Raw genomic sequence first — 144,179 nt, 5'->3', positions numbered from 1 at the left:
TTCATTCCATGAGGCTTTGCATAACAGGGTTGGTTGGTTCTTTCTCCTTATTATGCTTTTGAACATCCTTATTTTTCTTTGTTCTAATTTGCCATCTTGAAATTATTTTTGTAGTTGCTTTGAAGTTGTACTGTTAAAAAATTGTTTTTCAACAACATCTTAATCTCTGTCAGTAATGAGAATATACGTGCGTTTCCCTTTTCCAAGTTCAGAAATTTGCTCACAGATTTACTTCTTTCCTATTATTTTCTCCAAAATTATTCATATTTTTAAATTTTGCATATTTATTTTCAGATCCCTGTTTTTTGTATTATAGTTTCTCTTTGAAGGGTCTTTGCTAATAATCTGCCAGTGAGTCCTCAGATAACCCTGCTTTGCTGGTTATGTTGCTTGGTAGCTTTTTAGTCTCCCATCTTCCTTTCTTTTCCTCTTTAGGCTGAATCATTTTTTCTTTTGGCTTTCATAAATGATTTATTTCCCCCAGAAAGCAGACTTTGTAATGATCTGTATGTGTGAAAACATCTTTCCTCTAACATTATTTGTTTTACTGAGTTTATAGTTCCTGGGTAATATTATTTTTTCTTAAAATTTTTTTTAGAACACTACTCAATTGTCTCTAGCCTGAACATTTCAGAAGTGGTGTAGGATGACAGCCTGTCCTGTTGATTTGTAAAGTTCTATATTCCATTTCATAGTCTCCAAACAGGGTCTTTGCTAAATAGCACTCCTGCCCCTTGGGTATCCCTAGGGGAATCCCATACTGAAGTAATCCCAGACTAATTTCATTGCTATTACAAGCAGACTATTTCTAATTCTAGGCCTTTGTTTCTACTAGCATGTGTACTGCATAACATCATGCATATTTGTGATTTAATCCTATTTAATCAAGAAAGTCAGGAATATATAAGGGACATATCATTGAAGTAAATAGCAATTTTCTTAATTGTCATGAATCAGAAAGACTATAGTCTGGGTGGAGTCTAGAAATCCAGAGCTACAGAGTGATTCATTTTTCTCACACCCAGAGTGGAGAGGGGGCTGTGATCACCCGGAATGAGCAGTGGACCCCTTGGAGGAGGATGCTTACAGGATCTAGTGAGGTTTCCCCCTGTTGAGTTCTGGTTCCATTCTCAATGAGAAAACTTTCTTTTTCTAGCCATTGTATGTACATATTATTTTATGTGATACACTAATTCTTTTCCTCATAATATATTTTTTACATGAAATATTTTGAAAAAAATGAAAATTAAAAAACTCTTAATTTTACTAACCTAACAACTATTCTGGATATGTATTTTCTAATCAGTCTATTTTCTAGGAATACATTATATATAATGGTGTATAAATAATTTTGCTTTGTTTTTTCCCCACAAAGCATCGTACCATGAGTATGTCCCAGACAGCTAAATCATGATCTAATAATCGTTTGTAATGTATCCACACAACTATCACAAGGCTCAATGTGTATACATAACACAAAAGAAAAATACACAAAATTTCTGCATAACCATGTAAAAAGTTTTACAATAAAGATTGTCTGTGCCAACATGGAAGTCTCTCATCTATGCCCGAGGTTGCATGACTCTCTAAACAATTATAGCAATACCTTTCCATCAGTGTGAGAATTGGTATCCAAGTAGCTTTTCTCTAGATATATGCCGAGATTCTCTACTTGCCCATTCTTCTGGGTTTGGCAAATATGTTTGGACTGTGAGACAGTCTTTTAAACTTAGCATCTTCCCAGGACAGGGTCTTTCAGATTTCTTTTCTTACTGACAAATCCCTGGCCTGCTATCAACCTTGCCAGACAAAGACTTCTGGAATACCCAACCCTTGATGAAGTCTGATTTCCAAATTTTTGCTCATGGCAACAGAAAACACAGAGAAAAGCATTGAGAAAATTAAAGTATTTTTACTTGCAAAGTTTTTCAAGGTACTCCAGATTTCTAGAGAGCTGAGCTCCTTGACTAAACAAGATTAGAGTTAGTTCATTTAGGACTGAATGCAATGCAAAGTTCCGTCCTCTGCCTAAAATTTGTGGTGTGCTAAATAACAGCAACAGGTCAAGGTGCTGATTTTGTTTTCTAATTAATTTGTCTTGGAGATATGGACAAAAGCACTCAAGGGTGCTATTGGACAATAAAGAAGGGTCAAATAAATCATAACAGATATATTCGTCAATCTGTTGCTACAATACACCAAATAACAAGCAACTAAAATCTCAGTTTTATGTATAAATCAATATTTCTCTCAACTGTCGGAGCGTCTACAGGTTGAAGATGAACTCAGGTCAGCTTACGGCAGAAGTTCTGTTCCAGGTGTTTCTCTTTCTCCTTCTGGGTAGGCACAGACACCCTCTGCTCATAGTGATCTTAGAAGTTTGTTAAAAGGGTCTTGGAACTGGCATTATTCTCCATGCTTCTGTGCTATTGGCCAAAGTAAGGTATATGGCCAGCCTCAGGTTAAGGAATATGGAAGTATATTTTGATCATGATGAAGCCAGGACAAATATGTAAATGCAGAGAATAATTGGGGCCAGTCATGCAATCTGTCACACTGGGGATAAGTGGCACAAATAAACCTGTCCCAGGAGGATGAGAAAGCAGGAAGCAATGGAGTTTAGAATGGCACTCCAACAGGGAACAGGGAGTAGGAAGGCAAGGCTACATGCAACAGCACGTTTTGGGGAAAATAAAAGTAATAATTGAGATACAAGAGTTGTGAGATGGAGATTTAAGATGGGAGTGCCCAGGTAGGATCAGACCAGATGATGAATGATGATTTAGTCAGCTTTTTGTTGTTGTTGTTGTTGCTATACCTAAAAGATCTAACCAGAAAATATTTCAGGGAGGAAAAGTTTATTTGCAGGCTCATGGTTTCAGAGTTCTCAGTCCATGGATGGTAGGCTCCATTCCTTGGGGCTTGAGTTGAGGCAGAACATCATGGCAGAAGAGGGTGGCAGAGGGAAGCAGCTCATAGGATGGTCAGGCAGCAGAGAGACTGAGAGAGAAACTCCATGCTCCAGATACAAAATATATAGCCCATAACCACACCCCCAATTATCCACCTCCTCTGGCCACACCTCACTTGCCTTCAGTTACCAATTTCATCAGGTGATTAATTCACTGATTGGGTTAAGGTTCTTGTAACTCAATCCTCACATCCAAACCATAACAAATGGCCTGTGTATGTAGGAGCTTAATTAACATTAGAGACATGAAAAGCCATTTTAAAGTCTCAGATTTGCCTCTAATGTGTGGTCAATAAAGGTGTCAGGGGTGGATAGAGAAGAGAGGCTATTGAAGGAGAGATGATACAATCTTGAATGAGGGCAATGGAAGTGGGGATTATGAGCAGCAAAGTGATATAAACAAGGTTGAATCCACAAAACTTGATGATCTAGTTGAGGTTATGAAAAGAATCCATGCCTCTCAAACTTGCCACTCAAAGTATCATCTATAGACCAGTAGCATCAACTTTACCCAAAGAACTAATTTTCTGATTTGGACAGTATGGGGAACTGTGGAAGTGGATGTTTAGTTCAGGTTGGGGTGTGTTGAGCTTGAGTCTCCATGGTATATTCAGGTACAGATGTCTAGTCTATACTTCTGAGTCTCAGGATCAATGTCTGGGACTTGAATCTGTGGATCTGGATGAGTCTACACAGGAGAAATGACTTAAACACAAATAAATGAGTTCTGAAGACAGATCCTTGATGCAAGAGGTGACCTGAAGAATTATGATAAGAATCGGCTGACAGGTAGAAGGAAAACTAGAATGGTGGTGTCATGAGAACCCAAGGAGGAAAGGTGATTGGTAGGGTTCAAAGCCAGAGTTCTTAAATGAGATCTTAATAAAAGAGGCAGTTGAACTTCAAAATCATAAGGTTATTAGTGACATTGGTGAGGCCAACTTTAGTGAATAATGAGTTAAATATTTAAATGATTAATTTGGGTTTTAGACTAGGAGTTCTAACTCCAAGTCAGCTTGCATACCTCAGACGCAAGATAAATTAATATGCCAATGTCTCAGCCACCAAAGATTTTGTTCAAGGGAGGAAAGTAAAGATGCATAGATAGATGGTTTATAAAAATTTATCTCGGGCTGGGGATGTGGCTCAAGCGGTAGCGTGCTCGCCTGGCATGCGTGCGGCCCTGGTTCGATCCTCAGCACCACATACAAACAAAGATGTTGTGTCCGCCGAAAACTGAAAAATAAATATTAAAAAATTCTCTCTCTCTCTCTCTCTCTCTCTCTCTCTCTCTCTCCCCCCCTCACTCTCTCTCTCTCTCTCTCTCCCCCCCCTCTCTCACTCTCTCTTTAAAAAAAAATTAAAAAAATAAAATAAAGATTTATCTCGTAGGTTTAAATTAAAGTTCTTAGATACACTGATAGCCCCTAGTTGAGCAGACACATTTGGTCTCCTGGCTATGCAAAGTTGAGGATTTCCTTTAGCCTGGGTCCCTGGGGGTTCCAGCAGTCTTCAAGATGCTCTATGACAATGTCATTCTGTAATTTCCTGGAAGCCATGCAGGCTTCAAAGGATACTGGAATTCTTTCTCCCTTTCTTTTTTTTTAAACTCCACACAACTGGAGGTTTTGAATAGTAGGTCAAGGAGAAAGGGAATGTATAATATTGGCTCTTAGCTTTTCCACTACTCTTTTGCAAAAGTTTTTCTTTTTTCCATGTGGGTGATAAATCCCACTAGTAAAATGTCAAATCACCATAACTTAAAGATCCATGAAAAATCCTCTCCTTTTCTTCCCAGTTAAAACAGTGACACACAAAAATAAACTATTGGTCCAACATTGTGGTTTCAAGTATTTTTCCAGGCAAAATAGGCAAGGAAAGGAATGTAAGGAATTTTAACTGGTATGCATTCTTGGGAGGTGAAGCAGGATTTAATGATTTCCAGTTTATGGGGTCTATTTATTCAGCCTGAAAGACAGATTTGAGCTCTAACTGCCCACTCCCATTCCTACCGACACACATTTATCTTCTTGCTTTTTTTTCAGGAAACTTCAATTTCTTGGAATACTGAAATTTTGTGTTACCAAAACTGATAAGTTGACTTTTTTTCACAACTCTTATATAGAAATAATTATTTTTCACTTTCCTTTTCAAGAGAAACCTCATTATTTTTTCCATTGGTCAAAACTTAAGTTAGAGTAATGACAAGAGATATGTTTTATTCTTTATTACTTATGCATGTCTTTCTTATGTCACTATTAAGTGTTATAGATTTTTGAGATGGTTGGGTAAGATCCTTCTTGATTACTAAGAGGGGTTTTCTCATCCATGTATTTTTTTCCTTCTAGAAATAGATACTGAATATTATCAAATATTTTTGTCAAATGATTTTTAAAATTATAATTATTTATATGATAATAGCATTGTTATGAATGCAAATTGAATCATCCTTACATTCCTAGAATAATTCTTACTTTTTCATGAGTTTTCAATTTTGTAATACAACACGGTGGTGTCATGGCAGAGTAGTTGAGAGAATGTCTTCTGAGACAGATAGCCTGAATTGAAGTCCCAGGTCTACCACTACTGACTAGTTTTATAAGGTTGGGCATGTTTTTGACCTCTCTCTACCTTGGTTTCCTCATTGGTATAGTGGGGGATATTAACTGCTATTGAACAGGGTTGTATAAGCAATTATACAAGGGAAGCATTTGTATGATGCCTTGAGGGATGGGAGAGGGGTGATAGCAAGGTGGAATTTCTTTCTGGGGTAATGAGAATTTTCCAAAATTGAATTTGGCAATTAACACCCAATTCTGCAAATACACTAAAAGCCACTGAATTTTACAATTTAAATAAACAGATGAATTCTACATGTCCACTCAATAAGTTAGCCAACATTATTATCACTAATAATATTTAATGTTGTGATTGAGAATTTGAGTTCTGAAACAGTGTTGCCTTACCCACTTCACACTCATTAGTTCTGTGGTATCAGGAGGTACTTAACTTTTTTGTGTCTCAGTTCCCTTGGTGTAAAGAATATATACATTAATATATTTAAAACACTAGGAATGGTGTCTCAAATAGTAAGCTCCCAGTAAATGTTAACTTTTCTTATAAATACAATTGCTAATATTATATTTGGGATTTTAAAAAAGTCTTTGCTCTAAATTATATTGGCTCATTGCTTTTTAATTCTCTTTTAAAATAACCTTTGATAACAGAGAAGATACTCTGTTATTATATACATGCTTTTAAAATTGCAAGCAAGGAAAAAATACAGAAATTGAATGAACTCAAACTCCCTAGTTCTAAGACAGCCTTTGTCCTTCTAACTCTTATGTTCTTTTTCTCCCCAGCGACGTCTATGTGTATATGTGTTTTTGTTATATATTAGAAATTAAATATGCATATTACGTGTAATATATATGTTAATACACTGCATACAAAATAGTTTACATGAATAATTCACAAAATGGGATTATCCACTTCACACTGTATTACCTCATTTTAAAATTCAATATCCATTGTGAACATCTTTTCTTTTTTTAAAATAATTTTTATTTATTTTTATTGTTTAATTTTCGGCGGACACAACATCTTTGTGTGTATGTGGTGCTGAGGATCGAACCCGGGCCCCACGCATACCAGGCGAGCGTGCTACCGCTTGAGCCACATCCCCAGCCCCAGAACATCTTTTCTTATCATTAAATATCCTCTAATCTTTTTAGTAGGTACATGAGAGTCCATATGATATGCCAATATTAATTTAATTCACACTGATAATTTTAGGATGTTTCCAATTTATGTCATTATATATACCACACTGTAATATATAGCATATTGATACTTAGCATGTTAAAAATCAGTTTAAATGCTTAAAAAAGACTTAGCTATATTTTGTTCTCCTTTGCCACTGAGCTCTTAACATATAAATTGTCTGCGGGTTATTTTGGCTGTGTGAACTGGTCGCCCGCCACCTATTCCTTCTCCTTTATACCTTCCTTGCACTGCACATCCTGGAAAGTTAAGACCTACAGACCCACACATCTGTGCAACTAGCGTTTCTGAAGTGATTTAGGGTTTGTTGATTGAATATACTTGTGTGGGACTTGGCTTTACAGGGAATTGTGGAGAGAAAGTGAAATAGTATCCATTGCACCGATGCAGAAACCGGCACAGTCAGCTTGGTTTCAGACCTGGCGCCTGGAGAAGCAATTTAACAATTTGGCATCAACTCTCCTAGCCCAGAATTGCCATATGGCTTTGGGAGTTGTTCCTGAAAGTACTACAGTCTCCCCCCACGCCCAGTCCTCTTAATGATTCTGTAAGCCACTTAGTACCATGTGACGAATTCCTTTCTGCTTATACTAGCTAATGAAGAGGCTGGGTTTTTGTAACCTAATGTGACAGATACATACCAGTTCTAACTTTATTTTTCCCAAATATAATTCACTAACTAATCTCTTTTCTTCCTGCTGATTTGAAATGTAACCTTCATCCTATGCCAAATGCTTACATGTATTCAAGTGGCTTTTTAAAATGGATTCTTTCTTATTTATTCTACTGCCAATACTATACTATGCTTTTATGAGTACTGGAGCTTTATTTTTAATATGTGTTTGGATAAGTGCCTTCTTATCCAACATATTAATTAAACATTTTGTGAATTTTATGGCTTCTTTTTCAGATGAACTCTTTTGCCAAGTTCTAAATATATCTTCATTGAGTTTTAATTGAACTTGGGAGATAACTTACATCTTATAGCATTAAAAGTCCTGTCTCAAAACATATCTCTCCATTTTATTGGTCTTTATTTTCATAAATAGAATGTAGTTTCTGCTGTTGCTCTTTAAATATATTTTGCACATTTATTTTCATTCCAGTTTCTAGATATTTTATGAATTTTTTGTGACTTTGAGAGTGATAGAATCTATAGTGTATGTTTTAACCCGTGGTGTCTACAATGTATTAATTTGTTCCTGTTTCATAACTTTTAGTTACTCATTAGGCTATCAGAGTACAGCTTTATCTGTAAAATGATAGTTTTCTCCTTTATAATTCCTATACCTCAGGTCATTGTGTGAAGTTGTAATTAATACATTGTGGTCAATTAGGCGTCCCTTTGATGGAGCAGCTTTGGACATTAGTGGGATAATGAGAAGGGGAAACATTATGGATTGGGCCTCTTTGTGATGCAGGGACACTTACCCAACCTCTGTCCATTCATTCAAATATTCCCTTGCTTAGCATGATCTTACTACTTCCATATTTAGGCACAAATTATCTCATCATTTTCCCAATGGAAGATTGAAATTTATATCAATAGGGGTCCCTGTTCTCTGAGTTCAGATCTCCTGCTGGTATCCATTGCTACTAGATTTCCGTGGCAAAGCCAATACTGTGCAAAAGCTATTTCTGCCATTGGAATATAACAGGGAATTTGTAAAGATTTGAAGGAATGGAAACATTCAGAGTTAGAAAGATGGAGAGAAACAGGCACCTATTGTTGGATGAATGAATCCATGAACTTTCTGGAGAACAACTTGGCAATGTGCTTCAAGATCTTCACAATGTGAAATATGCCATGTTAATGAAAATTCAAGTAACAGGAAGGAACTTGAGTTGACTTGAAGAAAGGGGGCTGGGAGCCTGACTATAAGAATACAGATGCATCATAGGCAATCTACGGGCAGAGTGGCAGGTGGGTTTTATGACAATAATAGAACCAAGATCTGAGAGATGTGAAGAGATAAGTTCTTAAGTTCACATCTCTCTGTGCATCTGTTTCTCTTCTCCATACTTGCCTATTATTCTTGCTAGTTTTTGCCATGGAGTTAGGTCCTTAGACATATGGTGTACCTAGCATACATGCCTCCAAATTCTATGTCCTTGAGCTCACATCTTCCTTATTAACCCTTGTGTTTAGGCTCCCTATATGGCCACTTGGTAATCTCAACTTCTAATTTTTAGCTTCAGTATGCTCTCCACTTTTGCTCAACATTTATACTTGTCCATTTTTCCTATTCTCCCAGGTGTCTGGTCTTGGTTTTCGGCTTGGCCTCTACTGGCCTGGCAATAAGCCATACCTAGCATTTTATCACTTAACTATCTAAAAACCACACTTCAATACAGAGACAAGTAACATTTAAAACCTTTTTTCCCTATTACATATTTATTTGCAGTATAAATTCCTGATGCCCCTCTGTACTTAGGGTAAGTGTGAGAGTAGAGATTTTATACTGGTTTTCCTGTAGGTTCTACTTGAAAGAAGACCAGGACTTGCTCATTCTGATCTGGGACTGCCAGCCTCTGCCCTAAGATAGTAAAGACACAGAGCAGCCGGGTCTCTCATTTCAGTTTCCTTGGTTTATAACTGAAGTGACTCAGCTTGGGATTTTAGAAAACACTGAGTCAACCCAAACCAAGGAATAAAGTGTGGCACTTGAATTTAATGGGCTTAGTCACCCAGTCTCCTGCCCACCCCCTTTTCTCTACATGTGCATCTTTGGGGTGGCGCCATTGTTAGTTACCTGTTGTCAATAGTAGGTTATTGATCAGAACCTTAACCTGGAGTCATCACTACCAGGCAGGTCTTTTCTGAACAACATATCTCATGGAATAACCAGAATAATTACCTAAATTTTAGACAACACAAAAGATTTCATGGAACTTCCTGGTTTGTTAGCAGACCAAATTTAGTCTTTAAGATATTTTTTCCTTGCTGTGATTGTATGATTTCATCAACTTTTCCCATTTTGTCACTTTGGGGGTTACTTTTTTGCTGTTTGTGAAATGTAGGGAGGCTGCAAACTGTTTGCTCTATAATGTTAATGGTTCTGGGAAAAAATGCTATCCAAAAAGATTACTGGAGCTGTGGTCGGAGAGGTTTTAGAAACTTCTCTGGCTTCAGGCAGGAAAAAGAGTATCTTGTAAGTAGGGTGTTTCCTGGAAGACTTGTTCCCATTAATCAGAAAGCCTTTTCTATGGTTGCTTTCTATTTATTAATATTTAACATTTTCTTGGCAGCAGAGGATGGATTAAGAATGTACACTTGTAGCCTTTCTGGGACAATTGATGCTCTCTTTCTAAAAATGGTGAACTTCATTAATCAACATCCAATCTATTTATGGTCTCACTGTCATATTGCATGGGCTGATGTTTTAAATATTAGCATGGAGGGGGAAAGGATTTTCTAATAAGCAACACAGAATACTTAATACAGTGATCATAGTCTGGTTTTAAGTCTAATAAAAGTAAGTGGATATAACAATCTGAAGTCATTAAAAATGTTTCTCCTTCGTTCTTGATAGTGCGGTTCCAACAGATTTTAATAGTCACTCTTGTTTATTCACTTAAATCACATTTAGAGAAATAAACCATCTTCCTCTTTCAGAATTGGCTCTGATGAACAGGCGTCCTCCTTGGTTTAATGGAGCCAGTGAAGTTTTATAGTGTTGGTTACTTTGTTGATTAGTGAACTTGACAATTGTGGGTAGCAGATACTTTGTATAGAAAATTAATTGCCTTAGTCTTTCAGCCAGCATTCTGAAACTTTTAATTTTCCTTCTGCTTTAGTGAAGGATCCGGTGCACTCTCTCCTAATCTCCTCAAGTGTGTCAGCTGCTGGTTTCTGTCCAAATGTTGAATCATTTGATTCAACTGCCAGGTCCTTTTCTGGGTGGTTTCCCTCCTCCCCCCCTTCCCCCTCTCCGGTCCCCATTTCTGGAGACTTCTGTTTCTCCTGAATGCCCCTGTCTGGGAAAGATTATCTTGGCATAGGAGGGGGACATTGGGAAATGAGAGAGGGCAGCCAAGCAGCAGTGCCCCTCTGACTTCAGAGAACCGTGGGTGGGAGAAGTGGGAGGCTGAGCGTCCCTCCGTCTTCAGGGCGACGTAAGTGATCTCATTCCTTTCCTTAAATGACTTCAGTCCCACAGAGCAGAGAAAGAGGTCCCAGAGCTTGATACTCGTGCTGATCAATCTCTTTTTACATAGCCTCAGATACAGTGATATGTATCCAACAACATCAATGCACAATTCAGGGGCTCCAAGAAGATGCCATGGAGCACTCAAAAAGTCATTTGATGAGTTTGTCTAGTTTTGGAACCTTGTTACTGCTGCACATGACATAGCTGTCCTACCCAGCAGAGTGGTGTTCAGATGGCAGGCACTGAGGAGCAAACCCGTTGTTAGCATGTTGAAATACTTCGGAGATCCTTGGCCTCTTCTTGGATCTGCTGAAGTGTTATCAGAGGCAAGATGGAGTCCCTGAGGCCTCCCATGGATGGAAACCTTTCTACTCTGTCATGTCTGCCAGATCAATTAGTAAATATTTTGACCATCCCTCTTTTTTTTTTTTTTTTTTTAAGAAGGTGAATTTAAAAAAAAAAAAAAGAGAGAGAGAGAGAGAGAGAGGGGTAGACAGAGAGAGAATTTTTAATATTTATTTTTTAGTTATAGGTGGGCACAACATCTTTGTTTGTATGTGGTGCTGAGGATCGAACCCCGGCCGCACGCATGCCAGGCGAGCGCACTACCGCTTGAGCCACATCCCCAGCACCTGACCATCACTCTTAATACCAATCTTCTTTCTAGTTATTCCTCCCACCAGCCCATTCACTCAATTTAATTTGTTTATTTAACCAATGTTGATTACCTGCTAAGTGCAAAGCATTGTAGATGCTAGAGAAATACTGGTGAATAAGATGGCAAGGTCCATTTCATTCTAGCAGAGAGAACAAACAATAGCATGAACACAACCATGTAAGCAGTGGTGACGAGGATCACGAAGGCAGGATAGAGATCAGCCAAGGAGGGCTTCGTTAGGTGGAGGGGGCAGGGAGGCTTGCCAGAGGAGGAACACTTACCAGAGACTTGAATGGCAGTTTGGATGTCTGAGGAACTTGAGAATGTGTCAGAGAGTTGTTAGGTGCTCCTGGGACTCTGCCCCTTGTATTTCACACCCATACCCAGAAGCCTGGCTCAGGGTTTCTACAGCAATGGCCTAGGTAAAAGTTCTGTCTGTGTCACATTGGCTAGCCTCATTGGATAAAGGAAGTCACATGGACAGACCAGTGACAAAGAGGGAAAGTGCAGTGAAGTTCAATAATGAAGAACTTGGGTAAAGTGAGAGGTGAAGAAAAGAGGTTGTTAATTCAGTGGATCAACCAGATATTCATAGTCAACTGATTTTCGCTGTTAGCTAAAATATTTACATTTTAAAAACCTTATTTTTTCTTCTTTTTCTATAGTAGCCTGTTCTTTTCTTTAAGTTGTTTTTATTACTGCATCATAGTTATACCTAAAGTAGGTTTTGTTTTGGCATAATCACACATGCAGGGAATACAATTTACTCCATTTGGGTCCACAAGTACTTCCTCTTCTCCTGATCTTATTATACTTTTGGATCCAGTATCTTCGCATCTTCTCTACTAGAATATTTTTCCCCATAGACCTCAGTTCTATAGAAATTGCTCTTTCTTAGGGGTTATGGTTATTTTTTATAATTTGCTCATTTTGGCCAGTCTCATGGTTTATTTCAGATCTCTGTTGGTTTCTGGGTCTCTGTTGCTTTTGTGAAGGTCTGAGTTGTTCAATGGAAGTTGCATCTCTGAGCTTTGTCTCTAGGTCTTTCCTTCGCTAGGTCTTCCCTTGAATAGGAGAGCCTATTGCAGCCTCAATTTACTTGGCAAGTTTTAATTTAAACATCAAAAGTGATGAGCGAGTTGGCAATTAGCAAAATGAGGATTGTTTTACCCTGAGGTACCAGTATCTGCACAGGCAGAGCAGGAATCCATCCAGATAAATTATTTGATATTTTAGAAAATAGTTTCTATTTGGGGGAGTTAAATATTGAGGGTGCTAATCAGGTGAGAATCCTGGTGATGTTTGTCTTCATAATAGCTGCCATTCGTACTGGAGTGAGATAATATCTTAGAGTAGTTTTGATTTAAATTTCTCTAATTGCTAGAGATAATGAACATTTTCTCATAAATTTGTTGATTGATTATATATCCCTTTCTGAGAAGTGTATGTTCAGGTCCTTGGCCCATGTATTGATTGAGTTATTTGTTTGTTTGTTTGTTTGTTTTGGTGCTTAGCTTTTTAAGCTCTTTATATACCAAAGAGATTAGTGTTCTATCTGATGTGTGAGGGGTAAAAATTTGCTCCCAAGATGTGGGCTCTTTATTCAACTCACAGATTGTTTCTTTTTCTGAGAAGAAACTTTTTAATTTGAGTCCATCCCATTTATTGTTTCTTGGTTTTAATTCTTGCACTATAGGAGTCTTATTAAGGAAGTTGGGGCCTAATCCCATATGATGAAGATTAGGGCCTACTTTTTCTTCTATTAGATGCAGAGTCTCTGGTTTATGGCAGCTATTATGAAGACAAACAACAATAAGTGTTGGTGAGGTTGTGAGGGAAAAGGCACAATCATACATTGCTGGTGAGACTGCAAATTGGTCCAGCCAATATGGAAAGCAGTATGGAGATTCCTTGGAAAACTGGGAATGGGTCTACCATTTGACCCAGCTATTCTTCTCCTCGGTCTATACTCAGAAGACTTAAAAAGAGCATACTACAGGGACACAGCCACATCATTGTTTTTAGCAGCACAATTCATAATAGCTAAACTGTGGAACCAAACTAGATGCCCTTCAATAGATGAATGGATTGAAAATGTGGCATATATACACAATGGAATATTACTCAGCAATAAAAGAGAATAAAATCATGGCATTTGCAGGTAAATGGATGGAGCTGGAGAAGACAATGCTAAGTGAAGGTAGCCAATTCTGAAAAAGCAAATGCCAAATGTTTTCTCTGATATAAGGTGACTGACTCATAGTGGGGTAGGGAGGAGGAGCATGGGAGGAATAGATGAACTCTAGATAGGACAGAGGGGTGGAAGGGGAAGAGAGGGTACAGGAGGTTAGAAATGATGGTGGAATGTGATGGACATGATTATCCAAAGTGCATTTAGGAAGACATGAATTAGTGTGAATATACTTTATATACAAATATATGAAAAATTATGCTCTATATGTGTAATAAGAATTGTAATGCATTCCGCTGTCATGTATTTAAAAAAATAAAATCAATAAAAAAGAAATAATCCAGATCTGTGATTACCCAGGACCCAAGTGATGAGACAAACACGTTTCCTCTTTCATCTCGAATTGGAAGCTTCTGTAAGATTTAAATCCCCACAATAAACCCATCCCAAATTAAGATTACCAAACTTGAAATCATTAAATTAAGGATTACATTATAATGTATTTATAATATATAAATATTAACTTATATTTAACACTATCCATTTTATGTCAGTTAGAACATCTTATTACTCACTTTTTACTTTGTACCAAAAAAGAACGTCACTTTTCAAGATTTAATTTCATCGAGTATACTATTTTTTGCCTTTTAGTGTCAACTTTCCAGAAGTAAATTGCCCATGGCAATTATAGGTTTGACCCAATTTTAAGGGGACACTATCTTTGAGCCTATAGAATCTTCTGTAATCTCTCTGGGAAAAGCATATTTAGATATGAATGAGGTTTCTTTTGATATTTCTCTACTTAAAAATAATCTCAAGTGAAGTAGATCCTTCTGCCCTCACCCTACCCCTCCACCTGCTCCCAGTAGAGAAATTTCCTGGAGATAAACTGTTCTCCAGCCAATGATTCTGCCCAAGAGATTCCAGGCTCACAAGTGCTTCAGGCAATTTTCCCACCCTGCACTGCTGGTCCACAGCCAAGGACTGTCCAACCACACAAAGCTCTAGTTCAATTGCTCCAACTGGGAGTTTAAGATTTAGGGAGGGTGAGAAATTCTTTCATCCCTTTGCCTTGAAGTTTTTGTGGGATGCTTCTCCCTCTTTCTTGACTTGGAAAAATGAAAAGCCATTCTTGACATTGTATATACAATGTCACTATAAGTGGCTCTCGACACATTTATAATAGCATGATCTTTTTTTTTTTTATTCTCCCCCTAGAACACTGGACAACTTATCTCTGTCTGGAATTGCATTTGACCATGAAATCATGAAAGGTATATAATTATAATTCCTAAAACTTAAACATACAACAAGTAGGGTTGTTTTGGACTCTGTTAATTTCAGTTAACCGGTCTCTACCAGAAGAAGGTGTGTTAGATCTCTTAGGCTTTCATACACATGTTGGATTGTAACACTGCAATGGACCCTCTTGAGTCCTAAATGTCTCTTGATATTTGTGTTTTCTCAATTAAACGATTTTATTTCAGTTGAAATGCTTTACTTTTTTGTCTATGTTAGGTAGGAAGTAGAGATGGATCCCAGTGGCTTGGACCATAACTTCTGGTTGTAAACACTAGTATGTAGCCAGTGCTTATGCCTCAGTGTCATAATCCAGGAGACCCACAGACAAGCTTTCTGCTGTAGGGACCAGCAAGGAACCAGGAGCAGGGTATGTAATCCTGGATCTCCTTTCTCTGTTTTCTTAAGGTCAGGTTCCCTTCCCACTGGCTCAGATTCCATCCTGAAGAAGGACAGAGACTGGGTCAATCCATTTGAGGATCTGAGAGCCAAAGAATTCCATGTAAGATGATTAGGGATTATTTAAATAATGTTAGTGAACCGAGCATGTACTAAACTATAGCTAGATTTCCTTTCCCCGTAGCGGGTAGGGACACTGGAGGAAGCAATAAATAAGTGGTATTTACTTTGTGAATAAATCTGTAACTCTGATGGTCCCTGTATGTAATGACCTATTTCTCCAGCTTGGGAAACAAATATGTTCACATTTCTCCAATTACTAAGTCAAACTCCCACATAATCTTCCACTTGAGCTCTCTCCTCGATTGTCCCAGAACCCCAGCCAAAAGGGACTAGCTCTGCTTCAGCATTCCAGAAAAGACAGAGGAACCGCTCCATCAGCTCAGCTGCTGCAGTTGTTCCCAACATTGGTGTCCTGTGCAGCCCAGGGGATGCCTAGTCACCATCGCAGTCATATCCTTATGAGACCAGACCCTTGGCTGTGCTTTTGCAGGAATTTGGAGTAGCAAACCTTTTCATGAGACACTGGTCCCATTGCTTCCCACTACAGAATCAGCCTCTCCTCTCAAATTTCATACCCTTCATAGAGCTCTGGTACCATCCTTAACTTTCTTATGAGATTTTTTTGGGGGGAGTGGGGGTTGTGGGGCTTGATTACTTTTTCTGGCAGAACTTGGCTAGACCATCACAATGCATTCTGACAAATTCTCCTAGCTCTGCATCTAAGCATAAAAAGCTGCGTTTCTTCCAGAAAGCCTTTGGCTTCCTGAAAATTACTCATCCCACCTTTAGCATTTACCAAAAGTATTTTGTGACTCTATCAAGTGACAAAAAGGTTCTCCTGTGTCCTCCTGCCATGAATTAATGATCCCATCCTATACTTGCTTCACTAAGCAGGGCCACTCAAGTGATATACCCTGTTTCAACTATTTGAATTCACCCCAAGAACACAGACACAAGGACCATTTTTAACATGTTACTTAAAATGACTCAAAATGCATCATCATGTAAACATCTTATTGATCATTTGATGAGATGGTATACTGGGTTTCCCTTGGCTGCTGAAAAACTTAGAGATATTGGACATAATTTTCTCTCTGGAAACGGTTCCCAGGTTTAAGTCCTGTGTTTTCTTTGCCCCAGAAGTTGTTGCAGCACTTAAGGCCTGGCTGCCTGAGCACAAGCTTTTCTTCTTGGCACTTGAGAAAGTCTGAAGCAGTTGAGAGATGATGTCGACCTTTCAGAAGGAAAGGTAGAGAAAGGAAAAGTGCCCTTTTTAGAGGTATGGGGTAAGCAAGCAGCAGAGAATGGAGATTTTCCAGGGAGAGAAGGAGATGGGTCTCTGGGTTCCAGCAGGGATGGAAACCCACTCTCTAGGTGCCCTGTTGAGATGGCAGAGCCCCCGGCCCTATGGTGATTGATGGTTCTGAGCACGGGTTGTTCTAGACTGACTCTACAATGATTTCAAAGCTCAGGGGTGGCATAGACAAAGCTGAGGTCCCACACTTCAGTACATTCCATAGACTCAAACAATGGGCATCTCAATGATGGCCAGTGGAGATCAAAACCTAGAATGTACTTCCCAAATTATTGTGCTCTGTGTCAGACCCCAGAGACTTTGTATTGCCCACTTTGATAGGAGTTAGAAGGCTCCCAAAAGGATAATAATGAAAATGAGTCAAAAGATTATAATTTTGCCAAGTTTTCTTTGTCCTGTCTGAGAATCATTTTTCTTGCCCACGAAGTGAGGTTATGCATCACTAGGTCTATAATTCTCTCTCTGAACATTCAAAAAATCTAAATGTTTAGCAGAGTGATGTAGGTTCCTCATTGCCACAGAATAAAGTTAGCCTCTCAGCCCTTTGCCTTCCTCTCACTCCTGTCTTGAGTTGACACACTCTTGGGTAAAAGGCCCTGGTTCCCACTCGGTCTTCTTTATTCTCCTATGGGAGGCTTGAATGGATTATCCTGCTCATCTCATTTGCTTGCTTATCTTCAATCTATGCTTGTTTCAGGTGTAATCTCCTTCAGGAAGCTCCTACCCCCTCAATTTCATGGCCTGGGTTAAATTCTCTCCACTATGTGTTCTTGCAGCAAGCTGCTCTGTAATACCTGACTTGTACATTCATTGGGATTCACTGATACACATTCACACATATGCACACTGTAGCAATATAATTTGGCCAACATCATTCCCTAACATTTCCCCTTTCCCTTCCTTTCTCCTTCCCCCGGGCTCTTTCCTCTACTCATATCTCTTCAGATTTCATGAGATTCCTACAACCCCCTTGCCTGTATCTTGTTTTTCCTTTTTCCTCCCTGGCTTCCACATATGAGAAAAACACATAGGACTGTTGGTTTTCTGAGTTTGGCTTAGTTCACTTAACATAATGTTCTCGAGTTCTGTCCATGTTCCTGCAAATGACATAATTTCATTCTTTATGGCTGAATAAAACTCCATTGTGTATATATACACCATATTTTCTTTATTCATCCATTTCTTGATGGGTGCCTAGGCTGGTTCCATAGTTTAGTTATTGTAAATTCTGCCGCTGTAAACATGGTATGAATGGATCAGTATACCATGCTAACTTTAATTATTTAGGAGGAATACTGAGGAATGGTATAGGTGGGTTATATGATGGTTCCATTCCTAGTCTTTGGAGGAACCTCCATGCTGATAGTGGTTTGCCGCGTCCGGCTAACGGAGCCGAGTCCGGCGAGGGACGGCGGGGTTAAAAATACACAGGACACCAAGGTTCTTCATCCAGGAGGGGGCATGTGCGCCCGCGCTTTATTGCCAGATTTGTTCCCCTTATATATCTTTTTAACAGCTGCGGGAAATTACTCAAAAGTGAGGAGGGGAGAGTAATAACTGCGTCCTTGGGTTACCGTCACGTCACCGTCCCCTATCAGGAGGCTCGAACAGGTCAAGATGTTCCCGAGACACATATGTGCGAGGCAGATAAACAGGGAACCGCAAGCCTGCGTCATGGCCTTGTGAGCTGGCCACATTGACATGCATAACAAAGAACTGGGGGTTGAGTCCCCAGGGGCCAGGGCGGGCCTACTATCAGCAAGTCCCCCTTTTTTGTTTTTTGCATGTCAATGGGAATCAAGTAGCCCCTGTCTTAGGTCGTCCACCGCCCTTGCATTGCTTACCCGTCTCTGGGGAGGCCCCAGTGGTTGTATTAATTTACACTCCCACCAGCCATGTAAAAAGTGTTCTTTTTCTCTCCACATCCTCTCTAGCATTTATTATTGATTGTATTCTTGTTGGCTGCCATTCTGGCTGGAGTGAGATGAAATCTTAGTGTAGTTTTGATTTGCATTTCCCTAACTGCTAAAGATGTTGAACAGTTTTTCACTTATTTGCTGGACATTTGTATTTCTTCTTCTGAGAGGTGTCTGTTTAGTTCATTTGACCATTGATTAGTTGGATTATTTTTTTTTAAAATAAAGATTTAGTATTTAAAAAAATATCTTTATTTTTGTTTATTTATTTTTATGTGGTGCTAAGGATCGACTCCAGTGCCTCACATGTGGGAGGCAAGCACTCTGCCACTGTGCCACAACGCCAGCCCAGGTTATTTTTTTTTATGTTAAGGTTTGTTTTTAATTCATTATATTTTATGGATATTAATCCTCTGCCAAAAGAGTAGTCAGCAAAATTTTTATCCCATTCTGTGTGTTCTCCCTTCACATTCTTGTTTCCTTTGCTGTACAGAAGCTTTTAAATTTGATGCTATCCCATTTATTAACTCTTGGGATTATTTCTGAGCTTTAGGGATCCTTTTGAGAAAATCATTTCCTGTGCCTACATGCTAGAGTGTTGACCCTATGTTTTCTTCTAGGAGTTGCATCGTTCTGGTCTAATTCCTAGGTCTTTGATCCATCTTGACTTGACTTTTGTGCAGGGTGAGAGATAAGGATCTTGTCTCATTCTTTTACATGCAGATATTCAGTTTTCCCAGCACCATGTGTTAAGAAGTCTGTCTTTTCTACAATGTATGTTTTTGGCCTCTGTCAAGGATCAGCTGACTGTATCCGTATGGGTTTATCTTTGTCTATTATGAACCTATGGTCTATGTGTCTGTTTTTATGCATCTATCAAGTAGTTTTTGTTAATAATGCTCTTTAGTATAATTTTGAAGTCAGGTAATTCAGGTATTATGATACCTCCAGCATTGCTTTTTTGACTTAGATTCTTTTTTGGATAATTTGGGTCTTTTATTTTTCCAAATGAATTTTAGGGCTGCTTTTTTTTCTAGTTCTATGGAAAATGTTATTGGTATTTTGAAGGGGGTTGCACTGAATCTCCATATTGCTTTTGGTAATGTGGCCACTTTAACAATATTAATTCTATCTATGAACATGGACGGTCTTTCCATCTTCTTGTTTCTTCTTCAATTTGTTTCTTCAATATTTTATAGTTTTAATTGTAAAGAAATGTTTCACCTCATTAGTTAGATTTATTCCTAGGATTTTTTCTGAGGCTATTTTGAATGGGATTATTTTCCTGATTTTTTTTTTTTTTGGTGCAGATTTATTATTGGTTTTTGTATGTTGATTTTGTAATCGGCTACTTTACTAACTTGTTTATCAGTTCTGGAAGTCTTCTGGTAGAGTAAAACACTGATTTTTTAAAAAACAAATCCCACAGAACATCCCGATGCGTGTCAGCTTTATCCAAGGTAGAAATTCACAAAGGGATGCAGAGTTGTATTTGAATGGTGAAATGGTTAGGAGTGCAGATTTTAGAACCAGATCGTATGGGATAAAATCCTGAATGCCCATCACTTACTGTATGACCCAGTGCAAGTTATTTAACTTCCTTGTAAGAAAATATCCCATAAAGTTGTTGTGGAAATTAAGTGAATTTATATATTTAAAACATATGTAGATATATGTGTGTACATGTACACACACACACACACACACACACACGTACAGCACTCTAGGATTCTACAGTCCTCTGCTAGAATATGGTGATGTCATGAGAGCTGGGTTCTGGACTATGGCTCTTCTCAATTTCTTTTCCCATTCCTAGCTCTGCCCAACACATGAAGGGTCTCATACACACAGTTGTGGCCATTCTTCTCACAATAGCCATCCCTCGGTCACCCCAAGCCTAGGTATGCACAACAGAGACACAGTCTGCTCTGGGTGGAGGTACTCAGAAAATGGCCCTTGCCAGAGCTGAAATTCTGAGTTTCCTGTCATCTGTATCGTGGTTCAAAGAAGGATACTGCTTCTAGGTGGACATGTCCTCTTGTCATCTAGGGCCTCTCACCCCATGAGGAAGGCCCTGGCTGAAGAAAGACCTGGGTAAAGCCCTCTTAATCCCAATGCCCAAGTTAGGCCCCCCTCACCCTGGCTTAAGGCTGGTGCTGGTGTCTGCTGTGGATTCTTCATAGAAGTGAGACTCACTGGTGCCAGTTGATAGAGTACATTGTTTAGTGCCAAGCTTGGAATTTTCCTTGCTGAGCAAATCCTTTTGTGGTATTTTTTGAAATATTGTCAAATCTGCTTTGAGAACGTTCCCAAGTGCGTGCAGAGATGTGAAATCCTGACAACGAGAACTGTGGTTTACCAAATTCTGACTGGAACACACTTCCCCTTTCTCATTTCTAACACTTTGAGGCATAACCTCCAGAAATATTATTCATCAGAGTTACAGAAACATTTCAATTTCTTCTTAAATTTTGAGAATCCAGGTTGCAACATTGAGAAAAATTAGGTATGTACTATAGTTTATAAATATTAAAGGGGATAGAGGATTTTTTTCTTCCATCCTCCTCCTCCATCGTCTTCCCTGTCTCTTATGAGCATTTGTGATACTTCAGAGACTGCAAAAGCCAAGGAGAAATGCACTTATTCCATTACTTGTGATCAGCAGTAGCTTGCAGCGAAGACTTAATAGACTTAATGTGTACTGATATTGTTACATAGAGAAAATGTGGAATATTTATTGATGGTTTCTATCTCATTCTTTTTGTAGCCAAAGTTTTCAAAGTTTGTTCTTTCCTTTGAAGTTCAGCAGCTTCTTCAACAAGAAAGAAAGGAAGGCACAGGTCCTGGACCAAAAAAAAAAAAAAACCCAAATGTTTTGTTACCACAATTTATGAGGCATCTGCTAGCAATATTAAGGGAAGATGTTACGATTTGGATGTAAGGTGTTCCCCCAAAGATTCTGTTAATGCAGGTAATTCAGAGGTGAAATGACCAGATTATGAGAGCTTTAACCTAATCAATTCACCCTAGTTGGAGTGGATTGTTTCAGTGGTAATTGCAGGCAAGTGAGGTGGGACTGGAGGGAGGGAGTCACTGGGTACCTGCCCTGGAAGGGTCCATCTTCCCTGAGGCCCCTTCCCTCCCTTCTGCTTCCTGACACTGTCATGAGCTGAGCAGCTTTCCTCTGCTGGACCCTTCCCAAATGATGGGTCCATTTTGGGTCCAGATCAATGAAGTTGGCTACCTATGGACTGAGACCTCTAAAACTATGAGCACCAAATAAACTTTCTCTCCTCTAAATTGTTTTCTTGTCCGGTATTTTGGTCGGAATAATGAAAAGCTAACTAAAGCAGAGTTCTTCAACATACAAGGCTAGGGTGTCGGTGTTCCAAGATGACTGCCATCTATCAAAATAAGACAAGCAGAAACCTCTCCAAACTGAAAGTTTAGAAGTCAAGGATCTCAAGACTTTGAATGCAAGGTGGTGACTTCAGCAACCTTTTTTAAAAAAAAATTATTTGTTTTAATTAGTTATACATGACAGTAGAATGCACTTATATACTTGATATATCATATATAGATGGGATATAATTTAGAATCACATTGGTCATGCAGTCACATACATACATAAAGTAATAATGTCTGTCTCATTCTACTATCTTTCTTATCCCTTCATCCCCTGCCTTCCCCTCCTTTCACTTCCTTCTACCTAATCTAAGGTAACACTATTCTTTTTTTTTCTTGCCTTTATACATGTACTTTTTTTTGCATTACGATTCTTAATACACATATTTACTAAAATTTTTGTATCTCTGTTTGTATATAAAGTATGTTGACACCCAATTCAAGTCTTCATACATGTACTTTGGATAATGATGTCCATCACATTCCACCATCCTTGCTAATCCCCTCCCCCTCCCTTTCCCTCCCACCCCTCTTCCCTATCTAGAATTCATCTATTCCTCCCATGCTCCCCCTCCCTACCCCACTTTGAGTTAGCTTCCTTATATCAGAGAAAACATTTGTTTTTTGGGGATTGGCTGACTTCACTTAGCATTATCTTCTCCAACGCCATCCATTTACCTGCAAATGCCATGGTTTTGTTCTTTTTTAATGCTGGGTAAAATTCCATTGTGTGTGTGTGTATATATATATATATATATATATATATATATATATATATATGCCACATTTTTTTATGCATTCATCCACTGAAGGACATCTAGGTTGGCTCCACAGTTTAGCTTTTGTGAATTGTGCTTCAGCATACCTTTTTTTTTATATTTTAGTGTTGATGAACCTTTATTTTATTCATTTATTTATATGTGGTGCTGAGAGTTGAACCCAGTGCCTCACACATGTGAGGCAAGCACTCTACCACTGAGCCACAACCCCAGCCCTCAGCATATCTTTTAATTCCTTCCCTTATTCCAAATTCCAGTGGAATCAAACAAAACACCCAGCTAAGAGGGACCTTTGTATCAGCAATGGAAACTAGGGAAGTCTGTCATCCATACATTAGATTTGAGGATTTTTTAGGCAAAATAGAAGAAGGTGAATCTGGGTCAATGGCACATGAATAAGAAGGCCTTCATGTAGTAAAATTCACTAGAATCCTTTAACCCATAGAGTCAGAACCAAATAGTGGTATATCAGATGTTTTGTGGCCATGCCTGAGCCTCTTTTGCAGGCCTTGAGCCCCATCCCTAAGCTGTTACAGGTTTTGGTTACTAATAGCTGAAACCTACATCCTTGTCTAGAGGATTGCTCTTAAACAATAGGAGCTATCTCCTGTGGAGATGTCTGAGATGGGACCTGCCTCCATTATCACCCCTGCCAACACACAAGAGCTGGCCTAAGCAGGAGTAAAACAGGTCAGTCTTCTTTGCCTGAGGGCAGGATAACTTCCTTGGAGCAACTCATACCCCACAGATCCCGGTGAAGTGAATTGAGGCCACCTGTCAGCTGAAAGCACTGCTTTGCCCAGCTCCTTCACTGCTCAGTCAAGCTCCCCTCAGCCCTAATGCATTTCCCCTGAGAGCACAGTCTCAATAAATTACTTGCACAAGAATCCTTATGGCAGCTGTGGCTTCCAGTGAACCTGACCTGAAATAGTGTCCTAGGAATCATACTCTAAGGATGGTGTTTTAGTAAGCCTTCTCACTGCTGTGATCAAAAGACCAGACAACAATGATTTTAGAGGAGGAAAGGTAAATTTGGGCTCATGGTTTCAGTGGTTTCTGTTATAGATGGCCAACTCCATTGCTCTGGGCTCAAGGTAAGGCAGAACGTCATGGTGGAAGAGAGTGGTGGAGGAAAACAGCTCAGGACATGGCCACAGAGAAGCAGAGAGAGCTGCACTCACCAGGGACAAAATATAAACCTAAAGGCACATCCCCAGGGACCCACCTCCTCCAGCCACATTCTACTTGCTTACAGTGACCACCCAAATAATCCCTATCAGTGGATTAAGACACTGAAAAGGTTAAGGCTCTCAATCATTTTGCCACTGAACTTTCTTGCATAGTAATGATATGATTACACGTGAGCTTTTGGGGACACCTCATGTCTTAACCATAACAGATGGGATTCTGAGAGTCAGATCATTACCAGGGACAACAAGGCATCCAGCACTTGGGGTAAGTGGAATATCCACCGTGGTGGTTGGCATGTTGTAGCACTGTGATTACCAGAAAGACATGCACTAATTTGTGTTGTTTCTTTGCCTTGATAGTACACATTGCTATTTGAAATGATCTTGTTTGTATTTTTGTTAGTTCTTAACTAGATTTTGCACTCTATCAAGAGTCTCTTTGTATCTTTTTGCTGGTATTTCCCAGCTTCCATGATATTTCCGAGCATTTCTTGATAATCAGTAGACTGGTCAAATGGATGAACCAAAGTTAATGAATGGTTTCAAGGAAGGAACGAGTGGAAAGAAGATTGGTTCTTGGGAATGATGGTCAAAGCATTTATTAAACACTGGCAACAGAAAGATCACCATCTATAAGACCTGGGTAACACTCTTGCCAGGTGATAGCATTTGGTTAGAGATCTAAAGAAATGACCTCTGTTTAGCCTCCCTCCCAAAAGTTTAGCACAAAAGCCTGGTTTCTACATTTACTGTATCATTTTTTTTATTTCCTGTGCTCTGCTGTTGGTCAGCATGACTCCGTCTATTTTCCATCTTACAGAAATGAATTCAGATGTCTTATCCTTTGAAACCCCAGGTGCTGAGGCAAATGCAGGTGCTCCAAAAACCTACTTAAACATTTAAAATGCTGCCATAATTACACTTAATGATATTATTACCATGTTAGGGCTCACATCTAGTGTTTCATTTGTGTGCTGTTTCTCTTGGTGCTTTGTTTCTCTGTTTTCTTTTTCTACCTGTCTGTGGGTTACTCGACAATTTTTTAAAATTCTATTTTGATCATATATCGCACTTAGGAACATCTCTTTGTAGGGCTTTGTTAGTGGCAGCTCTGTTTATTACCTTATAGGTATGGAAGTCATCCTTACATGTGACAAGATGCATATTTAACTTATTACAGTCTACTAGTGTTGACATGTACCAGTTCCAGTAAAGTATAGCAATGTCCTTTGACATCCGGTTTGCCTCCTCTGTTTATAAAACAATCACCATCAATACTTCCTGGCCACACGTTCTGAGCCCAGGGGGGCTGGAAGTCTCACTCCTGGGGAACACTTTTCTGGCACCTCTGCTGTGGGCAGTTGGAGCCTTCATTATAGCGTGGCCAGGGAGAAGTCCAGGATTCCCACTTGGGCTTTGCTGCCATGGGTGGAGGTGAGGCATTTTCCTGTGGTGTTTGGCTAAGAAAAGCAATTTTTGTCTAAAAGGGTTTTTGTTGTTGTTGTTGTTTTTTGTCTTGCCAGGCTGCCTTTTTTGTAAACCCTTTGGCTAAAGATAGCAGGCTTTGATGGGGGCTTTTCTGGTCTGTGCCTGTTGGAGTTTCTGTATTGCCAGCTCTTGTCTCCAGGTCTGAGGTATTTAAGGCAGTTAGAAAGCCCGGAGCTCCCCAGCATGCCATTCCTGGAGCCTTTTCCCTGGATGATCTACCTTCTCTCCACCTCTCACGGTCAGGTCAGCTCCTGCTTGTTTTCTATGTGATGTTCAGGGGGTTTAGTTGTATTTAGTAGAAGGAGGAAGGAAGAGTGTGTCTAGTCCATCTCCCTGGAAGGAGAAATCAGCTGACCCAAATGAATGTATTTCCTATTAAAAATAATAAAATTTAAAAGAGTGCAGTAGAAGCAATAGAAAATAGTTGGAATCTTTTAAATGAGACAATTAGATTAAGAAATTTACTTTCTCAAAAGAAAATGATATAAAAATAGTACAGTGAGAGTAAAGATAATGAGGTTGAAAGGAAGACCCAGAACATACATTCTAACAGAAATAAAAACAAAACAACAACCCAGAACTGGGCATGATGACAAACACCTGTAATCTCTGACTCTGGAGGTTGAGGCAGGAGGATCTCAAGTTTGTGGCCAGCCACAGCAACTTAGTGAGGCCCTGTCTCAAAATAAAAAATAAAAATGAAAAAAGGCCTGGGGATATAGCTCAGTGGTTAATTGCCCCTGGGTTCAATCCCTGGTACCAAAAACAAAACAAAACAAAAAAAATAAACAACAACAACAAAAACCCCTAGACTGGAAAAGATGAAGGACAGTTGATGAAAGAGAAAGAGTAGAACATACTTGAGAATTCACAAAATCAAAAAAAAAAATCAATAAAAACATTTTCAAAATATAATATTAGTGTAGGGAGATAAAGTTTCTTATCAACCTGGTTAACTGTTAAATTTGATGGTCGTTAGCTAGAGTATGAGAAATGGGCATTTCCACACATTGCTTTTGGCTGTATAGATTCTTACAAAATTTCCACAGGGTAATTTTGGAACATAAAATCCCTAAAAATGTTTGTTGAGTCTAACCCAATTAATTTTATTATGGTACCTTAGGAAAAAACATATGGTAGTAGTTTAGCTATAATATGGCTCATAGCAGCTTGTTGTATAATAGCAAAATATTAGACACAATCATTATTAGCATATTGGTAGTATTTACTGAGTTATCAGGCACTTTCCTAAGCATTTTTGACATAACAACAACCTATCAGCTACGTGTTATTATTATTTTCTCATTTAATCAATTAAAAAAACTGAGGCAGAGAAGGATTAAATCAACTGCTGGGATCTGAGTCAGCTCCTAGGTCCGACTTTATCCACTGCTTATCTAGATAACACATGCTACATCTGTACATTGATTTATTATATAGGTATTCAAATAATGTTGCAAATATTTATATTTAAAACATTTTTAAAGCTTCAAATTTAATGATAATGTAAAACTATCAGGTTAGCAAATAATACAAGACAATTTTGGAAAAAAATCTAAGTAGAGATTTTTTGCAGAATCTAGAATCTAGGTGTAAGAAACTCATGTCAAAGGATCAATGGTTTTTCCTTTAGAACTGAGCTATGTCGTCTTGGAGTCATCTTGTTAGTTACACTGTGAATATAATGAGTTATCTATTAATGGTTAATCTCAGCACGTTCTAGGTAAATTCACATTTACTGTATTAAAGAAAAGAGATTTTTAATAAGAAACTCTGAATTTTCTCCAAATTTCTCTAAGATTGTATGATTGGATGCCTCCTTTCTTCCAAAATTGTCTTAAGCATATAAAGTTAAAAACTATATTTTCATATTGCTTTGCAAAGCTGATTTCACGATTAGAACTGTGTTTGATAAAGTCGTTTTCCCTAAAATATCAGAGGCTTATTGTTAAAAATTGTCTTAAATATGATTTCTCCTCAGGCATTTCCTATCTTTCCTTTCCTTGTTAGACATGGAATTAATTTGTGTTCTTGACTCTTTTAGAATCACTCCTCTGCAAGTCTCTCTTGCATTCAGTTATTTTATTCCTCATTGATTCTCACTTCTGAGTGAAGTTTGGGGAACAGACTTACATTAAGGTGGTTTCTTTTTCAAAGCAACCCGAAGGCTGGGCGCGGTGACACATACCTCTAATCCCAGTAGCTTGGGAGACTGAGGCATGAGGATCACAAGTTCAAAGACAGCCTCAGCAACTTAGTGAGTCCCTAAGCAACTCAGAGAGACACTGTCTCTAAATAAAATACAAAAAAGGGCTGAGGGTGTGGCTCTGTGGTTAAGCACCCCTGGGTTCAATCCCTGATACCAATAAAAACCAACCTGACCAGAGTGATGTGGGACAGAATGATGAATCTCCTATGAAGGTGATCTCTGAGTCAGAACATGACTTAAATGAGTGAAGATAAAAATGATTACATGACACTCAATGTCATGTAATCATTTTTATGATTACATAAAATGAACTTTCTTAAGCTCCTTAAATATAATACCTGCCATAATTTAAAAACTAAGATAGTAACAGTAGAGTTGACTTTATATCATGCTTGGTCCATGCTTGGGTAAAGCGTCACTTGAAACAGGAGTGTTATACTAACCACCATATGGTCAATGTTGCTTTAAAAAAAATTGGAAAGCAGTGTCGTTGCCCACACTTCTAATTTTAATCACAGCTCTAAATAGTCAGGAGCACACCCATAAAATGATAGTGTATATCTAAGTTCGGTGTTTTTTGTGGTTGCCATCTCTATGACATAACCTTTGTGCAGGTGGTTTCTTTTCCTATGGACAAAATTCTAAATATGGTGCATGCTTTCCAGAGGCTATAGTTTGAAGAAGGGTAATGAAGGCCAGTTGTGTAATTACAGGTATGATGATAATGTTTATAAGAAAAACTATCCTGGTTGAAACTCATAGAAGTTTTTTTTTGTTTTGTTTTGTTTTGTTTTTTAATGGAGAGAGACCCAGTAAGGAAGAAATATAAAAGTTTAGAAGTCATTTGATTATTTTCTTTCACCCTTGTTTTACCCCATATTCAGAGGACATGATCTTTTAAAAGGCAAGGGACATGAATCTCTGTTGATAATGATAAGAAATGCACTGGTAAAGTCTTTTTAAATTAGATTCTCACACCTATGGGTCATTCCTATTGGCATAGTTTTTGTATGTCATGATTCAGTACCAAAAACCGTGTACATATGCTTGGATTCTGTGGTGATCTATACCAAAGTAAAAGGTCTGTAAATGCATGTATCTTGGTGACCATGCTATTTAGATCTGAAACAAGTAAAAGAATGGCAACATGAAATGCTCTTGATATAAAGATTTAAATCTATATGGACAAGGTAAATCTTCGCCTTGATAAAGAACGCTTCCATTAAAATGGTGGAATGAGCATAGTATTGTGTTCTCCCAAGTGCTCAAAAAAGTGACACACAGACCATGTTAAAAAGGAAATATCCATATCAGGGCTGGAAATCATGAGTAGGTAAATGCAGCCCATTTGCAGGAGGGGAGGAATTTCTTTCAACTGTAATAAAACAGGTGAAGTTATTGGAAGCTGTTAAAAGAGGCACGATCTACCCTCTTGAGAATAAGTACCTAAACCAGCAGTACCCAGTTATTGCAATGGGCACTCAAACTGGACAGAAAATTTCACGCTCTCACTCACAATAAGGAGTTAAACATGTGAGTAGGCTATTGGGGAGAGAGATTTGAGATAAAGATAAAAATTTCAGCATACAGGTGATTTATACCAGATGAGACCACTAAGGGTGAGTATAGATAGAAGAGAGATGTTGCCCAAGGAATGTGGGATGTTCCAACATTAATAATCTGAGAGAAAGAGGACAAAAAGAAGGATCCAAACAAGAAGATTAAAGACAAATGAAGACTAGAGATTAACTGTGAGTGAATAGATAATTCCAGAGAAGCTTCTGGATCAAGATGGTAAGCTGAAACTAAGTATTTCATTGAGACAACAGTGAACATACATGAATAAGAGTCCATCTATGTACACTCTGAAAGCAATCTAAGTGCCATCAGTTTGACAAGTATTTTGAAAGCAGAAAATATCTTAATATTCTTATACATTGATAATGCAGGACACAGGAAATAGTGAACTGCTGCCTGCAGTGCACATAAGCCAGGGGTCCATGGAGGTGAGAAGTGATTTCACATGTATAAAGGCGCTGAGCCGGCAGATATAGACAGCAGGGGTTGTCAATCAGGATGGTCAGCTAGAAGACTGCATACAGAACAGGTGGACCAGGGGGCTTCTCTGATAGCTTGAGTACCATGAACTGATTTCTGCATAACTTGGAATATCTGCCTGAGAAGGATCCTTGGTGGAATACCATTGTTCAAGGTATTTACATGATCATATCATTGTAGACATCTTGTTTTGATTTTTTTTCATGTTTAGAATTAACCTATAGTCAAAGCATCCAAATCTTGATTTGGTTGAAGAACAAAAATGCAAATGTCACGAATCCTGACAGCAGACAAATAGCTATATGGATGACCGACATTGGGAGTAAAGGGAGAAGTGGTGGAAGGAAACATGGAAACTCTAAATTTATCTTACAGAACCCACAATCAATGAGTAAGCCTTGTTTAAGTAGATTTGTGAGAGTCATGAAAAACAATGCAATTGATACAGAGAAGTTAACTGGCATCTCAGGAAGTGGAGAGAGGTTTGAGTAAAAGTGCTCTAAACTGCCCGTCTTTTATGAAAGGAGATATTTTATACCTTTTTGAATTGATCAATTCACAAAGAGAGATGCAAGCACATTTCTTAATTGCAGCAGTAATCACCACCCTAACTAAAACTAGAAGTGGGCAAAGTGGTCAGTAAATAGGCATGGGCTAGAGATGCATGGGAAGAGGGGATCTTTTGTTTAATTTGCACCCTTCTTAGGAGTCTTTTTAAAAAACCTGTGTATGAATTAATTTTATAAACAAAATACAATTATTTTAAAATAAACTAACTGTATTAATCTATTTTTAAATGTATGTCTTTATTACTGCATTGTACTTTTACATAATTGTGAGGTTCATTTTGACATATTCGTACATGCGTATAACATGATTCGCTCCATTTCAATCCCAGTTCTACCCACTTACAATAGTTTTGATTTGCATTTCTCTAATTACTTCTCTTCATTCTTCCCTCTCTCTGATCCCCTTCCTCTGTTTTGTTGGTCTTCCTACTAGCAATTTAGTGTTTAATTGGTGTATTACATTTATATATATTATTGGAGTGGAATTCATTATAATATATTCATATATGCATGTACAATAATCTGGTCAATTTCATTCTGCAGTTTCTCTTTATTCCCATTCCTCCTCCCACCCCATTAATCCTCTTCCTCTCTTACACTGTTCTCCTTTCTGTTTTCATAAGATCCAGTTTATTTTTTTTTAAATTCCTTATTTCTCTCTAGTTTCTGCACATGAGAAAAAACATTAGACCCTTAACTTTCTAAGTCTGGCTTATTTTACTTTGTATGATGTTCTCTAGATCCATCTATTTAGCAGCAAATGAAACAATTTTGTTCTTCTTTATTCCTGAGTAATATTCCATTGTGTATACATATTATATTTTATTTATCTATTCATTTATTGAGGAATACCTAGGCTGGTTCCATAATTTGGCTACTGTGAATTGTGCTTCTATCAACATTGGTATGCATCTATCACTATAATATCCTGATTTTAGTTCTTTTGGATAAATACCAAGGAGTTGGGTAAATGGGTCAAATGATGGGTCTATTCCTAGTCTTTTGAAGAATCTTCATACTGCTTTGCAAAGTGGTTGTACTAATTTTCAGTCCTACCAACAATATATGAGTATACACTTCCCCTGACATCCTCACTGGCATTTATTATTTATATGCATTCTTTCTTTCTTTTTTCTCTCCATCAACATTTTATTATTTTTTAAATTTGTTATAATTAGTTACACGTGATAGCAGAATGCATTTCAATTCATTGGACATAAATGGAGCACAACTTTTCATTTCTCTGGCTGTACACCATGTAGAGTTGCACCACATGTGCAGTCATACATGCACCTAGGGTAATGATGTTCATCTCATTCCACCATCTTTACTACCTCCATGCTGCCTCCTCTTCTTTCCTTCCCTTTTGCCCCATCAAAGTTCCTCCATTCTCCCCATGCCCACCCCCTTATGGATCAGCATCCACTTATCAGAGAGAACATTCAGCCTTTGTCTTTTGGGGATTGGTTTACTTTGCTTAGCATGATATTCTCCAACTCCATTCATTTACTTGAAAATGTCATTTTTAAATTCTCTTTTAAAAGCTGAGTGATATTCCATTGTGTAATATGCATCACAGTTCTTTATCCATTCATCAAGGCATCGAGGTTGGTTCCACAGTTTAACTATTGTGAATTGAGCTGCTATGAACATTGATGTGGCTGTGTCACTATAGTATGCTGATTTTAAGTCCTTTGGGTATATACTGAGGAGTGGGATAGCTGGGTCAATGGTGGTTCCATTCCAAGTTCTCTAAGGAATCTCCATACTGCTTTCCATAGTGGTTGCACCAATTTGCAGTGCCATCAACAATGTATGACTGTACCTTTTTCTCCATATCCTTGCCAACACTTATTATTGCTTGTATTCTTGATAATTGCCATTCTGACTGGAGTGAGATGAAATCTTACAGTAGTTTTGATTTGCATTTTTCTAATTACTAGAGACGTTGAACATTTTTTCAGATTTTGTGGATCAATTGTATATCTTCTTCTGAGAAGTGTCTGTTCAATTCCTTAGCCCACTTATTGATTGAGCTATTTTTTGTGTTTGTGTGTTAAGTTTTTTGAGTTTTTATATATCCTGGAGATTAGTGTTCTACCTGATGTGTGTGTAGTAAAGATGTTCTCCCACTCTGTGGGCAATCTCTTCATGTTATTGATTGTTTCCATTACTGAGAAGAAGCTTTTTAGTTTGAATCCATCCAATTTATTGATTCTTGATTTTACTTCTTGAATTTTAAGAATCTTATTAAGAAAGTCGGGCCTAGTCTGACATGATGAAGATTTGGGCCTACTTTTTGTTCTATTAGGTGCAGAGTCTCTGGTCTAATTCCTAGGTCTTCAATCCACTTTGAATTGAGCTTTGTGCATGGTGAGGGATAGTGGTTTAATTTCATTTTGTTGCATATGGACTTCTAGTTTTCTTAGCACCATTTGTTAAAGAGGCTATCTTTTAGCTAATGTATTTTGTTTTGGCATCTTTGTCTAGTATTAGATAACTGTCTTTATATGGGTTTGTCTCTGTGTCTTCTATTCTGTACCATTGGTCTACATATATATATTGGTGCCAATAGCATACTCTTTTGTTACTATAGCTCTGTAGTTTAGTTTAAGGTCTGGCATTGTGATGCCTCCTGCTTCACTTTTCTTTCTAAGGATTGCTTTGGCTATTCTGGGTCTCCTATTTTTCCAAATGAATTTCATGATTGTTTTTGCTATTTCTATGAGGAATGTTGTTGGGACTTTAATTGGAATTGCATTAAGGCTGTATAATGCTTTTGGTAGTACGGACATTTTGACAATATTAATTCTTCCTATGCAAAAACATGGGAAATTTTTCCATCTTCTAAGATCTTCTTTGATGTCTTTCTTTAGTGTTCTGTAGTTTTCATTGTATAGGTCTTTCACCTCTTTTGTTAGGTTGATTCCCAAGTTATTTTATGTTTTTTTTTTTTTTTTAGGATATTGTGAATGGGGTAGTTTTCCTAATTTCTCTTTCTGAGGGTTCATCGCTGATGTATAGAAATGCATTTGATTTATGGGTGTTAATTTTATATCCTGCTACTTTGCTAAATTCATTTATTAATTCTATAAGTTTTCTGGTGGAGTATTTTGGGTCCTCTAAGTATAGAATCATGTCATTGGCAGATAGTGATAGTTTGAGTTCTTCTTTTCCTATTCATATCCCTTTAATTTCTTTCATTTATCTAATTGCTCTGGCTAGAGTTTCAAGGATTGTGTTGAATAGGAGTGGTGAAAGAGGGCATCCTTGTCTTGTTCTTAGAGGGAATGCCTCCAATTTTTCTCCATTTAGAATAATGTTGGCTTGGTGCAAGGCTCTCCCCTGCTTCTGCAACAAAGTGATGGCTGTTAGTACACCTAGCAGGGATATCTCTGGTGTACCCACGCCTGTAGGAACCTTGGTGATGGTCTTCCAGGTCCTGGCTATTGTCCCTAGATGGAAGTGACCATGTCCAGAGTTGGTGGCGGGTAGCGTCAAACCTGTAAGTACCTTGGTGTTGGGCTTCCAGCCACTGGCCAGTGTTGCAAGATAGAAGCTGCCCCAACTGAAGATAGTGGTGGCAGCTGAGTTGGCATTGGAGGTGTCCCAAGATGGTGGCAACCACTTTTAGATATGGAGTTGAAAGGGCAAGTCGAAGAATGGCTTTGGGTGCCTGTTTGGAGATGCAGTGCTGTCACGTGTGGGCATGGTCCTTGGCCTGGTGGTCAGTCCTGGGTCTGCCTGGGCTCCGCAGGGATGGGTAGGACTGTCCTCTATTATTTACATTCTTGATGATTGCCATTCTAATTGGAATGAGATGAAATTTCAGTGCAGTTTTGATTTGCATTTCTCTGATTTCTAAGGATGTTGAACGTTGTTTTCAAATATTTGCATTTCTTCTTTTGATATATGTCTGTTTAGTTCATTTGCCCATTTATTGACTGGGTTGTTTATTTATTTATTTACTTGGTGTTAATTTTTTATATATTCCAGATATTGAGCTCCTATTGGAAGAATAGTTAGCAAAGATTTTTTCTACCACTCTGTAGGCTGCCTTTTCATGCTTTTAATTGTCTCTTTTACTGTGCAAAAAAAACCTTTTTAATTTGCAGCCATCCCACTTACTGATTTTTGGTTTTAATTCTTGAGCTTTAGGAGTAAGTTTGTGCCTGTGCTAATATCTTGGAGTGCTGGTCCTATGTTTTCTTCTAGAAGTTACAGTGTTTCTGGTCTAATTCCTAGGTCTTTGATGTACTTTTTTTGTTTGTTTGTTCAGAGAGAGAGGGATCTAGTTCCTTCTTTTACGTGGGGGTATCCAGTTTTCCCAGCAAAAATTGTTAAAAAGGCTCTCTTTCCTCCAAAGTATACTTTGACAACTTTGTCAAGGATCAATGACTCTCTTTATATAGATTGACTGTGCTTTCTATTCTATTCCATTGGTTTTCATGTCTGTTTTTTTTTTTCCAGTTCCATACTGTTTTTGTTACTATAGCTCTTGCCTAGAAATCATAAAGGTTATCTGTAACAAAGCCAAGCCAACATCATAGTGAATGGAGAAAAACTGAAAACGTTTTATTTCCTCTGAAATCAGAAACAAGACAAGGATGTCTACTCTATCCACTCCTATTTAATATAGTTCTTAAAACTCTGGCCAGAGCAATCAGATAAGAGAAAGAAATTAAAGGTATATAAATAGGAAAATAAGAAGTCAAATTATCTGTGTGCTGATGATATGATCCTATATTTAGAAGATCCCAAAAAACGTCACCAGAAGTCTTCTAGAACTGATAAATAAATTCAGCAATGTAGCAAGATACAAGATCAATATATAAAAAACAATAGCTTTCCTATACTACAATAATGAATCTACTGAGAAAGAAATCAAAAACAATTCTAATCACAATTGCTTCAAACAATAACAACAAAACTTGGGAATAAATCTAACCAAGGAGGTGAAAGACCTCTCTAATGAAAATTATAGAATACTGAAGAAAGAAATTGAAGAGAACCTCAGAAAATTGAAAGATATTCTATGGATAGGTAGAAATAACGTTGTAAAAATGGCCATATTATCAAAAGTGATATCAAATTCAACCCAATCCCCATCAAAATATCAATGATTTTCTTCACAGAACTAGGAAAAAAAAAAACAGTTCTAAAATCCATATGGAAGAAAAAAAGACCCGGATTAGTGAAAGCCATATTGAACAATGCTCATGTCTTTATAATTCCTGATATCAAATTATACTACAGAGCTATAGTCTATTTCTTTTGCCATAACCAAATACCTGAGGCTGAGTACTTTGGCTATGGCTCTCTGGTTGTATCATAATATGTTAGAGAAACAAAAAGGGAATTGGCTTTGCAGAAGGGGCAAAACGGATGGGAGGTGGTCTTGCTTTATAACACCCTCATTGTAAGATAAGTAACTCACTCCAAAAGACAATCCCTATTGTTTTCCGAGGGTGATACCCCCAATGACCCTAATACCTCCCTCTGGACTTCTCAACACTGCCACACTGGGGATCAAGCTTCCAACATTTTGAGGGACATAATGCTAACATAAGCACTAACCACAATTACATGGAAACTCCCAAGTTTATGAAAACTATCATAATGCTAAAGTAAGGCTAACAGAGAAGAAAATGATAAACTTTTAATTTTATGAACTTGCAAATATTGGCACAAATAAATATCAATAAGTCAGATTTGGTAGTTAAATATAAGATTGATGTGACACACCCAAAGACAGTATATTGCAGGAATACAAGGATATCTCAATTTTAGGAAATCAACTCATACAATTGCGCATGTTAACATATCATTTAGGGAAGAAACCATTATCATCTAAATAGACTGAAAATTCAGCATTCTTTCCTGATTAATAAAAACAGAGTAAAAGACAAAGTGACATCCAGTTTATACATTTTAACATGATAGATATGGTTTAAACATGTAGAGCAAAATTTAACTCCTTAGTATATGAAGTACTTTTACAAAGCAACAAGAAAAAGATATACTGAATAGAAATAACAGTAGGAGACAAATGACAAGTCACTTGTCCTCAAAACATTTAAAAGTGTTCAACATCATCAGTATTTAAAGAAAAGTAAGTTACTAAATAAAAAAATTTAAGCTATTGCATTGACAATGATTAAAATGCTAATATACTTGACATTGGTGAGGTTGAAATAATTGGGACCTTTTATCTGGATAGAAGATGTATACATTGATAAAATAAGGAAAGTAATTTCCAATTTATTAAAAAAGCATTAAAAGTATATATACCCATTAATCTAGAAATTTCATTTCTAGAAGTTGTATCTTAAGAAATCACTTAAGAAAATGGTCACAAAATTTAGCAACAAGATTAATTATTGAAATGTTACATTTATAAGTGAAAATAGAAATTACCAAATATGCAAAAATATAAATAATAGTTACATAAATTATGATAAATCTATAAAGTAGAATAACATTAAACCACTAAAAATGATATTGTGCATAACATTTGTGGATATAGAGTATGTTTAAGATACATTAAGTGATAAATACAAAGCTTGAAACAATATAACAGTAAGATTTGTTTTTGTTTAAAATTATCTATTTAGTTACCTACCTACCTATCAACTTACCTTAAAAAGTCTATAAGACTATTTATCATGATGCTAATGTTAATAACCATCAGATGGTGTTTTTTCATTTTTATTATGGTTTATTATTATTGTGCATAATATATTCTTATTCTAATATTATCTAATATTTTTTAAAGATAAACAATTATTACTTTTACAAGATAAAAGCAAATATTATTTAAGGTAAAAATCTGTATATTTTCTCTCTTCTGTACAGTATACCAAAAAGGCAATATGCTTTTTTATAAAAGTAGTTTTACATTTGAATTAGAAAATGAGTACAAAAAAATGGTTTGTTGGTAATTACCAGAATAAACACTACAAATGACCTGGGAATAAGGAAACCCCACTAGTAATTTGAAAGCTAAAATTAAAATGAGATCCTCTTTATTTATAGCCCAAATAGACAAAAGATTTGTAAAAAAGAGAGTATTAATTCTCTATGGCAGCCAAAGTTTAGGGCTCTGAGCTCTCTTGTATAATTAGAGATGAAAACAATATTTCTAGAGAGCATAACAAGGCATAATGAAAGTATAATATAGTGTACGCTATGTGGCCCGGACATTTCCTTTCTCAGAATTTCTATAGAGATATAGTTACGGATATGCATAAATATGGATGAGCATTACAATATTTTTCATAATAGTGAAAACTGGAAAAATATTGTGTGTTCAAAATATATTGGTCTAGCCTCAAAATGGACTAGTACTCAAACATTAAATGGGATTTTTGGAATAATATTTAATGTTATGGGACAGGTTCATAATACACTGGAAAGTGAAATGAAATTGTTCTTTTTCTGTTCCATTTTAATACTGGAGGATGTATTTTTGATGTCATGTACCAAATGACTTATACTCTTGCCACATTTGATATTAGATCATTTGCGGAAAGGGGTGGCGGTACTGAGGATTGAACTCAGGGGCACTCGACCACTAAGCCACATCCCCAGCCCTATTTTGTATTTTATTTAGAGACAGGGTCTCACTGAGTTGCTTAGCGCCTCCCCTTTGCTGAGGCTATCTTTGAAATCGCCATCCTCCTGCCTCTGGGATTACGGGTGTGTGCCTCTGTGCCCAGCATGATACTAGACCATCTTAAAACACTTGTTGATGCCTTACTGATGTCTGTAACAGTAGCTCTATGCCTTTCTCTCATCTCCCCTTTTTAATTTATATGATGATTCTACCATTGGAAAAATCTTTATTTAAAAAAGAAAGCAGCACTGGTAAGTAGTACTCCACATTCCTGCCGTACAGAACATTAGTGTGAGCACTATGGACACAGACCAAGGATCTTAACTTGAAAATGCAATGAGAATTCAGAAAAAAAAAATAACTATTTCATCTATTGGTCGTCTTGATTAATTTAAATTTGCAATGCTGAAATACTTTTGGGGGTGCCTGGTCATTAAAAAGACTTGGATAGGGAATGGAATAACATGAAAGTAGAGCATGGATTTTGGAACAACCTGCAGATTACAAGTCACCCCTATAGTCACCTAGGTTCAGCTGTTTCCTCTCAAACATACAGAAGCAAGCCACGTTGTGGGTGAGCCCTTGTCCTTTTTGGATGATATGCTGGGCTCTATTGTTCTGTTCCAGTTACAAACTGTCTCTGTGCCCCTTTCTTCATCTAAAAAATGGGCCTAAAGATAGTGCCTACATCACAGGGATGTTATGAGGTTTAAATTAGTGTATTTAAAGGCCTTAGAGTATACATGGTAAGCTCTCAATATACACTAGCTGATATGATAATTTTTATTAGTACTATTGCTATATTGGGGTAAATGGGAGATCTAACTATTAGTTTTCAGTTGCTTTAAATATTTAATAAAATTGAGTGACTTTTATAATATTTGCTTGCTTGCTCACGTACTGTACTTAACTATATTTCTATGATTCTTTTGCCTTGGAATCTTGAAAACCCCAAAGATAGAGAATCCATGAGGCTGTAGAAGCCAAGAGGAAGAGACAGGCAGAAAGAGCAGGGAGTCAGGAAGGGAGGAGGGAGCAGAGAACAGCTCACAGTGGCAGAACAGGCCTGGGGCTGTGGAAACCTGGTTCTGAAAGACAGTGCGATACCTGGAGCCAAGCTTTGTGGTAGCTGCTCTGAATGACTGCCTTGCCCTGCTTTTCTGGAATTTAGCTTTTTCTAGTGGCCTGACTTCCCTGTCACTACAATAAACCTTTATCATCTGAGCAAACACAAAGGCAGCTTTGAAATTTGCCAAGTATACATGACCCATATGTGAACAATTTAAAATACACCATAGATATCTCCACTGAATTTCTAGATGTGCTTGGTGGCCCTCTCAACGTTTCTATGTGGTGGCTTCTTGATCTTGTTTGGAGTCAAACTGCAGCTTGAGTCTTCATCCAGCCCTTTGGATGACAATATAAATTTTGGATTTTGACAATATAAATTTTGACTTTAAAGATTTGGTCTAAAGACTTGGTCTCAATACTAAATCTGAACTTCCCTGTTGATGAATCAGAATTGTGAATAAGTTCCTCTCTGCCATCGTCATAGTCCAGGGAATTAGCTCAACTGACAGGGAGATCAGACCCTTGACAGCTGGGCAGTGATACAGCTTGAGTAGTGGGCTGTTGGATTGATAGCAAGACGGTGTATGCAGGAGGAATTTAGGAAGTAAAACCAATAGGATACCAGGATTAAAAGAGAGGGCAAAGTCTAGGGTAATTTCCACCTCTTTGTCTTGGCTGTCTGGAGAGACTATGAATAAGGAGGTTTTTCCACCAAGAGTCGAATCGATACATTTGGCAGATTTGGGGGACATTCAGGTAAAGTTTTCCAGTAGTCACTTGGAAAATTCGATTTCAAAAATTCAGATCAGGGCTGGAGTTGTGGCTCAGTGGTAGAGCGCTTGCCTAGCATGCGTGAGGCCCTGGGTTCAATCCCCAGCACCACATAAAAATAAATAAAATAAAGGCATTGTGTCCAACTACAACTAAAAAATAAATATATAAAAAAAGAATTCAGATCATTTCTTCCTTTCCCAAACTACCAATTAGTTTGAAATAAAGCAAGCAGGTTTGGAGCAGACTGCTCTTTTCTGTTCCCTATTTGCTTATTTTAGGAGAACTGGTGTTCATGCTATCTCAGGAATACACTCTTACATTTTGTGTTGGACTTAGATAAATATATATTATGTGGGGCTCCACTGAGAAGCATCAGAAATCTAAGTTCCAGAAGTTTTTGTTAAAAAAAAAAAACATATAGCAAGATAGGTGAATACACTGTGCATAAACATAGGAAGTAACACTATGTTTATGCTATGAACAATTGAATTGGTTTCTACAAGAAGAATGCACAAAAACATCAGTTTTGAAATAACTTGGAGCCACAAGAACATATTGTAACACCCCATATCAAACATCATGGTTTGAGAGATTTAATAGACAGCGGCAACAAAATTTGAAATGTGTGACTTCAAAGGCACAAATAGAAGAAAGAGATAATAATTTTAAAAGGATGTGTATGTACCAGTATATATAAAATATGTGTTTTTAATATTTTTATTTCTTCTAGGTGCTTATTGTATGTATGAAATAAAGGAGAAAAAAAGCAGATAAACAACTAAAAAAGTACAGAGAGGCCCAGAAAAAGGAAGAAGATAAAGGTTAAAGCAAAGTAATTAAGTTTTCAAAGAAAAAAGAAGAGTGATAAAATGCCATTTTTTTTCAGAAAAAAAAATATGTAGAAATAAAATAAGCAGATTATATTCATGATAAATGCACACTAAGGAAAGTCTTAGCACTGGAGGAGCCAAAATAGAAAAAGGAACTAAGAATAACAGTAAGAATAGGGCCTTGCTGGTTTGTCATTTTATTCCTTAGAAACTCTCTGACAATAAAGTAGAAGCACAACTCTAGAATACAGACAAAATATAAAATATGCATTAAGTGCAAAAAAAGAAATTCAACCAAAACCTAGAGCCTGTCTTTTGGTGGTAAAAAAAAAAATGATTTCTCCTGCTTTTTCAATTTCTGAACTTGACCTGATGTATCACGTGAAAACACTCTACTATTACAATGGACAGGAATCAACTCTATCAAAAACGAAGCTCTGAATCCCACTTCCTATAAAATTTAATACAATAGAGTCTTCCTCTGCCGCCAGCTAACTCAGGAACTGAATTCGATGATACTCTTTCCTGTACAATGTATGATACAAACTTTTCCCATGAGGAAGAGGAGCTCTCTCCTGTTATCTGACACATTTATTAGCCTATGTTTCCAATCATCAATTCCAATGGTTCTGTCCACCTAGGGGTTCTGTGCTGTCATTCCCCCCCACCTCTGGGAAACAAGAGGCAAGGGATGCTACTGTTACTCTTTCCCATCTGGGCCTGGTGGGCCTCTGCTGTAGCATTCCTCTGGCTCACTGAGTCTGACAGAGACTGCAGCATTTCATCTGAGAACCTTCAACCTTACACTCCCACTGTTCCTTCTGCCCTCTCACACATGCGTTCCAGAATTCGGTGGATGCTGGGGAAACTGGGCCTGTCTGCAGGCAGCTTGCTCCAACACAAACGCATTAGATTGTACAGCTCCAGGGGGCAGTTCTCAGGGCAGGAGAGGATGTTGCCATCCCGCACATAGTAAATGACCTCCTCGTGGGCCATCCCATAGTAGGGCTGCAGGCCATAGGAGAAGATCTCCCAGAGGACCACACCATAGGCCCACACATCTGACTCTGTGGTATAGCGGTTGTAGAAAATGGACTCTGGTGGCATCCAACGGATAGGGATAGCATCGTTCTCATTAGCTTTGTAGTAGTCTGCTGAGTAGATGTTCCTGGAGAGGCCAAAATCTGCGATCTTCACCACCATGTTCTCACCTACCAGGCAGTTCCTGGTGGCTAAATCCCGGTGGACAAACTTGCGCTCGGAGAGGTAAGCCATGCCCGCTGCTACCTGCCGGGCAATGCAAAGCTGCTCAGCACAGGAGAGGGGTGGGGGTCCTGGACTGGAGACCTGAGCCCTCGTGGACAGGTCACTGTGACTGAGGCTGCAGACAGTGTGAGGGGACATGCTGCGGAGGAACTCGTTGAGGTCACCGTAGGCCATGTATTCAAAGAGCAGGCACATAGGCTTCCCAATAGCACACACACCTGCAACCAAGTAGCACACTCAGTTAGCTGGTTTCCAGAATCACACAATGGAAAAAGCACTCCAAAAGCAAATGACCAGATTGGAAAATATGGGGCCCTATTTTTTTTTTCTTTGTTGACAGCATTATGGTCAAACCTTGACCCTCCTCCTTTGTTTAAACATCTCCCTGTTTACCTTTGAAGATTCAACTTCTTTGTTATCCTTCTTAGGGGGGCCTCAGCTCCTGACCTTCCAGTCTCAGATTTTGCTTCTAATATCTTTCAACATAGTACCTACCTTCCCATTTTTTCAAGATTTGTTCATTTGAGATTTTTCCCCAATATTTTAGCACTCGGCAAGGAGAGACTATGTCTTATTCCTCTTTAGATTCCCCATGTCCCCCCACGTGTCTGGCTAACCAGGTGCTCCATGTTTGGCGAGTGAGTTCATGAATGGATGTTTGCTCTCAGTAGGTGACGTAATTGCTCAGTTTCTGTTTACTTCTCTGAAGAATTATAATGAGGAAGATGTATCAAGTTTGGAAAGAATAACAAAAACGATCCAAGATATCCTCGACCAAGTATTTAGAAAGCTATAGTAAAATATTTTGAAATTTAGGCATAAATAGAGTTTTAGAGTTAATGCCAGGAGGACATTTGCAGATCTTAGGACTGCTATATTTGATAAGGAAGCCGGAGAACTTGGAATATTAGATCAGATGGGCATAATTTCACATCACCATAAAAATAGATTGTTAGATTTATTATTTTTTCAGGCCAAAATTAGAAGCTTATTTTTTTAAAAAGGGACATAAGAAATAATGTTATCTTTATTTATTTATTTTGGAGTTATTTTTTAATTCCAGGGGCTATAGCAATCAGCATATTTGAGAAAATTAAAGCAATGTCAACTGGATCTAATTGAAGATTTCTTCTATAAGATCATCTTTAGTCAACAGGGATTTACCTACCTCATCAACTGGTGTTACCACTGTTAACGCCAGTTGAATTGATTTTAAAAGAATTCTTATTTGGGGAAAAAATAATGACAGTGGGATTTTCTGAGAAAAAGAAATCTTCTGGAACTGAGGTTATTTAATGAAATGTTTTACTTCTTCATGCAGAAAATATTATATAGAAAATTTCTACTTTATGATGGTTATAAACAATTATATATTCATGTATATTATATGTAATTTATAATTATGCATGTGAAAAAAATATGTATATATTTAAGAGTTCAAAATGTTTTATATATTGTGATAACTCCAACCCCATTCTTAGTTGGGACTTCAAAGTAGAATCAAACTCTTAAGAGAAGGATTGTTTTCACTCTTGTAACTTCAGGCCTAGTTCTCTGCCTGGCTCCCTGTGGCCTTTCAATATAAACTTCTGGGTGAATGGATTTAAAGATGGAGAGGTGAATGGGTATAAGAAAACATCATGCCTATTCCAACCCATGTCTTTCAATACTAATGTGACATCTTCAACAAATCATCTTGTGTCATCGTGCTATTTCCTCAACTAGAATATTGGGTAAGAGTCTATAATTTCTAATGCCTCTTACTTTTGAAAAATTCAGCATAGCCTTGCATTTATACCCATCTCAAATTTACAATTACAAAACCATTATTTACTAGGATTTCAATAAAACAGAATCAATTTTTAAAACACAAACATGTTCAATGAGTGCCTGATAGTCTACATGTGTGAAACAAAGCAACTTTCTTTCATTGAAGGTAAATGTTATAGATTTTTCCAATTCTCCTTTTACCATTGTCATCTCATTTAGATGGTACTAACTTCCAAGAAACTGTGAGGCTGGTGGAACCACATGCATGAATGATTACTGCTTATGTACACTTAAGTAAAAGCAGACCCTGTGTTTATAGGTTGTTGATGTGGAATTTGAAGATGGCATTTAGCAAACGGTAATATAAGTCTGAGTTCTTGTTGGGCAATAAAAATGAGGGAAAACTCTTAGTAGTGATGTTTAAACATGCCACCACAGTAATCACAAATTTGCAAATTGCACATAGTTTGTCTTTGAATCAATCCCAGGAATTCTAGATGTTGTAAAATTGTAACTACTTATATATAAATGCAGAGTCGACATTTTTAAGGAACAGTAAAACACTATTCTGCAACAAGAAAATATCTTGCTTTGGTGCTCATTGCATATTATTTCCAAAGGCTATTCAGTTACACAAAATTCAAGGAGCAAACTGTATTTATCTCTTGTCAGTACCTCTTTCAAAATCTAGTGCCCTATTTCCTATGCCTGATAGATGTTGACCTCTCGGGACCATGTGGTAAGAGGAACTCAGCTCTCCTCACTGATCATCAGCAATTCCTGATCGTCCCAGGTCACCATATTTGACTGAGACTCAGAGATAAACCATCTAATTTAAAATGCACTCTTAGTCATGGTTTTGTGAAAGCTGGATTTGAAGTGGCCATAAACATCGAACAAGCAATAGACAATTGAAACCTGAAGTTAAGAGAGAAAGTAGAGATTTTGATTGTTGAGTTATCAAAATATTAGGGAGAGGGTCTGGGCCTGTCCAAGAAGAGTGGTTTGGAGGAATTGTGTAGAATAAGATGGGCAAGAACAGAATCCTTGGGCATACTGATTCTTGGAGTTGGGGGTGGCAATAGGTCAGGGGAAGAAGAGCCCTTGATCAGGACTAAGGGTGGAGGAAACTCCACGTTGCCCCCAGGGTCATTTTACCTTCTCTCACTGCATATAACCTGCTCACTTTCAACTTTTAGAAATCCTTCCTATGGAGCCTAGAACACACCTTCCCCCACCTCCACATTTTTATTGGTGGGTAATAGTTGCACATAATGGTGGAGTTTGTTGTTACATATTTTGTACATGCACACAATATAACAATATAATTTGGCCACTGTCATTCCCCCGTATTTCCCCTTTCCTTCTCCTCCTCCCTCCCCCTGGTCCCTTTTCTATTGGTTGCTCCTTTTCAGTCTGTTTTACTGTTCGTATCATTTTCACTCTAAATGTTGCAGTGCTGCAGGGCTGAGTCCTTGGACCTCTTTTCTTTTGCTGACTTCCTTTTCCACTCCTTAAGTGTCTTTTTTAAAAATATTTATTTATTTTTTTAGTTCTCGGCGGACACAACATCTTTGTTTGTATGTGGTGCTGAGGATCGAACCCAGGCTGCACGCATGCCAGGCGAGCACGCTACCGCTTGAGCCACATCCCCAGCCCCTCCTTAAGTGTCTTAGTCTCATGACTTTAAATATTTATATGCCCTCATGATTTCTGATTTATACCTGCAACCAAGACATCTTTTCTGAACTTGAGACCTCCACATCCACCTGCCTGCTTAGTTTTATCTGGATGTTGCGTGAGCATCTCAAAAAAAAAAAAAAGTTTTAAAAAGAACTCCCGCTTTCTACTAAGGAAACCTGCAAATAGTGGGAAGCATCTCTTAAAATGAATTCTCCCTCTCTTTCCAGTGGAGACACCCGCTCCTCCTGGTCTTACCCAGCTCAGTCAGAGACCCCTTGATTCTCTCAGCTGAGAAGCTGACACCCACTCTCCTTGAGTCTTTCCTTTTTGCACAGCTCCCATTTGGTCTGTCAGAATGTTATTTGGTGGCCCCCTGAATTACACAAAGAGCCCCATCACTTCTCAGGCTCCTCTATACCACTCCCTGGGGGCACACCACCCAGCTTTTCTTTCCGTTATTGAAATACCTGTTTACTGTCTCCTTGCTTTTATTGCCTCCTTTCAGACTATGTTCAATAAAGCAGCCAGAGAAGTTCTGGATAAATGCCAGTCATGTCACATCTTGTCAAGTCTTGGCTCAAACTCTTCATTTACTTCCCATTTTATTTAGAGTAAAAGCCAGTTTTTAATAAGGTCTAACAGAATCTTCCGACTGTTCCCATGATTTCCCCTCTTAGGTCTTGTCCTTGATAACTCTCTCTTGCTAATTCTGCTTCAAGCCTCTCCTTGCTCTTCTCCAAGCACAGGAGACACGCTCTTGTCATGGGGAATTTTGCAAATCTTATCATTCTTCTAGGGACACTCTTTCCCATGCTATCCACATTGCTACTCCCTTACCTCCACTAGGTCTTTATATAAATGTCACATTTTTACCGAAGTATTCAAATAGTTTACCTTACAGTTCAAAGAGTTCTCCTCTGCCTTTATTTATAAAAAGTCTTTGGCTATAATATTTCACCATACAATATTTTTATGTGTTTATTTTTATTATCTGTCTTTCTCAAATGAATGTAGGCTCTGTGAAAGCAGGAATATTTGCAAGTTTTGTTCGCTGCTCTGTGATTATACAAACCAAATATTTGTTAAGGGTTTGTTACATTTATGAATCCAAAAATAAATAGGAGCACTGCAATGAGTAAAAACAATTTAAATTGCTGTTCTTGTGGCATTCTAGTTGGAGAAGAAAAAGAAGAAACAAAACAAATCGTAAAATACAGAGACTATTTTGATATTAATAAATTGTGTAGTGGAGAAGCATTGTCAATGAGAGATTATGTAGGGACATTTAAAACATTTTTTATAAATAGGAAGATGGCAGCAAAGATGGAGGAAATTTGATTTGATGAAATTAAACATAATGAATTCAGTAAGCATTGAACATCCTCCAGGGTTGAAACAGAATAAATGTTGGGACGTAGGTGAAGAGGCTGATTTTGGGAAGGGACAGAGACATTAGGAAGCAAAGGGAAAAGCATAAATAAGTGAAATATAAAAGAAGAAAAACTTGGAAATCCTGTTTTCTGATGAAATAAATTTCTTCATATATTTTCATACCTAAGAGTTTCACGATGTTGGGGTTGTCGAATTCAGCCATGAGAGCGGCCTCCCTCTGAAAATCCGCCTGCATATCTGCTGAGGCTTCTTCTTTGAGCATCTTTACTGCCACCATAGTGAAAGGTTCGTAGGGAAGTAGGCCAGGAGCCCTGAGAGATAAATTTATTGATAAAGAAACCAAGGAACAGGAAGATTATGTGTACCCACCTTATGGCCCTAGATATCCCCACATTACCTCGTCTTTCCCAGAGCCACAGAATCAGCTGTACTTCAAACTCCTTGCCTCCAATTAATAAAACTCACTGGGGCTGTTTTCCGCATAGATTAAGGTTGAGAAATGCATTATTTATCAATTATTGGAATTCTAAAGTGCAAAGACCTAATGAACTATCATTGTGCTCTAATGCCTTAATCTCTGGCCAGAATCTAAATTCCTTGAAGGTAAGGATTGTGACTTTTTTATCTTTCTATCCCTCATATAATGTGCAGCTTGCTTATTTTTGGTTCCCAACAAGTATTTGTGTGAGATGTTCACCATCATGTAATCTTGACACCTCGGCTGCTACGAATATAGGTCAAGATGTATCTTTATGTAAAAAAGTTTTGTTTTTTTTTGGCAGGGGTACCAGGATTAAACCCAGGAGTGCTTAACCATGAGCCACAGCCCCAGCCCTTTTTTTAAAAAAAAATATTTTATTAGTTGTTGATGGACCTTTATTTATTTATATGTGGTGCTGAGAATCGAACCCAGTGCCTCACACATGCTAGGCAAGCGCTCTACCACTGAGCCACCACCCCAGCCCCACCCCAGCCCTTTTTACTTATATATTTTTTAAATTTTGAGACAGGATTTTGTTAAGTTGCCTCGGGCTTTGCTAAGTTGCTGAGGCTGGTCTTTCTGTGCAGAGAGGGTGTTTTATTCCATTTCACACAAAAGCAAAAAATGGGCTAATGCTGGCCCTAATAATACTCCTTTATAAGCTCATGGTTTTCTCCATTTTTGTGGGATTTTCCCCCCCTTTCTGTTTTGTTACTCCATTGACATGTATGTATGTTAAACTCTGAATTCTTAAATTGAAATGCTAATTCAAAATAAACATCAAATGGAGAAAATAACAATAGGAAATTAAAGAGAATTAAATTTGAGAATTCTTTCCTAAGAGCAATGGAAGAAATTTTGGTTCAAAATGTAAGACAATTTTTTTTTCTAGAAAGAAAATGAGATTGAACTATTAGTAATTTCTTGGGATTTGAACAAGAGACATTTATATTTCCTATAAGTTACTTCTTTGAAATGCAATAAAATATTTTCTTTTCACGTTCATGCCCATTTTCAAGACAAAAGGGGAAGCTATCAAGATTTAAAGTATAGCATGTAATATGAATAAAGTTAATGATGTAAAGAATTAACAACTATTTAAAAATATATGTACACACACACACACACACACACCTCAGACTAATGGTCAGATAATTTTCAGACATGACATATTTCAATGGAGAATTTTTTTTTCCCATGGGTAACTTTACCTTGCTTGAAAGACCCTTCCAAATGCTCCCTCTCCAATATCTCTCACATATTCAATGTTATTCCTTGGATACTCCAGACTGAGCAATTTGGGATTCAGAAGGAGTGGCATCCTCTGGTACATGGGGTTAGGATGCAGCCTGTCTAGGAGGAGCTCAGAAGGCAGTGTGGTGAGGGTTACTGCTGCTGCTTCTCTGTAGGTAAGACAGGCAAGACAAATAATGAGTTCAAGGGCAGGTAAAACCTTTGCACTCAAACTTAGATCATCCTGAAAATTGTGGCATTTGGGAAAAAAATAAAACCAATTGTACTTAGGCAGCCACAGGATCTTCAGTTTGAAAGCAATAAAATATTTTGTTTTGTCTAGAGTCAAAAGGCACATTTTTCTCAAGAATTTTGTCACTATCCAAATTGGCAGGGGCAATGGGATGAGGAGAGGATATGGGGAGCAGAAATATCCATTTTCTTCCAAAGTATTAAGTTCTATCTGTTGTGAAGTAACTTTAGGACATGTGATTGCAGGCAAAAAGAAAGTCATTGACTTTGTTTGTTTGTTTTGGTACCAGGGATTGAACCCAAGGATGCTTAACCACTGAGCCACATCCCTAGCCCTTTTTATTTATATATTTTAAAATTTTTGAGATGGGGTCTCGCTAAGTTGCTTAGGGCCTTGCTAATTGCTGAGGCTGACCTCAAACTTGCTATCCTCCTGCTTCAGCCTCCCAAGTTGTTAGGATTATAGGTGCACTGCACCTAGAAATTATCAACATTTTCAAAAATCATGATAAGGGCTGCTTAATTTCAAAGCAGGGCTATGGATTCTCTTAGAGGCTGGAGGTATTGTGTATATTCCTCTTTCTATCCCCAATTCCAATATTAAATATGTAGGTTTTAAAATATTATTCTGTGTGATTAGCTTCAACTAAGATCTCACCTTTTCTTATTTTTCCATTCTTTTCTTCTTCGGCAGCAATAAAGAGTAGTTATTGTAAGAAGCACAAATACTGCAAAACTGGACATGATGGAGATTATTACAGTCATGGAGTACGTAGGTGAGACAGAGAAGGAAGAAGATGAGGAAGAAGGCAAATTGGGAATGTCCACACTCGGCTTTGAGGACGTCATTGGTGGGAATGCTGAAAGTAAACGGTAATTCTTTTCATTCATTCTCAAACCTTTAAGAAGCAGTTTTTATATCAAATAAACCAGTAAATTAAATTTAATGTTCAGAATGTGCTCATGTATTGGATTCTCCCTGGTTACATATCTATAAAATCCAATTGTGCACATAGAATCATATGACTTTAAAGATGAAACTCAAAAGAGAATTTTTTTTTCTCCCAAGAGAAATGTGGATTCCGGGCTAGTGCTCTTTGTACTGTGTTGTATTGTCTATGATTGACAACAGTTGTGAAAATGGTTAAATACAATATTTCTTGTAATAATACTGTAGTCAATTGTCTAGAGTGAGCTTTTGTACACATGTACTATCAGTTTACAGACAATAAAAATAATGAAAGGAGACTAAAAAAATGAAAACATTAATATACAAATGAGCAGAAGTTAGTTCTTCTAAAACTTGAATTCTTGCCAAACTCCAATGTTAAAGGCCATTGCAATTTAACAACAATTAATATACGCATTACTGCTGAAGACCAAAAGATGCCATACTTGTGCCATTCTGTAGGGTGCAAAGGCTGTTGCATATGTACTAAAACAACTTGGTTAATTATATTCTGACTCCTCTTTATAGATTAAGACAAGAACACAGACATATAATAGTTTAACAACATAACTTAACAAGAATGTTTTAATAGCTAGGAATGAACTTTGTACCCTAAAAGAGAGAATAAACCTTTCAATGTTTATGGAATACTGAGACACATAATCTTAAGCAAGGCTATAAAGGCGTTTCAAATTTCAAAAGCTAAAATTATGCAGATATACTCCTGACCAAATGCAGTTAATATAGATTAAGTAAAATCTAATAGGATTTTTAGAATTCTATAACTTTTTAGATTAAAAAAGGTAAGAGTAGCCAGAGTTATAGGTTAGATTTTTTTTTTTTCTGTGCTGGAGATTCAGCTCAGGGCCTCACACAAGCTAGGCAAATGCTCTACCACTGAGTCACACCCCAACTTCAGAAAAAACTTTGTGGGTATGAGACTTGACCAAAGCTGTGCTTACTGATAAACTCATAGTGTTATCTCCTTACATTAGATATAAAGGAAGAAAGAGAATAAATGCTATATTTAGTTCAAGACTTTGGACAAGAAACAATAACTACAGAAAACAAAGAAAACAGGTGATAAAATAATAGCCATATGCAAGCAGAAATTAATAAGTTAGAAGGAAACAAAACTGATAGAGTTGAACAATAGAGTAAAAAACTAATCCGTGGAATTTTAAGAAAAGAATAAGGCACAAACAAAATTAGGAAAGATAAAGGAGTTATGACAATAGATTCAAAGATCAATAAAAATGCAATAATACATAATTGTGCAATCACTTTCTTTAAATCTTAAGGAAAATGTTAGGAATATGTTAGTTACCAAATTTGAAGAATAAGAAAAGGTGAATATAGCCACAGTCAAGAAATTAGTTTTAAAAGTCACTGTAGGATTATGATTATAATTTAGTCTTGAAACAGAGAAAACTTCCATATTTTATGATATGTTCCAGTAAGAGAAAAATCTTTTGAATTCTTCCAGGAAGTTGCAATACTAATATCACAACCTGCAATGTTATCACAAAGGAAAAGTGCGTATGTAGATTATATAACAGATTCAGAAGATCCTAAATGAAATATTAGCAATTGACTGCAATATAGTAAAAGAACAATGAAATGACATAAGGGAACGTAGTAACATGACATTACAAAGTCAAAAGAAAAATTTATCCCAGCAGAGGCCTAAAGCCATTTGATAAAGGACATTTGTAGAAGTGATGGTTACCAGAGGCGCCTGTATCTGACTTCTTAGTCTGGAATGGACACGATGGTTACGCCCTGGCCACTACCAGCTAAGCAAAGGAAAGCCTTCATGCCATTTGAAATAGGACACTTGTAACAGCAGAGGTTACAAGGGGTGCTTAGTTCAGGAGTGGACACAGGGATTGTGCCCTGATCACCAATAGCTAAGCAAGTGGCTTTGAAGCCCATGGAGATCCAACTTGGTCCCTGTTGTGACTCAAGCAGGCACCTGGGGCTAGAGAAATGTCAGCAGAGCACTAAAACATCTGTATGGGAGGGATGTCAGTGTTCCTCTTCAACACCACAGCAGGGGTGGACCCAGACGTCCTGGGTCCACTCGGACTGGCTTGAAAGCTGGGCCAGTGCTCTCCAGACTAAAGCCCCCCTAGGCTTCTTCATCCAAGTAGGGAAGTTCCTTAAGTGAGTGAGCTCTGCTTCTTGCTAACAGTAAAGTAGAAGCAGTTATTAAAAGACAGGGAGAAATGACTATTTTTGTACCTGGATTTTACAGTTTGTATCATATCAAACACGTGATGCAGCATAATGAAATCTGTAAAATCAGTAAAGTCACTAGTTAAGTATAAGGACATTTTTTTTCTAAAAAATATCAGAAAATAAAATTTAATGGCATGTTTAAAGAAAAATCCATGAAGACTCATTAAGATTTAATTTTAAATGCAAGAAGTTAAAGAGTTTGAACAATAATCTTGCTGTAAGGATTTAAATGTATCTTCTTTTCAGAATAGTTCTATTTGTTTATTCCTTGATTATTGCCTCTGATCTATTTGCTCTGATCTTCCCTACAGCTACATCAATTATCTCTTTGGATCTAAATTATTGATTTGTATTTCCATTCTGTCTCCATTTTACCTTTCTTTTTTTTCTGATCAATTTTATCTCTTTATCCTTTTCCTGTGAACATGAGGGGAGTTTATTTACTCATCTATCCATACATAAATACATTCACTGAATCAATATTGATTGTTAGGCATCAAGAATGCTGTGGTGATCATGACAAGCCTTGTCATGTGCACCATGGAAGAGAGTGTAATCTCAGCTTTTGAGCAGTCCAACCAAGAAAGGTAATTAATGTGGAAACCTTCTAGTTTCATTCTGAGGATTTCTGCTTTCCGGTAGGTCAAAGCATCATTCAATAGAAGTTAGTTTCAAGGGCACCCTTTCCCAGCAGCCTTCCTGGGTCCTTTCCAAGGGATTTTGTGACAACCCTTTTAAGACCATTCAGTTTACCTTCATAAACATTATATGGACAATTAGCTATCTTCAAAAGCACTTATCTTTATTCTGTTGCATAGGAGGGTAACAGATAATGACTGTATATATGTAGTATACTACTATATTTTTCATAAAAACTCAGAAAAAGGATTTTGAATTTTTTCACCACAAACAGATGAAAAATGTTTGAGACAGATATGGTTACTATGATTCAAACATCACATAATGGATCCACATATTGAAACATCACACAGTGCCTCATAAATACATATAATGTTATGTGTTAACTACAAAAAAACACTTAAAAATTCTACAAATTGTATCTCAGATCAACTTCATCAAAATAAGTATGAGACCCAGGCAATAGCACTTTTTAAACCTCTCTGGGTGCTCAGTGTGTACATGGGATGGAGGACCACACTGAGCATCCCTTACTAAGATCAGCAGAAACTCATCTGATTCTACAGGTAAAATGAGAAGAACATGAGATTCCAGTACATATTTAAGATAGTCTCCATCTGATTAGTATAACTAATTTTAGAATCAAGAAAAAAATTGGGGGAAAAGTGAATCCTAGATATTATTTTCTTTACAATTTTTTTCTTATGATTATACAGAAATTTTTCTACAATGAACATGGAATTCTCACACAAATAATACACTTTTGGGAAAAAAATACAAAATGCTTATCTTCCAAAAGAAGGACTTGTCAGTTGCAAATCAGCTCAAAGAAATAGCTGTAGTCACACATGAATGATTAGATAAAAAATAATGAATGCAAAATCAGAAGATGACATTTTAAACTTGGCTTATCTTATAGATATATAAGGCATAAAACAAGCTAAAAACTTTGAAGGGGGAGATGTCTGTCATTTGTGTCCTTCACTAAATATGATGACTTCTATAGTCTAATTAGAAGCTATAAACTATGATCTTCTCATGTTGTATCCTGGGTTAATATGGTGCAAAGTCTTTGAGGGTGCTTTACATTCTGTTCTAAAAATCATGAAGAATGAGTGTAAATCCGCATGCATGAATCCAATTACATACAAATAAGGTTTCAAGGGCACAAATAAAATTACTTACTTGTTAGGTTTTCTTTTTTATAATCTGAAGGGAAAGGATAAAAATTTGTTTTAAGTGAGCATCCAGATATCTCATGTATTCTGTGAGAGAGTGCTAAGAAATGCAAGTTCACTTTCAGTTTTTTAATATATAACTGGAAAACATTATTTGCATTCAAATGTGAAAATTACGTCTTTGAAAATTAAACCAGCTGTTAGGGATAACAACATAGTTCCTTAACAAACGAAGTTCATTAAAGCAACATGCAGCAATTCAGTTTTGTTTCGTGAGATCAGCGTTTTCAAACATGTGGCTTATTTTTGCATGCCTAAAAATCTGCTTCACTGGCTAAGAAAGAGGACTTTATTCCTTTATTCCACTCTTTTGACAAAATATGTTTCTTAGCCATTTTTTCTGCACATTCCAGAAAAACGTTACAAGTTCTCATAAGCTCCCTATAAAATAAAGATCTCAAGCAGCAGTGACCTTTAATTTATTTTAGAACAAATGGAATGAAACTATGCTAACCTGTGCAATTAGGATAGCATTAGGATTCCACTTATTAGGTATGTAAGGAAGGCAAAACTCAAAAAAACAATTAGAAATGCCTAGAAAGCCTAGAAATATTAGGAGCTTTCAGTTCACACCTTAGTTTATTCAAAACAGTACATTTATTTTAACTTCCATAGTCTTGGGGTGGGGGAGACTCTGTTACCTAAATATGGCAGTCTGGTACAGGCCTTGGGATCCCAGTGCATGCTGGGAAGCTTGCTGCAGTCTGGCACAGAGAGCAGATGCATCCCGGATCTGTAGAGTCCTCTGTGGGTCTTTTCTTCCATCATCAGCCATTCTTTTGCACAGAAGAGCTCCTTTACTGCCAAGCAGTACTCTCTAAAATATTGTATGGAGAACAAAACTTGATGAATTATGGCATGTTAAAGCCAAATCTGTGGTGGAGCTTATTCTGTATTTTCAAAACATCATCATAATTCATCGCCTGTGCTTGCAAAAGCATTTTTGAAAGGACTCCTTTACCTTAAATAATGTGAGGCCTTATGAGATATGGTATATTATGCTGTGAGATTAAATACTATCTTGTTTTGTTTTCTCAGGGTAATTAATGCTACTGGGGAAAGGAGCTGTTCAATTTAACAGGCATTATGAGATTAGGAATCCCCAATATGTCTTCTCTCAACTTCATATTAAAATAACCATAAAGGTACAAAAACAAGCTACATAGAGTTTAAAACATCATGCATACTAAAAGCCATGAATCATTTTCAATCAGTTTCTAGCCTGGGAAATTTTTCTATATTCTCAGCGTCACTGGGCAGGGTTTAAGGCACACATTATGCACATCTGCGTGTTTTGTTCTCTAAAACAGAACTGCACCATCTCCACGGAGTTTATAGGAGGGAATGCGGTTCCTGACCCAGCCCTCTTCCCCAGAAGCATTGTCCTGTCCCCTGGCTGCGTGTGCGTCCATCTGAGAAAGTCAGAGTAGTGTCTATTTGAATATAAAGCTGTTATGTTCATCTATAATCCAGGAAATGAGTGAAAAAACTGAAGAGAGATTAGTTGGAATATTTGGATTTGGGGGATTAATATTAGCTTAAGGGTAATATGACAAAGCTATGTCAGAGAAATTTGGTTAATGCCAAATTAAGATATTTGGGATTAATAAGAGGAAATGAAAGATAATTAAGGAACATAGCAGGCGCCCTTCTTTCAATACCTGAGGGATTCAGAGAGGACGGAGTTGTGTGTGTGTGTGTGTGTGTGTGTGTATACACATTTATTCAGATGCCCAATAATGTCTTTTTAACACTCATGCCTATTCTCCTGCTTGCCCAACTTGCCAATATTGATGGATGAATTGTCTGTAGGATGCACAAGGGAGATCATGAGCATAAAAATGAGATTTAGAATTTGGGGTATGTTTGCAAGAGAAGGGAGAATGAAGCAAAAAAAAAAAACAAAAACAAAAACAAACAACAACAACAAAAAAACCCTGGAGAGTGCTGCTTAACTTGCTACCTTTTATGTCCTTTTATGTCTGAATCTTGCTCCTGGCTTGCACAAGCACATCTTCTTGTATTTAGACAGATAGAGATCTTCCCCAAGGGTATTCTTATATATGATCATGAAATCAAATGTAAAAGCTAAAAATAATGTTCCCCAAATTGAGCATATGCCAATAAAATATAAGTAAACAGCATTAATTTGGCTTACAATTCCAGACAAAGTTGCAAACAAGAAGCATGGAGGATTCAGTACAATTATTCTAGCTTAATTAGATGTACCCTGAATATCCTGTTTTTAAAATGGCAAGTTTTCTGCATTATTTTCTGCACTCAGGATCTCCATCACCCTAGTCCTCATTATTTTTTCTAAGTTTGTGTATAAATTATTTATTATGTTTGTTAATATATCCCAAATGCCTAGACCAGCTTTTGGAGCCTAATAGGAGATCAAGAAATGTTTGTGAGTAGATGGAATTCCCTGTCATTCACGAGAAAAAGGACACATTATGAAATGACTGTTTTAAATTAGAAAATCATGAGCAACGGTAGGCTCCTAAAAATCTCACAAGAAATTAGAAGTACAATGCAAAAGGGCTGAAGACCTTTGAACCACTAAAGAATAAAAACAAATGGAACTTTTACAAAAGATCTAACAAGCAAGCAAGAAAGCATAAAATGAGAATATCTGAAAATCAGAATCTCAAGAAAACATCCTTAGGAAAATTATTAGTGTGTAAAATTTTTATGTATCATTAATGAACTATTGGATCAAACTGATAAAAATCAGAGTAGAAAGGACTGAATATTTTAATTAAAGGTGATACTAATATTTTCATAATACATTTTAATTTTATCCTTAAAAATATAGTCTTTTTAAAATGTAAAATTTTTATAACTATTGATTATACATTAGAGGAAAAAAATTCCATAAAGTAAAAAATGAGCCAGGTCTGGAGGCACACATGTGAAATCCCAGTGACTTACTTAGGAGGCTGATGCAGGAGGATTACAAGTTTGAGGTAAGCCTCAAAAACTTAGCAAAACCCTATCTCAAAACAAAAAAATAAAATGGGCTGGGGATATAGCTCAGTGGTAAAGCACCCCTGGGTTCAATCCCCAGTATCAATCAATCCAAAAATGTGAAACATTTTAGTTTGTATTTTCTCACTCTGACGTGAATAAATGTTTTCACATGAGAATTTGAAAAAATAATTTCCAATAAAAATACTTATCTAATAACAATTAGAATTAGGGGGACAATAGCACACTCAATTGACTTACAGATTTAGGAGATATTTAACTCTGCTATGCTAGTAAAATTCAGATCCCAATGAAAGGAATTTTTTCCTTAAAAAAATCAATTACTTTAAATCTTAAAAAAAGAACATCTGTGGCCTCATGCATATAAACCAACATAAGATATAAATGTTAGATGTTTTCTCAATAAATATCTTTTTGTGCTAACATATAAAGAGATAAAATTCAATATTTTTTAAAGAGAGAGAATTTTTTAATATTTATTTTTCAGTTTTCGGTGGACACAACATCTTTATTTTATTTTATGTGGTGCTGAGGATCGAACCCAGCACCCCGCGCATGCCAAGTGAGCGCACTACTGCTTGAGCCACATCCCCAGCCCTCAATTTTAATTCTGGTAAAATTTCCTAAATTTTAGTTAAGAAAGGAGATTCTAATTAAGAAAGAGGTCTATCATTATCTATAGATCATATTATTTCTGGCAGAGAAACCACAAGACTATCAACCAAAAAATCTAATAGAATTCTGTAAAATGGTTGATACCATAAAATAAAAATAGTAGCTTTATTATACACTAACAAGAACGTCTTAAATAAAGAGGAAAAAATACCCAGTGTGTGGATAAGGATTCATGATTTATAATTGACAAGACTTGATCCCTCTCAATCATTAGAAGATATAATGCCAAAAAATTGCATGAATTTAAGAACTGCATGAATATACTCTAAATATTTCCTTGTCCAAAAGCTGGTGTCTGGCTCGTATTAATGAGTGGGTAATCTTGAGTGGCCTGACATGTCTATCATAACTTTCCTTTTGATGCTGCAGTTGTTCACATTAATTGCTTTAAAGTTCTTAGGCAGTGACAGGAAGAGCTTGTCCCTAATTATTTGCTCACCTCCACCACCCCAATAAGTAAAATCAGCAATAAAAACAAACAAACAACTGCCACATGCAGCAACATGGATGAATGTCAAAAACGTGACACTTTGCTGAGCAGAAGAAGCTAGATAAGAAATGGTACATGAGCGTAAAATTCAGGAACAAGCAAAACTAATCCATAGTCAGAAAAATCAGAACAGCAGATGCCTTTGGGGATCATTGATTAGAATGAGCGTGTGTGCATTTTATGGGGGTAAAAAACATTCTGTCTTTCCTGGACCAGTGGCTACAGACTTGTGTACCTGTGTCAAGACTGAACTTGATGTTTAAATGAGGTTCAGTTTGCTGTATGTAAACTATACTTCTACCAGCTAAATATCTCAATAAAAGAATATGGCATTCAAAACATTTCATTGAAATCTTCCAGAAAATGACATAGCTCAACTCTAAAATTTCAAAATTCTAAGGAAATTAATAACAATTTATCACAATAAGGAATGAGGGAGGTAACTGTATCACTGTTCTGTTGACATTCTAGTCCAGGGGCACAATTATATTGTAATTAGTACTCATGTTACAGTAACTGAAACCATAAACCACACCTAACCATAAACTTAATAAGAAAAAGCAATGTGAAGGAAATCACCAAACTTTACTAACAGGCTAAGCACGATCTTATTAAAAGGAATGATGTAGCATGCTTCTGGGTGGAAATACTCAGTAAACACAGCACTTCTCTCAAATTGAATTTTATAAACTTTTTGTTATTCTAATCGAATTTTAAATGAAATTTACCTGTTGACTTTGTCAACACCTTTCAAAATTTCCTACATAAAAATAATTGCATTACAAGTAAACATTTTTTAAAAGATAAAACCATTCATTGCTAATGATATCATACGAATAAAATATTATACTTTCTGATGTTTGTCTGAATCTGTGTAATGAAAGCCAAACTGGAATTTTCATAAAATAAGGTTCATTTTTAGATGAGATTTTTATCCGATGCAATGGCAAAGCTTGGGATAGCATGACTGTATCAAATGGATGCAAAGCACGAAACTCATTATGAAAGAAGTGCTTGAAAGCTTCAACCTAGAACAGTCCAGCATGCATGATATTGTAAAGAGGGCACCGAGGCATGGCTTATTGGTGTTATGATAAATGCATTATTTTACAATGAAAGAGAAAGGATAGAAAAACTGATAATGTGGCAGTGGACAACTGACTCACTCCATGGAGTAAGTTTAAGAGTCTACTTTTCCCAAACTAAAATCATAAGAAAAACTTATAAAACAGGTATCTAATAAATTAGGGCACGTGAAAGGTTAACTGATTTCACTACCAAAAAAATGAATTAACAAATTTTGCCTCAAGAAATGACCTACATAAAATAGTTGTTCCTCTTTCTGAGACACACAGCAAAATGTTTATAGATGGAATAATAAAATATCTATGATATACTTCAAAATAAGTAATCTGGGATGGTGCTGCAGTGGGCTGGGTGAGTGGGAATGAACTGAGATTGAGTATGAGTTGATTTAAACTGAGTGACAGGTACATGGGCAATCTTTGAACAATGATCTCTACTTGTATACATATAAAAGTACCCATAATTTAAAAATTAAAAGAAAAAAAAGAACTGAATCAAAAGCAGAGGCTCATTTTGCAATGAGAAAAATAATTTGCAAACATAAATAAATAGTTAAATTATAATCTTACAATTTTATTAGATATGAGAGAGCAAACTAGTAGAAAAATGGGTACAGACTATAAACTGAAAACTTTTTTAAAAAGACCTAAAAGTATCAAGCACACAGAAGATTTTAATTTTCTTCTTTGTGACTTTATAAATATTCTGATCTTTATGCAATAGAATGATATGTTTTATAATCAGAAAACCACAATGACTATCACAAAAAAAGGAAACACATTTCTAATCAAATTATTATTTCTCTTCAGCAACTGTCCATAGCGTTGAGCTGATTCATCTGTGTCACTGCGTTAGTATGGTAACTATCCCAGTGACAGTGACAACCACAGATTACATAAGCAGTGCTACAGAAAAGGCTGATAGAATCTACTGTCGCATACTGTTGTTAGTTACACTTCTTATGTATTATATGTGTGCTACTTTCTAGTTAAAGGGCTTCATTATTGAGCAGAACTCCAACCATACAATTTTGAGAACTCTCTAAAGAAGCTTAAGAAACAGAAATGTAAATTTTAAAAGAGGCATTCAACAGACTCATTTGTTTTTGTTTTTTCTTTTTTCAAATAACTACAAGGGCATTTGAAAAATATTTCTTAATTTCCTGTAAGAACAATTTTTTGCTTCTTCTCACCACTCTTTCCCCCATTCTCTTTAGTTTTTCTTTCCTTCTCTTTCCCTTTTTTATTCCCAGAAATTTTTCATGTCATGCCTGATCACAATACAATCTTCTTAGGTGAAGAAACAAATTATATTACTCTGACAGTGTCAACAAACACTGACTTTGCATTGTCAAGAACGACCGAGCCCTAAAATTATGTTAATTTAAATAGTTAAGTTTCCACCCCAAAATAGAAGCAGAAATGTATTCAATGTTGGTAGTTTTCATGCTTTTTTTTTTTTTTTTTTTTAAAGAAAGTCCAGGAAGAATAACACTCTATCTGGTTTCTAATACATATTATGGGTACAATTCATCCTTTACTCCCCTCGACTCTATGGTACAGATGAGGAAAACTGAAGTTTAGCCTAAGATCATATACATCTAAAAATGAGAACTAACCATATTTGAAATTTGTTCTATTTGATTCAAAAGCCAGCATTTTTTGATAAGTCTTACTATTGGAGCCCATGTGAGTTTAGGATTTCTCTTTTTATTTTGCAGGAAGCAGGACTATTTATAAATAGGACAATAATGTGAACACTGCAAGAGTAATAGAATATTATATCTTTTATGACATTTTTCTAGAAGTTCAGTGTCTTTGTATTATAGATCATCATCAGTGATTCACTTGGTAGGAATTTTATCCTGGGAATCACCTCCTCTTTTGGTTGAAAGCCAGCTTTTGTCTTTTCTATGGCAAATGACAACTTCTTTTGAAAACTTCCTGTTTGAAGACACAACCATGGAAGTTTCTCATTTACATGTTTGTGAAGTTTTACCTGCAAATGGGGGTGGGAGTAGGCACTCCCCCAGGACTGCACTCTGGGAAAACGTGGCTGCACAGCAGAGCCTCTGCAGCCTGCCGGCAGAGTGGGCTCATGGCTTTCAGTTCATTCCATGCTGTGTGAACCAGTAGCTCCTGGGCCTCCTCGGGGTCCGCGTAGGAGGTGTTGAAAAACACAAGAGCATCTTTTGCCAGGACTGCATCGCACACCTCCCCTCTGTACTGGGCGCAGTAGCCTTTGTAATCTTTCTGTGGTTTACTAAAGGAAGAAATGAACAACATTCCCATCACATGCTATTTCTTGGCATTCATTCTATGTTGTTTTTTTTTTTTTTTTCAATTTCACATCTGCATCACAGAAATAGGAGAGCAGTGCACTTGCAAACTGTTTGAAATGTTCCATGTGAATATTGTCTTCATTTCCAGCTGCAATTATATCATCTCTAGCCATTCTAGAGGGCTATTATGAAGGCCAAATGTGATCATGGGCATGGAAAGCTTTGGGAATGGTCAAGGACTGAATAGATTTGGGTATTTTTGTTACTTACTTTATAAATAGAATTCTACTGGTTTGGGTGAGGTCAGCTCACCCACTTCTTACAAAACAGCTAAATTTAAAAAAAAAAAAGAAATGCATTGGAAAAAACATTCATCGTGATGGTTAACAAAAGATAGCATTCGATAACATAATAATTGCTCTGATCCAAAAAGCTTGCAGCTTTAAGAACATTGTTTATTTACGTGTTAGGAGAGTTAAGTAGCCAATCTTTGCAGAACACTTGCATCTCTGACACACCTTGCATATTTAAATTCTCTCACCCACACATCTCCCCAGAATTCCACTAAAGAAAAAGCCATGCATGGAGAAGAAAGCATGGCATATGACTTTCGGAGGAGCTAAGTAGCATCTTTAGCTTTGATAGTTTCTCATCCCATGTCTTGGGGGAAATTGCAGGGTCACTCAGTGCCCCAAATGCTCTGCTTGGTAAAATGAGACAAGTAATTATTCTGAGGTCAGATCATTATGTGTTAATTGGTAATATATGGAAAAAAACATAATCCTATAGAGGCAGCACAAGAATAACATTAAAGACTTATTTTCTATAACAGCTGAAAAGGATAATTGGGAAAATGGAAATTACTGCTGGTGCTATTACATATCCACCTGTCTACTTCATGCAATATGATAGTATCTGTAATAATTATAACAACTCACATTCAATTGACAGATATGTATTGAACTCTTGTAAAGTGTAAGCACTGTGATGGTCTCAGTATATTCTTATGCTTTCCATTAGATCTCTATTACTAACAATGACAGAAAACTCTTACATTGTATTGTCATCAGATTTGTACAACAGTTAGAAATTAGCATTTCATTACCTTTATATAAAAGATTTAAAGTGAAACAATTAAACGCATTGAAATTTGTGAGAAACTTCAAAATTGTTAAGCTACCCTATTTGAATTTGAAAAATCGGTGCTTTACAAATCAGCTTTGGCTAGTCTTTAAAAAAAATCATTAGAATGAGACAGCACATTCAGATAAAACAACAAATGTCTAAGAAACACAGCTATCTATATACTTTAAAATGATATTTTGTAGCATAGCATCTTCCTTTAATTTGGACCAACCTTTCACTAATTAGTCAGGATTATTTTTTCCTTATCATTTCATTTGCTGGGTATTTTTAAAATAGAGGCTTTGAATAAAATAAATAAATAAAACTCCCATTCAAACCTGTGTGAATTTCTCTGGTCAGAAACAACCAGAGAAATAATTTATGCCTTACCTGTGTAGGGCCCCCAATCCATAGTGACGCTAAGAAAGTTTCAGAGAAGCAAGCATGCTGTGCTTTAATAAACTTAATAATAGATAATAACGAGAAATAGCTAAAACTGGTTTATAAAATCATCTCACATATTCATATATCCTGGTATAAAGGGAGGATGAATAAACATTGGTGTAACCCTACTCATTAATGGAAACGACCTCATCATATAAAAGTTGAATATTTCCCAAAGGGTCTGGAAACTCCTAATTAGCCATCCAGGTTCTGATGGTGTCATGTGTTAACTACTGAGTGCTGTTACTTTTTATATCTCCATGAATATTTTTAGAAATAAAAGACAGTCTTGATTTTTCCCTCTAAGTACACAATAAAACATGTCTTTTGGGGAAAAAAAATTGGAACAAAGAAAAAGTATACTAAAGGAAAATAGCCTCAGAGGTAAGGAGTATTAATAATCATCTTATAATCAATCCATCTCTCTGGATTTCTGATGCTGGAAAACGACTTCAGTGTGTCTTAATAGAATTGAATGCTCACTTTTGGGGGGGCATTGGCTACGTAGTGCAAAAGAAAGAACCAAAATAGGAAAAGCCGAGTATGGTGGCACATGCCTGAAGTCCCAGTGACTGAGGAGGCTGAGATAGGAGAATTGACAGCTCCAGGCCAGCCTGAGCAACATAGTAAGACCCTGTCTCAAAATAAAAAATAAAAAGTGCTGGGGCTGTAGCCCAGTGGTAGAATACCTCTGGGTTCCATCGCAAGTACTACAAAAACAAACAAGAAGGGGAAAAGAAATGGATTTTAAATAAAAACTAGATCTTGGTTTATATTTTGTTTTTTCTTCCTAATAGCCTGAAGACCATTAGCTTGTGAAAACCTTTGTACATTGGGAAAACCTATACATATACAAAGTGTATAATTATTATAAGTTTTCCACATGATGTATGATGTTCCTGTGATTATTAAGGACTTGGCTTTGGGTAGCATTGCTATGCTTGGATGAGCTCCATAATTTAAGCATATGGATATATAGGACTCCCCCACCCCAAGTATATATTATATATCTAAAAATATTTATCTATCTACATAGCTATGTAGTATTTATCTATTGACTGCTAATCACACTTTCAGTGTTCTAGCTATTTCCCCTTTCTTTCTTTTTCCCCCCAATACTGCACACTGAACCTAGGGTGCACACTGAACCTAGGGTGCGCTACCACTGAGCTATGTCCCAGTCTATATATCTATATCTATATCTATATCTATATAGATAGAGATATATAGATAGATAGATAGATAGATAGATAGATAGATAGATAGATAGAATTTTGAGGCAGGGTCTCACTACGTTGCTGAGGCTGGCTTTGAATTTGTGATTCTTCTGCCTCAGTCTCTTGAGTCACTGGAATTACAGGTGTGTACCATCCCACCCAGCCATCTACTTTTTTGAAGAAACTTGTATACCTCAAATGTCACACTATGATCAAATCTTAGACCCAAGACATGGAGGTAAATTAGGCCATTTTGTCCCTCAATCTCCTAAACCTATTGTTTAGAAAAAAATTTAGAAAGGAGCTCACAGCAACTGTTCCACTGTTCAAATGAGCAAGAGGACCAGTTGTTTCTAGGATTGGCTCATCAGCAGTCCCAAGAACCACAGGCAGAGAAACACAACTTTAGCTGGGTGTGAAGGAATAACATCACATGGAAAAGATCACCAGTCAAAAATCTCTGTGGTCATGCTTACATTATATATCCCTTCAGCAGATACTTGTCTTCACTGTGAAGTTCGTAAGAGTCAGTGCTGTCTCTTAGAACCCACATAGTAATTCAGCATCTATTTATTCCTTGGGCAAACAAATACATCAAAGCTATATGACTTTGGACAAGATTTAGAACAAATTTTGTTAGGCAATGACTGGAGTTCTTGATTCTGCTCTCCTTATCTTCATCATTGCCATCATCTAGTCAGAGCATTAAAAGCCTTAGAAATTAGAAACTTTTTTTTATTTTTATTTTTTTAAATTTTTTATTGTTGGTTGTTCAAAACATTACATAGTTCTTGATATATCATATTTCACACTTTGATTCAAGTGGGTTATGAACTCCCATTTTTACCCCGTATACAGATTGCAGAATCACATCAGTTACACATCCATTGATTTACATGTTGCCATACTAGTGTCTGTTGTATTCTGCTGCCTTTCCTATCCTCTACTTTCAAAAAATTTCTAACACTCAACACATAGCAGACAATTAATGGTGTATCAAGTAATAAACAAACAACAACAAAAAAAAAAAACACAAGCAAGCAAAACATGAGTATAAAAATAGTTTCTTACCTCCATTCTATTAACAGGAAAGGAAGTTCCCATAAGAAATCACATTTAAAAAGAGGGGAAAAAGAAAGTTAGTACATTTTCATCTTATGGTTTGAAAGAGTTTCAATCTCTAAGGCTCTGTTAAGTTTTCTGCTTCTATTGGAGGCTAGATCCTGCATTAACAGGCAGATCTGAAGAAAGGAGATTAAGAAAATACTGTCCTGGGAATTGTATTCTTTTCAAATGGAGGTGCCCATGCTGGCCTTCTGGGTATGTGGCCTGGGTGGTCAGTTACACAGGGTTCCATACTCTCCTATGACTACTTTAATGCTCTTCTTGAAATACTATTTTTTAACATTTTCATTTTGCAGTTAACTCCATAAATTATGTAGCCAGTTATGCCCGTGGGAGTACAGTTCAGGGCGCTGTGAGGTGGTCCTGCCTCTCCTGGGGTGAGCTACATGATCCTACTCAGACCCTCTTCCAGTATGAGGGCCCTGGGAGGCTATGAAGTGGTCTTCCTTTCTGAATTATTCCAACTTCTTTTGGAGAAATTAAAGATTCATATGCTTTACCAAGTGTTTTGTGGCCAATTTTCTCCTTGTTCCCTACTCCCATTATTAAAGCAAAATGTGAAACGTACTTTGTCTAAAACCAATTTGCTGCATTAGAATTTCTCTGAATGTCAAGGTCTGGCTTTCTTGGAAGATGTTAGATCCATTTGGGTTGGGTGCAATTCTTTTGGCATTTTTAAGAATTCTAAAAAGTTAGTTTCCTTGAAATACAACAAGTTTGTATTTCTGATTACTTTTTTTATATCACAGGGATTGGTGACAACACAATTTTTGCAACCTTGAATGTATGGTTCAAGGTTGTTTTCTTACAAAAATGTTTTAAAAGTAGTCATTTTTGTCAAATTGAATAAAGCATCCTGCAAGTGTTCTAAATTGGATAAAAGAGAAAAAAACACAATGACCAACCACAATGACCTACATAATATGTGTTATAGTATTAAAAATACAAAACAAGTCAAGACTGTTTGGCTATATTATCTGGAAAAATTTTAAATTTTTAATTCTGATAAGGGTAACAAATTAGGTAAAGTGGGTTTAGGTAAACTGGTATTAGGTGAACTGATTTGGGGTAAATTAGTCTATTCTGAATGTATGGCACTCATTCCATGAAAATACTGGTATTTTCCATTCATAGCATGGATCCCCTTATATTTGAAATTTTTAAGCCAGTTGTTTTCATGCTCTCAATTTCTAAAGTAAATGATTATAGAAAATATGTAATCACAGACATAAACACACACACACACACACACACGACACTTTTTTCCTTGCAATGTCCAGAGGAACATTACTAGCTTCCTCTTTGTTCCATTAAGCAGGCTCTGTACACAGGCACACAGTTTTGGTTCTTGGCCTTCAAATGAAGGTGGAAAGCATCCCAGTAAAAATCAGAGGCCAGGAGATGAGCTATTTCTCTAGATTTTCCTCATGCTTGAATGATTTTTGTGTAGGGGATTATAAAATGTCTAATGCAGCTTTTTTCGACTAAGAATTGAGAGACTAGTACACAAAGCCAAGAAAAGTGTCTTTATTTTTATTTTTTTAAAAAATAACATTACTTTCTGAAAAGAACCACAAGCATTAGGGCCTAAAGGCAGAGGGAGGGTCCAGAGGTGGCACTGGCCATCACTTAGACAGCAGGGACCTCACCTCAGATGTGAATCCATGGGATGCTATGGAAGGTTGCTAGGTTACCAAGAGAACGGCCATCAGACAAAAGAACCCCAACAGTAAGACACCACAGGCTGCCCAGCAGGGATTCAGATCAAGGGCTGGGGACTGTGAATTCTCCCACATAAGGTACTGTGTGGCATGGAGGCCTCTGCAGGACTCTCCGAAGAACTCATGTGTCCCATGAGAGAGTCAGTAGTCAGATGCTTGCAACAAGAGGATTTAATAATCCATTAAGGCATTAAAGGCCTGGATCCGGCATGTGCTGGGTTTTAATACTGGCCCTAACATTTATTAGCTATGTGAATTTGGAACCTATATGAGCTTCAATGTCAATGCAGAATTCTGGGAAAAGTGGCATCTATAAGCCCCAAACCTCATGATAAGTCTCCCACTGTGACAGACTAGGTGGAAGAGGACATTAAGAAATTCTGGAGAAAATGGCATATAGTTTGGAGGAGTCAAAACAGATTCTCATAGCAGATGAGCAGAGAGACCCATTGAAACTCAGTGAGCAAAAATGACAGGTATGGAGAGAGACCTCACTTCATAACACAAAAAGAAGATTCAACAGCTTAGAGATGAACCAGTGCCAAAGAGAATCCAGCCATAGTACTAGGGAGGAAATAAGATGCTTTAATAGGCTTCTATAACAAGGGCAAGTAAGCAACAAGAGATGAAGCTAATTTAAGGTGACCGGCAGTTTCTAGACTAGTAAGACAATCAGGAGGTACTCTCATTCATTGGACTTCCATGTGTTTCTTAAAGACTCTTTCTTTCTGGGTGGTAGGTAGCTGGGGGACAGGGAAGGGGTCTAAGAAAATAGTGATTTATAAACCAATGATTTTATTTCAAGGCTAGTTTTTGTTTTTAAACTTCAGAAATTTCCAATACCCACTGTTATGGTTTGGATATAAGGTGTCCCCACCCCCACCAAAGCTCCTGTGTTAATGCAGGAATATTTAGAGGTAAAATAATTAGATTTTGATAGTTATAATCTTATTAGTCCATCCTAGTTTGAATGGACTGACCGGGTGGTAACTATAAGCAGGTGGGGCGTGGCTGGAGAAGGTGGGTCACTGGGGGCATCTTTTTCTCTGAGGCCCCTTCCTCCTCCCTCTCTCTGCTGCCTGGCCACCATAAATGGAGCAGTGGCCCTCCATGAGGCCCTTCTGCCTTGACGTTCTGTCAAGTTGGCCAACCATGGACTAAATCTCTGGAATCATGAGCCAAAATAAATTTTCTCTCCTTAAAATTGTTCTTGTCAGGTATTTTGGTCACAGCAATGTACAGCTGACTGACATTGTTACCCAATGTCTGTAGAATCTTGAAAATGATCTGGAAAAGTCTGTAAAACGTTGGCCTTCTTTTGAAACTTGCCTGGGTTCTAAAACAAGAAGCTGCCTGATTGGAAAAGCATGCTTACCTTTTATGCCTAACTGCAGAACATCTGGGAGCAATTTAGTGTGGCTACTGTCTGTTACTCATTTATTCTTTCCCCTTTATTAAAAACAAAAACAAAACACTTTTAATCAGTTTAAAACCAGATGAAGTCAGCATGAAATTCCAGGGCATGGTGTCTGCTCTGTTGATAAGAAAACTCTTCGCCTTTAGTGGGAGAAAGTTCATTACAGGGATCATAGGCCCTTTGGCTGAATGGTAAAGGGGATCATGTGCTCCCTTCTGTGCCACCACCTGCCTAAAAATTATGTCCAGCACTGGAGGGAAATAGGAGAGTGGCTATCAGACATAAGGAAGAGTATGTAACATGGCAGTACATTCAATCACCTCTATCAATTTTGTTGTAGAATTCAAAGTTCTATTTTTTTTTATAATAGTATCGAACATCAACTCTTGAAATATGGAAAATAAAACTAAGTGGCCCATTTTACAGTGAGGGAATCCCATACTATCACATCAGATTTCTGATAATGCCATATAAAATTCAAATGTAGGGTCCAGAACTTCTGGTCCTGGGGTCAACCTAAAGAAGGGGCATTACAGACAGTGGAGAGATTGGTAGAATTAGTAACGGTGGAGGAAGAATGTGACCAAAGACTCCTCACTATTCCTTAAGACTGGAAAAGCACATACAAAACTTTGGACCTCACAGTCTGATAAAGAAAATATTCATGCTGTTAAAAATGGGAAATACAAACATGTATGTTCTTCTGAATCCCTCCCTGTGCCTATTTTTATGGCCTCTGGCTGTTCCAGGACCATGCTCATTACAGGGATCATGGGCCCTTTGGCTGGTCTCCACCACAGGGCCTAGAGTTCTGATGACAAAGACAAGGCATCTTGCCCAATACCAGCATCCTGGTGAGTTTAAATCGTAACTTGAGTCTTTTGGGTTGTGACTGGAGGGGAAATGCAACTTCTTGGTTGACAGGCAAAAGATGCAAAAACTTTTGTGATGCCTTTTGATGACTAACAGCGAATAAATGATGAAGAAGGAAATGTATCACATTTCTGCAGGCACAGAGGCTTGAGCAGACTCATGGAAGGCTTTGGGGAAATGAAGACCAATCTCTGTTTTGAGTTGTCCTTCAAACCCTAGAAATATCTCTGGACATAATTCTAAGCACTAGACTATTTGCTCTTTCCATTTCCAGTTGTCCTGCTGAGATGAGTAAATAAACAGATGGAGTAAAAGCTTCCAAGTGAAACACAGGTCTGTGACAGAGGGGGCTGTTGACTACATCACACAAGGGGAACATGGGGACAGCTGAAATGAGAGACAGCGGCAGATTCTGGGGTAGGAAGCATTGTTAGAATAGCAAGAGGAGGCACCATGTCTGACTGGACCTCTGGCCAGCCCCACTGGAGGCCACAGGAAAGAGGGATTTAGCAGATAGGGATAAAACAGATGCTATATCAAGAACAGGGAGCTCTGGGGAGCCTAAGACCATGCTTATGTGAGATGCTCCTGAAGAAAGTGGCTCCAAATGATCCTTTTTTTTTTTTTTAATCTGATTGGTCTTACTTCCCTACATACTGATCTCAGGAGCACTTCAGTGTTGGGAGGTCATTTCCTCAGTGATTCCAGAGGGAACTCATGAGACATCTGGCAGGTCTAACTGACAAGAACAGGTCAAAGACTGGAAGAGAAAATGGCAGAAGTCTCAGAGCTCTTACTCAGTGCGCTCAAGATCCACTCTTTAGACCTGCCTGGAAGCTTTGGGGAAAAGTAGAAGAGAGTCAAAACCTCCAATAGTCAGTGACCCTCACCTGAAAAACAGATGAGGAGATGAAGAGAAAAATCTTGGAGCTTTTATGAGCAGGGCAGGTAATAACACTAGATATGTAGCTAATTTCCAACTCACGGACCTATTTTTGATCTACCATACTCTCTCTAACACGTCTAAGTCTTTTTTCTTTTCCAGTTTTTGACTAAATTCTCATTTCTTTATTTGATTCCTAATATTGGACCTTACTGTGATTCTGTATATGGACTGATTTAAGTGTGGCTCATGCAGTTCAGAGAAGGGCAAGATCACAGGTCCCAGTTATAGGTTAACACTTTCTTTATGCTGTATGCTCTACTCAGGTTCTCTGATGACCCTTTAGCCACTACTGTAAATATACCCCTGTCCAGGGTGTTCTCAAGTTTCACTTCCAGGTCCCAATTTTACCTACCCTCTGAAATTGACCTCCATATCACACTGGTGTCCACTGACTGGCCAAGTCATTGTTGGTCCCAGGCTACATGACCATTCGCCCTACTGAGATGACTGCTCTTCATCTGCATCCAGGCATTGCAGTTTGCAAGCCTTCCACTGCTACACGCTAATCCATACACTGCTCCCACTCTCCCTTCCCTCCATGCACATTCCACTGTTATTTTCCATGAGCTGCTATTTCTGATTGGCGCTACCCCTCCCCCCCTCACCTCTCACCCCAGAATGTTGCCTTCCTATGCTACCTGTGTCATACCTAAAGGTTCTTTCTACCATCAGAAGATACCCCTCTGTTTTTAGGATTACAGATTTCTCTTTGGTATATTCCATTTACTAACGGAGTTGGAATAGGTTCTCAAGATCCACTCTTTAGACCTGCCTGGGAAGCTGGGACAGGGGTGGCGAGATGATGTGGCTATGTATAGTATGGTAAAGATCATGCTGTATAGTCTTTTCAGTGTCTTAAAGATCATGCCCATGGGATGAATATACCCTTGTGTGGAGCAGATAAAACCATTTTTATTAGGTTCCCCTCCTTACTGGTCAAAGCACTATTTCCACAATTATTTTTGCATTTGTCATGAGTAGGCTATAAAGGTTTCCACATTAAATAAAGAATCCCTGTCTGGCCCTTCAGGCTTGGTATGTATGGGAATGAGGAAAGAAGGGAGATAAAGAATTTGGATACACATTTTGTAGATTCCTTTTCTGGGCCCAAATCTTAGAAGGGAGGTATATTGATTAATGAAGGAAAAGGACAAAAGAAGAGAGAGTTTTGCAACTTCTTATTTGGAATATTAGAAGCAAAATACCTTACAGGGATCCCTTACCCTGACGTGAGATGGCAACATTAGTGTAAACACAATAGTGTGATGTGGTTGGGTAGATAGCAGAACTGGGTAAGTCAGTTTGAATCTTTCTTTCGTTCTGTGTACCTTGAGAGGGATCCAGAAATTGCTTCAGGCCCCATTAAGGATACAAAAAGAGCTGAGATGGGATTAGGTAGCCCTGCTTTAGGGCCTTGGTGGGGACAGACAGGATGGCCTCTCTGAGGTAGTTGCAGAACAATCTCTAGATGGGGTTTGGTGAAAGATTCAGCTGAGAAGCAGAGGGCTGTGCTGCTCCAGAAGGAGGTGAGTCGGCCAGGGAGGTCCTCTGGGTCCCAACCAAATTCTGAAAGCAGAAGTTCCCCAGCTGCTGTCTTCACTAGCGGCAGGGGGTGGGGGGGGGGGAATAAAATACTTGTCCTGTCTTCCCCTGCCATCTAGGGGAAGAGATGGAAGGACGGAGGGAAAGAAGAACTCTGGGAGGGGATTGTCTTTAAATGAATGAAAAAAAAAAAAATCACTGGAAATGAGACTTGAAAGATTGGTGACACAAAATTCTCTTATCTTCAGTGGAAGTGTAGGTTAAGCTAAATCAGATCCATTTATTTGCTCGAGTTTGAGTATTCATATGTCAATATGTTGTGTCTTCATATAATGAATATATGGCATGTGTACACACACATAATGTATATATACCTATACATTATATAAATATATAGATAGCTAAATTGTATAGGTATATTTATTCACTTAATAGGTATTGATCATATAATCAAAGAAAACAAAGATAGTGTGACTAGAATAATTCTGGTAATTCAAAGGCATCAGAAATTTCCAGTACCTCCTGGGCCTTCTCATGTCCTCACGTTTTGCTTTTATTTATGTATTACTGTTTGTCCTACACATCTCCTCAATCTTAAACACTTCAGAATTCATTCTCCTACCCTGTTACCAGAGGACCTCCCTGGCCGACTCAAGCCCTTATACATTGCATTTCTCTCATAGCAGATCCTGGGTGTCCTCCTCTTCTCTCTGTACCAATCATTGCTGCTGTTGTTCAGGTCTTCATGACTTTTCTCGACTCCTGGAAGAGTTTCCTAGCTGCTTGCCATGCTTCCAAGCCACTTGACATCCTCCCTCCTGTCAATTTGCTAAAGGACATATCTGACCAGAGCACTTATTTCCTCTAAAATAACTGAATGATTTCCCATTGATGGACAAGTGCATTAAACCTACCCGGGCATAAACTGGTTAGAACCCACACTTCAAACTTTTCTTCCCACTTTTCACCTGACTGCAGTCTCCATCATGTTCTAGACCACTGACTTGCTGCTTTGTGAACATATTTCAACCTGTTTATCTTGTACACACATTTTCTGTTCAAATAGTACCTCTTTCCCAAGGACTCCCTTCAACTCTTCCTCTGTTGCTCTGTTGTTGTTCTTGGTCTGTGTTTCTGCAATACTGCATAGTCTGAGCTACCTAAATGTGGCTGGCTAACTTCCCTTCTAGATTGACAGTTCCTAGAAAGCAAGACCCATTTCTTAATTGTTTCCATTCCTTACTTTACCCAACACAAGGGTCTACATCCAGAATATTTAATAAATGCATGTAAAAGTGCTCTATAAAAATAGCAAAGTACTGTGTAAATAGAAATCATTTAATTTAATTTCATTTTAAATTGAGTTGAATTTACTTTAGGAGTTGTGCCATTCTCTGGAAGAAATGATTTTCCCTAATATAACACTACAGGTGGACATATTCCAGGAGGTGGTACAGGGACACTTAGTTTTGGAGTCTTTCTTTCATGGGTATGCCCCAGAGGCCCAGTTTTGTCTAGTATTCCCAATATATTTCTCTGAAGCCTCTGTTTACTTTATACTAAAAAATCACAGACATTACTGGAAAGTTCCTCATCAGGGAAGATCAAAGAAGTGGCACTGTAATAAGAAACAGCAGGCTCTGGGGAGCTGGCCCTGGGCAAGTTTCTACCAGTGCCTTACATGTGGGGCCAAACACCTCTCTGCTGATCCCTGGATAGTAGGCCTGCTATGAATATAGTATGCCTGGCATTTCCTGATACGGGGATTATTTCCAACTCTACGAATTCCATAAATGTTCTCAGGAGCCTTTGGGACATTTAAATTTTAAAAATAAACCTTTATAACACAACACAAATATCCTAGAAATCCATGTGTCAGCTCTTTTCCTTGAAAATACCTGTATGCCCTGCTGTTGCCTAAAACAGGAAAGGAACAACCATAAGAGTCTTACTCACAGGAACAAATGCCCCAAGAAGTAGCCATGCAAAATTGGCTCAAATATGGTAAATATCTGACAACTTACTCCTGGAGAGCCTTGGGAAGTTTGGATAACTCAAAAAGAGAAAGAAATGAGAAGGGGAGGAAAAGGAAATTGTAAAAAAGAAAAATAAAGAAGGAGGTAAGGAAGAAGGGAAGGGAGGGAGGAAGGGGTGAAAGGAAGAGGGAAGGGAGAGAGGAAAGAAAAGAAAGAGATAGAAAGAAGTGAGCTCCTCAAGTTGTTACTCAACAATTGGACAAGCGGGGATTTCATTTGTGAGGCAACAAATTAGCCAAAATCCTTATCTAGGTCACCTCTGGAGTATTCTCACTGGGGACTGGAGTAGGAGATAAAGGTTTTTCCCAATGCCAGATGTGGTGGAATAGCACCCACTCTCCCCTCTCCTGGAGCCACGGGAACATGCAGGGCCATCTTACCTGATACACTGATGGTGGCAGCAGCCTTCGCTGTACTGAATTTCTCTCCATGTCTATTGGTAGCTATGCATGTGTAGAGACCTGGCTTGGTGATAAACAGCTGCAGCCGCGAGTCAATCACTCGGTCTTTCACACTCTCTTGAATGGACCCAGAAGAAACCTGATGGAGTACAGGGAAAAGAAAAAGTAGAACTAGGTCAAGGATTTCCTAATATGTCATACTAGTAAACTAGAAGGGAAAAGCATTGGGATTATGATCAAAAGGCGTGTGGTAGATTGCAAAAGTAGCCAAAAATTTTTCCGGCCCTAGGCCCAGGACCTTACAGTGTGACTGTAGCTCTTCCCTCTAGAGGTAGTATCTCTTTCCACACTTTGAATCTGGGTTAGTTTGCCACATGTTTTAGGATGGTTGAGCAGAGACTTGTAAAGTTCTTGCATACTGTGGCCTGCTTTCCTTTTGCTTTGAAGCCTGTGACCCCCTGTGAACAAGCCAGTGCTAGCCTGATAGAGGAGAAAACACGCACATGGTCATTTACCTCCACTGCTTCAGATAGGAGCCAACAACATCGTTAAACATACGGGTAAGTCTATTCTGGACCACCAGTACACAGTCAAGCTGCTAATCATAGGAGCCAGGCTGGTCAAGATCAGGCAATCTTGACCCAAATCTGCAACCCTAGCCGGCTTGTGGCAGATTAATAAATGGTTATTGTTAAGTCACTAAGTTTTGGGGTGGTTTGTGATATAGCAACAGATACTTAATGCAAAGTATGAAAGATGATGCCCTGAGCAGATCCTCCAAGATGCTTCCTCTATTTCCTGAAGAAAGGGACAGTCAAGTATGAGGGATTACAGATCTCTGGAATTCTTTTCATAACATGTGATCAGTTCTCCATAAATGCATATCAGAAAGATAAATGAATATTTAAAAAAAAATGGTTGCAAAGCCAAGTCTCTCTCCAAGACACAGCATTCATATTGCGGGACTTCTGAAACCAGAAAATCAAATGTCCTTGAAAAACTAGAATATCAGTGCAATATTTGCACACAATTGAGAGGTTAATTGACAGTACTTATTCCATAGTCACCATAACTCTAACTGTATGATAAAGACAGCTACCCAGCACATTCTACCAGGTTGCAGAGTTAGAATTCGTACCCTAGTTGATCTGATACCAAAGCCCGTGCTTTTAATCATCATATTTCTTAGTCCTTCCCCAGTCCTGGAAGGGAGACAAGTAAGGAGCCATTAGAAATAAGAACAGCAACAGTAAGTGTTAAAGTTTGGATCTCAAGTATCCCCTGAAGCCTCCTATGTCAAAGGTTTGGTCACCACTCTGTCACTGTTGGGAGGTTAGGGCAGGGCAAGAGGCCTAGTGGGAGGAAATTACAACATTATGGGAATATTGGTCCCCCAGGTCTTTCCCTCTTTCTCTCTCTGCTTCCTGGTTGCCATGAGGCGAGCCCCCTCCTCCCATTGCCATGATGTACTGTGGTGCCACAGGCCCAAAGCAACGGGCCCAGGGAACCATGGACTGAAACCTCTGAATCACTGAGCTAAAATAAGTCTTTCCTCCTTTTGAATTGATTTTTCTCAGGTGTTTTCTCACAGTGATAGAAAGCTGACTAACAGAACAACCTCAACAAATCAACCAACGAGGAATAAAATAAAAGTCTGAGATATGTCATGCTAAGGCGGTGGCACTTTTTGTAATGGTTATTTCTTCATTGTTTTCTTGAGTATTGTACCTACCATCTTTTCAATAATTCTCACTACTTTTATGGGGAAAAGGATGCCAATTTGAGGGAAATTCATGTGAAATGACAATTAAGGAAAAACCCATGGTATGCCTTAGTCTTGCTTGGAGGAGTGTAAATGGGGCCAGAGGGAATCTGAGCCTGGTTACCTTGGAAGAGATTCCTCTAATAGTAGGAAATGAAGCTGAGAAAGAGGAATCTGGAGCCAATTATCTTACTATTTTGCAGGAGAGAGGATTTTCAAAGACTGGCAATTCTCCCTAGCTCCAGGTGGCCCCTGTCCTTGGCACCAAAGCTTTCTCTAGCAATGACGCAGGGAAAATTTGTCCAATTCACTTCTTTCTCTTTTTATTCTCTACCCTCACTACCAGTCTCACCACTAGTCTCCATACCTATGATGAAAACTGGCTTACGTGAGTATCAATTTACCTTAACTGGGGAAAATTCCCGGGTCAGGTCAAGTGTTATGGCATTTTCTCCAGATAAGCAACCTCAAGTGGAAAGAAAAATATCTTTCTGAGATACACCCTAAGTTGGAAATTCTAGTTGAATTCATCACTATCATATTTATCAGAAGTTCAATGTCTTGTGGATCTGAGCATGCAAGTTAGAAAGAACTGAACAATTTGAAGTCTAATTTTGAACTTCCCCTGAATTTGAATACAAAGCAGCAAGGAGAAAAAAAAAAAAAAAAAAAACAATGAGTACAAACCCTATGTTCAACTGACATGCTCTATGCCGTTTCATATTTTGTTTTGTTTTTTAAAATAATCCCATTTCAGTTTGTGTATTACGTGGAATTCGTAGGGCCACTGCTTTCCTCCTTTGCAAATCTGTTTCTCTCCCCCAAGAAGCAGGGCCATGCAATGCCTTGGAGACAACTGAGAAATAAGTAATTCCGAAATGCTGCTTAGACTCCCTCTATTTTCATGTTCACACCTAAGAAAGCCACTGCTAAATACCTCCTCAAGGTCACTGAAAACGTCCTTTGTAGGAAAGAGAAGCAGTTTTTAAGCTGCCTGAGCTCTCTTCTCCTGGATTCCATCCAGGTGTTGAAATAGTTTGGTGAGGAGACCAGCAAATTGGGAGGCTCGCCCCTGCATTATGACGTGGCTCCTAAGTGCTTTTCCTCCTGTGTCCAGAGACCTCACTTGATTCAGTGGGTGACTCATGCACAGCAGGCCTTGTTAGTCATAGTTTGAATTTGTTTTTCTTTCTTCATAGATCATCCTGACCAACAGTTTAGTATTTTTGATGATCTGAAAATAAAAACAACCCTCTGCCCTCTATTTGATTCTTTTTGCCTCCCTGCTTTAAAAGATCAAAGGGACAAGTTCAGATTATCACTGTGAGCTTTCACCAAGATATGCCTAAAAAATACAGAGGACAATGATCCCCCTGTATTCGGGGTGTTATATCTGAGATTGAACCAACTGTGGAGTGAAAATATATTTTTTAAATTGCATCTATACTGAACGTGTACATATTTTTTTCTTTGTCATTATCCCCTAAACAATACAGTATAACTACTGTTTATACAGCATTTACACTGTATTAGGTATTTAAAGTATACGGGAGGATTGCATAGATTACATGCAAATAATACTCCATTTTATATAAGAAAAATGAACATTCAAGGATTTTGTTAACCACAGGGGTCCTGGAACCAACTCCCCAAGGTCCCTGAGGGATGACTGTACTTAATTGAAATGACTCTGTCTGGAGTTTACAGTAAGTACATTGGTTTCTGCAAGTCACTCAGGCACTCTGCCTTGAAGGAGCCATATACACAGCTCTGTGCTCTGGGGATAGGGTTTTGTCTTTTTGGTTAAGGATAGCTTTGTGTGGCCATAGATGTGTTAATTTGATTGACCACACTAATCATTTCACTGTGTTATATGTAAATCAAACCACCATGTTATACACCTTAAAGATGTACAAGAAAAAATAATAAGATTTTTTTAAAAAAGCAGTAAAATAGAAAGTTCTATCAAATAGTCTTAATAACGCACAGCTGAAACAGTGTGTACAAAAACTCTTTGAAGGTGATATAGCAGTCTTGACAAATAGAATATTTTTATGTATCAGTAATAGTTTTTTTTTTTTTTTTTTTTGTAGTGCTAGAGATTAAACCCAGGGCCTTGTGCAGGCAAGTCAAGCACTCTACCAACTGAGCTATATACCCAGCCCTCATTAATACATTTAAATTGAGAGATGTTGCTATATCAATTCTGCATAAAATATAGACAAGCCTCCTTTTAAGAATATTAAAAACCACAATCTTCAACATAAATGGTTTGGCTATTTATTTTACAAAATTCCTCTATTAAATTAAGATATTTCAACTTTTAAAATGTCTTAGGAATTACATTTATTGGACAAAGAGAGACATGTAATTTTTCTAAATTTTTAGTTGAATGTGCAAATATCAGAGGTATTATTAACATAACTTTAAATAAATCCAGTTATAAAAATTACAAGGATTTTAGTTTTAAAAAGTAAGCTCTGCACCGTTCACATCAAATTACTACATCAAATTACTTGTAAAAGGAAAATAATATTACCAGTGAGTCTGAAGCTCATCTGTGACTACAAATTTCCATGAAAAAATAAAAATAAAAAAGAATGGTATTTCCATAGGAAGAAAGCAAAATATTTCTTAATCATTTTGGAGTATGTTGCTTGACTTTCTCCAGCTCTTGGGCTAACGGTCCAGGGTTTTAATTTACTGGCATGTGCACAGGGTGGGGGTGGAGAAGAGGAGCAGTCCCATCTTTCAGACGGCTGAGTACTTAGGAGCGTGTCCAGAGGTTAGTTTACTAGCTCCTAGTTAGAGTCACAGTTCAAACTGTTTTATTCTGTGCCAACCGTCTTCCAGCTCTATATCTGTCTTCATTCAATACCCTAAAACAATATCAGAGCTGTGGGCTCCTTCATATTCTCTTGGATGCACTTTCTGAGTTGCTACTTTCACAATGTTCAATGCCTGAAATTGCCTCCATTTCCTGTGGTTTGCGTCAGTAAGGGCAAGGGCATGTGGATTTCGGTTTGGGCTTGGGTAGTGTTACCAAGAACTTGGCAGTAAGAACAACACATGCTCTCTGACCATAAGAACTGCGGATATACTTTTGCTTTCTTCCTGAATCAAAGTCACCGTTAGTGTATTTTATTCCTGTTTTAGCCTCAGAGGGGATAGATCTGTTTTGCCTTCAACTTTTGATGAGTCATATCTTGAATGATTAATTTGGGGCTCTTTTATTATTCCTGAACTCCAACAGAGAACGATCATGTATCCTCCACATATCTACTCTCATGCAAGCCTTTTGAAAATACTGAATTTTAAAAAGCACATCTAACCATTTCTTTATTACTGTGAGACAAATTAGTAAAGTTACATGTCAGCCTCCCAATTTCCTTAGCATATCTTTATGCCACCTTCAGAGGCTTATGTCAACTACAACAGCTTCACGGAAGAGTCACAAAACACACTGCCAACTAGGATTGGATTTCAACTGACACTTGAAATTTAATTAGAGCGGTAAAGCAGAGCAGGGACTATGTGCTACTTTATTATAACCTAACAGAATTAGAGCACCTTAGTCTGATGTTATACTAGAGGTCATCTTTGACAGCCATCCGACATCTGTGTCATTATCCACATGAGGGATCCGTGTCTGAGTGGCAAATGGAACTCCCTTCAAATCACGTTAGCTGAAGAGGGACATTCTTAAGTCAGCTAACTGTGTCTAATTCTCATTCTGTCATGGCTTGAGTTACAGGTGACAAAGTGGTAATTTGTTTGCTTACTGTCTTCTGAAGGGATCTAGGATAGACAGATAAGATGAACCAATTTTAATAACAAATTATGAGAAAGTGGTTTTGCTTAGGTATCAGAAAAAGATAAAAGGAATTTTCCATCAAAACAACAGAAGTAAAAACAAGAAGGAATAATTGAAAGCCTTGGAGGTTTGCAAAAATATATAAGATGTCTTTTGTTATTGGTAGCCGTAAAATTTGGCATCCTGTTTTACATCTTACCAAAATTTCACACACGGACACAATTTGTTTTCCACAGCCTTCCCTCCCCTCTCCTTCCTCTTCCTGTGCCCCGTGTCCTAGAAATAGAATTTAATATGATGTGAATTATACCAAAAGACTTTGCCTACCTATAAGAAAAAAAAAGAAGTCTCCCATTTTCTTGTTGAAATACTTGTTTTAAAAATAATTGGAGGGGGCTGGGATTGTGGCTCAGAGGTAGAGAGCTTGCCTAGCATGTGTGAGGCCCTAGGTTCAATTCTCAGCACCACATTAAAAAAATGGTATTGTGTCAACCTACAACTAAAAAACAAATGTTAAAAAACAAACAAAGCATAATTTGAGACATCCTTTGTCTCTAGTATGCTACTGTTAATATAGTGCAATATGATAACCTATGTTCACTACAACCAAGATACCAAAAAAAAAAAAAAAAAAAAAAGACTATCCTACAGGAGATGGAAGATGAAAATAACCAAGCACCAGTTGGATGACTTATCAAGGTTTGTGTTGGTAAGTTATTCTGAGAGTCATTCTTTCCTCACCCAAAGGTCTGGTTTGGGCATGTACCATATCTCTTTAATGAATGACAGGGTGTCCTAGCTAGGATAAGCTTAAGAGTTGACTTAAGTCTCCTATTGTGTAGTAAAGGATTAAAAGGTTAGTTTGATGGGCTTAAGGTGCTCAAACCCTGCACCTTACAAAGAAAGGTCCTCCCTGTGGCTCTTGGGGACATCCTATTACCCCTTGGAATATTCTGTCTGATACTAGTATCTTTGCATCCTGAGAATTTGGGCCATACCAGATAGTTTACATTAACCATGTGAGTTATAATGAATACTTCTTTCTGTTCACCTGTAACCCTAGAACATACTGCATCCATTTTATTTCTGGAGGTCTAAGATCAGTCCTGTCAGTACTCTTTGTCTGATAATCGACTCCAGTAAAAACTCTGGATACCTATGCTAGGTTGAGCATCCCTGGATGGCAGTACTTAAACATGTTGTCACATATGATTGTTGGGAATTAAGTATTGTTGTTGCAGCTTTATTGGGAGAGGAAAACTGATTCCCTGTTACTGATTTTAATCATTTTTTTCCTGCCCTAAACTTTAGCCATAATAGCTTTTCTGAGTTCTGTGAGTGTTTCTAAAGAATCATCAAACAAGAGTGTGCATGAATGTGTGTTTGGGGTCTTGTGGATGCTAACACACCTGAAATGTGTAGACAAAATGGACAAATGTCTAAAGGGCAGGGTTGAGCTTCCTGGCAACTCCAATGGAAGAAGCAAAGAGAAGGAAGCTCTCTTCATGATTTAGGCTCCTAGAGTTCTTAGATACAAAGGTTTTTATAGAAGATCTGAATTGTAGTCCCTTTCCATCTTCCCAAGAGGACCTTTTGGGGGAATAAATGACTCCAATAAAGAGACCTCCTATCAACTAACAAATTGGGGGCTAAACAGAAGAGGGCTGCTAAGGAAAACGCATTCCTTGTATTGTCTTAAATGTTCCCTAGTCTCTGAAGAATTATGAACATGTCCATGAGGGAAAAATACAATTTAAAATACTTGGCAGGTGCAGAAGGTATAAGGTGAAATTGCAAGGGCATCAGTTAAATGATAACTCTCCTGCTCCAATTACTTCTCCTCTCTTCCTCCTACCCAACCCTGACATAGTGACACAGAGCAGCTAAGAAGTGAGAGGATCACAGGTGAGCAGGAGCTAAGAAACCAACCACAATTCCTCTGTGGAAGGCTGGTAGCATGACTACAATAGTCCTGAGAAGGGAGGAAGGAATATGTCTTCCTGCTTATGAATGCATTTGGATGTCTCAGTTATTACTTAGGACAAGACACCTCAAATTACTAAATTAGGATGATGTTAATGATTTAAAATTATATACTAGTGTCCAGAAAAATCACAGAGCCTGCTTGAGGTAGGCTTCTCTGGTAGCAAAAGAACCCACTTTGCTGAATAAAGGACAGAGAAAATAATGAAGATTGTATTACATGAAAATCATGCTTATTCAATGCCTAAGTTACAATAATAATCATTTTAGCTCATATCTTTATTCTTTTTCTACCTGAAATCTTATCAGATAAATAAACTCTAAAATCAAGAAAAATAAGTTCAGAGAAATATGGAAGGTATCGTAATCAAAGGATCAGACATTTTTAGTAATTTTTGGAAGATTAAGAGAGATGATGTGATTGGATTGATAGACAGATTAATATCAAGTAACTAAAATCTAACACAAAAGAAGAGGTTTCCTGGGAGGGAAGGGACACATTTTGGAGGCTGAGGTTATGGCTCAGTAGTAGAGCACTTGCCTATCTTGTGTTAAGCACTGGGTTCAATGCTCAGCACTACATATAAATAAATGAATAAAATCAAGGCCGATCGACAACTAAAAATAAAAAAAGACACACACACACACACACACACTTTTCCAAGAGTCCTGGAAAATTTCAAAGGTGAGATAGGTAAGCTGTAAGCAGAAGTAGACTTAGAGAAAGTCAGCAAGGTACCTGAAGAACTTTGGGGGCTATACATGGAGCACCAGGCATCAGCTCATGAGCCAGAGCTTGTGGATGAGATTTCCTTGTTGGGAGTTTCTATGGTGGACAACTATCATGGGTAACAGAGCCTGAGGAAAAGCATACAGACTATGTAGGGCTACCCTATCTCTCCACAAAAATAGGCAAAACCAAAAGAACTAAAAGATTGATGTTTTGAACCAAATCCATTTAATAGCAGTCTAACTAGAGAGAATGTGGAGAGGAGAAAAGCATTAGTCAGAGATACAGTAGAGGTAACATCTGAGTTTGAGAGAAATTTGCATCTCATCTTCCTCACCTCCAGCTCTGTACCAAAGGAAAATACATAAATGTGCCAATCAATTCTATAAGCCTGGCATAATATTATTAGCAGCATAATCATAATAGCGCACTAAAAGAATAGACCATTCCCATTTTTTAAAATGGAGGCAGTAATCTAGAATAAAATTTGGAGCAATTTGAAATAACACCATGAAACAAACAAACAAAACAATGTTTCAAGGAATAAAAGTGATTCAAATAAAGGAAATTCTTCAATTCAAAGTGAAAATTACATGTTCATCAAAAAGCCATATAATTGGTGGCAAGGAATTTTATTGCTTATAAAATATCTTTCAATTAAAAGCAATTATTAAATTAAGAATTAACATATTTTCACTTTACCTAATGCATTAAGCATATCAGGAACTAGAAATTGCATGAAAATCAAATGTAAATAGACAAATGATAGAACTTATAAAATATAATGACAATAATAACTCATGACAGGTTCCTTTTTCAGATATTGGATAAGCTAGGTTATTCAGACAAATCCTCACACAAAAAAATTAAAATTCTGAAAAAAAATTTTAACACATATAACAAAACTTAGATATTCTCCACTGGTTAAGATACTTTTTCAAAGCCAGAAAAATTGAACTTATTTTTGGATAGCCAAATCAAAACTCAGAGCCCATAAAAGCATTAGAGCATTAAAGATACAATAAATTGAGAACTCAAAGAACTAGATATCAGGGACATTTCAGTGTGAACTACAAGTGAAGTGGCCCACATAAAGAATGACATTATAATTATAAAGCATTCATTATAATTATCTAGGATGTCCAAGGAGCTTCAAACCTTGAGATTGTTTTGAGGTAGTCCAAGATTAGAAGCAGCTCTTGTTCCCTAGCAGAGACAAGAAAAAATTCTCTCCAAGGGAAATTACCTTCATCTAGACCTCAAATTAGTTTCTGACATTTTTTCAATACAATGAACTACAGATAACCAAAGATAACAAGGCACACAAGAAAACAGAACACAATGAGCAAGAATCAGAAAGAAAACAGACAACGGAAAAAGACCTACAATGATATTCCATCCCATGCAAATAAAAGCCAAAGTTATTTCCATGACCTACCCAAATCTGTAGGATCCACAAGGCCTGCACACACCCCTTCCTGCTTTGCTCTTTGCTCATCCACCTCTAGCCATGCTGGCTTCCTTGCTGTTTCTCTGATAGAACATGCATATCCTTATCTCAGAGCCTTTGTCAGGTTATCTTGTCAAGCTATGTACATAATCTCCTTCATCTCAGAGATTTGCTCAAATGTCTTTGTTTTAATGAAGCTTGACCCTGTTGAAAACAGACTCTCTCTCCCTAAGGTCAATCTTTCTGTCTTCTTTTCTACCTTTATTATTTTTTTCACAGCATTTGATAGAATCTACATAAAATATATAGTCTCTTCTTTGTCTTATTGTTTGTCTGTCTTTATTCATCAGGTGCCAGCTCTCTTTAAGGGCAGAGAACTTTGCCTGTTTCATTTGCTCCTGTTTCTACAGGACCTAGAGTAATGCTCAATGCTCCCATGCTCAACATATATTTATAGAATGAAAAAATAAAGTGTTAAAAGCAGGGCCTGGATCAAAACATTACCTCATATGTGTTAGCTCTTATTACCAGTATTAAAAATGAAGAAAAGTATGTTGAACTGACAGATGTGGATTCTAATTCCAGATTGCTTTTCCCTAAAGTAGCTTCCAGCAGGGAACTAACCTTTCACTGATGGATTTTATGAAAATGCATGGAAAGGACTTGTTACCTCTTCTTTTTTTTACACAAAGGCATAAAGAAAGCATTTGATTTCTGACTATTCCCAGTGATACAAGAAAAGAAGCAAACTCCTGGCATCCAAATTCTAAGACAGTGATTTCCAGGACAAAAATAGATGCAGGTGGGACCAATGACAGAAATAAAAATAACTCCCCAAATCTATGGTCTGTCTTGAACTTCACCACCAATGGGTCTTCCCCAAACAAGTCCCCATACATATGACACTCACAGCATTTCCATTTTCAATCCAGCTGATAGTGGGGACAGGGATGCCTGTTGCTGTACAGCGCAGGGTCACAAAGGAGCCAAAGGAGACATTGTGGGATTCAGGAGCCCGCAGGATTCTGGCAAAAACTGTTAGGAAGACAGAAGTGGTGAGTGACTTTCCAATAGAGAATGACCAAGCTAAAGTGGCCTTTTAAAAATCAAATCTGACCATTTTTCCCTCTGTCTTAAGGTCAATACCAAATTCCTGGCCTCCAAGGCCTTCACACCACGGACCTTGCATTTCTCACCAGCCACGTTCCCAGTGTAAGAGCTTGCCCCCATTATTCCTCCGTCTGGTACACTCACCCTGGGTCTACATATGGCAGGTTCTTTGTATGGCTTAAGTCTCTGTTTAAGTGGCATTTCCTTAGAAAGGATCTTTACCCACCCAACACACAGTGTAGCCTTCGCCCATTCATTCTCTCATCACCCAATCTTATCATCTCTGCAGACCTTACCACTATCTGATTGTGTGAAATCAAAAACTTTTCCAGTTTCATTCACTGCTATGTGCAGTACCCAGAAGAGTCCCTGATCAGAGGGAGCACAGGATATACTTTATGGAATTGAAGAAATAACTGATTAATGTTCTATACCCTCACAGTATCTAAGGGGGAGGTCAGACAAAAATCCATCACATTTTTCAGAGATTGAATTGACATATTGGCAAAAAAGAATATTTTAGATAAAATGTGGGTAGGAGAATGAGTAATTTATGTTCCTTTCTGAGGCTGGATTCCCTCATTAAATAAAATGAAGTTCTTTTGATGTGAGAAGTTCTACCTTTAACTAAAGAATAGGGTTGAGGCCCAGAATGTATCATAAATTGGAAGGTAATTAGAATCTCAGAATTATTAAACTTGGAAGAGGCTTCAGAGATAGACCAGATTTCTGTTATTACTTTATAGATGTGGAAATAAAATCCCACTCAATTTACTTTTCTCAAAGTAAAAAATGTAATGGGCGAGAAACCTGATTTCATGTCTTCTGACCTCAAATCAATTTCCTTTTAAAATGTTGTTAAATCTTTTTGATTGCCTGTTACACTGTAAGTATAATCGTTTCTTCTCCTGTCCATTGTTTTCTAGGACTTAAGCACAGAACATACCCTCAGAGTATGAAGCCCTAGTTAACACTATGATTTAAAGCTTAGCTCTTCTAGTTAGTTGACATTTGTGGAGCTTGGGTTTTTGAAAGTATGGAGAGAGGGTGTATACTAGACAGGAGACGTGCAAGACAATGACAGATCAAGTCCAGAGTTGTGTTAGAATACCAATTAAAAAGGATTATATAATTCAAGAAGATAAAGGAAGATATGATTTACTTGACAACTGGATCTTTTTAGAAAATTTGAATTTGATTTCCAGTCTCTTGATATTGAGGATTCTAAGAGATGAAATATAGAATTTAGACACATAAATATTGGATTCCAAAGCCAGGAGAACAGAAAAGCAAGAAAGGTGCTTTCTTCAAAGGAAACAAGTGGTTTAAAAATAAAAGGCAAAAAAAAAAGTCATCAAATGTTTAAAATATAACTGTATATGTGCCCCCCAAAACAAAAAATTGAACCCGATTTTAAGGTTCCCGGGGTCTAACTGCCAACCTACAAATACAGAGGGTTCAGGGAACATGCTAAACATCACCATAGAGAAGCATTTCAGTAAAAGTCAGAATACAGAAAATTTTAAAAGGGCAAATTATTTAGTTTCTTTAATAAAAAAATAACAATGAAGGGAGAAGTGATCTCTTATAGATTAAAACAATTATAAAGGACATACCACCCAGATGCAATGTGTGGTTGTCTTTGAATTCTCATTCTACCAACTTAGTCTAGGTTCACAGGCTGTGGACTTTTTTGACAAGGAACCCTGACTGATTGGCATCCTAGAAGAGTGCACTCAGGGATCTTCCTTTTAATGTTTCTGGTAACAACATAGAGACCTAGACTGTACAAAATATTTGAGTCCTTGCGCATCATTTGGCTGAAATAACTCTTGTGTATTTGGTATTATGGTTTCTGAGTGTGAGAATACTGCAATGAATATCTTATGGGTCTCTTTGCCTCTGAGAATTGGAAACAAGTAAGATCCTGGAGATATTTGGACTTGGGTCATTTTAATTTTATAGGTGCTGGAAAAGTGATCTAATAACATTGTCAATACCCTTGAACTTGAATGAGAACCTTCTGGCTGAAGATGGGTAGGATAAGAAAATGTCTTAATTTATAAAGGCAAGAATTTTAATTTGGGGGCTTCAATTCTTCTTGGAAATGTAGAAATCAGGGACAGTTTATATTGCTGTAATTAACAGCTTTTTTTTCCCTCCCTTTGGCTGGTATTACTTGGAATATCATCTGGAATCATTGCAAAACCTCTAATGATCCATATTGCACAACCTAGTTAAGCGTAATGTGTAAATAAATCAGAGTAAAGTTCTACAGTTCAAAGTAATGTTGAGGTTGATTTAATCAGTACATTTCTCACCCCATATCAGAACCTCTAGGGGCTCTAGCGAGATACATAAAAGAGACTGACTCACAATAGCTAAACTGTGGAAACAACCTAGATGCCCTTCAATAAATGAACAGATTTAAAAAAATGTGGCATATATACAATGGAATATTACTCAGCAATAAAAGAGAATAAAATCATGGCATTTGCAGGTAAATGGATGGAGTTAGAGAAGATAATGCTAAGTGAAGTTAGCCAATCTCCCCCCGCTCCCCCCAAAAAAATGCCTAATGTTTTCTTTGATATAAGGAGGCTGATTCATAGTGGGATAGGGAGAGGGAGCATGGGAGGAATAGACAAACTCTAGATAGGGCAGAGGGGTTGGAGGGAAGGGAGGGGGCATCTAGTTATTAATGATGATGGAATGTGATGATCATTATCATCCAAAGTACATTCATGAAGACATGAATTGGTGTGAATATACTTTGTATACAACCAGAGATATGAAAAATTGTGCTCCATATGTGTAATAAGAACTGTAATGCATTCCTCTGTCATATATAAATAAATAAATAAATAAATGAAAGAGAGACTGACATTGCTAGTAGCATTTCGAGCTCAAGACTGTGCTGATAAACTGCTGTTCTCCCTGAAGGGAGCATGTTTGCCCTTTAGGCTGATAATGGGTCGCCTTGTTAAGTGTGAAGTGTTAACAGAAGAAGGAAACCAGGGATTAAAGGGAATCTGGTCCCTCCCGCACTCTAACATTCTCTCCAAAAGATCAAATAGAAACTCAGCCCTTTTCCCCTAGTATTGAAAGTTATCTTCAACCCTTCCTTTCAGTTTTCCTCTGTTCTCAAAGCAGGGTCTAAATGTCTTCAGGGTTTCAAATGTCTCTTTATCTACTGCCTCCTTTCTTCATCCCCTGACCCTGGTCCATCTTTCCTCTTAGTCCTTAGCACTACTTCATCACTGCTAATCCATTCCTCTGTTGGTTGGCAGTCTCTTTCCCTGGAATGTAAGCATCACAAGGACAAGGTTTGCCCTTTAACAGGCTGACTCATGTACCTAGATACTCGCCTCCTGCATGGTTCATGGTAAGTTCCCAGTAAGTGTTTGCCAAATGAATGGATGAATGAGTGAATGACTTCTCTGGTGAGATTGCAAGAAGGGACATATACATGTGTGAGCATTTCAGCCCTTCTTTGGACGGACATTCTCCCAGCAAGTCTGCATATAGGAAGGGTAGAGGTTGACGTGTGATAGATAGATAGCAATTTCATCAGGTCAGGGTTCTCCATCCAACAACTAGGAGTGAAATGGAGAAGATTGGGGAGAGGTTGAGAAGGATGGGGAAACAAGTTATGGTTATGTTAGACTAGTTTTTAAGTGGAGTAGAATGTTCTCTCTGATAAGTGGATGCTGACCCATAATGGGGAGGGGGGCAAAGGCAGGGGAGGAGAGAGGGGATGGGGGCATGAAAGATGATGGAATGAGAAGGACACCATTACCCTAGGTACATGTATGACAGCATATGTGTTGTGACACTACATCATGTACAACCAGAGAAATGAAAATTGTGCTACATTTGTGTGCAATGAATCAAAATGCATTCTGCTGTCATATATACCTAATTAGAATAAATGAATGAATTAATTTTAAAAAGGAATGTTTGATTTTTTAAAATGTATTTTTTAGTTGTCAACTGACCTTTATTTTATTTATTTATATGTGGTGCTGAGGATGGAATCCGGTACCTTACACATGCCAGGCAAGTGCTCTATCACTGAGCCACAACCCCAGCTCCAAAAGCTTGATTTTCAATCCAGCTTTATCAGCAAAAAAAAACCTGACAGCCTTTTATACATCGATATTTGTTTTCAATTCTAAATATGAAAGGTGAAGGGATAGTGAAAGAAATTCCGTCACATTTGAGATCACTGAGAACAATAAAGTCAGTTGCAATTAAAAACAAAAACCAGACTAATGCCCATCAATAATAAAACACTTGCAATAATAAACTTGATTGTAGTTCAGGAGTAAATCCCCAGAATTACAGTGGTAGCCACAAACTAAAAATACATTCTAAGTCATTCATTTAAAATGTAATGTGGTAGGTTTCTTATCCAATAAAATACGCATTAAATATCCTTATTTTGTAATTTATTTGTAGGAAATTAAATATATCAGTGTTTTGTTACATAAACAAGTCAACTGCTTACTAGAAGGGGCATAAAATCACTTAGTAACTTAGAAAATATTTATAATGGTTTGATATGGATTTTTAAGAAAAAATGATCAAGTTCCTCTTCCTGTATTTAGCCTTATCTATCATTCTCCAATTCACTGTAGGTTTTTTTCCCATTCATTTTCCTGTGGGTATGCAAGTTGTTATTCTTCTGCAAAATGGAAGATACACACAGGCAATATATTTATCCCTGGGTTTTCTCTCAGGGAATCTGTTCGTGAGTTTTGAGCTTTACTTTTCTTGGGCAGATTTGCAGAGGTGACTGCAGATTAAGAATCTTATATTCAAAACTGTGCTTATGCAGCCAGGAATTCTAAAATTCTTTGTAACACCACCTATTTTATTCTCTGTGTGTGTCTCCACTCCCCCTTGCATTTTCCAAGCTCTCTTGAAATTAATGAGCAGTATGGCCTGAAATGAACTACCTCTCTTTTCTTGGTGAGGGATCAGTGTCAGAGGAATATTTAAGTCTCTGGTCAATTTCTATTTCTGAGCAATTATTTCAAAGGATAAGATGAATGTACATGAATTTTACTTTTTCTTACTCTTTTCTTTCTTATTTTCTAGCTTCCCTTAAAGAGGTTTCTACATGATTCAAACCAACAATGACTGATCAGAGCAAGTTGAAAAAAATTAAAAAAAAAACAACCTTAACTCTCACTCTCTTCCCCAAATCTCACAGAACCAGGTAAATTTAGTTGTAAGATACCTGGTATTTAGAAAGAGGAAAATATTTCAAATACATATTTAGCCTGCCTATACTGAAAATCTAAAATCTGAAATTCTCTGAAATCTAAAGTGCTGATATATTTTTATATATCTATATTTGTTTTCAGTTCTAACTAGGAAAGATAACATCATTCTCAAAATTTTTAAAATTTGGAGCATTTTGAATTTTTAGATTTTTGGATTAGGGGTGCTCAATTGATAACATCTATGCAAATATTCCAAAATTTGAAAAACTGAAATCTGCAACACTTTCAATCCCCATCATTTTACATAAGGGAGACTCAACCTGTATCTTATTGGAGACTCTAAGATAAAGAGGAACTAAGTCAAACTGTACCACAGGAAAATTCATGAAGTTCATCCCCAAAGCATCAAAGTTTAGGTCAGAAGAGCAGAAAGCATGGGGCTTATTCAGGATGCAAGGTACTTAGTGATGGAAAACTCGTGTTCTACAAATTTGATTTTTAGTCACTTTCTTCTAACCACATTCCACAAAAATGTATATGTCTGCATGCAATTAGAATGAAATATTTTTGTCAACTTGGAGCAATTGCATAATATTTCTCATCGTGTTGAGAGTAGAGAATAAAGCCTAATCTGGCTCCATGACATTTCAACATTCTCCAAAATTTTAGTCCCACCCATCGACTCAGAAAAGAGGTCTTTTAGTGGAAGGGTAACTTTCTGTTCCAACCTGTGGAGATTTATATTTTTGTTCTGATTGATTTCATTTCATTTTGTTTCCAGAGTTTGGACCACCTGATTTAAATATTCCTGTTGACTCGAGTTTTAGAAATGTAAATGGCCAATAAGCTGATCATATAACAGAGCAGCCCATCGACTGACGCTGTTACATGCTGTGACCTCATATCCCCCATGGTTTGTTTGTTGTTTCTTTTTTTTTTATTTTTTTATTTTTTTTTATTGGTTGTTCAAAACATTACAAAGCTCATGACATATCATCATCCATACATTTGATTCAAGTGGGTTATGAACTCCCATTTTTTACCCCAAATACAAGTTGCAGAATCACATCGGTTACTCATCCACATTTTTACATAATACCATATTAATGACTGTTGTATTCTGCTACCTTTCCTATCCCCTACTATCCCCCCTCCCCTTCCCTCTCATCTTCACTCTCTATCCCATCTGCTGTTGTTTAATTCTCTCCCAATCCTTAAAAAACAAATGCCAAATGTCTTCTTTGATATAAAGAGAGCAACTAAGATCAGAACAGGGAAGAAGAGCATGAGGAAAAGATTAACATTAAACAGAGATGAGTGGGGGGAGAGAAAGGGAGAGAGAAGGGAAACTATGGAAATGGAAGGAGACCCTCATTGTTACACAAAATTGCATATAAGAGTTTGTGAGGGGAAAGGGGAAAAAAAAAACAAGGGAGAGAATGTTTGTTGTTTCTTGACAGAATAAGGGCACTTAGAGGAGTTTGTAAGGTCAGGCATAGCAACTGACTACAAAAGAGCCTTACATTTAAAAAGCAGCAGCACAGAAATTTTAAAAAAAAAAATACCTTTAGTATCCTGGTCAGGTTCGCTTTCTTCTATTAATAGAAACAAGACACAACAAACAAACACAATAAACACACAAACAAAACAATACATCATGAAAGGGAACTCTTTGACCCCAGAACATCAATTCATGCAGCATGATTCATTAGAAACTGCTTGCTTCTTATTTCAATAAGAACTGACTCTGATGGAGGGAACTGCTGGCCCTTCTGAAAGCAAACTGTTCCATAAGATCCCCAATTACTACTTTTCGTCAGGCAGTATTGTACAGAGAGTAAACTATAGCGTACCCCACAGCACAGCTCATTCATGCATTTCTATCTTAATGCAGACAATGGCCCTTTCTTTCAAAGCAACAGAGTACCACTATTCTCAGAAATCGTGCTCCCCCTCGTAGCTTGGCTTCTCCTCTCACGAGGCCCTGTTATGAAGTCAGTGATGTTGAATCTGGGATCTCAGCTATCATTTCTATGGCAATAGACTCATGTTGTGGTAAACAGCGGATTAGGGGGTTTCTGCACAACCAGGGCCTACCACCACCGGAGATCTGCCACTCTGATCTAACTCCCAGAGGCTGCTCAGAGAGCAGAGGGGGGCCAATCAAGACCTCTGGGGACCTGCCAGTGAAGCGCTGGTCAGAGAAAAATCTAAAAGCTTCTAAGTTAGATATAAAGCGTCGAGAATTCGTAAACTTTACAGGACCCTAGATGAGAGAAATCAAAAACCAAATTAATTATTCCCAAATGTTTATTATAACTATATCAGATGAAGACCCCCCCAACCCCATCTTCCAACTTCCAAGGAGCTCTTTTTTTTTTTTTTCCTTTCCGGAGGATTTATTTGTTTGTGTCAATTTAGATCTTTTTTAATGATCAGCTGACTATAATATTTGTTTATAAGTAAAAAATAGTGATGCTGATCTAATGGCTTTAAATGACAAGAATACTCTCTTCAGAGATTGTGGAGAACTCATATCCTCTATCATCTCTGAACTCTCTCCATATCTCTGTCATGGAGCTTAATTAACATTACCCAGACCAGTTTTGAGACCAAGAATCTGAGGTTGCTGCAGGTGTTGAGTCAAGAACTCACCCCTCTTTTCAGACATGGAGTCTTCTGCTTTTACCCCAATGGAGGTCATTTTTACCCTTAACACCTCACCTCCTTAAATTTAAATGAATTTATGATTTCTCAATTCAATTTTACTCTGAACTTTCCCTACTACATCTACCAACCAAGTCAGTGGCACACTCTAGTTTCATTTTTTCAAGTAGTCAAGTCAAAGATCACTTAAAACTTCTGAATTATGAACATATGGCTAGAAGGAGGTTTAGAGGCTGTCTGTTAAACAAACCTCTAAATGAAGAAACTGGATTTTTGCAACGTACCCAGGAGTGCCTGGTGACTTTAGTATTGAATCTTAGGTTTCCATTGGAAACTAGCAGAGTACCCATTTGTATCATAGACCTTAATCAAAAAAAGCAAATGGAGGTCCAACAGTTGGGCCAGATAAAGCCTCAAAAATTGTATGTGAATGGTTTGGGGCTAGGCAGGCTTTCTAGTTCCTTGGAACAATGTACTTGTTTCCAAGATTGGAAGAAAAATCTTTCTTTTTGTCTTTTTTTTTTTCTTTCCTCCACCTGTCAAGTATTTCTGGGTGGTTGGCTGGCCATGGCACTCCTGTGGATATTAAGTGTTTTTATTCCACAGCTATTATGGCTTCAAAATTTTATTCTAGTCAAGCTGAAGAGCAACAGTAAATGTTGAAAATCATATTCACTTGCCATTTTCTTCTCTTACCCTCCTTTTTTCGGGTTTCTAGAGCAAGTGCAGATCAATTCTGAGTCTCCTTTCAATGTTGCCCCATGGATGTTTTACTGGACTACATTTAAACTATATGCTTAAAGCATAGGCCCTGTTGGAAAAATGTTGATTTCCCTTTGGTGTTTTTCACTTTGATGTTATTATTGTTCATTTTGCTTAATTTTATTTATTTTTTTGTATTGAAAGAGTGAAGTTTTGAAAGAATATACCTATTTCCTCTACTATGGATCAATAGAAACAACGTGAGAGATGAAAGAATGTTTAGGATTTGTTGTTTTCTCAATATGAAATTTGGTTCTACCAGAAATTTAACTTCCACATAGAAATTATCAAAATTTCTTTCTATGAATAAATGCAAATATGTATCTTAATACATAATACATGCTTCTTCATTTAATACACACACATATATACACATGCACACACAATTGAGGTTACTTTAAATTAAGGGAAATTATGGAAGAATAACCCATAAAATCTATTTAAACTTAAGTACACACATTCAATGTGTCAGCTTGTTGGTCATTTCAAGATCAAACTGGAGTCTTGATTGTCAGTGTGTCTAGCTTGTCTAGCCTAGTGTGATTTCTCCTGGATTCTGACCTTATTGTTTTACCACTTACTAATTTTAAAATTTTCTGCTTCATGCTCTTTATTCCCATTTCTTGTTAAATTCTCATTTAAGTGCTTTGTATTTAATGCACTGGTCTTGTCTTCCAAGTTGGTTTTTTAACCTTCTTTAGGGAGTTAGGGTTAGAACTATACTGGGCTCAGTATTATAATTTCATTGTTGTTTTTTTCCTCCTAAAATATTACATGGTCTTTTGCAGAATAAATAAAATACTTTTTTTTTTTTGAGTTCTTTTCCATTTGGTTTTATAATGTGTTTTCCTTCTGCTTTCTTGGGACTTTCCAGTAGAATAGAGACTCATTGACTACCTTATTGATATAATCTATTCATTTTACTTCAACATTCAAGTCAAGGAGTGATTCATCATTTTCTTGAATAATTTATGGGGCGCTCAGTATCATTACAGCAACCCATTTTGATCAACTTTGTTAAAACACACACAAAAAATATATTATTCTCTATATCAAACCAAACCCAAACCAGTTTACTTGAAATGACCACCCATAAGACCTATTTCTTACTTCTATTCACTGGGAAAAAAAATTCGGCAAATATTTTCACGTTTCAAAACTCGATAGCATGGTTCCCCATTCTGATTGCTCATTTTTGAACTTATTACTTTCTCTTATTTTGTGGAATTCAGAATTAAAATCAAAAGCAAGTCAAAGAATCGCAAACTTATTTCTAAATGCTTTACTCATATGAATATAAATTTTATTTTTATTGTAATTATATTTTATTTGCAATTATATATATATATATAGTTGTTTCTGTTTCATGCATATCCAACACTCACTTTTCTTCATTTTGCTTTTTGTTAACACTTAGTACCCAAATTCAACTGTGTGAAATTTAATTCTAATTCTACAATGACTCCTTTAAAATTGGGGATTTAAAGGAGGACCCAGTCATTGTCCTGACCTGGTGGAAAGAAAGAGAAAATAGGCAGAACTTTGAAAAGGTTTGTATTCTTTTTGGTGACAAAAGTGAGAGGAACCAAAAAAATAATTATAATAATAGGAATTTGTCTACATAGAGTGGAGGTCTCAGAGGAGGCTGACATTGCACATCCTTTGCTCTTTGTTGGATGGCATTGGAACCTCCTTTTTTCTGGTAATAAAATTATCATGAGGAAAAATATGCAAATAAAGTAAACAACTTGGAGGTGAAGTCAAATACGACATGACTAACTCTAATGTGTTGGAAGGGTATTAGAGAAGTGTTTTGGGAAAGTTTGAGCAACAGTTGAATACTGAAATCATGAAGGGAAAGAATTTGGGATATGTATGAAAAATATTCTTTGAGCATGAGAATTTTAATTTCCAGGTGTACTAGTCCATTTCCTACCTCAATGATTAGGATTAAAAAGAACCCCAGGCATTAGATCAGAGACTCTGCGCCTACTAGAAGGGAAAGTAGGTCCAAATCTCCATCATGTTGGCTTAGGAACCAAATTCCTCAACAAGAGTCCTAAAGCCCAAGAAGTAAAATCAAGAATCGATAAATGAGATTGTATCAAACTAAAGAACTTCTTCACAGAAAAAAAAAATCAAGAACATGAAGAGAGAGCCTACAGAATGAGAGAAAAATCTTTGCTACCTGCACCTCAGATAGAGCACTAACCTCCAGGATATATAAAGAACTCAAAAAACTTAACACACACACACACACACACACACACACACACAAAAACAAACAAACAAACAAACAAACAAACAAAAACCCCCAAATAACCCAGTCAATAAATTGGCAAAGGAACTGAGCAGACACTTCACAGAAGAAGAAATATGAATGGTCACAAACATGTGAAAAAATGTTCAACATCATTAGCAATTAGAGAAATGCAAATTAAAAGTACAGAGATTTCATCTCACTCCAGTCAGAATGGCAACTGTCAAGAATACAATAATAAATGTTGGTGAGGATATGGAGAAAAATGTACACTGATACATTTCTGGTGGGACTGCAGACTGGTGCAACCACTCTTAAAAGCAGTACAGCAATTCCTCAGAAAATTTGGAATGGAACTACCATTTGACCCAGTTATCCCACTTTTTGGCATATACTCAGTGGACTTAAAATTAGCATTCTATGTATGGTAACACAGCCACATCAATATTCATAGCAGCTCAATTCACAACAGCTAAACTATGCAACCAACCTGGTTGCCTTTCAACAGATGAATGGATGAAGAAAACATGGTGTATTTATACAATGGAATATTTCTCAGCCATAAAGAAGAATGAAATTATGGTATTTGCTGGTAAATGGGTGTAACTGGGAACTATAATGCTAAGTGAAATAAGCCAATTCCAAAAAACCAAAGGCTGAATATTCTTTCTGATATGCAGATGCTGATTCTCAACAGGTGGGGCAGGGAGGGAGAAGTGGAAGTTCACTGGATGGGGGGGGAAGGGGAGGGAAGGGAGGATGGGAATGGGAAAGACAGTAGAATTAATTGGACCTAATTTCCCTATATTCATGTATGAATACATCACAAGTGTAACTCCACATCATGTATAACCACAACAATGAGAAGTTATACTCCATGTAAGTATGATATGTCAAAATACATGTCATGTATAAAATTACATTAACTTTAAAAAATGATTGAGTAAATCATGTAGTGGCATATAACAGGAAGGCTCTGGATCTAGGCTGCCTGGTTAAAAGTCGGGCTATAATTATAACAGGCATTTCTGCTATGTAAGAAAACTCTCTAGATGTGTGTTCATGGGTGTGTTTTATTTATGAATAGTATAGGATTATCATGTTAGTTAAAGTAGCTTTGGAGTTGATACTCTTGTGTTTTCAAGATGGATAAAAACATCACCTTTAAATATTGATACTTTTGACTTCTTTCCAATAATAATACACATTTTAATTTATTACATATTCCACTGAGTAGAATTCACATGATGATATGTCATAATTATATCATGAAGACTACTAATCAGGATTGTACTGTGAATTCACAACTAATCTAGGTAGAAAAAGTACACAGCAATAATAGAAAAGTTATAATTCTTTGTTACCTAAAAAGACAAAGCTATTTTCAAAACCAAAATGAATATCTCAGTGCATATGAAGCAGGCAAAACACAATAGATAAGCGGGAACTCCTGGGTGCAGGTTCTCTGAACAGGGAGCAGGGGTTAAAGTTTCATCTCTCTGGCAGTGCACCAGCTGGGGTGGGGGACTGGAGATTTTGGTTCACTCCTTGAAACCAAAGGGCAAGAGTGAAACAGGCTTATCTGTGAAAGGCTCAAGAAGGAGTCCTGGTACTGTTGCTCAATGCGTGTCATGCTTCCAGTTGCCAACTCCAGAACATGACAGACTGGGGGTCAGAACTTCCATTCACCACACCTCATTAAAATGCAGGAGCTGGAAGAATTCCTAAAAGCAACTTCCAAAATTACTGGAAATGGGAAAAATTATTTCAAAGACAGGATAATGTAAAGGGCAAATTATAACTTCATAGTTACACTGGGAAAACAAGTGCTAAGACATTTAATGAAGGAATTGGGAAGTTAATTCACTCAGGAAGAAAATAAAGCCATTCAAAAAGAAAGTATAAGAAATTAAAAAATAAAAAATGATAATGTTTATTTAAAAAGGAACAAGAAATTAGGAGCAAAAAGTCAAATTTGAAATGCAATCAATAATCCTGAAAAAAATATAAAAATGCTAGAAATTAAAAATATAATAACTGAACAAAATTACACACATACAATAGACACGATAAACTCAAACTTGGACAAGGTCAGCAGAAGAATCAGTAAGAAAGATGATAGTATTATGAAATTACACAGCTCTCAGTCCAAAGAGAAAAAAAATGTGAAACATTAAGTACGAGATGGAGAAACCAGACTTGGAGGGTCAACTATATCCTCACAGGTAGGTGAGAGGTAAAGAAGGGGAAAGGCCAAGAGGCAATATTCAAAGAGAGAACAGTTGAGATTTTTCATACTTCAAGAAATATTTGAATACCTAGATGGATTAAAGCAGCAGCTTTTAAAACTTGAAATTCATCAGAAGCACTGGTGAGGCTGAAAAAAAAAATAAGTGCTGCCAAAATGATTGATATTACTGAATACAATTTTTTTTTTTTTTGGTCTGGGGCCTGAGGATCTGTATTTTGCAGAAGTACTTGAAAACTGTCAAGTGTTTCCAAGTGGCAGTGGGATTGTAAACCACTGTGGAAATGAGTGCATAGTAGGATAAATAAAAATAATTTGACACTGTTGTGGTTTTGAAATGCATCCACAAATCCTCCCTTGGAAAAGTGGGAGTCTAATTTTTCTCCTTAGAGGTGGATTGGACTTAGTGACTCATTTCTGACAAATAGAATGTGGCAGAGATGATCACTCATGGCTTCTGAGGCTAGGTCATAAAAATATTACTGATTCCTCCTCATATTTATTAGAGCTCGGGAAAGCACTAGGACAAGAAAGACACCATCTTGTGAGGACACTCAAGCAGTCCATGGAGGGACCTATATGGGGAGGAATGGAGGCTTTTCACCAGCCAGCATCAACTTGCAACAACCTATGAGCTGGACCCTCCAGCCCAGTCAAGCTTCCAGATGACTGAGGAAATGGTCAACATCTTGACTGTAAACATGATTTGGAGAGTGGCCCAGCAGAGCCACTTTGGAATTCCTGACTCATAGAAATGAAGTGATCATTGTCCATTGTTGTCTTTGGCTATTCAGTTTCTGTATATTTTACTACATAACAATAGATTACTAATACAGGCACCATGACAAATTATAATAAAAATATGGATTGTCAAAGGTAAAGAGGAAAAACATGAACATTACCAGAAAGAATAACTGGATTAACAACCAAAGAATTATAGTTAGAATGACAGAAAATTCCTCATCAATAATTGTAGGAAGCCATGGGATGGATAATGCCCATGGAAGTATTTACCAACTTAGATTTCAATGCTCATCTGAATGATTGGGGTAAAATAATGATATTTTCAAACATGAAAGAAAGTCTACTACCCAAAGATTGTCACTGAAATAACTAATGAAAAATATATTTCAGCAATAAGAAATTGAAAACAGAAGGAAAAAGTGACATGAAAAAGGACATGAAAAAAATTGGTGCCTATTTTAGAGGGGCCATTTAACTATTAACTATAAAACTATTTGATTCTTTGAGAGAAGTAATATTTTGAATAATACTTAAGAAAGATGGCAGGGGATGAAGGAGGTGATGTTAGATGGGATGTTAAAGATTGATAAGATTTTTTGCCTGCCTCCATGATATCATGAAGATTAGAGATATGATTTTGAACTTTGTTAGAATTATAGCATTATCTGTCTTGAAAATGTAAAAGTAATCACCAAAATATAATATTGTGATCTGTAATTTTAAGATCCAAGTGTTTATGGGGTGAGGTCAAGTAGATAATGAAAAAGAAAACTTGTCAATCCACCAGAAAACTGAAAAGGAATATAAAAATAAGCAGAGAAAAGAAACAGCATAATAAAAACTAGAATGCTCTACCTTGACAAATAATAGAAATAAGTTTTCAGAATAAATACGAAGAATTAATTTTTACTTAAACAAAGTCTTATATAAAAGTTCAAGCTATATTCTTCTACAGAGTAGCAAGAAGGTTGGAAAGAAAAGGATCGAAAAAAATTGGGACAATGCCAAGCAAAAGAAAAGCGTGGCAACAATATTAATATCAGACAAAACATAATTTATGAGAAAAACATTAGTAGGGATGAAGAAAAACATTTCCCAAAGTTTGAAAAAGAATCCATAAAGGAGCTACAATCATTAATATGTATGCACTTAATAATATAATTTCAAAACACATAAAGCCCAAAGTGATAGAATTAAGAGAAGATATTATAAAATAAAACTGCTGATACAATGCTAGATTTTTGCCAATTAGAAGCCTAGTGAGAATTTATTGTGATTGTCCAAGGTGAAGGGAAAATGGCCTATTTTAGATGAGAAGGCCAACATTCAGAAGGGAAGGTCACAAATTTTAAAAAAATAAATGAAGGTGGTAATGACCATGCTTTATCAGACCTGTTTTTAATGATGTTAATTGAGAATGTTTTCCTTTCAGATGATGATTGAGAAGCTAATAAAAAAAAAATGGCACCATGTGTCATAATAGAAACAGAACCTCACTTTTTCTGGTTTTTGTTTTTGTTTTACACCCGCCACCCCTTTTAAAATGGAGTATGTTGGATGTCTCTACAATTTTGTTCAAATAACTCCAAAACCTGGAAAAGCTGTTGCTGTTATTGTTGTGTAACACACTGCTATTACTGGACTTTTTACATGAATATCATATGTACATAAGTATATATTCATGTATATATGTATACATATGTACATAAGTGTATAATATGTATATATATATATATATATATATATATATATATATATATATATATATAAAATTTAAATTTTGGGAAACTATAGCTTTGTTGTCAACGTTGGAAAAAGTATTCCATGTTGAGTTGGCATTGTACAGAAATTACCAGCCTTATTGGTCTAGAAACTTGAAAATTAATTTTTTCCTTTTGCATAAGGTTAACACACTATATTATGTAGAGTCTTATTTACATGGATTTGATTGCAGAAACTAAAAATGCATTCTATAAATAATGAAAATAACATAAATGAAGGAGGACAATAACTTTAGTTTACTCATGCCTGTAATTCTAAATATAATCTATTTTTCTGGCACACAATAAATTTATTGAAATAGAAAACTAAGATAGAAAATTTATAAATGATACATACATAGTAACTTCTCAAAATAGAAAGTTATGAATGTTTTCTTTAAGTTGTTCGTTCTTCTAAATATACTTTTCAAGTTGAAATTTTCTGATCTTTTCATTACTTGGGGAGAATTCATTTGGTGATAACATTAAAGATTAATATGACTTGAGAAAATTCCCAAAGAGTAAGAAGTGTGTACCAAAATCAGGGATGTGTGGGGTGATATAGAGTGGAGAATTAAATAATAATAATAATAATAATAATAATAATAATAATAATAATATAATAAATCCACAGAGAGCAGGAAAGAAATAAAAAAGAAGCAAAGAAATATCAGGATAATAGAACACATCATGAAAATAAGTAGAATAAATAAATCATAGAAATCAGTTTTCAGAAGAAATATAAAGACCTAAACTAAGTTTACACTTAAGAAATGTAAAAATTATATTTCATTGATATGAAGCACTCTGTTTTTTTGCCTTTTATAAAACAGTATCAATTGAAGATTTAAAAAATTTTTTTTCATAGTGCCATTTTCATTAATTTTTCTCATAGTCAATATCTTAGGGGAATCCCTGACCATCTGGTGTGGCAAGAATTCCATTCCAGGGCTTCTTCTAAGGACACACTCAGAAACTGGGAAATCTAGATCTTATTAACAGGAAAATTTCCTTGCAATTATATTCAGTACCCTTGCAGCTGAATGCAGGTGGTAGATCTAAATTTTCATGCTAACTTTGCTGTTCACTAGCTATTGATCCGGGTTGCTGCTTAATTTCTCTGACCTTCAGCTTCTTCATCCAGAAAATGTTATTATTAACTCCCAACCCATAGAAGTCTGGAGAAGATTAAATGATAGGATTTGTAGAAATTAGTTACGGTGGCACCTAACAGATAGCTCAAAGCCCTGGAGTCAAGGTCTTCTAGCTTTTTTTTTTTTTTTTTCCTGGAGCTATTTATCTTTAAAACATCTTTCTGACTCATGAAGACTGCTCCTTCAAAGACTTCAAAGAGAGTGGGCTTTATTTTTATTTTATTTTTTAAAACGTCAACCTGTGTTAGCTGGCTGCATCCTGGATATTAATCACGTTGAGTATTTTTTTTTCCCTCTGGGTGTTCAAAGCCTGTGCTTAACTCCATTCTTAAACTGAATTATCTAAGAGGAATCACTTGTAAAAAAGAGAAATTCATTCTTTAGACCATGGTACCAGAACACGAACACTAATCTATATGGTTTGATGGAATGGAATATGTTCTTAAATAGATTATCACATTCTGTGCTGTATTTTTAATGAATTCCTGAATTGAAGATGCCTGTTAGTAGACAAGCACTATACAGAACAAATTGCATTACTTAAATTGTTTTTGTTTTTTATTAAAAAAAAAAAAAATTGACCCAGGGATGGTTGAAAAGTAATCCTGAAACTCGGTGGTATTTTTGTTTCTGAACAGATTCTACTTTTGTTTTTCATCATTAAAAGAAAATCTGGCAATAATAATAGCAGACCTAAATAAACACCTAGTTTCTCTTTCCTGACTTTTGGTAGTTAATGCAAAGAAACTGGATCCTGGTGAGCTGTCACTGTTTACATTTCTGTTCCCTTTGAAGTGGGGCAATGCATGAGGCGGTTTACCCACTGCGGCTCCATGTCTGAAGGAATCTAAAGGCAAGCTCCTTCAGAAACATACACATCATCCTCATTCAATGACTCTTTCCCCAGTCCTCAAAGGAAGGGCTGCCTGCCTCCATGATATCATGATTCTTAAAGTGGCTTGGGGTGGGAACATTTCTGTGGCCTTTGAGATAATAACATTTTTCTAGCTTGTAAATATGGATGGTGACTAATGAGCGTCAGCAAGAAGTGTTTACCAAGTAAATCAGACAAGAGACTCATGAAGTTCACTAGTTTTTATTTCAGTCTTAGGAGCAGAGGGTGCAGCTATTGAGAATATTCTAGTTAAACTGGTTCTGGAAATATATTCGGAGTTTAAACATCAGTTAATAAAAAGTCAGACTTTCAGTTCTGATTCACTTTATTCATACTTTAAAAAAAAAAAAACTCAACTTCTGATTTTGATGGATGAGAGGCCACATGGCTTAATTCCTAGGACTGAAGTCTTCCTTAGTTTTCCTTTTAAAAATAATTTAATTCTGAAATAATTTCAGATTTGCAAAAAAGTTGCAAAGAGATTATAGATGGTTTCAGGTATATTCACCCAACTTCCCCTATCTTACACAATATACACTTATTAAAATCTTAGCTGACTTTAAATGGCATTTTAAAAGAAAATGCCTGCATTTTGACAGTCATCAAATAAGGTGAATTCTATAAGAAAGAAGTGGGTTTTTTGTTGTTGTTGTTTTTAGCCAGTTTAAGAAAAAAGTAGATAAACACTATAAAGAACAAATTGGGTCATTTAAATTGGGTTATTTAAATCCTATTAAAAATTTGTTTTCATTTTTTGAAAAAAAAAATTAGCTGGAAAAAGAAATAAGAGCCACAGCCTCCGTCATCTGAAATCCCAGCATAGTGTCCTAGTTTCCTAAAGTGGCTTGAGTTGGGAGTATTCTATGGCCATAGAATTCTGAATGCCACACAGGGCCACATGTCCCCAAATTGTAGTAATGGTAGCCATCCGCCCATCTAAAAACTTATGTCCAAAGAGCACCTCAGGGTGAGTCTGTGAGTCAAACCACAGGTCACTGTGACTTTTACAGGACCACTAATAGACATTGTCCCCAATTCTCTAGTATTCTCTAGTCCTTCTCTTACTGCCTGGTTATGAGTCAGTGTCGAACTGTGCATACAGGGTCAATTTGTATTTCCCCTCTAGTTTCTCTTTCCTCTCTCATTGGGAGATGATCTACATCAGGATCTGCAGATCATCAGAACTCTGCTGGGTCTCACCTCTCTGAGAGATCTTTCCCTGATGTCTCACTGCCTCCTCAGTCCTCTGTGTTTACCCTACACAATCTCTTTTACTGCAAATTGATTGCATTTTAATTATTTTAGTTACTTACTTGCCTGTCCATCTCCTTTAGTAAATTTGAAAACTTTTTAAGAACCACATTGCTGTAGTTTGGATCTCGAATGTGCCCCAAATACCCATTTGCCAAAGGCTTGTTTGCCAGCCTATGACGTTCTTGGGAGGAGGTAGACCTTTTAAAGTTACTGCCTGGTGGGAGGAAATTAGATCATTGGGGACATGCCTTAGCCACCATGAGGTAAATAGCCCCTCCTCTGCTACATGCTTCCTCCATTGTGTAATGTATTGCCCAAGGCAAGACGACCAAGTGACCATGGACTGAAACTCTGAAACCATGAACCAAAATAAACCTTTCATTTTTTAAAGTTGATTACCTTAGGTATTTTGTCATAGTAACAGAAAACTAATGTATGTCTTACTTTTCCTCTATATCTTTAGGAGTTATTGCATGGACTATAGTAGACGTTCAACAAATAAATGTGATACTATCCTAACATTTATATTTTGCTATATGCCAAGAAGCTATCTTTCTACTTAGATATTGAAGATTCCTCTGGAATTAAAAAAATCCAAGTAGAAATCCTCAAGTCAATGTCTCCCAAAGTATGATTCATGGATTACCTACACGAAGGATCATTTAGGGTGGTATTAAAAAGCACTATCACAGACCTATTAGATCTGAATCTCTGGTGAATGTACCCTGAAGCTATGTCTTTTAAGAAGATCAGAAAACGTTTCTAATGTAAACTGATGTTTGAAAACCACTCGAAGGAAGAATTCCATGAATCCATCAAATCAAATCATATTTGTATCTCTTCATATAGAGGTTTTGAAGTGAGTATAATCAATGACATGACCAGGAAAAGGAAAACAACAATATATTAGCATAAGAGAGAAGGCAACTTATGGTCAGTTTAGTGTAACAGATACTATAACTAAGCTTCAAACTGGATTTTGAGACCACATGCCAGGTAGGGTGAAATATAATGTAAGGAAGGTGGGAGAATGCCAGTTTCTCTTAAAAGACCACTTATTTCTCCCAGGCACTAAATTTTTAAAGTAATTTCCCCACTAGGAATTTACTTGGGAATAGTAAGTGAGAGAATGATCAATATTTCCAACAAGATTTTTTGGCAAGTATCTGTTTCTGTGATGAATAAAATGGAAGTTCAGGATACACACTGAAGTTGCTTCCACTTTCATGCCGTTGTGTCTTTTATTTATTCATTTATCTTTTGGGACAGGTTGTCCCCAGATAGCCTCCTTCCAGTTTACTATGAAAAGACCATCTTCACACAGATCCTCAGCTAAGCCTCCCCATATCTCTCATCACAGTGGGGCCAAACCAAAGTTATAATCTCTGACAAGTACCAAGAATGCAGGTACAAAGCATTGCTGATTGAGGGTAGATTTATGTTCTTTGGAAACCAGATGAGCAGTTGGTAATGTTGACATTCTATTGATGAAATTTGAGAAGGCTAACCAGTAGTAGTCTCTGGGTAGAAGTCATCCAGCTTTAGAACAATGCAAACAACAGACAATGATACTGACGACAGTCATTTGTCAAAGAGCCACCGTGTAGACACTGTGTCTGCTGTCCCAGGCCATTTTAAGAACTCTAGGCACTAGGTAACATTGACCCCATCTCATGAGTGAGGAAACAGATTTGCAGAGGTCAAGTAAACTATCCAACCTCACATAACTGGTAAATGGCACAGTCTGGATTGACACCCAGGTCTTGCTGATGCTAAACATGTGAACTCTGCAGAGTATAGATCTACCCAACATAATATTACAAAAGGAAAGAATCGAGAATGGGTCCTGGAAGATGCTTAAGAATCAAGACATCCAAGCTCCTTTGCTAACTTGAGCAAAGTCATGATTTTTTTTTTCCTGGTCTTAAGTTTCCTTATCTGCAAAATAAGAAATGGAACTATGATTTTGAAGCTCTGTTCCAGAGATAAGCCTTATGGTTACTCTTCTAAGAGAATCAAAGTTAATACAGATGAATTCTATTTGAGATCAAAATTCCTAATTTGCCATTGAACTTGACTGCCTCTACCACAAAGGTAAAGATGACACATGGAAAAAAGAGCCATCATGGTCTTCACTAGTGCTTACATCATTGTTTCTGTGACACAGAAATTAGATTAGCCCTAGAAATAACATTGAGTGATTTCTGTGTGCAATCACCCTTGTGAGAGCTATAAATATGTTATCTAAATTTATCTGACTAAAATGTATGAGGTAGATAGTATTATTAGCCTTGCTTTGTAGGTGTGGAAACTGAGGCACAGAGAGATTAAGGAACCTGCTGGAAGTTGCTTAGGCAACAAGCAGTAGAGTCAGGATCTGAAATCAAGCTAGACTCCAGAGCCCATGTAGTTCTCTTGAGAGTCTAGAACTTGGGTTGTTTACCGGAACATTAAGTTTTCTCCAAAAATCATGCCTGCATAGGTTATCATTCATGGAAATAAACACACTAACTAAAGTCTCAAAGTTAAGTATTGATAACCAAAGGAAGCAACTGAATGTAAAATTATTTGAATTCCATATTGCTATTGAATGCTAAGTCATTTTTCCATGACATCTGTCTCACAGAATTCTTGGAACACTGCTCAATGCATCTTCTTTAGGGATGAATTAGTTTATTAAAGAGAAAGAAAATTTCCCTTTCTGTATATGTATGTTAGCACCTGTACATCTTATTGCAATACGTGAAAAATGAAATTAAAACTTATTCCAATTAGAGTACACCTGCTCAGGTCACAATAACTTTTCCTTTCAAACCATATCAGATCAACATTCTATGAAAGAATTTAATTATTTTTAAGCACATTGTCTTCAACACTGCCATTTAAGAGAACCTAATTGTCCTTCGACTGGAAGCATCATCTGCCATGGTATAATAGTGATTATTTTTCTTTTATGACATAATTATTCTTTTATGACTTTTATGACAACTCTTCAGAAAAAGAACCATTTTAACCTTTTCCCCTGAATGTCCTACAGAACTTTTTAGATGAAATCACAACATAATTTCCCCTAAAGTCAAAATCAATAGATCAAACTCTTCTTTTAGAGCATGCACTCTACTAAATCATGCAGATTTAATTTCTCCAATGATGGCCCCCAGGGACATCAAAGGAGTATGACTTTTTTTGGTTTGGTTTGGTTTTAAAATGCACAATGCATTCATGACAGCAAATCAAACCTGTTAGTGGCATCAAACAAGTAGGATTGATGCCGGGAACAGGACCACTGCAAATTTACGAAAACTGCAATCGTCAGAAGCACGGCACACGTTGGGGTTTTAAATACCTCTCTCTGTGGCATTTGTCATATTAAGAGCTGCAGCATAAACAAAGGAAAAAGCAAAAACATTACACGATCGCTTCCACTTTTGTAGGTGCAACAAGAAAAATGTGATCTCTAGGACAGAAGGCAGCCAGAAGGCTAACATTTGGAAAACAGCACTGATCCACTTCTAGGTGGATCTATTGACCTCTGCTTATGGGAGAAGATAGATGGATGATAGATAGACAGATAAATAGATAGATAAGAAGGACAGACAGACAGATATGAATTTCTTTTAGTTTTTTGAAATTCTACTTTTCACCTTTCATTCTGCATATATGTTTGCAAAAAAAGAAAAAGCTTCTGAGGAGATTTGGTCAGCCCTAAGATACGTGGTCAAGCCTTCAGACTTCTCAGGTGCCCTGATAAGGGTTAGCAATTTATGGACGGAGGCTGCTTATATTGTTCCTGGGGCTTGCCTTCCCTCCCCTCCTCAAAGTGCCTTGCCCACATGTGGAGACAGAATGCTGCTTTTCAAAGCCCAGTGTCGATGAGGAGTCCTACAGGCTGCAACACCTGCCTACAGGCTGCAACACCAGTCCTACAGGCTGAAACCTGCAACACCTCTACCTAGAAGGACTGTTCTCACCCCTGTTCTGCTTCTAGTTCCTCTCTGAGTCTCACTGGGGGTATTGATGCCAAGCCACATTTGCTGCAAACCTTTCTTGGCTCCAGCTTCCCTGTCTTTGTCTTAATGGATTAAAACTCTCAGGGTAAACAAGGTAATAATGGAAAGTGCCATCAGCAGGGAGCTGGTGACACTCCAAATCTACCCACTTCAATTTGGATCCCAAGGACTCTCTATCAGATTTTATACACAAAACAGGATTTATCTGAGTGTGAGATTCATAGAACACTGTCAGATCCACATTGAGATAAATTATGTCATGATAGTTAAATCGAAGAACACAAGGAAAGAAAAATATATCTATTATTTGCTCATTGTAAATGTGTCTTTTCCATTAATTAAAAAGACAAAGACCCATCTGGATATAAAAACAAGACTGAGGTTATTAAACTAAAGGGATTTAGTTTCTGTGGTATTATTATTCTTTAAACACATATTTTTAAAAGGAGCATACGCTGTTGGTTAAACATGGGGACATAAAAAAATCAATATGGCACTTGAGAGTTATCCAAAGTGACCACAGTAGCAACTCTCCTTGAAATCCCAGCCCAACTATTCAGATGAGCATATATCATTGTCATTGCCCTGGGCCACTGAGTTTCTTACTGGCCTTTCAGAGTGCTCAGGAGAAAACTGTTCCAGATGTACCAAGAAAATGCTGGGGCTCATTCTTTAAAGTAAAAAGTAGAGCAGAATAGAGAAAAGGCAAAACTGTCTCTTGGGAAAAAATTTCTTCTACGAGGCCCTGAAAAGCCACTCAGACTCTGTTTTCATCCCAACAAAGGTATTAGGTGGTTAATATTTTGAGGGGGAAAAAGACTACATGGAAAATGTTGCTTTCATTGCTTTGGGGACCTATTTAACACAAATGATCACAAGCATAAATAATATTTCTATTTAAACATAAGAAGGCTTTGTGAGACAGTATGGTTGGTTCATTAGTTTTATCTTTGTATGTTTATTCCCATATTTGGAAACAGCTAAGGAATTATCTCAGCTAGAAGGCAAAAGCCACAAAACAGGTATAATGGCCTTTAGCAACTGTAAGACAAATCTCAATTTCAGAGACATTAAAATGTAAGTCAAAGGAATGAAAAAATTAGTCAATGGTGATCGTAAGAAGCCAATGATTCAAGGATGGACCCCAGATATGAGTTATATAGTATGGTAAAATAAGAAAAAATAATTGTCAGAATACATGAAATCTATTATCCAGATTTCTTTGGTGATATTAGGAAAAAAGATGTCCCCTGGTCCCATCCTGCCATAAAACCTATTCTAATGCCTACTGTCCCAGAGGTACCTGAGATTGGGCTGAATTTCCACAGGAACAACCTCTACAGCTAAGAGACTGACCACCCTTCTCTGCATTCCAGATGCCTGTGGAGTTGGGGAATCATTAGAAACTCCCCTGCCAACGTTTCAACTCGGTGTACCTATGTAGGTCTATTCTAGCAGTGCTTCACGTCTCTGAGAACTTTTGTTTGTGTTACTTTTCCCTTTATGCTATAAGTCAGTAGCACCTAACAGTGTAGAAAAGGTTCATAGAGAAATCAGAACCCAAACCGAATGTTCATGGTGGATCTTGAAAACCATTATAAAATCACAAAGGGCAGGTTTCTGTCCATAAGTAAGAAAGAAGAGTTAAATTGATAGAAAATCCATCCGTCTGTTCTCTGACCCCTTCCCTTCCATCTGGATGGCTCCATTCATTTCCTCTGCAGACCTCCCTCTGTCTCTACACATCGGTTCATTTCCTAAGGAAATGGTGTGTTCCACGTTCCCTTCATCAGACCTCCACCCTGAGCATTCTTGCTGTGAAAACCTAATCAACATGGGGATCAACTGCCTTTGACAGAACTTTTCCCATCTTTGAGTTTGTCTTGGAGAAGAAGAGAGCAACAGAGCTGCAAAAATAACATGTCACACCAGTGAACAGAAAGATTCATGGATCTTTTTCCAAATCATACATATTGGGAAGACATGTTTTTTGAAAGCATAAATATGTCTATTAGTTGTTCCTAGTTATAAAGGTTCAAAAGCACAGAGCAATGTGAAAAGTAAAAATAGAAGTTAGCTCTCAAGCAATCTACATGCAGAAGTCATGACTGTTGGGTTTGATACACATGTACTCCAATATCTATCATATATTGCTCTTTAACTTACTTTTCACCTATGAACATAGCATATTGCTAATGAATTAATATTTTAAAGCACTTGGAAGAGTACCATGTATATATATGATAAGCACTATACAATTACTTTATTAAATTAAGTAAATAATTAAAAACAGCACAATTATGTAATGTTTTATACGTGCCTATGCTGACTAGTAATTACTGCAAACCAAGATGTAAGTGCTGTTTTTATCTCTATTTTATTTTTGCAGGGAGTGGTACCAGGATTGAACCCAAAGGCATTCAACTCCTGAGCCACATCCCCAACCTTATTTTGTATTTTATTTATAGACAGGGTCTCACTGAGTTGCTAAGTGCCTCACATTTGCTGAGACTGGCTTTGAATTTGTGAGCCTCCTGACTCAGCCTCCCGAGCCGCTGGGATTACAGGAGTGCACCTCCGTGCCCAGTTTTTTCTCTATTTTATAGAGGAGACAACTAAAGCTCAGAGATGGGAAACAGACCCACATCATGTACCTGGTGGACATTTTTAGAAGTTATTACCTACAGATCTATTTCATTCTTCTTCATGTCTGAATGGAACTTCATCACACAATCTCCTACCAATATAAAGTTAAATTCTTTTTAATTTGTTACTATTATAAACAATTTTGTAATAAATAATCTTGAATATACAATTGTGAAAATTTTCCTTTAGATAAATTTGCAGAAATTAAATTGATATGCATTTTAAAGTTTGATTTTTTTTTCCCAAAAAGACCTCCACTAGGCTATACAAAACTATCGGCATAGATTAAAGTGATAGTTTCCTGATATCCTCTCTATGGTTGAGACTCAAATTGTCCCATGTAAGTAATCTTTCTTTTCAATACTTTAATTGTCTTTGATATTTCATTATGAAGTGTCTTGGTAAAATAATTTATTTATCAGTTCTTTCCTTTTACCAACGGGGACTTGATTTGCTTCTTATACTTGAGGATTTGACTTTCATCAGTGTTGTCAAGTTCTCAGTCATGTTTTTGAGTATTTCCTCTGTTTTCTATATATCTTTAATTATTTCTTAAACTCAATTTCATCTTTTCTTTTTCTCCCTGCACTAAATTCTAAATTTTAAAGCAATCTCTTCTAATGGGTGTGTTTTTTCTCTAATAGGCCATTATTCTGTTAATTTTTAAGTTCAATCATTATTTTTAATATGTTAAAATCATATTTAATTCTTTCTTAAAATTGTCTTTCCTAATGTGTTTTCTTCACATTTTATTCCTCCTTCTGTGTCCTTTTTTAAAATGTTTCCTGTACCGGAGATTGACTCGGGGGCACTTGACCACTGAGCCACATCCCCAGCCATTTTTGTAAAAAAAATTTATTAAGAGACAGGGTCTCGCTGAGTTGTTTAGTGCCTCGCTAAGAGATTTCTGAGGCTGGCTTTGAACTCACGATCCTCCTGCCTCAGCCTCCTGAGTTGCTGGGATTACAGATGCGCGCTCCTTTTGGGTCTTTTAATCACTCTTATCATATTTATGTTCTAGTCCCTGTTATGTTGCTTATTAACTGAACTCCTTTGTACATTATGGAAGCGAATACCTATTCAAGGTAGGTTACTTCCTGTGGATGCTACAGTTTTGCACTGTGAACTCATTCTCTGTGCTATTTTATCTCTGAAAATCCTAGGTCACCTGGGTCAGGTGTTTCCTTTTAGAGTATTTTTTTGTTAATATGTTGATCTGGAACCATTATTTTGTTAGCTTCTCCAGGTGATGATTCCAGATTGCTGATAGTATTAATTCCATATCAAACCTATGTATCCTAAGTGTTTAATATTCATCATTAAAAGAAATATTTTTTCCTCCCTCTCAATTACAATTCAGGAAGCCAAAAGCTTTTGCAGTCTTGCCTTTTTGTGCCCATAGATGGATTTTTTCTCACCTGTCTTTCTACCTCTGTGATTCTCAGTTTTATGAAGGATCTCAATGCCAGCTCCTACTTCATGTGGGTCTGAGACCTTGTCTCCTGCTTCTTTACTGATCTTTATGCAATCACTTAGGTTACAGAGATGGGCATTTCTCCCATGATCCCCAAGACAATGGAGAATCTGCTTATGAACTTACTGTTCTATTTGTTTAATTCTTTTCCATTTCTGGCTTTTGGAGATTCACATTTTTATTCCTGTGAGAAATAATACAGCTAAGCCAGCATTTCTAGGTGTTTGTAGTAGGCAGATCTTCATATTACCTTGTCTGTCACATTGCAGAAACTATAGTGTTTAACCCTGGTATATCTGATAGTCGGATATTAAATGCTAGGCTTATTTGATATATAAAAATTCCACGATTTATCTCTTCGATCTCTTTTGCAATATTTTCCTTTGGCCTATTTTCCTGCCTGGCAAAGCTCCAACACTTTTGTCCTGTCTTTAAATTTAACTTTCTACTTTCTCTGAACTTCACTTATAAAGCAGAGCAATGCGGGGTGGGGGACCCATCCACGTGCAGGTTGAGACCACTGCATATGCATGACCTTCCCTGTTCTCTACTGAAAGCCTCATGCTGCTCCGTAGTCCTGGTTTCCCTTGTGAGTCATCCCTCTCATCCTGCAGCTATTTTAAAACCTTTCCACTCTCCTTACCCTCATGCCAGCCCCTTACAAAAGCATTTTCAGAGGATAACCTTACTTTCTACCTCCTCAAGGAAATGGAGACCATGAGGCCAGAGTTTTCTCGAATTCCAGTTTATGAACTGATTCATACTGGAAAATCCTTCCCTGTCCCTTCTTCCTGTTATAAGGAAGAACATTCTCTTCCTTTCCAAGGAGAGTAACCCTATAATTTATCCTGGAAGCCTGGATACTTTTGAAAGTGAAAGAGGGACTCTATTAATAATTATTCCAGGACAACAGGTGTAACCAGAACTGTCCTGGGAAAACCAGGACACGTGGTCACCCTCTGTGCAAAGTTGATCGTCCCACCCGGTCCCTGAACACACCCTCTGCAGACTCAAGAACACATTGCCTTCTCGCTGTATGTTCAAATTTCCTTTCTCATTCCTGATCTAACATTGTTGATATTCTTATAACAATTGCTCCCTTTTTTTTTAACTCTTTTCCTTTCTCTGCTTAATTTACCACAAACTCCTCCCCATCCCCCCCCTCCCCCTGCCTCACTTATGGGATTTTAGCCTCTTGCCTCCCTTGCATTCTGATACTACTCTTTGACAGGGTCACACAGGCCTGTGCTGTTCATCAGGAGGAGAGACAGCATTCAGTGTGACTCAATTTCCTAGTCTCTACTCCCTGTGTGGCCTCTTTCCCATTTTCCTAAAATGACACAACTTAGGACCTTCCCCACAGACTATTAGCAATGATTAAATGAAATAATCCTTGTAAAGCATTTAGCATCTATGGAACATTTTAAAATGCTAGCCATCTCCTTGCTTATCCTTGTAGAAAGACTCTGTATGTTACACTTGGAATCTTCTTGACATGAGACAGAGGGTAGAATACCTTTACTTTGCCCTTCCAGAGATCCGGCAGTCGTTTGGAAAGAGAGTTTAATTCCCCCGTGGTAGGATGCTTTTTTCCTGTTTGTTATGACACACCGGGTACAGTGTGTTAACATGCCTGGCATATTTATCCTTGTTAGGTGCTCTCAGGGGCAAAGCCTATCTTTTCCTGGCATGCCCATCTGCAATAAGTGTAGCACAGCATCAAACAGCGTTATAAAGCTCTGATTCAAAACAGCCATCACATGGCTATTTGCAGAATTACTACATGACACATACATATATTCATCTGCCCTGACTAATGATCATGGTTCAGCCTCACCTTTGACCTTCACCACTGCCAAGTACTTTTGGGTTCTTCTAGTCATTTCTCTGTTGCTTTTTCACTGGTTGTGAGCTGACCCTTCCTCTAAATAGGTCATGTCTGCATTCTATCTTGCAGGACTGTCAACTATTTCCTCAAGTGGAAGTCAACCTTTCAGAACTTCCAGAGTCCAAATGGAATTGCTGTAATATTCATGTTTTAATAGTAATTATAATTAGAGTAGATACGATTTATTACATCCTTATTATGTTCCCGAAACTGTGCTGTCACATATTTTCGCTATTTTAATAGGGACTAGAGAGGATAGAAATAGACGTGTGAGCTAAAATGATTATCTTACCTACTCTGAGATGAACTTTTAATATATGGGCTTCTCAGTACTAGCAAGTTTATTGTTTGGTTGGTTTCGCGTTTATTTTTGGTACTGGGAATTGAACCCAGGGTTGTTTGTTGCTTTCCTACTGAGCTGCAGCCCCAGTCCTATTTATTTATTTATTTATTTATCTATTTATTTATTTATTTTGAGGCAGGCTTTCACTAAGATCCAGTGGCTGTCCTCAAAGTTGAGTTCCTCCTGCCTCAGCCTCCTGAATCACCAAGATCACAAGTGTGAACCACCATGCCTGGTAGTATTGCTAGCATATATTAACTGTTAACACAATGAGCATTTCCATTTAAATGTTAGGAAGAAAGAAGGCAGTATTTAGTCCTACTAATGGCATAGTTAAAAATGTGTCAAGACAAGACTTGTGTAATTGGATTCCAACAAATTAAGATAGGTGATGATTTTCTCTAAGCCAATGTTAAAACATTTTTTTAAATACCTATGAAGACAGGGACCTAAATGATTAGCATTGTATTTTAGAGTAGAGAAGGTTTATATTTGATTTCTTAATGGGGAAACTTCTTTTGTGGAATTTCATACCAGTAGATAGGGTTAATTCTCCAGTATTCCATAGGAAGTTCAAGGAATAACTGAATCCAGGTAGATATTCAATGCATCTGAATGTGTTTATATTTTTATTTAGCTTTCACTGAAATAACCACATTAATTGTTGCATACTAATCTTCTCTAATTCATAAAATATTAAAGTCACTATGCTGAAAGTGTATCTTTTTATGTCCTGAAAGCCTCTAGTATTAACCAACTTCATTCTTCCCTACAATGAGTTAATGGAAACTCTATGAACAAACAGGGCAATGACATACTAAAATGTTGCCTCAATTAGAGGCAAATGTAGGAAATGAGGTCATTAAAGCTGTTGGAGGAAGGGCACAAATCCACTCAGGAAATAAAACCGACTTTAAAAGAGCAAGTAGAAACTGCATGAGTGAGACGGAGGAGATGCCAGAAATGATGGATTTGGGCCAAAGAGAGTCAGAGGGAATCAAAGAGGAAGCCTTGAAGCCTTTCCTGATTGAACTCTAACTTGAGCCAACATGTGATATCCAACATTTTATCCATTAAAGAGAAAAGCAGGAAAATGGGTGGCAATTCCTATAGCCAACACTTACCAAGTACATACAAAGGATCAGACTCTGCTACACACTAGCGATACTTGATTTCATTAAAAACAACAAACCCCACTTTTCAGATGAGAACACTGAGAGCCAGAGATGTAGAATCTGTGGCTTGGGACAGGAAGGGGTCAGTACTCAGTTTACTCACCTAGTACAGGTGGGCTGGTAATTCCTACTTTTAAGCAAAATGGGGTATAATTTTAGGTCGAGAACCCAAATGGACAAGTGAATAGAACACTATGGTCTGTTTGGATTCTGATATCTTAGTGAAGACTTTTCACACTGAGTTAATGAATTAATTAATTTAAAAAATATTTGACAACATATCACTATGTTGACAACTTATTCCATAATCCACAGAACTAGGATCATTTTTGATTATCTGTTTTTGAGTCATAACTTTCTCATCCCTTTGTGACAGAATACAATATGAAAAAATATTATTTTCCTCTTTATATCTTTCTTAAAAAGTCATTTAATATGCTGAAAAAGTTAAAATTAATATCTCCAAACATATCGATGAGGGAGAATTGTCTAAGCCAGGAAGAAGTTTTAAAATGCTGTTCTATTGTTTTGGTACGATACTGAATTTAGTCAGTAGTAGTCAAAATTACCAGAGATTGAGAGTGATAGATGGAACATCGTTTTATTTTATTTTTTTGTACTACGCATTAAACCCAAGGGTGCTTTGCCACTGAGCTACACCCCCAGCTCTTTTTATTTTTTATTTTGAGACTGGGTCTCACTAAGCTGTTTAGGGCCTCACTAAGTTGATGAGACTGGCCTGGAACTTGTGATCCTCCTGTCTCAGCCTCCCTAGTTGCTGGGATTATAGGCATAAATTGCTGTGCCTATCAGAACGCAGCTTTATACACTTGTGAAAATTTCCTTTTTTAACTTTTCTGTTCTCATAGTATGAACCTCTGAATACCTAGAGGAGTTGAGAGAACTGGACTACCTACATCTCTTCTCTCTCAAGCCTTCCTAGGAAAACATGAGGCCTCCTGACAGCACAGTGACAGGAAGCCTTGTAGCTTCTTACCCTCGACTTCCAGCTTCACCAGTTTGGAATACGCGGTCCCGAGGCTGTTTTTTGCCACACATCGATACTGTCCTGCGTCTTCCTTTTGCACATTATGAATCCTTAAACTCCCAGATTCAAGAACTGCCACACGGGAATTTTCCTGCCAGAAATAAGAATATAAGTTGGAAAACATTCCTAACCAAGGAAACATTTGCTTATCTTATCATCATCATTATTACATAAAAATATTAGCCTTTATTGGGCATTTATTATGTATAACACACAACATTAAATGCAATAGTGCAAAATGACCTAAATTAACTGTCATAAAAATACAAAAAACAACTGCTTTTGTTACATAGATATCATTAAAATTTGACATTATTTGTTTTACTTTAATATAACAAAGTTTATCAATTTTATAGATTATTTCAGTTAAGTGACATATGGACCCCTGTGTATTTCCTGTGGAATATGCTAGGCATGGAAAGATGGCAAACATATTTTTATAATCTCACTTAGATCATAGCTGTGAAGATGTGAAGATGTGATGTGAAGATGGGAAGGGACAATCAGGGTGCAGTATATTAGTAAATGTGATGCTAAGACACAAAAGCAGCCCAAATAAGCATATAAATAATAGATTTCTTAATTGACTAGTGTTCATGGCCGGGGAAGTATTTGTCAAGGTGCTTATTCATTGATCTTGAGGCTTCTTGCTCCAACTTCTCTCCAGTGTGCTCATTTCTTCTCTTCCAAACTTCACTTCTCTCCCTCCTCTCAAGAAATGTCAATTCTCAAGCTTGGATTTTGGTTTCATTTTTTAATTTTTCCTCTAACTCTCAATGATTCAATGTTAAAATAAATAAATAAATGATTCAACCAACCAACCAACCAACCAAGACCACTGTAGATTTGCTTTGGCTTTGCCTCCTTTTCCATCCCTAACATTACTGGTTTCCATCTCTTTTTTTTTTTTTTCCCAAGCCAGACTGGAATGCCCTACAGTTTGCGTAAATAGGAATAGACATATTTAAGTTTGGTCAGATGTATATGGAAACATTTTTATACCAGGAGTCTGTCAGCATGCAGCTGACATTTTAAAATACAAAAGCAAGGGCTTTTGTATTTTAAAATGCTTTATATACACAATAATCACTTACCCTGAGAGCACTGTCCCCCTTGATCCAGGATACGGATGGCTTGGGATTGCCCATTGTAGTACATGGTAGAACTGCCTTTAATCCCTCTATTATTTTTACATTTATGGGAGGACGAGTTATTTTAGGTTCTACAGGAAAACAAAGGTTCGAAATTAAAAAGGCAATATGACTTATTGAACGTAGAATTTTAACTTTTTATTTAATTCTAAATAGTCATTTTGAGAATTATCTTAAGCATATTGTATTACAAAATTCATCAAATACTAAGACAACTTAGTGGATATCAAAAAGAAATCAGTTTAAAAAGTTTGGGTTACACTCCTGCATATTTTCCCCAGAGATCTAAAATCAGCATACTATAGCAACACAGCCACATCAATGTTTACAGCAGAACAATTCACAACAGCTAAATTATGGAATCAACCTAGATCTCCATTAATAGATGAATGGATTTAGAAATTGTGCTATATACATAATGGAGTTCTACTCAGCCTTAAAAAGAATGAAATTATGCCATTTTCAGGTAAATGGTTGGAAATGGAGAATATCACGTTAAGTGAAATAAACTAGACTCAGAAATTATCCCCGATGCCAATCCAATAATGAGGACATGGTTTTGAGAAAAAAGAAAAAGAAGGTTTATTGCTTTGCTAGAAATGTGAGGGACTCCTGTCCCAGAGGCTGTGATTCTGCCCATCATGGGGACTTTTTTTTTTTTTTTTTTAAGAGACGATTCAGAGAAAATAAGATTAGGAAGGAGAGATCAGGAAGGAGAAGATCAGGGAGGAGAAGGTTAGGGGAAAGAGAAAAAAAGCATGTCAAAGTGACAAGGGATGTAGTCAAATCATCAAGAGAACCCCTGTTACAGTAGGAGTGAGGGAATGAAGAGAGACTTAGATACTCTTGTTAGAGAGAGAGAGAGAGAGATGCGCGAGCGCAGTTTGTATCGTCCACTTGGAGAGGCAGGTCATGGTTCCCTTAATCCTACAAGCTGGACAAAGAAGTGTCCATGATCAGAAAGCAACATATTGAGGCTGGAGATTTTAAATGCAGACCATTTCCAGCTAGTTATTGATTTGGGCAGACTGATAAAAAGTTAAGATAAACTTTACTGGACTGGTGAAGGTTAAGGAATTGTGAAGGTCAAGGAATTGTGAAATGGTTAATGGTCCTACTGCAGGGACTGTTAAAATCCTTTAGGATGATGACCCAGGTATAGGGAAGGCTGTTTAAAGTAGGTGACACGATGAATAGTCAGAGAATGGTGATAAGCCCTCCCTAGAGGACAGATTTTGCACAGGCTTTTATAAGCATAGGAGCTTAAAAGTAGCTAGGAGCCTAGGAGATCAGCATTCGTATTCACTAGCCCTGTAGACAGGAGATAGGGAAATGCAGCATCCTCTATTTAACCAGAAAGTGACTCAGAAGAAACTCAAGCTTGAAATGAGGTAAAAGGGTAGAAATGTCCAAAAGGTGCGAGATAAAAGGGTGTTTGATTGTAACAGAACTATGCTTCCAAAGTGCAGTAAATAATGTAGAGGGAAGTTCCCAGTCAGGGTGTGAGGAAATAAAGATCTGTGTGACTATGAGAAAATGGGAGGGGACAGGGAACTAAGAGGGCGGCCTTAGGGTGGTGATTGGTGGCCGGAGTCAGAGCGATAGAATTCACTGGCCTGAAGGCCAGGCTTTGAACCTGAACTTGTCTCACTGCTGAACCTCCAGGCCTGTTCCAATTGCACCAAGTCAAGTTTAAAATCAAAGGGAGATTCTCTTCCCACTCACTCATCTTCACTTGCAGGGCCCCGCAGCTCTCGGCAGCTCCTCCCACGCCGTTGTTGGCCACGCAGCAGTAAATGCCGTCATCGCTGTCCTCCACGCTCAGGATGGTGAGGAGCTGCCCATTCTCCCGGATGCTGTAGCGTGTGTCAAAGAGCCTGCGGGTCACAGAGGGAAATGGCAGATCAAGATCGGTGCATTTTGAGGGAAGGGGGGCTTTGATTACCCAATTAAACTGGTGACATTATGGAAGTTGAAAAAAGGCAAAAGGAAACATGAGTGAGTTCTGCATAATAGAATGATTATTGTCGGCAATGCTTTTAAAGGGTGTTGGCTGCTGTTAAGGCCAAGGGTAAAACTTACTTTACTCTGGATAGTATGTCCTAACAAGAGTCTTCTCTCATAGTTACTGAGAAGAGGCCACTAGAAAATGAACACACACACACACACACACACACACACGTGGTGAATGCACTCAGATATTTACAGAAGTAACTAACAATTAATTGAATATTCATTCTTTCATTAAACAAATCCTGGAGGGATTAACAAATGCTGGACACAGCTTTAGTTACTTGAAATACATAAGGAAAAATTAACAATTTGGAAAAAAAAGCATTATATATATATATATATATATATATATATATATATTAATTGCATGCAAATTGTCCACTGAGAAGGTAATTAGGGCAGCAGAAAGAAATTTAAGTGGAACCACCAATACAAAAGTGAGTTTGTAGCTAGGTGCAGTATATCAGTAACTCTGGAGGATGAGGTAGAAGGATGGCAAGTTGAGGTCAGCCTTGGTAACTTAGCAAGACCTCCTGTCAAATTTAAAAATACGAAGGGCTGGGGCAGTAACTCTGTGGTAGAGTGCCCTGGGTTCAATTCCTAATATCACACACACGCACGCACACACGCACGCACACACACAGTGAGTTATTTTGGTTTTTCTTTTTGTTTTTTCTTTTGCTTGTTAGTTTTTACAAACACAAAGTGTTCTTTATGCCAAATATCCATTGTAAGCAGAATGACAATTCCCAATGTCTCACTCACCAGAGGAATTTTGAACTTGTTAAGAATAAGAATCTTAACGTGGAATATTCTAGATTATCTAATTGTGCAAGATGCAATGATCAGGGTCCTTTAAAGGTGGAAGAAGGAGGCAGAAGGGTCACAGGAGACATTCCAATGGAGACAGAAGTCAGAAATAAATACAGGTTTTGGTACCGGGAAGGATAGTTCTGCTGCAACAAATATCTAAAAATGGAGATGTGGCTTCACAATTGGGGAATGGGTAGAAGTGGGAGAATTACGAGAAGCTTGTTAGAAAAAGCCTAGATTTCTTGAAGAGGCTGTCAGTAGAAATATGCGTGTTAATGATTCTGCTACTGAGGACTCAGAGGAAGTGAGAGGCATGTTAGAAGAAGTCCAAACCATCTTAGAAGATACCTCAGTGATCATGAATGGACTGTGGGAAATATGGCTGTCAGAGCACTACAGGTGAAGGCTCAGATGGAAATGAAGAATGTGTTACTGGAAAATGAAGGAAAGAGGATCCTTGTTATGTAGTGGCAGAGAGCTGAGGTAAATGGAAGACAAAACTTGTAAACAATGATCTCAGATATTTCGCTTGGGAAATTACCGGGGAATGTGTTCAAGCTGTGGCCTGCTTTCTTTTGTCATTTACAGTAAAATTTAGGAGGGAAAAGAAAATTTGAGGAAGAAATGCTAAACAAAAATGAAACCAGGACTTGATGCTCTGGGAAATTTTCAACCTATCCAGATTGCAAAAGATATTTAAAAACTATTTTAAATATTTTAATTTTGTCTGTAAGTCTCCTCCTTCAAGAACTTCTGGGACAGCCTGCCTGATGGAATACTTAGAAGGCTATAGCACAGGGTGAGTTTCCACATCAGAACAGAATAATAGAAGGAAACATTAAATCACAGTTAGAGGTCAATTAAAAGAAAGATCATTGTCCCATCCAAATTCATAAACCCCCATCTATGGAAACAGGTGTGAGCCCTTGCTATGGATTAAAGTTTATGTTCCTCCCAAATTTATATGTTGAAACCTAATCCTCACTGTGGTAGTATTTGGAGGTGGGGCCTTTGGAAGGTGGAAATAGGTCATAAGAGTACAACCTTCATGAGTGGCATTAATGTTCCTTTAGAAAATACCCAGAAGAGCTCCCTCCCAGCTTCCTGCAGGTAAGGACAGAGGTAAATAATGGCCATTTCTGAACTTAAGAAGTGGGCCCTCATGAAATCTACTGGCTTCTTGAATTGGGACTCAGAGCCTTTAGAAATGTAAGAAATAAATTTCTGTTGTTTATAAGCCAAGCACTCCCTGATACTTTTGTCCTACTAGCTCAGATGGGTTAAAAAGCATTTGGCCCTAATGCAAGCTATAGAACCTGCTAGAAATGTTGGGGTTCACTTTGTTACACATATTTTAATATAGCATTTTTTATCAGATAATTACTATTAATGAGGAAAGGGATTTTTATCTATTTAATGTGCTTTACTATACATGGTGAGTCCCTCCAACTGAAAAGAATAGACTTGTCACTGCTGGAGTATTAGAACAGGACATGAGACTTGTCCCCATTAATTCCTCAGCAGGTCATGAAATACGTGCCCCACACTTAGGAGTTGTTGGTGTTTCCCAATTTCTGTGAACCTTCTAGATTCTAATCCAGTGGTTTCCCTGACCTCTCTATGTCAGGTAAACCACTGCTTTACTTTAGGAACTTTTCTTAAACTCATTGAACTTCAGATCTTACATTTCTAAAATCAGGCAACTTGTACTGTGCATATTTCAGAAGGTGAACTTTAGTACTGCCAAGAACTGCGGTTGCATTTATATCAAAGATAAACTGCATGGCAGACATGCTTACCAGAATAAGACAGAATACTTACTTGATGAGAATTTTATTTCTGGTCCAGGAAATCTCGGGCTGAGGATAGGATTCCACTGCACACATGAAAGTAGCCACTTCTTCGACTAAGGCATCCACAGTTTCAAGAGGAGTGGTGATGACAGGAGCTAAAGAGAGGAGAAATCAAAGGAGAACATTCTAGAATGTTGTTTACTACCACTTTCCCTAAGTGGTCAGAAATCATCACATACATAAATGAGAATTATTTTTCCCCAGAGCAGAAACTTGCCAAAAGGAAAGATTTTATGTAGAGACCATTGTTTCTACTCCAAAAATAGTCATTTGAGAATCAAAACAGAAGGCTTTTCAGAAAGGAGAGCTTAGAGTTTATTTTATATATGAATAGAAGCAGACCCAAATTTTGTGGAGCCCCCAAGTAATAAAATTTTGTGACTGCCCCCAAACCAAAAAGCAGGAACAGAAGTGAATCTGAAAAGAATTCAAAGTAGAAAAGAACAGCAATCTTAAAGATAATTTTCCCCAAAATTTTATAAAAAATACATTGTTCCCATTGCTGAATTCATGGAGGATTTTAGAAGGGGCTATGAAGCTGAAGCTTCATTAGCTTTATAGAGAATACATAACTGTATATGGGTGGAATAGAAAGAGATTCAATAATAAAAGGATCCATAACCCAAATAAAAAAATGCAGAAAGGATTTTTTTTTTTTTTTTGGTGGGAGGTACCAGGGATTGAACTCAGGGGCACTAAACTACTGAGCCACATCCCCAGCCCTATTTTGTATTTTTTAATTTAGAGACAGGATCTCACTGAGTTGCTTAGCACCTCGCCATTGCTGAGACTAGCTTTGAACTCGTAATCCTCCTGCCTCAGCCTCCCAAGCAGCTGGGATTACAAGCATGTGCCACTGCACCACAAACGATCTTAATAAATGATTTTCCAGATTATACAAATGTCCAATGAGCATGTGAGAAGAGGATGAACCATAAAAGAAATGCAAATCAAAACCACAAGATCCCACTGCCCGTTCACTAGGAGGGCTAGAATCAGAAAGAAAGGATGTGGAGAGATTGGATCCCTTGTGCAATGTCAATAGAATTTAAAACTGTGAAGCCACTATGGAAAAGAGTATAGTGGTTCCTCAAAAAAAAAATAGAATTATTATCTGATCCAACAATTCCAATTGTTGGTATCTATTCAAAAGATTTGAAAGTTGGTAGTCAATAGATATTTGTATACCATGTTCAAATTGACAATAAGCAAAAGATGGAAACAACCTAAGTGTCCACTGACAGATAAATGGGTAAACAAAGGACATATATCCATACAGAAGAAAATTATTTGACAATAAAAAATAAACAACCCACTGGACATGGTGGCACACACCTTTAATTCCAGCTGACTGGGAGGTTGAGGCCTGAGGATTGCAAGTTTGAGGCCAGTCCCAGCAACTTAGTGAGACCCTGTCTCAAAAGAAAAAATAAAAAGGGCTGGGGTATAGCTCAGTGTTAGAACACCTCTGAGTTCAACCCCTAGTACTGCCAAATAAATAATGAAAAAAAAGTAAAACATCATTATATTCTATAACATGGAGGAAGCTTGGAAAAAAAATAAGTAAAATAAACCAGTTGCAAAGGACCACAGATTGTTTGATTCTATTTATATAAAAAATATCTAGAATTGGCAAATCTGCAGAGACAGAAAACATTAATGGTTGCCTAGGACTGGGTGGGAAAGGGAGAAGAGAAACATTAGGAGGTGACGGTAAGGGAGTCAGGATTTCATCTAAAAAGATGTAATGAAGGTGTTCTAAAACTGACTATGGTGGTGAACGCACAACTCCGAGTTGTATACCTTCAATGGGTAAAGTATATGGTGTGTGGATTATTGCTCAATAAAGCCATTTTGTTTTTATAAAAAGAAAGATGACAGGAAGAGAGGCCATAGATACAGTGCTTCTCTCTCCCCATCTTTCTAAAAAATGTGGGTTACCAGGCTGGGACGTAGCTTTTGCTTAGCATGGGTGAGGCACTGGGTTTGATTCTTAGCACTGCGTAAAAATATGAACAAATAAAGGCATGCTGTAAATCTACAACTATAATTTTTTAAAATGTGGGTTACCTGAATTAAAAAAAAAAAGAAACAGGAACAAGAGCTTAGAAGAACAGGTTGGGGGACTGGGGTTGTAGCTCAGTGGTTGAGCGCTTGCCTTGCATGCATGAGGCACTGGGTTCAATCCTTGGCACCACATTAAAAAAAAAAAAAAATATATATATATATATATATATATATATATATATATATATACACACACACACACACACACACACATACATACATACACATTACAGGTTGGTAAAAAGTGCCCCCTCTTTAATGTTTCTGGAAATCCATGAATTCTACCAAAATGAAGGATATGGGGTCCTGTTATCTCAAGGGCTCTGATGATATAGAAAAGAAAGTACTAGAATCTAGACTTAGGTGAGCCTAGAAATCGACGCCATGGCATACTCTTATTTAAAATAATTATTAGAATCACTGCTGTGGCCATTATTATTATTAATCTTGTATTTATTTACTCTTTTTCATGGTGCTGTCACTCTGTTGGATTAGAAGCAAATAAAGGTTGTGAATCTACACAATGGAATATTATTCAGCCATAAAAAGCATGAACTCTTTTCATTTGGAACAACATGAATGAATGTAAAGCTCATTCTGTTAAAGTAAAATAAGTCAAGCACAGAAAACAGTGTACTATCATACTTGTAAGCAGAATCTAAAAAACATTGATTCCATAGACCTGGAAACAGAGTAGTAGTTACCAGAGAGTAGGTAAAACTGGAGGAAAGGAGAGAGGGAGAAGTCCATCACTGGACACTATATTATTCTTTGCTAGAAGGAATAAGTGTTGGTGTTCTATGGCACAGCAGAATGAAAATAATTTACAATAATACATTGTGTATCTCAAAGTAGCTAGAAGAGAGAAATTTGAAGGCACTAACCATAAAGACAGGATAAAATTTTAAGGTAATAGATATTCTAATTACCCCTTATTGCTATCCAGTATATACATGAATTAAAGTATCACATTGAACCTCATAAATATATACAAATATTATGTATTGGTCAAAATGAATGTAAATTAAAAAATTCTACAAGAAGGAAAAAAATTAAAAAGCTCCGTCTTGTAAGGGCTATCATCTACGTGATATGTTAAGATAGATACGTAAAATGATCAGCTATAATAATTAGGTATGTCTGCTTTTCCTGAATAACAAGTGACCCTTATGATCAAAAATACCAACATTTGAACAGCAGATTATATCTTGACTTTAGTTAAAATGCAAGGTGGGATCATTTAGAGATGGGATAGTTGGTGACAATCTTACGATGTGCCTAGAACAGACTGGTCCATTGTTTGGCCATAGAAGATACAACCACTCTTTGAAAAAACCTTACTTTTCCAGTGAAGTCAAAGCCCAGTTCATCTGCTGTGAGAGAGGAGAAATGGCAGGCAGGAGTGTTTTCTTCGGTCATGTCTCCCTTGCTAATGTTATTCTTTAAGTTCCAGTTTAAGCATCATATTTTTCCAGCTTCCTGACTTGCTAGATAGAAAAAAATTCCCTTTTCTTTAACCTTAGATCATCCTGTGTATTACTCTTATAGCGCTTACCATAAAGACTTTATTAAAATTCTCTTTTTGTTGTTATCATTCCACTCTCAATTATCAAAACCTTGAGCTTTGGGACCGTGTCTTAGACTTCTTTCAAGTCCCAGGTTTAGCATAGTTACTTCTGTACTGTTTAAATGAACTAATTTGGATTTCCAAGGCCTTTACAAAAGGAATCAAGGAAATTTTTGCAAGAAAATAGTTGAAAAAAGAGATGCAAATATTTAGGTAAAATGACATCCTCTGTATAAGCATCAGGGTCACCCTTTTCCCAACTTCCCAATAAAATCACTGTTAATATATACAGAATACAATATAAAGAAAGAGAGATGAACATTATTTAAGAATAGTTAAGAGACATAAATAATAGACTAACAGGCACCAATCAGGGAATGACCCAGAAGTAGTATATAGAGGAATGAATAGCTAATCATTTTTAAAACTGAAAAAAAGCAACAAGCCACAAAATATTTAAGCTGAAAATGCCACCAAGTGCAAAGATAGATTTTTAACAAAAAAAAATTCATCTCCAGATAAATTGTATAAAAATTAAAAAGAAAAGGAAAACTTAATCCTACAAGAAATAAAATCAATTAACAGGAATGCCAATTAAGATAACAATTGAGATTATTCAGCAACAATTTATAACCAAAGTCAATAAACGAATATCTTTACAAGGTTGAGGAAAATAACTGCCTGCCAGGAATTGTATAGTCATCTTAAATAACAATCTTAGGAAGTCAAAATTAAGGCCCCTATAAACTGATACATGTATAAAGTGTTTACTTCTCATAGCTAAAACAGTTACTAGAACATATAAACTTAGTAGGACCTAGCCTGAACCCCAAAGGTAAGTGAGCATTGGAAGAAACAACAGAATACTTAGTGATAAAACATAATCATTAATTTTGACATATTATAGAATATTAAAATGAAAACCATTAATTTCTGTGTTTAAAAAGAATGGAATTAAATTCTAGACCAACATTACAAGATGAATGTTCAGAGAAGAAGGTAGGTGGATAGTTAACACATGCTAAATAACATGACAGAAATACTAATAACTACAAGTGGGGAGAGAAATACAGGGTTAAATACAAATGTTAAAACCTTATTAACAGTTACCACTAAAAGAATAGATTAAAAATTCAAGATTCCAAAATAGCAGGAGAAACAGAAAGACTAGAAAAACTATTATCAGTAAAAACAAACAAACCAAAAATGAATAAATGAACAAAGACAGGAAGAGAAGCAAGAATAAATAAGTTAATAAAAGGCATGTTTAATGGAAGACATAACATAATGAGGAAGCGACAAGCTCAGATATGTCAGCAATCCCAGTAAATTCCAGGGGTATAAACTGACCTATGAGACAAACAGACACTAAAACAGAAAAGACACATCTAAACAAAGTAAAACAGAAGTATTGAAAATAAGGGGAGGAAAATAATAAAAGCAAATATTACCCCAAACACAGTGATATAGCAATTTCAATCAGAGAGAAAAAAAGGTGATAAGCTTTTACAGGGAAAAGAGAAATATTGCCTTATGCTAAAAAAATAATCCATCAAGAAGATACAAAACTCAGGGAACTTCATTTCTTAGGAGTATAGACTCAAAATAAATAAAGCCAAAAATAAAATTAAAATCACAAAAATATATGGAAAAACTTCCTAGCATTATATAAGTGTTCAATATATCTCTTTCAGAAACTAATAAATCAAACGAAAATAATTGTAAGAGTAAAGAAGATAAAAACACTAAAATTAGCAGCTCTGATATAATATGCATGTATAATATTATACTTGAATAAAAAATATATTTTTAAACATTCAAAAGTATTGAAAACCTATGAAGCTACAAAGGAGAGTTTAACCTAATTCCCCAAATCAATTTCATACAGTCTCTATTTTCTAACCAAATGCAGACCTGTAAGATATTTACAATAAGAAGTTAATAAAATGCATAAATTCCCATTCTGCTTATAAATCAAAGTTGATCAACTAGATATGATCAGAGAGATGACACTTCTTAATTCTTTTCAAATTTGTATGAAAACTATAAATGTAATAACTTTCAACAACATAGATTATATAGATCACATCTTCGGAACACAATTCAATGAAACCAAACCCTAATGAATAATTTGTTTAAAATGAACTAAAACCAATTAAGAACTTTTAAACCAAAATTGTTCTAAGTATTTCTAACATCATAAAGTAAATCAAGTTGGGTGCAGTGGTGCATGCCTGTATTTTCAGTGACTCGGGAGACTGAGGCAGGAGGATTGAGAGTTCAAAGCCAGCCTTAGCAACTTAGTGAGGCACTAAGCAACTCAGTGAGACCCTATCTCAAAATAAAAAAATGAAAAGGGCTGGGGATCAGGCTCAGTAATTAAGTACCCCTGGGTTCAATCTCTGGTACAAAAAAAAAAAAGAAAAAAGAAAAGAAAGAAAAAAACAAACAAAGAAATCAAAATTGTAATTAAAAGCCTTATATAGTAAAAAAACTACACATCAGAATGTAGTAGAAATGCTGCTGTCAAGTCATCACCAAGAACTCAAGAGAAATTACACTGCCAAAGAACAAATCTGTAAAAACCATGGGACCCTCAACAAAGGTTTTCATGGAAGTTCTTTTTAAATTTTGAAGAAAAAAAATTAAGTCTCAAGTTCCATAAAAGCTGCAAGAAATACAAAATATAGAAAGTTTCCCATGTCAACTTTTGGACTAACACATATTGATGTAAGTTAAACAAGATGTAGAATGCTAAATAAATTTTAAACACACACACACACACACACACATCAAGTCCAATGGCATATTTTAAAACAACCATTAGACGGTTGGTCACAAGAAAAAAAATGTAAGGAAAACTTATTAGAAAAGTTCTTTAATAAACCAATAGTTTAAAGGATATCTATAGATGTCAAAAGAGTAATAAGAGTTCATTATCCATTACCTATTGGGGAAAAAATACTTGTAGTTAAGCAAGATTACGACAGTATTTCTTTAACATTGTAAGGAGTTTTTCCTATTCCTCTCAACTCAGTATAACTAAGAATAAGCAGAGTCAGCAGAGCATACATTTCATGAAGCAAGGAGAATCAGATGCTGAAAGTTAAATTAAATAAGGCCTGTTAGAAGGGTGCCCATTGAGTTTCCTAGCGAGGAGGTCAGATTGACTTTGGCACATGCAGATTCAATGGGTTTTGGGCAGCACAAGCCCAGTAACAGTTGGTGAGGGCCCAATGGATGGTGGGGCCATGGAGACTGTGGGGAGGGGACACAGAGTTTGTGAGAGGGAAAGGAGAGGCTGGATGGCACTAGAACGTGAGTAAAGGGACAAAGTAAGCTTCAGTGCTGACTGGAATTTTGGAGAAAAAGAGAAGATAACTGAGGGAAACAGGTTCCTGAAGATGCAGACAAGGTCGGGATTCAGGGCGAAAGAGGGATTAAGTTGAGTTGGAGAAGAGAGTCCTCTTGGGGCACATTAATGGGGAATCAGCAAGGGACGGATGCAGAGGTAGGCTTTCCCATTTGCTAGCAGGAAGCTGAAGAGAGTTTGTGGTCTAAATGCTCCTCTTTTCTCAATGACTGGGCTCTAAATTGGTGGCTTTTATACGTACACATAGATGTACACGATAGACACAAATATATATGTGCATGTTCACAGACATTTACAACATAAATGCATATATAACAGACAATGGATAATTAATTACATATATGGAAAAAAAGAGGAAAGAAAGAGTGGATGAATAACAAAATTCTGAAGGTATTCCTAGTTATAAGCATTATGTATAATGTCATATTTTTTGTTTTGCTATACTTTACAGGATTTTTTAAAAATGAAGACTTACAGAGCTGCAATTGTGGCTCAGTGGTAGAGTGCTTGCCTAGCATGTGCAAGGCACTGGGTTCGATTCTTGGCACCACATAAAAATGAATAAATAAAATAAAGGTATAAAAAAGTTATATTTGTTTAAAAAAATGGCTTACCTTGTGTATAAAAGTGCTAAAGGAGTGCTAATGTGAACTGGTATTTAGAAGAGGTAGGGATGATTCTACGTCTTAAAAGAAAATAAATACTTATTATAACCTTTGTAGTAGAAAAAAAATGTAGTTATAGCAAATAAGTCAGAATATCACCAAAATGTTGATTTTCTAAATGCAATGGAAGCAAACTTACAATTGATAAAGTTTGAGAAAGTCAATCTCTTAAGAAAAAAAAATGTATATTTTTCCTAAATAACTAATGAATAAAATAAACAATCAATAATATAGTCACACAGATTTTGAGGGACACACACACACACACACATATATATATATATATATATATTTATACACACACACACATGCATATACATATAAAGCTTTTAGGGTATAGGTAATGATGGGTCCAAAGTCCAACTGATGATTTGGATGCTTTCGCTGTTTAAAATGACCATTGGGCAACCAGACATTGAGAAGAAATCAACCACAGGGCTAGAATCCAGATCCCAGCTCCATCATTTCCCAGTTCCACCTAGATAATTACCACACTTCACCTTGGTGTCTTTAGCTGTAGATGGAGGTGATGATAAAGCCCACACAGACTTGTCATAGGACTAAATAAGCAAATATATGAGAAGCATTTAAAACTGTGCTTGGTCTGCATGGAACACTGTATCATTGTATTTTATTTTGTAATTTAGCAACAGAAACCCAGACTGTTTAATAATTATTCCCAGTATGGTCTACAGGAGCTGGCTTGTACTGACATTCAAGAGTCAGTTGGTAATTTTTCAGGAATTTTATAATTGTTAAATATAGCCATTAATAAAAACTAAATTTTATTAATTTATACTTAAATGTTATATTAAAATTAATAATACTCAAATGCCATCACTTCCTATTTAACTAAATTTTACTATTATCCATGTTCTTCAGGGTGTTGTCACGTCATGTAACTGTATGGTAGACGTAGTGTCTAAAGGATGGCACAGTGCATGCCTTTTCCAACTCGATCTTCAGTATTTATTTATTGGTTGCTTGAAATTGCTCATGGCTTGGAGTATCTACGCTACAGAAATCACGAGCAAAAATTCCAGGCCTTTTTTCTTAGGGAGGGGGATATTAAATCTATCCCAGCACATGGTTATTTAACAGGATATTATGCAGTCAGTGCAAGTAATGGTTTGAAGAGTACTAATAATATAGAATATGTTTATGTTTTAGTGCTAGGTAAACATGGCAGGCAGCAGAATTGTATATACAATAAATATTATTACCACACTGTTTTTAAAGAAACACACAAAAAATTATATTAACAGTCCCAGAGGTATACATGACTTTTTCTATTTTACATTTTCAAAATAAATCTTAAATGCCACATATTATTTTTATACAAAGCACTTTATTCATTAGTTTCTTCTGCTCAATAAAAGAAGTGGCATAGAAGTGGCAGGGATAATCATTTTATTATTAATATTATCTTTCACATAAGATGACAAACTCTGTTGAAATCAGTTAAGAAGTAAATCTTAGAAAGTCTTGGAAATCTTAGATATGGAGAAATACATGAGCCACTACTGAGAACTTCATTATATTAACACATTCAGAGATATGATGATCTTACATGAGTTTTGACTAGTAATATTAGTGTCTGAATAGATTAAGAACCTACTGTGTGCCCTGCATTATATTTTTCATTCATTATCTCTTTTGTTTATCACAACAAACATAAAGGTAAGCACTATTAATATTCCCATTTGCTGATGAGGCAGGGGAGCTACAAATAGTTAAACAATGTGTCTAAACATCACAAAAGTAGGAAGTAATAGATCTGAATTTCCGATTTAAGGTTGATAGATAGTTCCTATCTCTTATAAGATATATTGTGTCTTTAGTCCTGGTTACACAAAGGGGGGAAAAGGAAGATTGACATCAGCATCAGTTTCTATAGGTGGAATATAATTAATTGGTTAAGTCCACTTTACCTATATTCCAAAATGATCCAAATGTGTTTTCAAATTCTTACTGATACCATCACATCCTTGTATTTAGTGATATTTGTTGATTCAGCAGATTGTCTCTTGTTTACTTTCATTCTACTACCCAATTTTCATCTCAGCCAGAGCCTGTTTAAACTGGGGCACTATTTCTTCTCACACCCCAAGGACTACAGGAACAACAAATGCATGAAAACAAACACAACACTTTTCTGAACCCAAAGAGAACTTAACTTGAATACTAGCTTCTAGACAAGTTAGATGCTATATTTCTTTCCTTTGTACTTCATGGGCTCTAAGACGTGACCATAGACATACCGACTTCTGATTGAAAAGTTGCTGATTGACATGACCAAATGACTGGGTACACAAAGAAGCCAGGTGCACTTTTCCCTTTCTGTTTTAGTAAAATCAGAGCCAAGACTTGGAAAATATTAATGCTTCACCAACATCATGAATGCAATATTTTTCTTCATTATGAGAAAACACTTGGTATTGGACAATTTTCAAATTCTCCAAAGAGGATATTCAGCATTGATAATCATTTGGTATGTCTTAGGAACTGACATACTAAATTGAAGATGTAATAAAGTAAAAGCTATTTTTTGTTATGATTTGTTGTAACATATAAGGTTCACTGATAATAATGCTCAATAACTACTTGTTAATCCTGTGTCATTAATTCCTTGCAACACAGCACCTCTAGGTCCTTGCCTTCAAGGGTGGCATTGGCACAGGCAGTTCTGTTGAGCCTGTTAGAATTTCTGAAATTGCCTCTCTCGGGGGGCACACCTTTGGGTTAAGCCATAGACTCATAAGGACCCATGTGAAACATGCCTGGATATTATCCAGAGGTGATTGTTACATCAATCATTGCCAATCCTTAGCACAATACTGGATTGTGTTAGGCACGTCTTCATTTTATGAAGAAATGGAGGCTTACAGAGACTGTGCTTTCCCTATAGGCAGAAAGATGTTGGGGACCTAGGAAGAGGAAACTCAATCTCAACATTCTCTTCTAAGCTTTAAGTGTCCTTGTTTCACTCTATTCATTATCCAACCTCTACCCTATGGTATTTTTTCATATAGCCCAAACTCTTTACCCTCTACTTCTTTAGCTGCACTGACCCTGGAAAGCAACAGTCATGAATTAATCCACCATCTGTCCTTGCTGCCCCTATGTTCAGATTGCACTGCTGCATAAAGCAAAACAACTGTTCAGGTCAGGGCCACCACAGAGCTGCTCCCTCAGCCCCAGCTGGGTCCTCTGCATGACCTATCTAATCCTTCTGTCATCTTCCTGAATGGACTACTACCCTCAGGTCCCCCTCACCCAACCCCTCACTGTCAGTCTACCCCAGTGACCTCAAGTCCTATTTCACCTTGGGCAAAAAGGTAGAAATTAAAGAAATCTTGACATTTTGCTCTTTCTTTCTCTTCTTTAAGGTCAATAATATTTGAAACAACTGTGTTTCCCTAAACATGCAATGAGTAACTCTTGCCATGCAGGTCAATATAGAGCATTCATCCGGGACTTGATGTCCTGGATTTCAATGACAGCTGTGTCCATACTGACTTAGTCATATGTTGAATCTGTGAATTCTATCCCTGTATACATATAATTTAAAAGAGAAGGTTATTCAATCATATCTAAAGATAAATCACTGGGACTCAAAAATTTCTGGGTATGGTAGTAAATGAGGTCATTTTAAAAGTTAGGTTTTGATAGGCGGTTTTTGTGCAAGTTAAACAAATCCAGAGTTGTTTACGTGAATTCCTGTACTCCCTCAGAATTTAATATCCTGCCATATGCTTAATACCCCGCAATAAAGCATTAAGTGTCATTGACGTATGTGGTTGAGGCACGTATTCAACAGAATGTTGTCTACTTTCATATATAGTAGTTTGTAAAATTCTCCTACTTGAGGTTATGAAATTAAGCTCATCATTGAAATGTCTCTCTAGTTGAAATGATGGAGAAAGATAATGTCCTTCCCCTTGTGTTTAAACATTAGAAATCTCAAATTAAACTAAAATAATAAACTATTGTTTGTATGTGTTGTGTATTGAGTTTGTTGAGAAAAATTATGTGCAGAGTTAGAAAAGAATCCTCCAATACTCTTCTACTATTAAATTTGTCCATTTATTTCATAAAACATAATTATAAAGATTCCTTGATTTCAATTATGATAAATGGTGTGGAAAAAAAATGCCACCTAAATAACTTTCTAATATTACCTTTTGCCAAGAATAGAGAAAACAACTATGAGATTATTTTGATGGAGTATTTTCATAACTTAATAGTATTAAGATATAGCATATTAATTTGGTTCTTTTCTATCAATATATTCCATGCACTTCAACATTTAACATTTTAACGACTGTGTTCTAGATATTACTTAGTTTCAGAGCTGGTTTATATATTAAATGAGTATTTGATCTCCTAGACAATACTTGGAGCTAAAGTTGATGTTGAACCCATAATAATTTAGATTTAATAAACGGACTAAGAACAAAATATTGTTTTTATTTTAAAATTTTGAAACTTAACTATAGCAATATATAAACTGTAAGAAACAAATTTGGAATCGTAATGATATGATTACTTTATTTCAAAGCCAGGAGTTTGGACGGTGTTACCTCTATGCTGCAGTACTTTGAAGTTTTCGAAAGAGAAATAGTGTATATTTGAATGAAGGCTTTATCTGAGAAGTTTAGAAACTGAAAATCCTTTCTTTCTGGAATACATATTAGAAGTTATTCATACAGGGACATTTGGGATTTTTTTTGTTTTATGTATCAAATCCTGATTTGGATCATCAAAATCAATTGTCCTGCTCTTTATAAGACTAGATTTTAGTAAGTTCCAATAGTTACTCATGTCACTTTTATGTAACTGCATGGTGTAGAGTAGCACAGATAAGATTTATGGCAATCCATAAGTCCAAACATCTACATGCTACCTTTCCGGACATCCGTTGTACGATCAGGAAGTATTAAAATAATCTGAAGAAGATGCTAAGTCTTTCTGGCTATTATTAGAGACTTGAAAAGATCTAGGTTCACTTTTATCTGAAGCTGCCTTAAAATATTCATGGCAAAGTAAGCATTTTAATACATTTGAATATACCATTCTGATCCAGTAAAATGGAAAAAGAGAAGCAACAAAACAAAGTAAACATATATAATCAGACCTAGAACAAAGCTGTGTCTTATTTTCATGTGGACCTTGACCATGGGGCTCCAAAAGTTTTTGGTGAACCACAAAATATAAAGATGTTTCCCATCTTAATGCAGATACTGCCTTCATTTATCTACACAATGCAAACTTCTTCAGCTGAAACACAGAACTTTTTTAACTCAATGTCAAACATTTTGTTTGAAAACAGTTTAATATCACTCAATTTACTTTCTCATCTCTCCTCTCTCTCTCTCTCTCTCTCTCTCTCTCTCTCTCTCTCTCTTTCTTTTCCATCTTTCAATGCAACCCTTAAACACTTGGCAAATCACGAATTTTCCATTCTCCCTGATTTGAAATGCGCTAGTGTCAGTTTCATAATACACTGGCCAGAAACCATATCGCTGTGTACATTCTTGCTACTGAAACAGGTGTTTGTCAGTTTCTTAAGTTGCTTTCCTTTCCCCTGAGGTGGTGTTATTTCCGGTACATTCCAAAGGCTCTGAAAAAAACTTTTGTGGGCTCTTGCCAAGCCAAATCATGACTCTGGCCTCAAAGGTATCAAAACCCATTGTCCTCAGACTGTCATTACATTGTCACTTTGTGTGCCTCTTATTTCTGACTTTTAGCAACTAAACTATTTATTAAGAATTTAGTGAACTTAAACTGAAAATGCAAATGAATTTAGTTCAAAGCAAAACACTTTGGGTGTCCAGAATTTGGGTGGATTATATTCCTGGCAAACCTGGTGTGAAAGGTTTTTGTCATCCGTTTAGACCACCCTGAAGTTTAACAAACATATAAACAAAACAAACGCTGATAGTTTCCAGTCTATCTGCAAATAATTCCCATAGGAGGGAACCTCTGCACCAACTGCTTGGCTAAACTTTTTATTGCAGAACTTAGGAGGGGGATATCAGTGGAGAGGAGACCGTCCACCAATTGCTTATGTATCTAGTTTCCTTTTTCTCTATACATTTCTTCCTGATATCACAAGTAAAAGTCAAGCCCATCATACTATGAATCAGTGATCATTGAACGCACACACACACTTTAGAACTGTGACAAAGCAACAAGAGGACAAGATTGCTCAAACCAACCTTTTGGAAGTTTCTCAGTCCCGCTGAAGGCAACCAGGGTGAGAATATGTACCAGTGGAATGTTGACGAGCTCTCTCATGGTTAATCCAGGCTCAAGCAGGAGAAGTTTCCCTCTGGACAACGCAAGGAAAATGCCCCACAGTTTACATTTTAAAGCATAGTTTGTTACAGTAGGGTTGTCCGCTAATGACTGTTGGTGTCAGCAGCTCCACGGGCTCTAAGTAGAATCAGGAATTCTCAGACTTGGCTGTAATGATGGACACGGCCAGCTGGTGTGTATCCACTTAGGCCAGTAATGCAAGTGGAGGGCTGGAGGAACAAGGGAAAGAAAATCCTTTCAGAATCCCTTTTAAGACAGTGGCAGAAGGACAATACCAGATGCCTATTGCAACCATCCCTGTATTCCCTGAGGTACAGACTTTCTGATCTTCTGATTTCAGCCCACCATCTCTCCTGCAAACTATGACAAGGGGGTCTGTTTAATTCTGATCACTCTCCATCTCTCACTCCACCCTCCACATCCAATTCATTCAGATTTTGCTAATTAAATAGTCCTTGGATTCTTCCCCTCTTTTTGTTCACATAGTATCATGCTATTCCAATCTCTCCCAGACATTCATCTTCTCTGATTGACAGTCATAGCATCCTGTATCTTCTCCCTGTCTGTATCTTATCTTCTCATCTCTTTTCAGATATCCCTTCCTGCTCAAAAACCTTTGGTGACCTGACATCATATAAAAACATATGTAGGGGCTGAGGTCATGGCTCAGTGGTGGAGCACTTGCCTTACATGTGTGAGGCACTGGGTTCGATTCTCAGCACCACATATAAGTAAATAAAGGTCCATCAACAATGAAAAATATATATTTTAAAAAAATGTAAATCTCTTTTTTTGTTGTTTCTAAAATTTTTGAGTTAAAATTTTTATTTTTATTTTTATTGGCATTTTTAATTGATTTTATTTTTTTAAATACATGACAGCAGAATGCATTACAATTCTTATTACACATATAGAGTAGTGTTGTTCTGGAGCAAGACTTTTATAAATGGTATCTTGCACTGTAAAAAAGTAGATGCTAAAGTAAAATAGATATGCTAGAGATGTTCAGGGTAAGCACTTTTGAAGAATAAAGGGGAAGGGAGTTTTTGTAGGAAGTAAGAACATTCAGATTGCAAAACTGGTGTGACCCCTTGAAATAAAAAGGAAAAAAAAAGAATCAGACAGAGCAAGAAGAGACTTCATCTTCAGTACAGCTCTGAGAAAGTCTCATCCATGCCTTTGGGGAGTCACCAAGCACAGATTACCTGCTGGGGGAGTTCTTAACTGGGCAGAAATTGTGGGGCTCTAATGGTTGGGAGAAGCCAGGGAGAGTGTAGTTTTAGTGTGAACACTGCCAGCTCATTACACACACGCCTTACAATAAGTTCTCATGAAGTCACACCCAAAGGCACACTTCCAAGGATGCCATAACATACTGTGAATTTCCTTTTCTACAGAACAATGTGTCTTAGAGATTATGTTAGTCAGTTTTCATTAATCAAATGAAATACCTGAAGCAGGTTACTTTATAAAGAGAAGAGTTTTATTCAGCTCATAGTTTTGGAGGATCGAGGTATCGCATTGGATCGGTTCTTGCTGATAGATCCCCAAGGTGGCACATGGCATCACATGACAAGAAACAGGGAGCAAGCATGCTCATTTCTATCTGTGGTCTTTTCTCCTAAAGCCACCACAATCCAATCATGGGGCCTCCACCCTAATGATCTTATTTAATCCTAGTAATTTTCTAAAGTAGAAAATTACTCATCTCAAAATACCACAGTCAGATAAGGTTTTCACCCTCTTAATACTATTAACATATGACTTTGGGGATTAAGTGCCTACATGAGTTACAGTAAACGAGCCTTATTCAAGCCCTAGCAAAGACTTTGCCATATGCTCTATTATTTCTATTGTATACATAGCCTTCCAAGTCATGAATGGATGATGGTATATTTAATTATGTCCTATGGATGAACATTTGGGAGGCCTTCAATGAATAGAAATCACTTTCAATTCTCTGCTATTACAAACAATGGTACATACTTATTCCTATAAACATTTATATTTGTTTTTGTTAAAAATTTCTCAGAGAGAAACACTGCCAAAGAACTATGGGATTAAAGGGTTGGCAACTTTTAAGTTATGAATGATACAGCTAAATTGCACCATACCTGTAATGGCAATGCACAAGAGAACAGATTTCACTCTCATCAACACTTCTTATCTTTGAATTTTTCCATTGAAGTAGAATAAGATGGCATTCCATTGTTGTGATTCACACCTTTCACTGAATACTGTTGGTAATGGAATTTTTCACATATTTGTTACCCTTTCCAGAAAACTTGGAGAATCAAAAGGATGTCCCAGGATTCTATTTTTTTTTTAATTTAAATACCTATTATTTTAGTCAGCTTTTGTGTTGCTATGACCAAAATACCTGACAAGAACAACTTAGAGGAAGAAGTTTCCTTGGGGCTCATGGTTTTAGAGTTCATGGTCTGAAGTTAGGCAGCACATCATGGTAGAAGGGCTCAGTGGAAGAAAGCTGATCAGCCCTGGGAGAGTCAGCAAGCAGAGGGAGAGGGAAGGGGGAAGGGGTTGCAGGAATGCTGGATCCTTCAGCCACGCCCCACCTGCCTTGAGTCACCTCCCAGTCAGTCCATTCAAATAGGATGAACTGATTGGGTCATAGCTATCATAATCTATTCACTTCACCTTTGAATATCCCTGCATTAGCAGGAGATTCTACCGTGACCCCCCATATATCACAACCAAGTGGCATTTAATACTCCATGTGGGAAAAGCATCATATGTGGGTTATAAAACCCATAACATTAACAGACTAAAGAAGAAGAATCAAATAATAACATAAATAGATTTATAAAAAATATTTCATAAACTACAACACCCTTCTTAATAAGAAGAGAAGGGGAGGAAGACTGTCCAAAAAATATTAGGGTGGAGATTAGAAGTATATCCATGATTTAGGTGGCCTATACCTAAAAGGGTGCAAGGGGACTTTTAAATGAAAATATTTGTCCATTGAATGAATGCATACTTACCTTATGCTGAGTATTTAGTAACAAACAGGATAAAGCAATGGATCTTAATGTCTGGTGAGGGAGTAAATATTAGACACTTTCACAAATAAGTAACTACTTTGTACTCTGGAGAAGTATACTGTAGTGAGAACTTATGTGAACAATGAACCTGACCTTCTTTAAAGCCTGGGAATGCTTCTCTGAGGAGGTGCCTCTGTGGCTGAGTCCTACAGGGTAAATAAGAGTCAGACAAATGAGGAGAGGGCTGGGTGTGGGCCACAACATGTAGTGAGAGAAAGATGTAGAAATGCTGGGGATGTGAAAGAACATGATGATGTGATGGAAATAAAATCATGTCAGAGGGCTCGAAGAACAGAGCACAAGGGTTCAACTACAGAGGCAGGAGGAGACACCATTTGGTGTCTTCAATGTCTCAATGAGAGCTTCATTTTAAAAGCACTGATATACCATGGGAGTGTAGATTGCAAATGAAACAATAAGTGAATAACATAACCTAAGGGGAGAATATTGAAGGAGATGAAAGCCGGATTCCCAATTTAGAGTGAAAATGGAGCATTTAATTATATGTTAGCAGGAACTTCCAAAGGGAAAGGTGTCCTGCTGAGATGGGTCAACTTCTACCCTATATGTCTTAGGCTGCTATGAGGGTCCCAGAAGGAAAGAGATGGCCCACTTAACTAGAATGAGGAGATATACAAAGGTGCGTGTTTTGAGAAACCACACAATTGGCATAGAACCTGTGAGCCACTAACAGATGATCCTCGCCCTCTCTAGACCTTTGAGTTGAGAAAAGGCAGAAAAAAAGGTTATTGGAATCTAGAGGCAGCAGTGACTGTGTGCAGAGAGCTTCCTAATATGAGATAATGCCTTTGGTTGAGGAGTTCAGCTCACTGGGATCTTTGATTTCCTGCAGATTTTTTACCATTGATCAGACTTAGCAGAAAACTAGAGGACGAGTAAGGTCATGGATAGAGGTCAGTTTCCCAAGGCACAAGGCAGGTGAAGAAATGGAGGTGGATCTGGAGAACAAATGAAAGGTCATCCCAGCTTACGTCTTTAAGGAGCCTGAGCCTTTCTTGGAGCACAGATGACACATTAAATAAGAGAGAGGCATGCCAGCATTCTAATTTGTTGTCCCATTATTTTCTGAATTATCCAATCAGCGCATCACATCTTTGCTCAGCTCTCTAATATCTCTCAGACTGACTACACTTCTCCTCCATCATACCACTCCCTTGCCCCTTTAAAGCACATCTTCAATACACCAGTGTGTTACAGTGGCTTATCCAGACTATGAAACAATCCCTAATTCAGTGCTTCTTTCTGGTTTAAGGTATCGGCTTGAAAACTGACCAAGAATCAAGGTAACTGTATGAAAACCGTGTGGAAAATTCTATGATGACTATAGTTCAAAGACCAAAGGTTGTCACATGTGCCTTAATAGTACTTAAGTACTGATTTGGATGTGAGGTGTCCCTGACAAAAGCTTGTGCATTATGTGATGTGGGAATGTTCAAAGGTGAAATGATTGTATTATGAGAGCTGTAACCTCATTAGTGGATCAATTCACTTGATGGATTAAAAATCTGAATGGACTGCTGGGTGGGTGGGGACTTTAGGCAGGTGGGGGTGTGGCTGGAAGAAGAAGGTCACTGGGGGTCTGGCCTTGGAGATTATGCCTTGTCCCTGGCTTCTCTCTCTCTCTCTCTCTCTCTCTCTCCCACCTGGCTACTATGAACCCAGCGCCTTCCTCAGCTGCACCCTTTCCCCCATGAAGTTCTGAATCACCTCAGACCCACAGCAATGGAGTCAGCTGACCATGGACTGAAACTTTAAAACATGAGTCCAAAACAAACTTTTTCTCCTCTAAGTTGTTCTTGCCAGGTGTTTTGGTCACAGCAATGAAAAGTTAACTAACACAGTGCTGAGAAAGAAGCCCTCCACACTATCTATTGGGGATACAAATTTCATAATCTACTTACTAGAGAAAACTGAGATGCTGTCATTATTTTTTAAGGCTTCATCTACCTTGAATGTCAGTCTACTCTGTGGGCTGTTTAGACTCTCAATGCTGGTGCAGAGAGATGTTAAAATAATTTTAAAATGTTGACAACTACTGATGCCATTTTATGACCTAATACTAATCATAAAAATATCTTTACAAGGGAGGCATTGTCCTCTACAATGAACTCTTTTTTAAAATTCAGCATTTGAACCTCTTTGTATGTTTACATGAGTTTTGGTAAAAGTCATGTACCTGCTCTTTGTAAAAAGTAAGAAAAGCAAATACTCACTCTTTTCATCCTTGATCTCTGGGTACAGAATAAATAACCTAAGCTCAGACAATCAGATGCCTTTGAAGGGACTTTGCATCTGGAACAAATAACAGAAAGAAGAGAGAGTTAAGATTTATTCTACTGGTGGTGGCATCAAGTGTTCAGTGGCAGTAGTGCCAACAGCATTCTGCAGTCATGGCGGTGCCTTCAGCAGTATCCAGTATCCACTGATGGCAGTGCCAGTGGCTGTTCTCAGTGTCCAGCAGCAGAGCTGTGTCACCCCGACCAGGCTGTTCCTCTGCTGAGATCTTGGCCATAGTTCTAGACACCTGACTGTCCTTCATTCCTGTCTGGCTCTCCATGGTCTAAGGATTCCATAAGCTATCCAATATCCTTCCAAAAAATTCTCTATTCATTGCAACAATAAATGCTTAATTTTGCAGTCAAGAAACATACGGCTCTGAAAGATTAAGAATTGTAGACTTGGGTGTGGTGGAACACGCCTGTAATCCCAGTGACTCAGGAGGTTGAGGCAGGAGATTGTGAGTTCAAAGTCAGCCTCAGCAATTCAGCAAGGCCCTGAGCAACTCAGCGAGACCCTGTCTCTAAAAAAAAAGAAAAAAAAAGCTGGAGATGTGACTCAGTAGTTAAGCACCCCCGAGTTCAATCCTCAATACCAAAAAATAAAAAATAACTGTAGTCTTACAACAAGTAAACAATGGAGGTAGATTTCTAATAGAATTCTGAGTTTATCTAACTTCTGATTATAATTTTTCTCCTTTAAACCACTACATCTAGATTGCAAATATAAATGTCACATGTCACATTATAATGTGTATTTTTAATGCCTTAGCAAGTTTACTGGTTAAACTAGTCCAAGCATATGGTTAATTTGTCTTCTTCTCTAATGTATATAACTGAGAAATCACGGAAATAGCTAACATGTTTATCCATTGAGACTAAAAAGACAATGGACCAAGAAAGAGCTATCCAAAAATCCCTTTGGACAAAGCCTGCCATATGTGGGAGAGTTACCCAGTTCTCTTTACAAATGGGTATAAACCATCAGTCAGGCTTAAACGGTGATCCAATGTACAGATGACTAATGATGAGAAAGATTTGGATCCTAGTGGGGGTTTTGTCTCAATGAGCTTGAGAAGGTAGGAAAGGATGCCTTCTTCTTTCTGAGACTCAACAGGCATAGCTTGAACTGAACTTCTAGCAAACCAGAAACTTCATGTATGGCTTCAGAATAAACCACTAATCCCTGCTATTTCTTGCGTATCTAGTAAAAAAAAAAAAATACCTCAGAACCTACTACCTTTAAATTTCATCTCATCTCCAAAGTACCCCATTATCTGTGGAGATAAAGGGGGTAATGACTAGAACTAGCACCTATGACCTTGGAAACATGAGGATTTCACCATCGGAACACTATCATTTATGGACATCCATAGCTTTCATCACCCACAGGATTGTGAATAGGAGATTTGATTATTGAATTCTATCTATTTAGCCTGTGGTCACTCATTCTGATTATGAAGTTTTGATCTTGGTGTATCAGTACCTAAGATGTTGGACAAGGCTGCAAGTTATGAAGGTATTTTAGAGTTTGATTTCTCTTAACAAGAAATGTATTCCCTCTTCCACTTTTACATCAATCCTACACATGTAACCTTAGTTCACACACTTTTTCTTAGACCTGGTAAGAGGGCTATCTGTATTTGAGTTTAATATATATTCAATTTTCCCAAACAGCTCCTAGCATTGCCTGGTAATTCCCCTTTCCTTCCACTCTTTCCTCCCCCTCGTCTGTTCTTCTAATGTTCTCCCTTCAATTTTCATGGGGCCCCTCCCACCACCTTTCTTTTCCTTTTCCCTCCCTAGCTTCCACATATGACAGAAAACATACAACCCTTAACTTTCTGAGTTTGGCATATTTTGCTTAATATAAAGTTCACAAGTTCTACCCATTTTCCTGTAAATGACATAATTGCATTCTTATTTGTGGCTGAATAAAACTCCATTAGGTATAAATACTGTATTTTCTTTATCCATTCATCCATTGATGGCCACCTCGGTGGGTTTTGTAATTTGGCTATTGTGCGGGTATAAACATGTTTGTGCAAGTATCACTCTAGTATGCTGACTTTAATTTTTAAGATAAATACTGAGAAGTAGTATAGCTGGGTCACACAGTGGTTCCATTCCTAGCTTTTGAGGAAATTCCATACTGATTTCTATAGTGTTATACTAATTTATGATCCCACCAACAGTATAAAAGTGTTCCTTTCCCCCCACATCTGCTCTAACACTTATGATTGTTTTGCATCCTTGATGGTTGCCATGCTAAATAGAGTGAGATGAAATCTCATTGTAGTTTTTATTACCCTAATTGCTAATGATGTTGAACTTTTTT

General features: G+C 37.1%; 1 protein-coding gene across 5 annotated transcripts; it reads right to left on the bottom strand.

Moving 5' to 3' along the window:
- Positions 1–41,535: 41,535 nt before the first annotated feature.
- Positions 41,536–136,571, bottom strand: Musk (muscle associated receptor tyrosine kinase). 5 transcript variants are annotated; one of them, XM_027942989.3, is made up of 15 exons: positions 136,380–136,571; positions 122,455–122,581; positions 119,533–119,684; positions 117,751–117,878; positions 116,606–116,747; positions 91,894–91,923; positions 84,898–85,022; positions 74,228–74,387; positions 65,259–65,265; positions 61,119–61,382; positions 54,520–54,695; positions 49,470–49,671; positions 48,538–48,729; positions 47,008–47,156; positions 41,536–42,218 (listed from the first exon to the last, which is right to left on the bottom strand). In XM_027942989.3, the coding sequence occupies exons 1-15, from the start codon at positions 136,456–136,458 to the stop codon at positions 41,536–41,538; spliced, it is 2,616 nt and encodes an 871-aa protein (XP_027798790.1). In that variant the 5' UTR covers positions 136,459–136,571. The 5 variants fall into 5 exon arrangements, with proteins under 5 accessions (XP_027798790.1, XP_027798792.1, XP_027798794.1 ...); XM_027942991.3 differs by lacking the exon at positions 91,894–91,923 and adding an exon at positions 53,826–53,849; XM_027942993.3 differs by lacking the exon at positions 61,119–61,382.
- Positions 136,572–144,179: the final 7,608 nt, after the last annotated feature.

Source organism: Marmota flaviventris, chromosome 13 (genome assembly GCF_047511675.1).
Source record: "Marmota flaviventris isolate mMarFla1 chromosome 13, mMarFla1.hap1, whole genome shotgun sequence".
Lineage (NCBI taxonomy): Eukaryota > Metazoa > Chordata > Mammalia > Rodentia > Sciuridae > Marmota > Marmota flaviventris.
Note: the sequence above shows the minus strand (reverse complement) of the source record. Positions and strands in the feature narration are given on the sequence as shown.

Coding starts and splice junctions, on each gene's coding strand:
- Musk (XM_027942989.3), bottom strand. CDS start 136,458: ATGAGAGAGCTCGTCAACATTCCACTGGTACATATTCTCACCCTGGTT. Junction 122,582..136,379: donor GACTGAGAAACTTCCAAAAG/GTTGGTTTGAGC, acceptor TCCTCTCTTTAG/CTCCTGTCATCACCACTCCT. Junction 85,023..91,893: donor ACCTGACCAGGATACTAAAG/GTATTTTTTTTT, acceptor TCTTCCTAACAG/TTTTTGCCAGAATCCTGCGG.